The 143,556-nt window shown below is 38.7% G+C and overlaps 9 protein-coding genes and 1 long non-coding RNA gene across 25 annotated transcripts in view; 5 read left to right on the plus strand and 5 right to left on the minus strand.

Annotated features, from left to right (window-relative positions):
• The first annotated feature begins 308 nt into the window (after positions 1–308).
• On the plus strand, positions 309–13,585 carry LOC131363149 (testis-expressed protein 2-like). 5 transcript variants are annotated; one of them, XM_058405432.1, is made up of 14 exons: positions 309–898; positions 1,436–1,525; positions 3,313–3,374; positions 5,778–7,062; positions 7,837–8,037; positions 8,280–8,565; positions 8,710–8,915; positions 9,136–9,279; positions 9,900–9,999; positions 10,433–10,568; positions 11,126–11,263; positions 11,380–11,589; positions 11,687–11,807; positions 12,022–13,585. In XM_058405432.1, exons 4-14 carry the CDS (start codon positions 5,890–5,892, stop codon positions 12,151–12,153), a joined length of 2,847 nt encoding a protein of 948 aa, XP_058261415.1. In that variant the 5' UTR covers positions 309–898; positions 1,436–1,525; positions 3,313–3,374; positions 5,778–5,889; the 3' UTR covers positions 12,154–13,585. The 5 variants fall into 5 exon arrangements, with proteins under 5 accessions (XP_058261415.1, XP_058261408.1, XP_058261423.1 ...); XM_058405425.1 differs by having other exon boundaries at positions 1,455–1,525; XM_058405440.1 differs by having other exon boundaries at positions 1,458–1,525.
• LOC131363169 (large ribosomal subunit protein uL3-like) lies at positions 12,733–20,924 on the minus strand. The gene is made up of 10 exons (XM_058405474.1): positions 20,818–20,924; positions 18,122–18,314; positions 17,750–17,918; positions 17,452–17,587; positions 15,444–15,630; positions 14,657–14,817; positions 14,326–14,427; positions 14,073–14,168; positions 13,052–13,171; positions 12,733–12,858 (listed from the first exon to the last, which is right to left on the minus strand). Exons 1-10 carry the CDS (start codon positions 20,818–20,820, stop codon positions 12,799–12,801), a joined length of 1,227 nt encoding a protein of 408 aa, XP_058261457.1. The 5' UTR covers positions 20,821–20,924; the 3' UTR covers positions 12,733–12,798.
• A 3,012-nt stretch (positions 20,925–23,936) lies between these two features.
• On the plus strand, positions 23,937–26,449 carry ndufb10 (NADH:ubiquinone oxidoreductase subunit B10). Its single transcript, XM_058416293.1, has 4 exons — positions 23,937–24,187; positions 24,461–24,599; positions 25,973–26,112; positions 26,291–26,449. The coding sequence occupies exons 1-4, from the start codon at positions 24,040–24,042 to the stop codon at positions 26,374–26,376; spliced, it is 513 nt and encodes a 170-aa protein (XP_058272276.1). The 5' UTR covers positions 23,937–24,039; the 3' UTR covers positions 26,377–26,449.
• Positions 26,450–27,387: 938 nt separating this feature from the next.
• On the minus strand, positions 27,388–29,780 carry rps2 (ribosomal protein S2). Its single transcript, XM_058416268.1, has 8 exons — positions 29,654–29,780; positions 29,081–29,218; positions 28,887–28,976; positions 28,312–28,419; positions 28,043–28,216; positions 27,777–27,936; positions 27,586–27,677; positions 27,388–27,503 (listed from the first exon to the last, which is right to left on the minus strand). Exons 2-8 carry the CDS (start codon positions 29,213–29,215, stop codon positions 27,426–27,428), a joined length of 837 nt encoding a protein of 278 aa, XP_058272251.1. The 5' UTR covers positions 29,216–29,218; positions 29,654–29,780; the 3' UTR covers positions 27,388–27,425.
• A 766-nt stretch (positions 29,781–30,546) lies between these two features.
• si:ch211-139g16.8 (immunoglobulin superfamily member 6) lies at positions 30,547–35,869 on the minus strand. The gene is made up of 6 exons (XM_058416281.1): positions 35,712–35,869; positions 34,193–34,528; positions 34,013–34,110; positions 33,829–33,879; positions 33,066–33,179; positions 30,547–32,972 (listed from the first exon to the last, which is right to left on the minus strand). Exons 1-6 carry the CDS (start codon positions 35,767–35,769, stop codon positions 32,907–32,909), a joined length of 723 nt encoding a protein of 240 aa, XP_058272264.1. The 5' UTR covers positions 35,770–35,869; the 3' UTR covers positions 30,547–32,906.
• A 1,093-nt stretch (positions 35,870–36,962) lies between these two features.
• On the plus strand, positions 36,963–40,394 carry kdelr2a (KDEL endoplasmic reticulum protein retention receptor 2a). The gene is made up of 5 exons (XM_058416851.1): positions 36,963–37,242; positions 38,306–38,406; positions 38,499–38,657; positions 38,741–38,993; positions 39,301–40,394. The coding sequence occupies exons 1-5, from the start codon at positions 37,152–37,154 to the stop codon at positions 39,333–39,335; spliced, it is 639 nt and encodes a 212-aa protein (XP_058272834.1). The 5' UTR covers positions 36,963–37,151; the 3' UTR covers positions 39,336–40,394.
• A 4-nt stretch (positions 40,395–40,398) lies between these two features.
• On the minus strand, positions 40,399–43,647 carry LOC131369953 (lipid droplet assembly factor 1-A-like). 2 transcript variants are annotated; one of them, XM_058416877.1, is made up of 6 exons: positions 43,494–43,647; positions 42,976–43,050; positions 42,705–42,821; positions 41,589–41,757; positions 41,340–41,478; positions 40,399–41,242 (listed from the first exon to the last, which is right to left on the minus strand). In XM_058416877.1, the coding sequence occupies exons 2-6, from the start codon at positions 43,000–43,002 to the stop codon at positions 41,185–41,187; spliced, it is 510 nt and encodes a 169-aa protein (XP_058272860.1). In that variant the 5' UTR covers positions 43,003–43,050; positions 43,494–43,647; the 3' UTR covers positions 40,399–41,184. The 2 variants fall into 2 exon arrangements, with proteins under 2 accessions (XP_058272860.1, XP_058272849.1); XM_058416866.1 differs by having other exon boundaries at positions 43,484–43,641.
• Positions 43,648–46,438: 2,791 nt separating this feature from the next.
• On the plus strand, positions 46,439–82,857 carry spag9a (sperm associated antigen 9a). 11 transcript variants are annotated; one of them, XM_058414907.1, is made up of 32 exons: positions 46,439–46,941; positions 55,473–55,593; positions 60,528–60,598; positions 61,581–61,675; positions 62,355–62,511; positions 64,488–64,571; positions 65,544–65,688; positions 67,140–67,233; positions 67,867–67,988; positions 69,384–69,395; positions 69,971–70,028; positions 70,162–70,314; positions 70,803–70,854; positions 71,022–71,155; positions 71,367–71,423; positions 72,472–72,651; positions 72,785–72,914; positions 73,696–73,785; positions 73,984–74,136; positions 74,462–74,630; positions 74,776–75,009; positions 76,108–76,300; positions 76,596–76,718; positions 76,859–76,939; positions 77,065–77,132; positions 77,224–77,372; positions 78,048–78,219; positions 78,360–78,473; positions 78,661–78,696; positions 79,980–80,156; positions 80,612–80,755; positions 80,838–82,857. In XM_058414907.1, exons 1-32 carry the CDS (start codon positions 46,642–46,644, stop codon positions 80,966–80,968), a joined length of 3,999 nt encoding a protein of 1,332 aa, XP_058270890.1. In that variant the 5' UTR covers positions 46,439–46,641; the 3' UTR covers positions 80,969–82,857. The 11 variants fall into 11 exon arrangements, with proteins under 11 accessions (XP_058270890.1, XP_058270874.1, XP_058270898.1 ...); XM_058414891.1 differs by lacking the exon at positions 69,384–69,395 and adding an exon at positions 69,731–69,745; XM_058414915.1 differs by lacking the exon at positions 69,384–69,395 and adding an exon at positions 69,731–69,745 and having other exon boundaries at positions 74,468–74,630.
• A 53,294-nt stretch (positions 82,858–136,151) lies between these two features.
• Positions 136,152–139,748, plus strand: tob1a (transducer of ERBB2, 1a). The gene is made up of 2 exons (XM_058416199.1): positions 136,152–136,371; positions 137,673–139,748. Exon 2 carries the CDS (start codon positions 137,839–137,841, stop codon positions 138,817–138,819), a length of 981 nt encoding a protein of 326 aa, XP_058272182.1. The 5' UTR covers positions 136,152–136,371; positions 137,673–137,838; the 3' UTR covers positions 138,820–139,748.
• Positions 139,749–143,026: 3,278 nt separating this feature from the next.
• Positions 143,027–143,556, minus strand: part of LOC131369506 (uncharacterized) — an 11,073-nt gene continuing 10,543 nt past the window's right edge. Inside the window, exon 5 of the long non-coding RNA XR_009207275.1 lies at positions 143,027–143,556. This exon is cut by the window's right edge and continues 487 nt beyond it. This is a non-coding gene — a long non-coding RNA (uncharacterized LOC131369506).

The raw sequence follows: 143,556 nt of genomic DNA on the forward strand, positions 1-143,556 counted from the left end.
GCTATCATTTATATCAAACTGCAATCAGGATTAAAGAGTGATGTTCACCCTTTAAAAATAACATTAAGAGGCCAATGCACTAATTATAGGCTAATATTAAGGCTATTTCATTGCAAGAACCAACAATAAAATATAACTCCCATATGCATGCATGCATCTAACAGAAGTGTGTCAAATGTGGAATAAGGGTAACATTTACAGCTTTTGTACAGGCTGGTTTTATTGTACTGAGTGTATTCAGTGCTGGGATTCACCTGTTCTGAGATTATATAAGAGATTATATAGCATTGCGGTCCTGAGCCAGATGATACCGGACCTATGTAGTGTACTGCAGCAGCGCGACTAACCGGAGGGCGCTGCTCACTAACACTAGTCATTTTAATCCGGATTAGAAAACGCTCCTGCTAATAAAATTGAAGAAAGCGAGATGAGAAACTTTAGACTTATTTTTTTACATCCTGACCCAAACCGGACGTGAATAAACAGCTCGCGATGGTCTGAATAGTCTCTGGGTATCCTCCTCTAGGATAGTCGGTGTCTCGTCGAGGGAAACGTGTGCGCGAGCCGAAACCGGACGTTTCTCTCTTAACCCTGACTAAAAGACAAGTGATGAACTGAGTCCTGCAGCGGTTACATGAGCCTAACTTGACTCAAACGAGCAGTGAAGAAAGTGTGTGTGTGTGTGTGTGTGTGTGTAAGAGGATCATACGTCTGCGCTCGCGTGCACAGGGATGCTGCAGCAAAGGACCTTAATTCTCTAAATGACCTGCTTCAGAGATACACACAATATCCTCTCGCTTCTTCTTCTTCTCACACCTGTGAAGATGATTAGAAAAAGAAATTAGAAGGAAATAAGATTTGGGTTAACTACATGGCTCGAAGTGATGCTGACATTCAGGTGAGTTCGTCAGAAAAGTCTGTATTGGAGAACTGGTGATGAAGAACGAATGACTGAAAAGTCAAAATGTGCAACATAATGAGACATAATGTGTACCATAAAATTCTTTATAAATACAGGGTCTGATAGTAAGAAAAGTATTGTTTATGAATGTTTACCAGTCAGTGTGTCTCTTTTAAAGTGATAATTATCCGTGTGACAGAGTTGTACAGTTTGTTCAGAAGGTATTCAGGACACATAAGTTTATTATATTATAGATTAAATATAAAATGCATTACAGTTAATTTTCCGCCATTGATCTCAACACAATAAGCCGTAATGACAAGGCAAAATCATGTTTTTAGAAATTTTGCACATTTATTAAAAACCACTGTGTGCAGATAATGAAGTAAGAAACACATTACTAATCTCTAGAGACTAATACTCTTTTATATTATTCTTTTATCAGTAAATAGACTCAACTGTAGGTATACAGCAATCAGCTATAACATTAAACCACCTGTCTAATATTGTGTATGTCTGCCCTTTCTATAATAGCCAGTATTAACTTTTTCAGCAGTTTGGACTACAGTAGCTCTTCTGTGGGACTGGACCTGACAGGCTAGCGTCTGCTCCCCACCAGCATCAGTGAGCCTTGTGCATAATGTCATTCACTTCACAACAAAAAATATATATACATCATGAAAGTCCCATATCATTCTTATTATGCCATTGATGATATAATGCATTGTCAAGCTGTCAGAGTTTCATTGTTGAACTCTCTCATCTAATATCACAACCAGCTTTCACAGATCCCATTAGAAACTTTACACTGGAACCAACTCTTAATATTGTCTTCTAGCAACTTCATTCTTGCTGTTCAGCAATTAGAACTTCAGATCTGCCTCTGGTCCACTGACAGAAATATAGGCCTACGTCATGCACGTCACTGTCCTCAAGTAGTATCTCCCTATATAACATTACCCCATAGCCTATTATCCTGCTCTGGTATTAAGAGTCTTAGCTGGCAAAAGGAAGCTGCTGTTTTTGATATACTGGATGAGAACAAGTAGATAGAGCAGCATGCATGTGTTCAAACAGAGGTTGAATTATAAATGTGCATAGGTTGGGTAAATGAGGAAGTCCTAATATAACAAAATAAACAGTTCAAATTACACAATGAACATTGAGCCATAGCAAAGAAACAAAGGCACACAGTGAAGTTTATATACACATCCTGGCTGACTGACTAACAAGACCCAAGTATTTGCTTTCATAGCACAGGTGCAATTCATTCAGAAAAGTGTAGACGTAGGAGCAGTTAGTAACATAACAGCAAGCAGATGTACTGTATTAACAGACTTAAGACTCTTAGCACTTAATGTAACCCCATTCTGCCTTTGCTCTGTGCCAGTCAGTCTGCAGGGAAGGAATAGGATAGGAAGGAAATAAAACCCAATGGGACATTCTGTTATAGGAAACTAATCACTGACAGGGTGGCATGATGTCAACACAAAGCAGAGTAATAACAGTACATAGTACATGATGTTATATTCCCTATTAATTTACATCCAATTTCATTATTTTTTTATATGACTTATGATATGTATTCAGACTCTTCAATTATCAAAATCCACTTCATATATATATATATATATATATATATATATATATATATATATATATATATATATATATATATATATATAGTATAAGCATAAAGTAAACAAATATTGAATTATGTACTAGAGGCTCATGTTCTGTTCATATTCTTTTTATTTTCCTAGTAAACCCTATTGTGGTTTGCATAACAGCAATGATTGTAATTTTGTTTATTCATTTTGACAAATCATCTTCATAAATAAAATCAGGACATTAGACTGGCCATGCAAACAGAGATGATTGTGGCAGAGTTACTTTCATATTGTTTTCTGTGTAAATGTTGTTACTGCTGCTTTCAGGTCATCCTGGTGCAATCTGAGGATTAATAAATGTTTTGCAGCTCTTACTTTTTCATGTAACCTTTACATATATATTTTAATATAGTGTCCAAAACAGTTTGTTAGATATATAAGTCAAAAGACATGGGTGTATACACTGGTAGTACAGTTAATAACAAAAATGTGTCTAAATATTTAGTTCCCCTAAATTAAATTTAAATCTGTTTTCTAGATAATAAAACAAAAAATGCAGCTTGTCTTCTGACCTAAAGACTTTTATTAAAGACTTTTTTAATGAAAGTTAAATAAATCTCCCTATGGAAAGCTGCACTATATCAACAATTATACAATTTTCATGGTTTGTTAATCCATTCATTATTATGTTTAGATTATGCTGGGTGTCTCTCATATGTTCATGTGAATCAGCAGTTACTCTACAAAAATATCATAGTATTAGTAATATGACTAATATACATCTGTGATTTACCTTTTCAGTCATCAATTCTGTCTGAGCTGCTGTTCTGACCAATCAGAATTGAGAACTCAACAGTGCCGTGGTATGTTATTTTGATCTATAGATTTTGCCTTAATATACACAGATCAGCCATTACAATAAAACTACTGGAAGATGAAGTGAATAACATTGATTATCTCGGTACAACCATTAGACCATTAGCAAATGAATCGTCAGGTCTTGAAGTTGATCTCCTGGAAGCAGGAACAATGGTGCAAGGATCTAAGCATATAAAGATCTGGCTGATCAGTGTATTTGTAAAGTAAAAAAATCGTGATGCATTCAACAGATTATAAATGAAGCAGCACAAGTGTAGTCAGCAGATATAGTATGCTGATTGGGTTAATCAGCAGATTAGACTGCTGAATTAACTTGTTTCATTTATTAATGGCCTTTAAAAAATGTTGCACAGTCAGTATAGGCTGCTTACACTGATTAGAGCTGGAGTAATTACAGAATATGCTCTTATACGGTCAAACTGTGATATAGCACTAAAACATGGCCAAATGATGTTAAGCTGTCTGCACCTGTGCAGGAGCCTGTATGCTGTCTTAAAGTAAACCTGATTTTCTGGACAGAGTTAACTCCAAGTAAGAATCCCAAGCAAGGGACTATCTATCCTAAAAACAAATGTATTGATATTGTACAGCATAACAGAAAACTGCTAATGGAGTGCATCTGCACAGAATTCTAAAGATTACAGGGTAATATATGTAAGGCTGTGGTGGAATATATATGCATTTGCAAAGAGCTGATGTACACTGACCAGGCATAACATTATGACCACCTGCCTGATATTGTGTTGGTCCCCCTTTTGCTGCCAAGACAGCCCTGACCCGTCATGCATTGTGTATTCTGACACCTTTCTATCAGAACCAGCATTAACTTCTTCAGAAATTTGAGCAACAGTAGCTCGTCTGTTGGATCGGATCACACGGGACAGCCTTCACTCCCCACGAGCATCAATGAGCCTTGGCCACCCATGACCCTGTCACCAGTTCACCACTGTTCCTTACTTAGACCACTTTTGATAGATACTGACCACTGCAGACCGGGAACACCACACAAGAGCTGCAGTTTTGGAGATGCTCTAATCCAGTCATCTAGCCATCACAATTTGGCCCTTGTCAAACTCGCTCAAATCCTTACGCTTGCCCATTTTTCCTGCTTCAAACACATCAACTTTGAGGACAAAATGTTCACTTGCTGCCTAAGATATCCCACCCACTAACAGGTGCCTTGATGAGGAGATCATCAGTGTTATTCACTTCACCTCTCAGTGCTCATAATGTTATGCATTTCAAGTCATATCTTTTCTCTCTGTGTGTGTGCCATTGATCTCAGATCTTTTAAACACCACAGATGTAGAAGTGGATATGATTAAAAGCTTCAACCTCAGTCCAAAGAACTACTTACTGAAGTCAGATTGTGCCAGCTCAGTGAAACTGAGCAATTGCAATGTTGGCCTGCAAAGTCTGGCTCTAATTAAGTGTGAGACAGAAATTGATTTGAATGATTCTTGGAAAACAGGCCTTAGAATGGTGCTGGGATTTGGACCCTTTGTTCATGCTTCATATACATCTGTTTGTCTTTTTGCTGGGTTTGTGTATTACGTAAGCTACAGTTGGAATGTTGGTTTTCTTACAGTGATGTGGATACGAATATGCCTTAGTGAGCACATAGAAAAACAGAAGCCTGAGGATATGTCAAATAAAAAACAGACCGCTGTAAGTGTTATAGGAATTGGAGAATTTGGATGAATACTTCTGCAGCAGTAATTGACTATGTGGTGATGCGTGTTATATTTGTAGTTTAAGGAATAGTGTTTTAGTGCAGCATGTGCTCTGTGATGAAGCAGAATATGTATGAATGCTGTGGTAAGTAAGAATTAAAACCTTAATTCTTAATTCAATAGGCTCTACTAAAATCCTTATCTTACTACTCACAATAATCACTGTATTTTTCCAGCATAAGTCAGTTCAAGCTTGTTACTTGCACTTCTTTCTACTTCGCACTTGCTTTCACACACAGAAAAAACCCTTCAAGACTGTAACCTTCAGAGCACTCAAACCTATAAAGTATTATGTAACCGACTGCTGCTGCTGGTGGATTCTGCATATGTTGGTTTAAACCTGTAGTTCTGTCCTATTTCCTTTGACAGAATCTTGGTTGAAAACACACAAGTGAGCACAGTTTCTTTTCTAGCTATTCTAGTTTATCTTTTATTTAGTTTTTTTTTTTTGTTTTTTTTTTTCAAATGAGGTCCAATGAGGCTAAAGTAATTAGTTTGCTGCCAACCAGTCTGAAAAAGAGTGAATGCAAATCTGGCAACAATTGTTCATTAGTAGAAATTGAAAGAAAAATTAGCTTACAGATTAAACTGATTGAATGCAAAACCTAGCATGACATCAGTAAGTACTGACTGCTTTGTGTTTGTTCTTTTTAGCAGTGCTTTTGCCATTGGTGGAGAGAATGACCTTGCCTAGAGACTTTAGTTCCAGCCCTTTGCCCACCAGCCCAACATCATCCCAACGCATACATGCACACTAAATGCAATCATGGAAGACAGTGAGCTCTGCCTGGACCCTGATGAAAAGGGTTACACAGTCACCTTCTCCAAAGAGAAATCCCAAGGTAGAGGGAGCAATTGGTCAGCACTCCACTCTTCTGCTTTCCACTTTCCACTCTCCTCTTCCACCCCCAGTGCTCTAGATGAGCTCTCCAACTCAACCCTTGGCATCACTGCTGCTCCCTCCTCTATGAGCTGCATCATCAAATCCTCTTCAGCTTCCTCTGATAAAGAGTCTAAAGAGTCTGCCTTGCTAAGGCCCAATCCCATGCTCAGCCTTGTTGAGTCTCTTTCCATGGAGATCTCACACAAAGAGTCTGAATTCTGCCTCTCTAACTCTGACTCCAAACTGCATCTGCAACCTTGGAAACAATTGGGCCAGCAACCCACTGTGCAGGATGCAGAACCCTTGCCCAGGACAGTGCCATCTTCTCCCACGGAGTCCCGCCCAAACCTAATGAGCTCCGGCAGCTTGCTGATGGCTGAACTGGAAGACAAGCGCCGCAAACTGTCCGAGGTCATGCAGGAACCACTTAGTAAGCTCAGCAAGATTATTGGAGAGGACAGTGGCAGCCCTAAGTCACAGAAAGGTGACTCGCCTTCATCCCAAGGTAGTGCTGCAGGGGGTATACCTGTTCAGAGTGAGGATGAAGCTGGAGGATGGCAGAAGGGGAATGAGAGTCCACTTGGAGTGTGTGAAACGCCACTATGGAAGCCAAGGAGAAAACTGACACCAAGCTTTACTCCTGAGACCTGCTGTAAGATAGGCAGTAAGAGCAGTTGCTATGAAATCTGCACTTATGGTGATGTCATGCAAGTGCTGGAAATTCAGGAGCATTCTGGCAGAACAATGGTCAAAGGCCCAGAGCAGAAGGGTGTCAAAATACCACCTGCAAAGTATACCCCCTCCTCAAACCCAGGCAGATGGCTGGTATGTGTGGGTTTGCTGGCTTACAGCTTCTTTGTGCTACCACTGTCTTCCTACGTGACAGGATTGTCTCTAGGACTGGCTTGTGGATTCATGCTAGGCCTGATAATGGTAATGATGCTAGCACCACAGCGACCTGCTGCTTCTGAGATGCCCATCTCTTTCCCTACTGACAGCCTGCTGATGGAGTCAATAGGAACTGTGCTGAGAGAGACAACAAAGAGAGAGCTCCAGGTCAGGTCTGCATGCAGGTCAACTAAATACTAAAAGTAGTCAGGTTTCAGTGATTTTTTTCAAGAATTCAGGAATATCTGATTTTAGCTCTTCAGTTGCTCACTTATTGTCATTATAGTCTCAGTAATGTTTATGCTTGCAATATCGAAGTCTTTTTCACTTAAGATAGCACATGCGCGCACACACACACACACACACACACACACAAACACACAAACTATTGAGGCAGATGTTAGCAGTTAAACTGGATTAATGCCCCAATCCACAAGGGATTCCATATATGAGAACCTTACAGATCACATCTGCTTAGTAAAATACCCCCTCAGGATATTCTTAATTTAATTATGCTTTATTTAGCCATATGTGAGGCTTGCTGGGCTAGTGAAACAGCAAAAGGTTGATATAGAAGCAGTATCCCAGAACATAATAGATACATTGTGTACAGAGAGGCACATTTTTATTTTGCCTCTGTTTGTAAGCATGGTTACTTGGAGAAAATGAAATAGCAAAATAGGAAAACAACTACTACATGAGTCAGAGAGATGAGTTCCCATGAATTGATTAGATCAACTTGCTGCACAGGAGAAACTTTACAAAATGAAGACTTAGGCAAAGGCAGATCCTTTAAGACCAAACGTTTTTGATCCTGGGAAGAACATGATAGGTTTGTGTTCACAAAGCACTGTTGTTTCAGAACAATTCAGTACAGACATGTTAAATATGATCCAAAAGCAGCAGAGGTAATAGATCCATGTTCTCTTGGATGCATTGCAGGGCTGGATGAATGAGATGTACAGTTATGACCCAGAGACATATCACCCCTCTTTGTGCCACTCTGTCTATGTCACTTTGGATGGATGTCATCTACGCCTGGCATACCCACGGGTCAACATCCCACGGCAAGCCACCTTCAATGAGCCCACCCATGACACTACATTTGTGCGCACACGCTGTTTCCAGCTATCCAATAGCAAGGTCAGGTGAAGCCCAGCCATGTGTCTTTGTCCTGTGGCATTTTTTGGTATCTCTTTAATGTGTACAAATTTATTCATGCTAATAGTGCTGTGAGTATTATGAGCAACAATAGCAGGCCCCCACTAAAAATTTACATTTGCATTGAAATCTTGCTCCTCACAGTGAACAGAAAAGGAAATATTCTGCAATTAATATTTCTCACTACACAAACTCAAAATTTTTCCATGTTCTCCCTTTGACAGGTGTCTCTGGTGCCGGCAATCTTGGCCAAAAAGAGGGTCTGGAATAGGAAATATCCTATCTGCATTATGCTGGCTGAAGAAGAGCAGTGTGTAGAAGAAGAGCAAGTCAGTGAGGCAGCAGAGGCAAAGAGGGAAAGAGCAGAAAAACTCAAACAGCTGAAGAAGGAAGCAGACCAGACCACCACTCTGTACCTGTTTGGGCGTACTGGAAGAGAGAAAGAGGAATGGTACCAGCACTTCCTGTTAGCTTCAAAAACCGAGATCTACAGGGAAAAGTCAAAGTCAGGTGCAGAACGTAATACGTATGTAGTTAAATGGAGAATCAATATATTTGACAAATTCAAATTCAATGCTGAAAGGTCTAAAGCAAAAAAGCAATCGTTGCAGCCAGTTGTACGTTTTCAAGTTCTCACTTTCTTTTTTTGTCCAGAGGAGTGTAGTGCTGGAGGTTCTAGTCAAGGCAGCAATGATAACCTGGCCTCAATGCTGGGTCTAAGAGAGCTGGCTGGCTCAATGAAAGAAAAGATTCTGATGGACTACAACTCCTACATGGATCGCTTCATTACATCAGATAGCTGTAGCCTCACGCCCAGCCCCTGTCACAGTGAGCCAGGCAGCCCTACTGACACAAAGAGGGTGAGCAATCCAGAAAAACCTTGTCAGAGCTTAAGCACCAAGAGAAATACCCTAGGCCAATTATGTGTTTAAGCACTTTCTACAATCTTTTAAACATTAACATACCCCTCAGTCTTACCTAAAACTAGAATCTCACCTCTAGCCTTTAAGCAATGTTATAAATCTGTGTGATTGCTCTTTATGGTTACAAGCTTGCGTTCTTCTTTTCTGTTGGCTGCAGTTCTCCAGTGATCCGGTAGCAGGGTGTGGAGATCCGGCCTGGCTCAATGCCGTGATTGGGAGGATCTTTTGGGATTTCTTGCAAGAGAAGTACTGGGCTGATCAGGTGGCACACAAGATCCAGAAGAAGCTGAGCAAGATTAGGGTAAGAAAGCAAAGATTTGGGGCAGGTTAGAGAACCTGGAGCTGAAAGGTGTAGATTTGATTAAAAGAATTCACTTTGTGTAGTGTCTTCTTCAGTACAAGGTCACTGTAAGCATGGGTAAGTTATGCATTTGTACACAAGCATTTGTCTTTTCAGGTTGACCCTAATAGCAGTTGTCTATTTGGTCCTGAACTGCAATAAGCATGTCTAACGTGAAAGAATTCCACCCACGACTTCTTAGATTGGTGGATGTTCAGCAGTTAAAGTGCAGGTTTGCCTGTGGATGCCTGCTGAAGAACTGCTCTCTCTCTCTCTCTCTCTCTCTCTCTCTATATATATATATATATATATATATATATATATATATATATATATATACAGAACCTCTTTCTGTTTAAGACTGCATGGGGAGAACACTGACAGGACCCCAAACTCAGGATCGAAGCTCACTGCCATGATGATTGATTAAAGTTGGCACTGTTGCATTTATCTTTCTTGAAACTGATTAAGAACTTATTTTTCTTAAGATTCATACTTAAAAGGCATGCAGCCATCATCTGTGCATCCATGAAATTTTCTGTCATTAAGATTCTTGTTATTATGATTTTTGTTTGTGCCAGTTGCCCTACTTCATGAATGAGCTGACGCTAACTGAACTGGACTTGGGCACATGCCTGCCACAGGTGTTGAGTACATCCAGACCTTCAGTGGATCACAGAGGTGTGGCAAATACACAAATACACAGACACACACACACAGGAAAACGTCCAAATATCTGACTGACAAATCAGTTGTGTCCAAACCATTTATTTTAATATGTTATTGTTAAACCAGATGGTTTGTGTATTATTAAACTGTACTGCTAATTGGAAGGAAAGTTCCTCGAGCAAAATCTATAACCCTCTACTGCTCAGCTGTATAAATGAGATAAAGTTATGTAAGTTGTTCTGGATAGGAGCATCTGCTAAAATGCCATAAATGTAGTAATAATGATTATTAGAGTACCAAGGCCAAGCAAGATAGGACACATGGGATACAACACATAGGATGCAACTGACATAGAGATGGAATCCTCATGAAACCTGTATTTTTTTTTTAGAAAATAACATTATAGCAACAATGTGTTTGTGTGTGTGTGTGTGTGTGTGTGTAGGTCTGTGGCTGGAGCTGGAGGTTTTGTATACCGGCTCTCTGCACATGACTCTGGAGACTAAGATGAATCTGTGCAAGCTCGGCAGAGAGAGCTGCTCTGAGACTTACAGTATCACTGAACCCAGCAGAACTGTGGGGTAGGAGCAAGTGTGTGTGTGTGTGTGTGTGTGTGTGTGTGTGTGTAAGAAGCTGTCTTCACTCCTGCAATGAGCTTTGGCAGTGATAAATGATGGCTCGATAACGAGGCTCACTGCTGGAAGCTGTCTTCCTTTTTCTGCTGTCTTTCCACTCTTCCAACATATTTCCTCTTTCCAGAATTAAACTCCATAGTTTGCTTCAAAATTGTACTAATACTGACGTAGTTGAGGGATTTTTTATTACAGTTTTAAAGCCTTAGGAGGGTAGAAAAAAGGAGGGTAGCTGCACCCTTCTACACTGTAAAGTCTGCTGTTGTTATTGTTGTCTACTTATTTGTATTCATAAAAATGTTCATATGCAGAAAAAAGGAACTAATTCTCTATTCTTGAAGATGAATTTTAGCTGACTAGCATGCCCTGCTCTTATCTGATGTCCAGCATACATCTTAATTTGTAGCAAAAATCTTGTAAGTTAGTTTTGTGGTTTTAATTAAAACGTTATGTCCTGTTTTATTTTATATGGTTAGTGGACAGTAATGTGTGTGTGTGTGTGTTAGCACAAAGCCCAGGGTGTGTGTCATTGCTGATAGTGATGAAGAGTCATCCAGCGCAGGCTCATCCGACGAAGAGGAGCTGATGTCCTCTGAGCCCCAAGGACCTCTGGGAGATAAGAGTATACACTCTGGGACTGAGGGGTTATGTTTATAATAATTCTTTCACTGCATTAGAACTATGAATTATTATCTTATTTGAATTATATCTTCTTATCTTTCTCGTATTAGAAATGTCGGTCACATTTTGATCTCTCTAGGCATGGTGGAGGCAGCACAAGCAGGAAAATTCTGCGTTTTGTGGACAAAATTGCCAAATCAAAGTATTTCCAGAAAGCCACAGAAAACGAGTACATCAAAAAGAAAATTGCCGAAGTCTCCAATACTCCCCTGCTGCTTAGCGTTGAAGTGCTGGAACTCTCAGGAACTCTAGCTGTCAACATCCCACCACCCCCTACTGACCGAATCTGGTACTGAGATTCCTCCACTTCAAACGATCAATATATAAATATATATATATATATATATATTACCTCTTATTAATTGTGTGTGTTTGTGTATGTGTAGGTACAGTTTCCGTGTTCCACCAAGGCTAGATCTGCGAGTGAAACCCATGCTGGGTGAGAGAGAGGTCACATTCACTCATGTCACTGAGTGGATAGAGAGGAAACTGCAGTGTGAATTTCAGGTCAGGTCACAAATCAGTGTGTAAACAGACTGACAGTATATTGATCTTTTTTAGCCTCCCAAAAATCCTGTGATTTTTATTTACTCTAATGCAATAACACAATATACCTGAATTGATACTGGATGATTTTTTAATATTAAATTGAATTAAGATTCAATTCTGTGTTGGCCATTGTACAGGTTTCTAACCAGCATTTTTCCTTGGTCATATGCAGAAATTTTTCGTAATGCCCAACATGGATGACCTGTACCTGCCTCTTATGTCTTCTGGGATGGACAATACTGACATGTCTCAGAATTTCTCAGGGGAAAGCCAGAATCAACAGGAGTGTGGGAGCTCAGAGTAAGACACGGACATGAAGGACAAAGAGGAAAAAAGCGAAAATGTTCAAACTGTAATGTGTGTGCCGTATGTACAATATTCCAGGCACATGAATGGAGAAATTGCTGCAGCTGGCTGATTGTGTGTGGACAAATATGAGCTATGTTGAGGCCCTTGAAAGTTCTAGGGGAAACATATACTAATCAGATGGAAAAAAAAACCCTGCTGATTGTAGAGTGCTGTTTTTTATGAAAAAAAAATATTATTACCATAAATTATTCCCACCTAATTTTGACATCAGAGCTGGGAATAAAATAAGGAAAGGATATTACTATACGTCACACCTCTAACATCCTGTCATGTGTTTCCTTTTGACAGATTCCCACAGCATTTCTTTTTCTATAGTGCAATATTACATATTTTTAAATTTACATTTCTGTATGTTTTTATTTTTTAACTATTTTTAAATAACATGCTACTCATAATTTAACAACAAGAAGAAGAACAGAAAATGTGAGCTGGGGAGCAGATTGATGTATTAAATATGTGTTTTAGCCCTGCATGTGAAACTATATACAGAATTCAGAATATCAGGACCGTAAAAGACCTTAAAGGAAGCCTTTTATTATTCATTCATGAATGCTTATTAGTAGAGGAAAGGCAAAGCATGTCACAAAGTCTCCTCGGCAGGCTCAGATGCTTTTCTCAGCAGGTGTTTCTTCTGAGGGCCCTGAAGGAGGAAGAGAAAATAGAGGATGATCACAGGGACCACAGTGTTGTTTTGTCTTTAAATACATCAAGATCTCTGTTTATTTGAATGGTAGACTATATTTACTTGAATTTATTTACAGCTGCACTGAGGTTATTAATCATAAATCCTAATTGACACTGTAACAATTGCCTGGTTTATGGTTTTTAATTACCATGAAGGCAAACTTCTCCTGAGCTGTCTGGAAGCGGCCATGACCAAACTTGGACGTGGTGTCGATAAATTTGAGGTCAATAGATTCCTTGTACTTGCGTGTGGTTTGCACAAGCAGGGACTAAAACACAAACAGGTAAAAGTCATATCATGTAAGGAGTAAAGCATGATGGAATGTGGCTTACTTTCCCAATAACGGCATGTTTCATAGTGTTCTATTCCTCACAGCTTTTACTACATATCATATTTTAATTCATTCACCGTTACATTTAAAGTTGTGGAATGTCCAGAAAGAGCAGTCATTCATATTAAAAGAAAGTAGCTGGTCAGTGGTTAAGTGGTCGGTCTACTGATGGGATGATTGCAAGTTCAATCCCAGGACCACCAAGTTGCAACCACTGGGCCCCTGAGCAAGGCCCTTAACCCATAACTGCCCAGGTGTATAAATGAGATCAATTACTCTGAATAAGGCGGTCTGCCAAATTCTGTAAATGCACTGCTACTTAGGATTCATTCCAAAACGCTAAATAAATGCCTCCTCAAAGAAAACAATTCCATGTTTTTTTTAAAAATGTGTTTCTATATAGTGTCCACCATTCTTTGTGTTTTTACAATAGAAACTTTTAGAAACTAGAGAATAATAATATGTTAAAAGGAATGTGTATACCTTGCATCCCAAACTACTGTTTTGTTTTAGAAAAATAATGAACACCTTTTAAACTAATCAGGATTAAGCATTCAAAAGTGCTATGGTATAAACATCAACACATAGATACTGTCCCCTCCAAAAGTATTGGAACGGCAAGGGCAGTTCTGTTGTTTTTGCTATACACAATATTTCGAGACATTTAGAAGACTATGTCAAGTCCATCAAGATGTTATATACACTATACTTATGTAAATAGGTCCTAACCTAAAAATCTATAAGCAATACATTGCTTATAAAAATCCTAAAAATCTATAAGCAATACATTGTCTGATAATACATTTAGATTGTATATTTTGTAATGAACAAATCATACCTTTCTGAGAGTAAGCACGCGTTTCTTAGTGCCAACCACACAACCTTTCACCATCACAAAGTCATTGTTCACTTCTCCATAATGAGGAAATCCTCCCTATTGAAAAGAACTATGTTTTATTTGAATGCTTGAAAAATTTCGAAAAGGCAACTGACATACACCACTCATGTTTAGAGGAAATACATAATCAAATCCATTAAAACAAAGGTTTTTTGTTCAAAGTGAAAAAGTAATGACTTTTTTCTCTCATTACCAGTGGAGTGATGCTCTTCTGAGTCGTGTCATAACTAGTGGAGGCATTGTTGCACACCACTTTACCATCTTTGATATGAGCACCTTTTCCAATACGATAGATCTACAAATAATTAATTAATTCATTAGTAGTAGTAGTAGTATTAATAATAATAATAATAATAATAATAATAATAATAATAATAATAATAATAATACAAAACAAACAACTCTCATTGAGATGAAGGTGAATAAATACTAATTCATTACATGATACAGAGTGAACATCCGATCAGTTTTAGTTGATATAGGTTAAATGTGAATATTTGTTAATTCAAAGACAATGTCTTAACCTTTTTGTTAAGCTCTGTGCGATGGTGGTAGCCTTTCTGACCCGCACGAGCAATGGTGAACGCCACACGAGCCGGATGCCAGGCTCCAATGCATGCCACCTTTCTAAGACCTTTATGGGTTTTTCTGGGCAGCTTTTTGGTGCGCCAGCGACTCGTCACACCTGGAGGTCACAGAAGCAAAGCACTAACAACAGGACTGTATAGACTTACAAATAGTCCCTACTGTTTACTGTGTTTTTGTTTTTTTATGGTACTGCATTATAACTATTTTAAGCCAGGATGCTGCCATAATTTTACAGTGGTAGTTAATGGTTAGTATTTGATAAAAACATTTGTTTTAACTCATGTTTTTGAAAAGAGATATGAGACATGCCAATGAAACCAAAAATCTTACAAAAATGTTTTAAGAACCAATATTTTATACAAAACATGTCTACATTGTTATGATAAATAAAAATGAAAGGTGATGAAAATTCTTTCAAAAGATTGGTTTGAAAAATATCCATACTTTCTCACCAAATAATACTTAATATTTAATGGCCATACTAGGCAGCAATGTAGAGTTGTCAACAGAAACTATGTTACACTAAATTGTGACACTGTATTTCATATATAACTCACTGTGAAGTTTTCATTCTGGTCTTATTCATGTAAAAGTATGGATTTGATAGCATAATAATAAGCATTATAATGTACACATCCTGGCCTTCTCCAATTCCAAAAACAGCACTTCATCTGCAGAAAGCACGAAGCAATAATGAGAGACATGTCCCATCATCCATCTTACCCTTTACACCATGGCCCTTGGTGACCCCGATCACATCAATCATTTCATTTTGGCAGAAGACAGAAGACACAGGCACAGACTGCTCCAGCTTCTCCCTCGCCCAGTCTACTTTCTCAGCTATCGTGCCTCCATTCAGCTGCACCTCCATGATGTGGGCCTTCTTCTGCTTCAGTGGAAGCATGCGCATCTGCATAACAGTGACAGAACGACTTATTTACAGGATGCTAAGAATCAAGGTGATTAAAAAAAGCTCATTTTATGCGCAAGCAATACACTATAGTCAATAATCCTATATCAAGAATTAATATTGCATAATAAATATCAGTGTGGGATTTATGAACTTTATGAATAATACTCTGAAGCCTTATAGCCCAGGAACACTGTTAGGTGGATGAGCTGTTAGATATCGTCTTTGGGCCCACTGCACACCCTTCCATGACGCCTCTTACTGCGCTTGTGGGGCAGGACGCCAGTGTGCCGGTGGCAAGGGGCATGGAATTTACGATGAGACTATGAGGTTGGCACACACCTACAGATTACTTCAACCAACATTTTCTCAAGCAATTTCAACCCTCCTCTCCTCTACTGCTTCTCTCTCTGCAAACGAGTATGTGCATGACTCATTACTATATTATTAATAAGATAATTTTAGAATATCTAGGTAACCCTGGATCTATGATCATTTACGTTAACCCTTGATAAATTCAGAGCTGGTTCTGTCACACTTATACAAACAGTTGTGATTATATTTTTGTTTTCTTTGATTTTAGGAACATAGAGAATGGGGAACACACACTTGGATGTATACATTCATTCACACAGTCTTTTAGTCCACGTGTCATACACTATCAACCTGAGTTCAGGATTAAATATGGGACCCTGGAGCTGTGAGCCCATCATGTAACTATGTAGCACCAGACAATTTAAACCATTTATAATTGCAGACCATTCAAGACCTTCTGATTGTTTTATTTAACATTTTGTATTGTGTCTGTGATCACCTCTTTTTAGAAAATGAAAAGTGTAATAGAAAATATATAAGATGATGCTCATCCAGAGAGCATTTCAAGCCGAATTACTTCACTATAAAAATGTGATAGTTCCTTTTATCACCATTTCAGTGAAATGTTTACTGAAATACTTAAACACGGTAGTGTATAAGCAGTGCATAAGCATGACCCATTTCTATTTGATGCCTTATTTATTTTTAAACTGCCATTTGAAACTGCTGCCTCATGCTTTCACTGACATGGCGGAAACATTTATTACAAGCAGAGTAATGGGTTATTTATCCACTGCGTTTAATAAATACTCTCACTAAAATGTAGCTCGCCCAGTCTGGAACAAAGATCTATTTATTTTATGCACTATGAAATATGATACTGGAGCCAAAACTAGGCTATGAGATAAATCTGTTTATGACCTAAGAAACAAAAGTCTAGCACCGGCCAAAAGGATGAACATGAATATACAATAGAACTTTCTATTCATGTCACAAAGGACTTTACTTCACCAACTGATGCTGAACTTTCAACCAACACTTTAGATACTTTAGATCCAAATTTGTGGTTATAAGCGTACTTGTTTGTGAGTTATTGAGGATTGGATTAAACCCATTCAATACAAATGACCAGTCAAACAGGCTGATAAGTACAAGAACTTAATAATAAATATAATATCTTTGATAATGCTGGTTTATGATTTTAATGTAATGTAATGTAATGTAATGTAATGTAATGTAATGTAATTTAATATTAATTAAATAAATAAATAAATAAATAAATAAATAAATAAATAAATAAATAAATAAATAAATAAATAAATATTTATCCTCACTTTGAGAACCACTGGTCTAATATCAGCTTTAAGGCACCATGTGCAGTAAAATACCATGCTGTCTGCTGATTTCTTTCTTTCAGTGGTTTAGCACTTTCATTCAACACTAAGCTAATGACTCTTTTATTCGATTTTGGAAGCAGACTTATGCAGAGCTATTCATTTCAGTTACCTGAGAATGGACAATGACCCTGATCACAGAGCAGTATTTCTTCATCAGGGCAAAATCCTTTTCCAGCTGCTTTTTGCCTGCTTCATCCTGCCATTTCTTACTGTACTTGGTGAAGGCCTTTTTCTTGCTCTTATACCTGATCAAGAATCATTTTAATCAGCAAAAGTGTCTCTGTGGGAAAGTTTCCAGTTTGATAATGAAGCTGTGTATGAATACAGTGAGTTAAATAGAAAGACATTTCTCCATTTTCATCACCTTACACTGGTAACGGCAAAAATATTGTCATGCAAGTGAGTACCAGTTTTTGTAGAATCTGCGCTTGCACTCATCACTAATGTGCTCAGCGAAGATGGTCTTGAAAGAACGTAGGCCCTTCACAGTGCTGATATATCCTACCACTCCCACCACAATCACTGGAGGAGTCTCAATAATAGTCACAGCCTCCACCTCTTCTCGCTTTGATATCTCTGTGGGACAGCAAAAGATTTTCCTGGAACAACTATTAACTGTCAAACTAAAACATCCTAAAACTGTATACCCCATCAACACTAGAATTGTCATTTTAATGACAATATTTAAATGTATTTCATGAATGATGTACAGAATGTCTGAGTGATTATGGAGCTACAGTCTGAATCAGTTTGATTATGTGTCACAGATAATGACTCACTCATGCCAGTGCGATGCACCTCCCTGAGCGTGTGGGTCATGCCAGCCTTATAGCCCAGGAACGCAGTGAGGTGGACGGGCTGCTTGGGATCATCTTTGGGCCAACTGCGCACCCTTCCACGATGCCTTTTACTGCGTTTGTGGGGCAGGAAGCCCATGTGCCCATGGCGAGGGGCATGGAATTTACGGTGAGACTATGAGGATGGCACACGTACATATTATTTCAGAGTCAACCAACATTTCCTCCAGGATTTTCAACCCTCCTCTCCTCTACTTTACTATTTCTCCTTCTGTAAACCAGCATGTGCATTACTATAAGATTAATAAGATCTTAGAATATCTACAGAGCCATAGATCTATGACCATTTTCCAACCCTTCATAAAGGGAACTAGAGCTAGTTCTATCACAATTATGAAATTTATATAAAAATTGTTTAATGATTACATTTTTGTTTATTTGTTTGTTTTGTTATTGCTGCACTAACTCCTCTATAGCAGAATTTTCTTTTCTTCACAGAGAATTCTGTAGAATCATTCATAAGGATAGCTATCAAATGCTGCACATGTAAGAGTATAATTTTCTATAACAATAGTGTAATAATGCACATACAGTGAGGGAAAAAATTATTTGATCCCCTGCTGATTTTGTACGCTTGCCCACTGACAAAGATATGATCAGTCTGTAATTTTAATGGTAGGTGTATTTGAACAGTGAGAGACAGATTAACAACAAAAAAATCCAGAAAAACGCATTTCAGAAAAGTTCTACATTGATTTGCATTTTAATGAGTGAAATAAGTATTTGATCCCCTATCAGTCAGAAAGATTGATTGCTTCCTTCTGTGGACAGGTGTCTTTTATACAGGTAAGGAGCTGAGATTACAGTAGGAGCACTCTCGGGGAGTGCTCTTAATCTCAGCTCGTTAACTGTATGAAAGACACCTGTCCACAGAAGGAAGCAATCAATCAGATTCCAAACTCTCCATCATGGCCAAGACCAAAGAGCTGTCCATGGATGTCAGGGACAAGATTGTAGACCTACACAAGGCTGGAATGAGCTACAAGACCATCTCCAAGCAGCTTGGTGAGAAGGTGACAACAGTTGGTGCGATTATTCCCAAATGGAAGAAACACAAAAGGACTGTCGGTGTTCCTCTGTCTGGGGCTCCATGCAAGATCTCACCTCATGGGGTTTCAATGATCATGAGAACGGCAAGGAATCAGCCCAGAATTACACTGGAGGATTTTGTCAATGATCTCAAGGCGGCTGGGACCATAGTCACCAAGAAAACAATTGGTAACACACTACACCGTGAAAGGAAATTCACCGTGAAAGGAAATTCAGAGGTTATGTGGTCAAATGAGACCAAAATCCAGCACTTTGGCATCAACTCAACTCGCCATGTTTGGAGGAGGAGGAATGCTGCCTATGACTCCAAGAAGACCATCCCCACCGTCAAACATGGAGGTGGAAACATTATGCTTTGGGGGTGTTTTTCTGCTAAGGGGACAGGACAACCGCACCGCATCAAAGGGACGATGGACGGAGCCATGTACCATCAAATCTTGAGTGAGAACCTCCTTCCCTCAGCCAGGGCATTGAAAATGGGTCGTGGATGCAAAGAGGAGTGGGCCCAAATTCCTTGAGATGTGAGATGTGTGCAAACCTGGTGGCCAACTACAAGAAATGTCTGACGTCTGTGATTGCCAACAAGGGTTTGCCGCCAAGTACTAAGTAATGTTTTGGCTTAGGGGTCAAATACTTATTTCACTCAATAAAATGCAAATCAATGTATAACTTTTTTGAAATGTGTTTTTCTGGATTTTTTGTTGTTATTCTGTCTTTCACTGTTCAGATAAACCTACCCTTAAAATTACAGACTGATCATTTCTTTGTCAGTGGGCAAACGTACAAAATCAGCAGGGGATCAAATCATTTTTTCCCTCACTGTATAGCTGTTACTATACATTGACTATGTAAGAAAACAAAATGAAAGTCTTTATAAACTGAAAAATTGCCAAAAAGACAAAAAAAAGACCCAAAAAATAAATAACAATAAGCAATGATCAATAGCAAAAGCCACATAAATCAATAACAGATCATATTCTTTTCATCTATATGTTTAAGCAATAGCTGCAAACTACTAAATATCACACTCACGGTTACCAAGCCCTTAACTAAGAAAAATGATTTTAAAAGATTAAAATATAATTTAAATGTATTAACAAGCTGAGGAAGTAGAAGTTTGAGGTTCGTTCCTTTCTGGATGATCGAATATGCTTAGATAATTGTGAAATAGCTGAAAGCTAGGCAACATTCAGCCCTGAGACTGTTCTGGAAATTTTTACAATTTTAGGATTTCACATTCAGAATGTGCTACCATTCTATTACACACAATTCTGCCTGTTTTTAGGAAATAAAATAATTGAAGACAGACTGTTAACTATGTTATTTTAGATTCATAGCACTAAAACAAAGATTTATTCTCTCTGATCTGGTCACATGCAAAACATTTAATGACACCATGTTGCCTCTCTGCGTGATACCTAGGGGAAAAAACCCTCAAAGGCTTAAGACACCATACAAAACTAAAAAACTAAGGTTAGATGTCATCATATTGACATCACAACAAGTAATACAGCACTGAATGTTGTTATAAATCAGTTTAAAGTTAGAAATAACAGAAGTTCACTGACCATGGCTGTCCTTGCGATCCAAGCACAAGGCTGAAAGAGACAGAGCCAAGTGCTGTCCTAAGACTTATACTTGAGAGGACCCAAAGTTTGAGGACTCTAAATTGGTGGCTGGCTTAGATAAGGCAGATTGATTTTCATCTAACCCTGGTGTTGCCAAGTGGCTCTGGTAACTGATGTACTTGTGTGGAGATGGTGCAGTTACTCTGTTATTCTTCATTTCACTGATACGTTTGAAAAAGAAAATGCAGTGTATGGCCAAAAGTATGTGGATACCTGACTATCACATTCTTTCCATTCCAAAACTATGGGTATTATCATAAAGCTGTTTCACTCTTTTTATCTGTTTTAGCCTCCACTTTTCTGGGAAAGCTTTCCACTAGATTTGAAAACAATGTTGGGCCAAAAAATCTGGCACACCCTCGGTTTTCCAGTTCATCCTACAAAACTGTACAATGGTGTTTAGATCAGCGCTCTGAGGTGTCTGGTGGGAACTGTCATGCTGCCACGGGTTTGAGTTAGGCCTCTTAATTCTAATGAAGGGAAATCATAATGCTACAGCATACAAAACCATTGTAGCAACAGTATGGAGAAAGTTTCCATAAGGGTGTGATGGCCAAGTGTCCACATTCCTTTGGCCAAATGGTGACATCTCAGACATTGCACAAGAAAGCAATGAGGTAACTGCTAGCTAATGACTAGCTAATGGAAACTGCCAATTACTTCTGAACTGTTTCATATGGTTTGGGATTTTTGTGTCAAATTCTGTGGTGAGATTGATTTAGACTGGTTTGACTGGCACTGATAAGCAGTTATTTATTCAAGTGATTCGAAGACCTAATTTATTTCTGTAACGCTTATCCTACACAAGGACATGGGCAGCCTGGAGTCAATGCCAGGGACTTCCTGGAGAGTGTATTCACACACTATGGACAATTTAGAGATACTAATGAGCATAATCATTTCTTTGGATTTGGGGAAAGAAACCAAAGCACACAAAGAAAACCTCAATGCATGGGAAGAGCATGCAAACATCAAACCCCCAACCCTGGCACTGTGCTTCAAACATGCTAACCATTAAGCCATGGTGCCCCCATCACTTACTAAATAGGCTATTTTACATGTTAACAGTTAGAGTAGTTAGAATAATGAAGACAGCTTCTACTTTTATCCAGATTTCTTCAAATTCCTGGTGTATTTGTTTAGATTTGTAAAATGCTTGGTAAAGTGACTTATTTGATTAAGATCATTTGAACATATCATATGTGAATTACTATTCAGCTTCCAGTATCAACTGTGTGATTTTCTCTTCATTATATGGGCACCTGTTAAGAGAAGGATGTAATAAAGTATTAGGCTAAGCAAGAGGTAGATTATAAGTACCAAATAAAATACAGGTGACTTCAAAATGATTGGTATGACAATGAGCAAAAAGGATTATATAAATGAATAGTACTTAACAATAGTTTGACCTATTGTTAGTGGTTTTCAATATGGTACCAGTTTGGAGAATATAGGATAAAAAAGCTGGAGTTTTGTCTGCATATTATTTAAATAGTCTTTAATAATAATATTATTACAATATTGTGCGGTAGCATCTCTGCATCTTTATATGGGTGTGCTCATGTGCCTCCATGGTTGCATGTTATGTTCATTGTTATATCTTTGGATAATTAGAATGGGTGTTTGCTGGTAAAGAGGAATGTGCACACAGGCTGCCCGTTCCTGCACATTATTATGTAATTTTATTATGTAATTATAATATAATGGGATTCAAGCCTGGTTTTGGAGTCCACTTTTGAGATGGGTCACCTGTATTGACTTCTCTCTAAATTATTGCTGTTTGTATTTGTATGTCTCTTGGTCTCAGGCATTGATCTACCGAAATATAGCCTTTGTCTCAACTGAGAGATTGCAAAAATAATGTTTCTGTTGTCTTTTCTTTTAACATGCACTAAGCTTGATAAGAAGTGAGTCCTTCTTTTAGGACATGTAGCCTAATCATTGACACAATGCAAAATTGAAACCAACTAGTTGAAGTACAGGCTTGGCCTTGAGAAAAAGGGATATGAAGGTCTCTCTTGATTTTGACTTGGCTCCAACCCACAGCACTTAAGACACTGCCTTGGCTTGATCTTGGCTAATTCTGCTCTTGGACCTGACAGCGGCTGTGGATAGAACCACTTGGACTATTACACCATCACAGCACTGCCATTGCATCTGTCAGCTTGCGGCAGCAAGGAATTAGTGTCTACAATGAACTCAGAAAATACACTTGCCTAATAGTTCCTCATGAGCCCTTGGTTGCTGTTGTAGAAAGGACATTATTTACATTTACATTATTTACTGTCCAGTGTCACCCAAATGAGGATGGGTTCCCTTCTGAGCCTGGTTCATCTCAAGGGTTCTACCTCATATCATCTCAGGGACTTTTTCCTTGCCACCGTTGTCTCAGGTTTGCTCATTAGGCATAAAATAGGGATAAAATAAAATAGTTATGTAACTTTAAACTTTATAATCTTTATAAGCTGAATTGTATTGTTTGAAAGTTCAAGTAATTCTTCTGGTCAGGCTTCTTCCAACCAATACTACAATAACTTTAATATATTCTTTATATTATTTATTAATATGTAAATGAAAACAGAATATGACAAGACTGCAGTAATTTTGTTATTTTGTTATGGGCTGGACGATGCTACTACATTTCTGTAGTGGAATTTCTGTAGAGATTTTAAACTAATTCACTCTTATTTTGGGAACACTGTCAAAAGTGGAATTACTTTGCACAAATATCAATGGTTTTTAGAACATTTTAAAGGGGAAGAAATCTGTAAATCTATAGGGTCTGAACGACTAATGATCAAAATAACTTCCGTTTCTCAGTCATTTTGATAAACAACGACATCTAGTGGCAAATAAATGACCAAACACTGCGTCACACATGACCTTTTACATTTGACCTCTTAATAGCGTAATACATCGTTTATTTACGTGTTTATTTGTTTCTTTTATTTTGCCTAAACTTAAGACACGATCCGGGATTTTTTTTGTAACCGATTAATATCACAACCATTATATTTTTATTCCCTGTAGCAGATTACTCCTCATTTGTCCTTTCCTCCATGTTGGAACAAGCGCGCATGCGCACTGTAGAAAATAGCAGAGGGTTTGAGGTCGAATAGAAGAGCTTTTATAATTAAATTTCTTTCAGTGTCAGAAATAAAAATGCCAGACGATTATGATAAGGACGCGTACCCCGAGCCTCCACGTCGGACTCCGGTTGTTGATAAACAGACTTCTCTTCCAAACCCGGTTTTAATTGCATCGAAGATTTTCTATTACTCTGTGGATCTGCCTGTGACCACATTCAGGAGTGAGTGCACCTTCTGATCAAGCACATTATTATGATCAAGGCTTGTCTGTTAATCCCTTTTTGTAAATATTTATATTAGGGTCAAGGTTTTTAACCGTTATGTAGCTACATAGTTTTTATTTTCCTTGAACTAAACATGCTTAATAACAATACCGGCCTCAGCTGTAGCCTGCTACTAGCAACTTAGCATGACTTTAGCATCACCTGCAGCTGGTAGCGTTTGTTTAAAGAGCGTTGCTAACTATCACTGTTTGTTTGATTGATTGATTGTAGATGCTATTGAAAGCCTCCAGCCCAAAAGCAAAACCCACTACTACCACCAGAAGTTTCGCCGTGTACCGGAGCTGACTGAGTGCCAAGAAGGCGACTATGTTTGCTATTATGAAGCAGAAATGCAGTGGAGAAGAGATCAGTAAGTCTTGACTAAACCAGATGTTTAGATTGCATAAGTATTCACACCCCACTTGGAACTTTTCATCAAATCTTCCTGTAGTGCTACAAGCTGGAGCTGAACTGGACCTAACTGTGATTATACCATGTCTTGAAAATAGCCGTTTTGGATGAAATAATCTATTAACCTCATTATGTAAATAATGAAAAGAATGAGACAAAACTACAACTAATGCTAAGGAGGGCAGTAGCCGGACGAGCAACACAGGACAGCAACAGTTTGGACACTCCACAAAGCTTGGCTTTAACAAAACCCCATCTCTGAGAGCTACTGGTTTGACCAAAATTGATTTTGAGTGCTGTGTTTGGCAGAAAAATGTCACTGCTCGTCACCCTGAGAATACCGTCACAACCGTGAAGCACAGTGCTGATAGCATTATGATATTTCATTAGCAGGGACTGGGACACTGGTCAAGGTGGAGGGCAAAATGTATGGAGCTAAATACAGGGCAGTCCTAGAGATAAAAAAACAAAAAATTTCCGGCTTCCTAATTCGCTTACTAACTGCACTAAATCGTATCCAAGATCAGAAGTAGTGTGTCTCAAATCTTAGTATGTTGAAATGAGTATCTTCCAAAGCTATTCAGATGGTTTCTGTTTCAGGTTTTCAGACTGTGGATCGTAGACACGTTTTCAGCTAATATTGTTCATAAGTTCTTGCATGAGGGAGGAGGTGTTTTGTGACAGTTGGCTTTGCTGCATATTAGACCATATAAAAATAAGTAAAGGGGACGGTGAATCAAATGATATAGTATATTTTGTTACGCATTATTTAATGAAAGGAGAAAAGGTGAAATGGAGTTTGTTTATCATGACAGTGAGCATAACTAGGCAAAAATCATTCTCTTTTGTTATGACATGTTTGTATCTCTCGGTTTCTGCATACCCTTTTGCTACATACTCAAGTGTGCACTTTTTCCTTACATAAAGATTACATACTTTTAGTGCATAGTATAAGCAGACAAATTGGGAGATCAGTTGGTTCACCTTCCAACAAAATGGCCAGTGATTTAAAGGGATTTAGTGTTAGTGCAAAGAAACCTGAGTCTGTTTGACAATCTGTGACAAAACTTGAAAATTAAGTTCATCTCAGCTCCAGGTTGTAACATTACAAAATGTGGAAAAGTTCAAGGGATGTGAGAACATATGCAAGGTTCTATACCGTAGTTTTATGATTTCATTTCTCAATCACACCAAATTCAACATGGATCTGACCACAGAAAGCATCAAACTGTGCTTACGAGGACCATACATGAGCACCAGCAGAATCAGCCTTATCCTGCATTCTCCATTACATCCTGATCTGAGTCAATCATTTGATGTTTTGATTTGTAGCAAGGTGGACCAGGAGATTGTGAAAATCATCGAGCAGCGTGCCCGTGCCTGTCAGCAGCGTGAGGGGCCCAGCAACAAGCAGAACTGTGCTAAGGAGCTGCAGCAGTTTAATGAGGTCTCCAGGGCTTACCAGTCACGCTGTGAGTGCGCATATACACTCTTAACCCCATCATTCATATTCAGATTTTCTCTTAAACCAAAGGACATGGATGAATAGTAAACAGAGGCTTAAGACATTCACAGATTAAAAGCAATTTCATTACACAGTAAGAATTTGAAATTAAATGCAAGTTGCTTCAAAGTTTTCTTTTGTTTCAGATGGTGATCTTGGTGCATATGCCAGTGCAAGAAAATGCTTGATGAAGCAGAAAGAGAGGATGATGGAACAAGCACAGAAAGCATAAATTCTGCTCTTTTTCTGCTGTGCTTCTCCACTTTATGTATAAATGTGTAAAATAAATACATTTACTGAAAAGATTATCTTGGGTTTTTGTGGTATCAGGTCAGTAAAATCATTGATTAGTTTTTCTCACATTTGACTAAAATGAAAACTAATTGAAGTTTTATTCTCATAGTATAGTAGGATTTGGCTTTTTTTTTGGATTAAGAACTTCAATGACAAAGCTTTACATATGTTCTCATGTAATCTGAAGCAGTCTTTAGCAAAAGAATTTCCTTTGAGATTAATAAATTTCTTATCTTATACAGAAAGCATAACTAGGCTTAGCTAATCATTGACTGCTCTCAATTATTTTTGATAAACTTGCTTATATTTTTAAACAAATGTCAAATTACAGATCTCACTACCCACTCTCACCAGCACTGAAAAATACTATTCCCACTGCTTTTATTTAAAGACTCCCACAAGAAATGCTACTCCACATGACCTTTACTTAAGCAATTTAAGTAACTAGGTATAACATTAAAGATGCTGTAAATACAGCTGTTAAATAAAATTCTTGCATGCTCTTAGCCCATACTGTAGAACATTACAAGCATAATAGATCCAACTTTTCTGATTTTAAATGCAACAGAGGGTGTTCAATATTTAATCCATCATTCATAAGTAAATTTTATCATCTTGGATTTCATGACCACAGGTAATTGCAACTTGCCTCTAAAGCTAATTTATTTTGCACATTTGTATGGTAAGCTGGTGTCTTGATTTTACTATGCAGTTGAAGTTATTTAAGCATAATTGGACAAACTGAGGTTTAACCAGAAACCATGATTTATAATGTACCAAAAACATTGTGTTGTGCTCCTCCATACTAACAATCACTAGTGAACCAAAGTTAGTTGCATCAAGTGTCATTAAGTCCATGTGTTCTTCAGCCAAGAACAAAACTATTCACAAGATCTATGAAAACCCCACAACTCAGACCCATATTAATCCAAGACTCAGGCAAGCAAAACTGTTTTCAGGATTTTATTTCAATCCATTGTACAAAATTTAGGAGGCCTGAAGAGCAGCCTGGCTCCTCTGTACCGAGACCCTGGTGTGAGTTTTGGCCAGATGATCCGTGAATTCCTGGAAGAAAAGAAACGGTTAGTAATCCAGATCTACAAATTGACACCTTAATTTACAAAATTAAACATTAGCAGAAGTTTACCTGGTAAGGAGACTTGGTGAACACAGTCTCTTTCCAGAGATCAGGGGTCAGATAGCTGTAGGTCTTTGAGATGGCATCAAAAGTAGCCTTAGCTAAAAAGAAAAAAAGGGTTCACAAATTTGAGTTGCAATAAAAAGCTACTAAGCGTTGAGCATGGTGATTATACACAAGACACATCAAAGCCTCCTTACCAAAGTTGCCCAGAGTGGCCGTGCAGCCCTTGGCAGAGGTGTAGCAGTCGTCAATACCAGCCATCATAAGCAGCTTCTTGGGAACAGGAGCAGACACGATACCAGTACCACGGGGAGCAGGGATCAGACGCACCAGGACAGAGCCACAGCGACCAGTCACCTAAAATCACAGTTCAACAGTTAGCACAAAGCTAAAAATCACACTTCAGACTACATGATCCACAATACCATTTACACACATTCTGCCTAGTTGAATCAATATTCACCTTGCAGGGGACAGTGTGGGGCTTTCCAATCTTGTTACCCCAGTAGCCTCTCCTGACTGGGATGATGGACAGCTTGGCCAGGATGATGGCTCCACGGATAGCCGTGGCTACCTCTTTAGAACACTTCACACCCAGACCAACATGTCCGTTGTAGTCACCGATGGCTACAAAAGCCTGACAAAAATCAACTCATTAAAATCATGTTTTAAAGCTGTAATCATTAATTTGACCAGGATTACAAAATACTCAAGTCAAAAGACAAGAATCACCTTGAACCTGGTGCGCTGACCAGCCCTAGTCTGCTTCTGGACAGGCATGATCTTCAGCACCTCATCCTTCAGGGATGAGCCCAGGAAGAAATCGATAATCTCAGACTCCTGAAACATAAAAAGGAAGACACTGATCAAAACATTAAAGAATCTAACAATGTTTAGGTAACATGATTCTTAGGTGGCATCTAAATCACTGTGCTATAAGAAAACTTGTTCAATACATATTTACAGCTCTATTAAGTGCTGCCAAAGTGAATGAAACATGATCATAATTGTTTTTACTTTTCTCTGCTGTAACCTTTGAAATCAGAGTGTGTCACAGAGGTTCCACAATATTAATCAAAAACACCAATGGACCAAGTTATGACTTGTTCCTTATGAAGAAAGTTAAAATAGGCAAACAGCTGTTATAAAAGATTAATAAAAATGATCCATCATGTAGTTATTGGGAAAAATCACCTTATGGATAATGTAATCACCAGTCCATCAGAGATTATCTTCCAGCAGCTTTGCCCAATGCCATGTTTTATTTCTTACTTATGATGCTGATATTTCTGATGAAGTGTTCTCACCTTGATGGGCAGAGAATACAGGTAGATCTCCTCCAGGGACTTGATCTTCATGTCCTTCACCAGACGACCAAGCTTGGTCACAGGCACCCACTAAAACAAAACCCAGGCAAAACTTTGTTGAAACAGGTCACACTCTCTTGATTTTCTATTTTAATCTAGAAAAGAAACAGTGAAGATCTTAGAGAAAGCCGTACCTCCTTGTCCTCAGCCTTGCCACCACGGGCTCCGCGGCCTCTACCCCGGCCTCTTCCACGGCCACGACCGCGCCCCCGGCCGCCAGCGCCGAAACCTCCACGGAAACCTCCTCTACCACCGGCGTCGTCCGCCATTTGCTAAACAAAACAATTATCTTTAATTAGCCTGATAACCTTATGAGACTTGACACAGTACCATGCCTTATAATGAATGACGCACGACCTAGTAGCTAGTCATCAAGACGAGATATTTTCATACACAAAATAACACAAAACTATATACACACAGAACCCCCCATAAGATAATCTTATAGTGTGTTCCATAGTATATTATCAGTAATATAACTTCACTAGCTAACACCAGCTAGCTAACACTCCGCCATTACTGAAACCATCCCAACAAATATCCGACAGAAAATTATCTTTATTCAAACAATCATCGCCATTTTGACGTTATAGGAATGTAGCTACATCCTAAACGTATTATACTGTAAATATTGTATTCTACGATTACGGATTGTAATGATATAAATGGATACATTCTCGCGCTAATACAAGACCATGTTAACTTACGTGATGTGTATTCAGGAAGAAGAAGGCTGGACGAGAGTTCCGGGGGAATTTATTTCAGCGCAAGTCTCGCGATATTTCATTTCGTGTTGTTGCTATATGTCGCCTTCTAGTGGCAGCCCAAAGACGTTTGCTTTGTGTTGGATAAACGTTTCCATTACAATCACCGATCAGGCATAACATTATGAGCAGTGATAGGTGACGTGAATAACACTGATGATCTCCTCATCATGGCACCTGTTAGTGGGTGGGATATATTAGGCAGCAAGTGAACATTTTTTGCCCAAAGTTGATGTGTTAGAAGCAGGAAAAATGGGCAAGTGTAAGAATTTGAGTGAGTTTGACAAGGGCCAAATTGTGATGGCTAGACGACTGGATCAGAGCATCTCCAAAACTGCAGCTCTTTTGGGGTGTTCCCTGTCTGCAGTGGTCAGTATCTATAAAAAGTGGTCCAAGGAAGGAACAGTGGTGAACCAGCAATAGGGTCATGGGCGGCCAAAGCTCATTGATGCACATGGGGAGTGAATGTGATGTGCTGGACAAACAAGTCCGAACATAGAAGCTCCACCGTGCAATTTAGATGACTTCAATGATTTGCTGCTAACATTTTGGTGCCAGATACCACAGCACACCTTCAGGGATCTAGTAGAGTCCATGGTGGTCATAATGTTACAGCTGATTGGTGTACATTTCAATTTCACTAATAAACAAACAAGGAACAAATCTAAACTAAACATGGATATGTTTAATTAACATAATGTTTGAACACCTTTATTACTGACACAACCCTATTAAGAAATGGAGGTATCAGTCTGACCAGTTACCAAAACCCTGGCTGAGCTGCTTAAACATATAAGCTCTTATTTACCAACTGGTATTAGTGCTTAGAAGAAAAGGAAACTGCTTTATATTAATACTGCCATCACAGATAAATGTTGTTTTTTAAACATTTCAAACACTGACTGATAAATTTGTTCCAGTAATAAGGAAGCTAGAATATTATAGCTGCTCAAAAAGATGGCTACCAGCATGTTCAGCTCAGGTGTTTTGGCAGCTGGTCAGTCTGGCTGGTCAGACTGATACCTCCATTTCTTAACAGGGTTGTGTCAGTAATAATGGTGTTCAACTGGTCAAAACAAGGAAGGAAGGCATTTATATAATAGGCTATATTATTTCCAAAGATTCTTAAAATTTATTAGTCATTTCGAAAATCAAATTATTTCATCACCAGTGATTTTTCACAAGCTGTTACTTCATACCACCAAACTAAACACAATAGATATGATGTGGTTAAAGTTAATATGCCCTCAGGTGATGCATACCCTGGACCTTGTACTCTCACCACAGTTGCTTGTATGAGTTTTTCTGTGGCTAGTGTGCAGAAAAAACATTGTTTGGAACTCATGCCATAGAAACGCTAACTGTTAAGGGTTATAGTACACTTAATAACAGAAAAGGGCAACAATTATGTAAAGAAGAAGTCTTATATTAGGTGCCAGTGAATGAAATCTCAAATCTGAAAAACAAAAAGTGCAGCTCTGACAATAGTGTCAGCTTTCCAGTTTTGGATAAGCAAAGATATTGCAACTTGTTTTAACTTGTCTTTAAAAAGAGAACCTGCTGAGGGGGCAAATATTTATAGCTTTTTTTTCAACATAGGTGGTAACAGGAACTTGTTTTGGACATTCCATGACAAGAAACATAAAATGGGCACATTATTTTAAAAAATGAAAAAAAAAAAGAAAAGAAAAGAAAGAAAAAAGGCTAGTGTTTCAATCTTTCACATTTTTCTTTTATAAATAAAACAAAACTTGTAGGTAAACATGTTGGAATGTGCTGTTATTGGAAAATAATCACCCTTGGGCTGGTAATGGTACTCCACTTTGTGCACCTCGTCGTTGATTATTTTCCTATGACAGCACTCCTTGTCATGTTTTATTCCTTATATAGGTGCCTGAGACACGATTACTGAAAAGATTGGGAAAGATTACTGTTGGGAAAGTGCAATATATAAATATACCATAATCTTCACCAGGAATGTGAAAGTAAGATGATTCTGCAGGGCTTGTGCATTCAGGATCATAAAATCTCCTTAATAATGAATATTTCCATAACAAACATTTTTAACATAACTGTTTAAAATAAGCCCATGGCTTTTATTACTCTGTTCAGCAATCACACATTCAGCAATCACAGGCTGCGGCTAGAATGAAACCACTAATATCATCCATGTCAGAAGTATTATTTAAAAGAGGGAACTAGAAGCACTGGTACAAACAGGCCACAACAAACCTGGACGTGTGGCAGCTGTAAATAACCTTTGCCCCTAAAAAGCTTAAATATTCATTATCATAATGAAAAGTATTTTTTAAAAATGTATTTCTTACCATGCTAACCATTTTACCTTGGCTGTCAGTCTGAATCGACTGGGTGGGGTAAGGAGCCAGTCTAAAAGACACAGCAATAAATGTGATCAGTCTGCCTAAAGATGTCAAAAAAAATGAGATTTTCTCACATAATTTCAGTTTGTCTAATAGATATGTGCCATAACAAAATGTACATCTTGTCCTCAGATACCAGATGTTAACATGCCCATGATCTTTAAATGCAATTTCCTGTCTTTTCACTTTTGAAGACACCAGAACTTTACTTCTGCTTGAGATACATGAAAATGGGAAATTTCAGTATAAGAAAGATTGCATTTCCTGGAAATAAATTTCCTTGAAAATGTCAAAACTTCACAATGTGATGGGTTTTCCCAGGCAGCCACACACAATCTGTTGCCTAATTAAAATAAATAAATAAAAAATTGCAGTAAAGTTAGCTGTAAATGTAGTAGTTACTTAAGTTCAATTCAATTTTATTTGTTTAGCACTTTTAACATTAACATTATCTTAAAGCAGCTATACAAAAATGTAAAAAATAAGCACAAAAATGACAAATGCATTATTGTACTAAACATAAGTAAGAACTAGTATCACTGAGAACAAATAACTGAATATATTGAAAAGAGGCAATAAAGCACTACATGGAGATGTGAAACAGAGATAGTGTCCCTCATCACCGTAACAAAGAAGAGTCTGTGGCAATAGTAGAAGTTCCAGTTTCACTTTTCTTTTTCTCAGTTTGGCTTATTATAGTATAGATTAGGACAAAGGAGCAAGAGCTGGTTCCCAAGTTCCTCTTTCTGTCACTTCTGTGTCACTCTTTTTGTTCTTTGTGTACTAAACAGCTTGACATGCTTTCAGCTGATGTTTTATCGAGCCCTTTTCAGGTTTTGGTATATGTCTTCTCTCCTCTTGTTGGGCCGTGGATTTTCAACCTGTAAAAGAATCAGAGATATTTAATCAACCCGTGCATACACGTAGTTCACAAATTGGCCTCTTATTTAGGTAGATCAGAATTATGAGAAAACCTTGTTTTCCTGTGCAACTTCAGTGGACGAATTTTTCTTGTTTCTGCGCAAGTTCCTCTTGCTGTAAAGTTCTTGCACCACAGCCCCGAAGTGGACTCTCCTAGTTGAGTCACCCTAAGATGCGTAACAGGAACACAGCTAAATAACTTAAAACACCAGGTACATAACACCAAATACAGAATCGCTCAAAATATTTACTTCGAGATATAAGTACAGTTTAGATTTACCTAGAATAATTTCATAATTTCATAACTATTACCATATCACTGATTAAGTTTTGTTAAAAAAAACATTACAGGCAGTGATTTACAGTTATATAAAAGGTGTGGGTGATGAAGTGAATTAGAGAGAGAGAACAAGATGGATGACTTGAATTAAAGGGATAATGGTAAGATTTTAGAAATAGTGCATTAATATAAACCTTTAATTTTCTGTCAGAGCCATGCTTTTATAGCATTCTCATTTGAGAATTCAACCACGCTGTCATATCTATCCATTTATCCATCCATCCATCCATCCATCCATCCATCCATCCATCTATAACCACTGTACTATTTATCCTACACATGGTGACTGGGAGCCTGGGGCCTACCCTAGGGGACCTTTAACTATTTAGATTATTATTAATAGTTTAGAAATGCCAATCAGCCTACAACGCATGTCTTTGAACTTGGGGAGGAAACCAGAGTATGAAGAGGACATGCATGTGCTGTGGTATAATGAATATTAATATATTATTAACACTTTTCGAATGGAGAAATACCTTGCCCTGGCTTTGGCTTTGTCTTCCTTTTAACAGTTTGATTCGTCCAGTCTGAAGGATTGAATTTACTGAGTTTAGTTCAGATGAATTTAATACAGCAAATAACATTTGTTTTAGTTTTTAAACATTTGATGTATTTATTTATTTGTTTGTTTACTTGTTTATTTTAAATAATACATGTTACCTTCACACAGATGAAGAGAGTCAGGATTATTAAACTATAGAGGGACAGTAAGACCACCAGTGTGAGTAGCAGAACTTGCCCAGTGCTATAATCATTATCTGAATACAAAAAAGAATTTGAAGACAGATTTAACAATGATTCAAAAATCAACGCGTCATCTGTGAAATGCAACATATTTACCTTTCACTGTCAGTGTGGTGCCAGACCCAATATCCTGTGCGCCACTGTTTGCTAAATCTTTATAAGATGCAGCGCAGTAATACACACCGTCATCGTTGTGTGAGAGCAAGCTGATGTGTAGGCCTCTGCCTTCCAATCTATACCTCATTGGGTGATTGTTTATATCCAGCTGATGATAGGACTTTGTCGTGAACACATACCATTGCACTTCTTCAGCAATTTTGAGATGGCAAGACATGTTCACATGACATGGGATGTAGACTGACTGGTTGAATCGCCCATGAAGAATCTCTTGAGGCTGCGTGACCTTTAAAGTGCACATGCTTACTGAGAGTCCTGCAATAGAAAGATCCAAAAGTGTTCCATTCGCTGCTTATTCACATATTCCTGGGAGCCGTTACAATGCATACACCAAATACATTTCAAAGCACCATGAAATATACAAGAAATATTTCAAGTAATACGATCACTTAAAGGAAAAATCTGCCCTGAGTATTAATCTTTATACTTCATGGTCAATTTTCACTTTAATAGAGTCCTACATTACTCATAATAGTGCCAATGAGAATTAGGTTCATCTCTGCCTAAAGAGAGTGGTGCAGCAGTGCTTTACTCTCATTCCTTCTCATCATGCTAAAACTTCCATTAACACCAATGTGCTTATTATCATAGATCACAAACTAGCTGAGCCGCGTCTCTGCTGTAACAGTGTTGTACAGCTGCATTGCATTCTGCAACTTGCCGTCTAGCATTTGACATAATATATATCGGCTTTTTCATTAAATATGGCACTAAACATTGGACCATTATCCATTATGTTTGTTTTTCTCCTATGAAACTCTATTGTTGCTGTACTAACAGCTGTATGACTCATTACACAACCACTAACAGAACAAGCCTTTATTTGTCACATGTACATTACAGCACAGTGAAATTATTATATCCCTTTTACATCTTGTTAAGAAGTTGCGGTCAGAGCCATATTGCAGCACCCCTGGAGCAGAGGGCGGTTAACAGCCTTGCCTGAACCTTCTGATCAGTAACCTAAAGCATTAACTATTGAACCACCACTGGCCCTTAAGACCAGTTTATAGGAACAAAGCGTAGCATCAACCAACAAGTTATCATGAGAATCACTGAACACATAACAAATATTAGAATTTTAATTTTAAAATTTAATTTTCCTTAATATGGTCAGATTTGTATTTGAGTATGTCAAACAACACTTGTTTTAGCATTACATGTTGGTTGTTACTTATCTGGTTTAATTTGTCATTTTCAGGTTTATATATTATAAAATGATGTATCTACACACAAAAATGTCCCCCAACTAAAACACTGCTTGTATTAAAATCCAATATAAGAAATTTTTCTGAATTACATGTTTCTAATAATTACACAACATAGTTTTTTTGTAAAGTTTCTTGTCTACATCAGGGAATTACTTTATATACTTATGTTGTAAAGAATAAATACTCCATAACTTAAAAATCAAAGTAAAGAGTTCAAGACTTCTTACCTGGACTAAAGATTAAAATTAGTATGATGTAAACAAAGACATAAAGGATCATCTTCATGATAATTTGGGTTGAACGTATCTTGTTAAGATATCCGCCTGTGTAATCTGGATGAACAGAGTTCTTTAGTAGTTGCTGACAAACTGAATGTTTGAGAAAAGGGAGAAGTGGTGTAAGACCTTTCTCCAAGGCCCTTCCTTCCTCTCTCCATAGTGTGACCCATGCTTTGAATTTAGTTCATCATATGCTTGTGCTGAGTAACCTTTTCCTACATCTACACTATATTGCCAAAAGTTTTGGGACACCCTTCCAAATCATTGAATTCAGGGGTTGGGCTTGACCCCTTAGTTCCAGTGAAAGGAACTCTTAATGCTTCAGCATACCAAGACATTTTCATGCTCCCAACTTTGTGGAAACAGATTGTCCAAACATGACTGCGCACCAGTGCACAAAGCAAGGTCTATAAAGACATGAATGAGTGAGTTTGGTGTGTAGGAGTCCTGACCTCAACCTGATAGAACACCTTTGGGATGAATTAGAGCAGAGACTCTGAGCCAGGTCTTCTCGTCCAGCATCAGTGTCTGACCTCACAAATGCGCTTCTAGAGGAATGGTCAAAAATTCCCATAAACACACTCCTAAACCTTGTGGAAAGCGTTCTCAGAAGAGTTGAAGCTGTTATAGCTGCAAAGGGCAGGCCAACTATATATTAAATTCATGTGCATGTAAAGGCAGATGTCCCATAACTTTTGGCAATATAGTGTAAATGTAAAAGTAAAAAAAAAACGTCATGACCTTTCCTAGCAAAATGCATGCTTCAAATGGGACAACTCAAAGGATTTATAAATTGTAAATTCAGATAATATTTAACTAAATATTTAAATATTTGGTATAAAATTGAAATTTTATGGAAATTCAGAAAACATTTTAGTTGGTCCAAGAATAGACTCAAGGTATTACAGGGTCTGTATGTGTTGCATTTAGCCTTTAGATGTCTGCTGTCTCTAATACATATTACCTCGCATGTTTAATCTTTTCTTGCTACAGTTACTGACTATTATATATTTTTTAAAAAAATAATCAAGAAAACTGGATAGAGAAATAGAAGGAAGCGTTTATCATGGCGCTCCTTTCTTCTCTCCACACAGCGAAATGTTTCTGGACTAAACCCTCACACCCAGGCCAGAAGCCCCCCTGTGGGCGTGGCCAGGCTCTCGCACCGTCTTTAACTACTTTTCCCGGCTTGCATTGTAATTTAACTCTTGGCCACGTCCACCGGCCACGTCGCCCCGTATTCGCCATATTTCTCGGAGGAATGCCCTGGAAAAGTGTTGGAAATCGGTTCAAGCAAATTTCGGCTGTCTCGTATTCGTAATAGCGGACAAAGCGTCGTCTTGATTTGCGTTCAAATAGGAGCATTTAAAAAATAAAAAAGCAGGCACGATGAATATCTTCAGGCTGACCGGAGATCTGTCTCACTTAGCGGCAATCATCATTCTGCTGCTCAAAATCTGGAAAAGCCGCTCGTGCGCAGGTAAGCAGACAGCCATGAGCACAAAAATACGTGCTCTTTTAGATTTATACATTGCTTTAGTTTATCCTTGTGTGTTTTTTTTTTTTATAAGCGATCATTTCATTGCATTTAAATGGCAACGCATTTGTTCCCTGTCTCGGCTAGTTTTGTGTTAGCAAGCAAACCGACGCTAGCCAGTCACCAGCTTTTCTTTTGAATGAGTCTTGCCTTTCGAAGTAAAAGTATTGTGATCATTGCTGTTAGAAAGTCAGCTTGCTGGTGTGTAATGTTGTGTACTGCTTTGCTTTACAGAGGAATCATTTAAAAAAAAAAAAAAACCTGACCTGAGATAACTTATGAGTGAGCTAGTGGCTAACATTTGTAGCTGCTAGCTTTACGCTTAGAGATTCTTGCCAAAAAAAAAGCTAGCTAGGTATGTTAGCGACTATAAGGGAATTAATTGCGATTTTTGTGTGACACTATGAATCGGTAAAATGGCGAGGATTGTGTCCGATCTAACATGCAAATTACAGTAGCTAAATGTGCAGAAGTCTTGGATGGATCGATGGCTCGGTACTTTGTTAGCTAACTTTTTTTTTTTTTTTTTAAATTTTCGCCTTTCTTTATAATTAGATGCTGAAGAATGAGTGATAAATGAGACAGCGCGTGATGTCTGTTCTTATTCGTTTAATAAAAGGACCCACGACTGATTAGTTACTATCTGATCACCGTATCACACTAACAATACCTAGTCGATAACGGTCGATCAAGACATGCCAAAGTGCAAACTACTTGAGTTTTAGATGTGCACTGCTGTTTTAAAGAGATCTCTGGTGTGTAAATGAGTGTTATTAAAATGCATTTTCGCAGCATGGAGTCTGTGATTACGGGATTCCTCGTGACGTGGCAGGACCTTATAGGATTCAGTGCACTGCAACTCCATGCCTTTGAGTGCCATGTCCTAGTTATCAGCATTGATCAAGGATTCGTGATCCTTGTGCCATCACTTGAGCATTTGGGTGCTGTTTATACACTGCCCCATCCGTGCAAACGCTTACTGAATTGTTTACATTTTTTTTTTTAGGGATCTCTGGGAAAAGCCAGATACTCTTTGCTTTGGTTTTCACCACACGTTATCTGGATCTGCTGACCTCCTTTATTTCTTTCTACAACACGTGCATGAAGGTAGGCGTTTTCTCATTTAGGCAAAATAATTTTTTCCCCCCTTGGTGCAAGACATGTTTGCATTCACCACAAACCTTTTTTTCCTCTACCAGGTCATCTATATCGGATGTGCCTATGCCACTGTGTACCTGATCTATGTGAAATTCAAGGCTACTTATGATGGAAACCATGACACCTTTAGAGTGGAGTTTCTAGTAGTTCCAGTGGGAGGCCTGGCCTTTTTGGTCAATCATGACTTCTCTCCATTGGAGGTATGTTGCAACTAAAAGTTGTTGTGTACACATCATAAGTTACTAGCAAAAATTAAACCTGTGTCCTTATGTTCTGAACTCAGATCCTGTGGACCTTCTCCATCTACCTTGAGTCGGTGGCCATCCTGCCTCAGCTCTTCCTGATCAGTAAGACTGGAGAGGCTGAGACCATCACCACCCACTACCTGTTCTGCCTGGGTGTCTACCGTGCCCTGTATCTCTTCAATTGGATCTGGAGGTTCTACTTTGAAGGCTTCTTTGACATGATCGCCATTGTGGCTGGGGTGGTCCAGACCATCTTGTATTGTGACTTCTTCTACCTTTATGTCACAAAAGGTGAGGTCCAGGGGGGGAAAAAAAAAAAGTCAATCTCACTCCACTTCTGGGGAGCTAGTGTCCTGTGTAGAATGAAGTTTTCCCTTCTCCCACCATACCTGATCCAGGTCATGATGGGTTTGATGATTAGCTTATCAGTTTGCTCGAGTGGGATAGCTTCCCAGGACTGCTGAGTTGAGAGCAGCTTGTATTCAGAGTTGTGTTACTTAGAAACAAATGCCAGTCCCATGAGTTATGGTGATAATTGTGTTTAAAAAAAAAAAACGGTGTGATTAAAGGTCTGTCATTGTGTATTTGGTCCAAACAGTGCTGAAAGGAAAGAAGCTGAGCTTGCCAGCGTAAGTGCCAAAGAACAGAAGACCTGTGTCACCATTCAGACTCATATGGGGGGCACGGGCCAGCAAAGCCACAGCAAGAGGCCGAAGACAGAAAGTGCATGTGAAACTGTTGCTGTTTGAGAAATGTCATCCGGATGGGGGGAAAAAACAACGACAGCACAATGACTGCAAAGAGGACTTCTCTTGGATTTGGCAACGGAAATTTTTGTTTTCAGCATCTTGCAATACCTTTTTAGTGCTGTTAAAAAAAAACTCTAAAGAACAAAAAAAAAAAGTAAATAAATACTTTTCTATGTGAGGTGTTCCACAAGATTAAAAAATGTTAAAGATTGGCCAGATTAAACAGACCCTTTAACTGCTATTACATGTACTTTTGAAATTTTATTTGTGTTTTCAAGGTTTCCTGGAGTGTTGAATCAGGTAAAGTTTGTTCTTTGACATGAGTGACACACAAATCCCTATCCACGGAAATATTTTCCACCACCTCATTCTTCCCTATAACATGAAATTGCTTTAGAATCCAACAGCCTTTCAGAGTTTATAAACTTCACAAATGCCTTATATTCATTTGAACAGCATTATAGACAGTATATAAGCCGACATGTTTCCTTGTAAATGCATCCACTTTGGTGTAAAATGAGAATGTTTTGTACTGCCAAATCATTCAGCACTGATACGTTTTATTCCTTCTGCTCCAAATTACTCTGGATTTTGTATCTCTGTTAAGGCTGTAGTCATTCAGCAGTACTCATGATGTACAATATACATAAAACAAGACAAAATAATCTTAATAGGTAGTATCCTGCGGTCTAAGTATTTGTTCTTTAGGTGCAGAAATTTCTCAACAATGCCCATGGAATTGAAGATGTTGTGCATATTATCAAACAGGATCTGAAGTGTGTGTGTGTGTGTATATATACATTTCATAGGCTTGTGTTCATTTTGGACATTCATTTATATATTCAGTATGCTTGATGTCCCCCTTTTGAGTCATTCCTCTAGGGTTTTCATTTTTGAGTTGAGTTTTTACATCATCACCTCCAATAAAACATTTTACAGGCCATTGGTTTGGATTTTTTGTACTGTTTTTATTTTGAAATTGTGATGCATTAGGGCTTTGAGCTATTTAATCAAAACACACAAATTCATATTTGTGAGTCAAGTACAGGTGCAGTGTGCAAAGATACATACATACACAATACTACATGAAGTCAACATTCTAAGAAGAAAAAAACATTTTAGGAGTCAGAAACCCACAAATAACTGTTGACCCATAAAAATATGAGCTCTTCAAACCTGCAAGTGCCACTTAAGTATATTAATACTCATTTCACAGAATGCTAATTGTAGTCCTGGCAGCTCTAAAACACCAGCTGACACTGGTATAGTATATTGCTGACCTGGAACAATAGCAAGGCCACGTTCGCCAACAGTAACACATAAACATGTAACTGTAACATTACAGGACATTCATCCATCCATTTTATGTACTGTTTTCCTACGCATTGTTGGGGGTTGTCTGGAGCCTATCCCAGGGTATGCTGGGTACACCCTGGACAGGGTAGGGCACATTCGCGCACACACACAATCCGGACAATTTAGAGATGTCTCTCAGCACACAACATGTGTCTTTGGACTGGGAAACGCAATCCCAGAAGCACATACATGCATATATTCTATATGTAAATAATAAAACACAATGGCACGTACTGTTCTAGGGATATAAAATATAAAACCACTGTTTATATTTCTTAAAAATGTAACAAATGCATTTTTTACAGCTTTAGCATTGCAACAGATATGGACATAGAGGGGGTGTGCAACATAAATGTGTAGACTGTAGTACCACTCAGTCATTCAAGTTTTTTTTCTGTAACCTTGTCTCCTGCTGAGATTGTCCTTTCAGCTGTTCTATTGGGTGAAAGGTAGAAGGTAAATATTAGAAGTTATAACACTGTGAAGCATCAGTGTGAGATTGTGAAGTGAATCTGGGGGGGGGGTGAGGTACCTGGGAATGTTACAGTAATTGAGGACATGCGAGCCAATAACGTACAGGATGCTTATCACACAGGAGCTCCAGAAGGCCACCACGGCAAGACAGCAGAGAACACAGAGCAAGATGACCCCTCCGATAGTCAGCAGGAAAACTGTATAGGAAATATTTTACAAGCTAAACATGAGCAGTAACTGAGAACAGATTCACTGAAACGTCATATTATCTACTTGGTTAATTTGCATTCGTGGATGCATGCCTTACTTTCAACAAAGATACAATATGTGGTAATAGTGATGAATGTAACAGCGGCAAATGCCAGGAAAAACCCAATAGGTACCGAGGCTGTTACAATAAATACAAGCAGCACCAGTGTGATGAAGGGGTGGTCACTCAGATACTTTCCCACTTTGCTATTCAAGAACTCTGTGATCTAGAGAAAACAGAAAAACCTCAAATCATTATGTAGTAACAGGTAATAGACAAGTCTTCCTTACATACACAGGAAAGTGGTAACTCAGTGGTCAAGGTTATGTCTTAATGACTGGATAGCTGTCTTAAAGGAAAAAGACATCTGGAGATTACTTGCATATTAATCTTTATAATTAACAAGTGAAGATTTATTTTAGAAAAAAAAATCAGAGTTGTCTTTAATTCATTTTAGTTAAACCTTCATGATCAAACTGATCTATTTTTTACTATGGTTAATGGCTATTTACATAACTGACATACACTATATTGCCTCCAAATCATTGAATTCAGGGGTTGTTTTTCAGCGGTTGGGCTTGGCCCCTTAGTTCCAGAGAAAGGAACTTTAAATGCTTTAGCATACCAAGACATTTTGGACAATTTCATGCTCTCAACTTTGTGGGAAGTTTGGGGTTGGACTCTTCCTGTTCCAACATGACTACACACCAGTGCACAAAGCAAGGTTCATAAAGACATGGATGAGCGAGTTTGGTGTGGAGGAACTTGACTGACCTGCACAGAGTCCTGACCACAACCCGATAGCTGACTCAAACCAAACTCGCTCATCCATGTCTTTATGGACCTTGCTTTGTGCACTGGTGTGCAGTCATGTTGGAACAGGAAGGGGTCATCCCCAAACTGTTCGCACAAAGTTGGGAGCATGAAATTGTCCAAAATGTCTTGGTATGCTGAAGCAGTACGACTTCCTTTCACTGGACCTAAAGGGTCAAGCCCAACCCCTGAAAAACACCACCTGAATTTAATGATTTAGAGGGGTGTCCCAAAACGTTTGGCAGTATAGTGTATGTGCAAACAGGGATATAGCTCTTACTCATTCGTTTTCATTTCTAACAGAAGTCTGACTGTTACCGCTTATGTGCAATGTAAACATTAGTGTATTAGTATTATCACCAAGGTGAAGTCAACACAGCTCCACGTGTCTGTTTGGGTCTCTTCAGGGTTCTCCGGTTTCCGGTCACCTTCCAGAAACATTCCCTCCCTGGGACAGGACCCATGTTCACTGTGACCCTGACCAGCATAAAACCATTATCGAAAATGAATGAATGAATGGTCATTTGTATTTGACTTAACCTGTTGAACTGACCAAACTTACCAAATGCATACATGGTAAAAAATAAAATAAAATAAAATATTTATAAACATTATTATTAGAAAATATCACCTTGGGGTCCCAGTTTATGTCCTCCATTAATCGTCAAATTTTACTGGAGTGTCGTCAGCAGTAACACCTCATTTCCTGTAAAAGATTTAAGTTTAAGGATGAGAAAGAAATAAAAGAACAATATGTTACATGGGTTCGAGTAGCTAACTGGATAATTAGTGGACAGTATCGAACAGAAACCTGAACTTTTAAAGCAGCTCCTGAAGCGTCAAGTACAGTGCAGTAAAAGTTAAAAAATACACTTGAGGAAAATCAGAAGACTTTTATAGAAGTCTTTCTTTAAACTTCACGGCACTATTCCTTGAAATTAGGCACTATTCCGACATGTTTCTGCATTCATTCTGCAGCAACCTTGGCTACATTTAGTATTAGCTCTAATGTTGAGTCATTCTTAACTTGAGCTGCTCTTACCAGCTGCGCCCTCGACAGTAAACACAACCAGGAGAGAAACTACGCCTGAAGCCTATAGTCGAAGGAAATAAAGTATAGAATAAAGTAATACAAGTACCTCTGCTCACCCGAAAAGCACTAATATACATTTCTCCGACTCCCCAAAAGTTTACACAAGGTTGCCAGGTACTGAAAAACAAGAATTAAGTCTCGTCTGACTTGTCTGATAATAATCCACCCGTATTCAGACTAACGTCTCCTCCTGCACCGTGAACTCGGCAGACGATTGGACGTCGGAAAAGAAAACCGAGAGCTGTACAACAAAAGCTGTAAATAATTCCTCACAAATCCTGTAATAAGTGCATTACGACATTTTTCTTTGATCGCTGAAATTCTGTTATAGACTAAATAAATGGCAGAGACCATCACCTAAAACCCACTACTAATTTGTGTGAAATAATGATATAACAATAGTTTCATTTTTATATTGAAACTTGAGAATAATTAATACATTTAGTTGAAGGTGATCAGAAAGACATATTTTATTATCCCTGGTTATTATACGTTTATAAGTACTTATTTCCTATTCCTCTTGATTGTGATTTCGATGACCTCTCATCTGTCCAATCAGGGACTGCTTTTTTTAAGTATTAATGGCCAATCAAAGCGCAGGAGGCGGGTTTTGTGAGATTACGGGTAGGGAAAAAATAACTGGTTTGGTGGAGACTATGGATTAAAAAAGGCACCATCCACAGGGCAATTTTTTTTTAAGAAAACGTGGAAAATCGTGAGTCCTGTTTCACTCACGTGTGGCTACATCTAGACTACATTAGTTTATTAAGATGATTTAATGTGTTATGTTTGGACAGAATATAACTGTTGCTCTGAAGACGTTAGTCGGAAAATGTTGCACAAACTATAAGAACAATATTCCTGCTTATCTGAACTGAATGATTTTTTTTTATACACATACGGTTAAACGCAAACATTTTGCTGCTAACAACATAAACCCGTGCTTGGATTATGATGAATTAAAAACAGAAAACATTAACAATACAATAATAACAATTATTTGAATTATTAATTATCTGATGTACAATAATATACAGTAAGGTAAATAATAGCTGATCTTTTCTAGCAAAAATATTGTACCATTTATGTTGAACGTACGAGGAGGTTATTAAATGATTAAAATATATATATATATTTGTAGAAATTATTAAAAAACATTCAATTATATTATTAATGATAACAATGATAATAAATATTTCATTACAAAAAAAAAAAAAAAAAAACACGTTTAAGATGAAACTCTGTCAACCTGGAAATTTGGTGCCAGAGCCAAACTATTTAATTTACTTGTGGCTTTAATCTTCCAATCATTCTGTATCGCTGGAGGAAGAAGGATCTGTAACTATGAAAAGTATGTTTTAGCTCTGATTATATGCACAAGGCAGAATTAAAATTAGGATATACACTATATTGCCAAAAGTATTCGCTCACCCATCCAAATAATCAGAATCAGGTGTTCCAATCACTTCCATGGCCACAGGTGTATAAAATCAAGCACCTAGGCATGCAGACTGTTTTTACAAACATTTGTGAAAGAATGGGTCGCTCTCAGGAGCTCAGTGAATTCCAGCGTGGAACTGTGATAGGATGCCACCTGTGCAACAAATCCAGTCGTGAAATTTCCTCGCTCCTAAATATTCCACAGTCAACTGTCAGCTGTATTATAAGAACGTGGAAGTGTTTGGGAACGACAGCAACTCAGCCACGAAGTGGTAGGCCACGTAAACTGACGGAGCGGGGTCAGCGGATGCTGAGGCGCATAGTGCGAAGAGATCGCCAACTTTCTGCAGAGTCAATCGCTACAGACCTCCAAACTTCATGTGGCCTTCAGATTAGCTCAAGAACAGTGCGCAGAGAGCTTCATGGAATGGGTTTCCATGGCCGAGCAGCTGCATCCAAGCCATACATCACCAAGTGCAATGCAAAGCGTCGGATGCAGTGGTGTAAAGCACGCCGCCACTGGACTCTAGAGCAGTGGAGACACGTTCTCTGGAGTGACGAATCGCACTTCTCCATCTGGCAATCTGATGGACGAGTCTGGGTTTGGCGGTTGCCAGGAGAACGGTACTTGTCTGACTGTATTGTGCCAAGTATAAAGTTTGGTGGAGGGGGGATTATGGTGTGGGGTTGTTTTTCAGGAGCTGGGCTTGGCCCCTTAGTTCCAGTGAAAGGAACTCTGAATGCTTCAGCATACCAAGACATTTTGGACAATTCCATGCTCCCAACTTTGTGGGAACAGTTTGGAGCTGGCCCCTTCCACTTCCAACATGACTGTGCACCAGTGCACAAAGCAAGGTCCATAAAGACATGGATGACAGAGTCTGGTGTGGATGAACTTGACTGGCCTGCACAGAGTCCTGACCTCAACCCGATAGAACACCTTTGGGATGAATTAGAGCGGAGACTGAGAGCCAGGCCTTCTCGTCCAACATCAGTGTGTGACCTCACAAATGCGCTTCTGGAAGAATGGTCAAAAATTCCCATAAAAACACTCCTAAACCTTGTGGACAGCCTTCCCAGAAGAGTTGAAGCTGTTATAGCTGCAAAGGGTGGACCAACGTCATATTGAACCCTATGGATTAGGAATGGGATGTCACTTAAGTTCATATGCGAGTCAAGGCAGGTGAGCGAATACTTTTGGCAATATAGTGTATGTGCCTACTACTACTAATATTATTAGAATAATTATTATTATAATGCTACAACCAGGGATTATTACATTATAAGTGTAAGACCTTTTTTTGCTGTCATTTATTATGATTATTAGTATTATTGTTGGTGATAATGATTATTGTTGTTATTGCTGATTAGGAACAACAATAATAATATTAATACTAATAACAATAACAACAACAACAATATTAATACTAATAACAACAACAAAACAACAACAACAACAACAACAATAATAATAATAAGAAGAAGAAGAAGAACTCTATGGCTTTAGTGAACGCTGGGAGGAAAATCAGGTTGCGCGCGCTGTAAGAGCGTGACGTCACCGCGCGATGGTGTGGTCAGCTGTTGTGAGACGAGACCACGGGAGGAAAAGAAGATTCCACGTAACTACCCAAACAGCGGGTCACTTCCAGGCAGAGACTGTGGTTTTGAGATTTTACTGTTCCACGTTGACGCCCGGAGAGATATCACGGGTCGCGGAGACAGTAATATAGGACACGTTTGTTTTGCGGCAGGAAAGGAAAGAAAATGGAGCTGGAGGACGGAGTGGTGTACCAGGACGACCCGGGCACGTCGGCGATTATGTCGGAGCGCGTGTCGGGCCTGGCCAGCTCCATCTACCGAGAGTTCGAGCGCCTCATCGGTAAATACGACGAGGACGTGGTGAAGGAGCTGATGCCGCTCGTCGTGGCCGTGCTCGAGAACCTTGACTCAGTGTTCGCTGAGAACCAGGAGCACGAAGTGGAACTGGAACTGCTCAAAGAGGACAACGAACAGCTCATCACGCAGTATGAGCGCGAGAAGGCGCTCAGGAAACACGCCGAGGAGGTGAGCTGGGCTTTTCCTAAACCCGTGATGCTTAACCCATGATGCTCTCTCAGAGCTCAGGGTCTTTGTTTTGCTTTTACACATCTGCCACCCGTTCTATGCACGTGTGTGTGTGTGTGTGTGTGTGTGCGGGTGGGTGTGGAGGCGGGGGGGGGGGTCTTTTGTCAACAAAAACCCCAGTGATGCTCGTCCACCCCCATATTAATGGGAATGCTCTAAGGCCTTCCAAAGAACGGAAGTTGGACGCTTTTTTAGAATACGTGCTTTGTTTACATGTTCTCCAGCACTCACTAGCCTTTCTTATTTATCCACATGGTTTAGAGACACTGGCGATGTCTTATTAGGGCAATGGAATAGGGATCGATTGGTATACAGTGATAACGTGGTGATATCAAGACAGCTGTTACTACTTTGAGATGAAAGCAACATTCTGTTCCTCATGCTGTCAGAAAACATAGCTTGAGAGAGAGAGAGAGAGAGAGAGAGAGAGCGAGAGAGAGACTTTCTCTATGACTGAGCAGTGTCTGACTAGGCCACGTAAACATTCCGAAAAGCATCACTTCATTTGTTGACCCTTTACATTTCCTATCCAGTTTCCCCATAAATAATTTATGTGGATATTCTGTGTGCTTTTTGTTAATACCTTAGCATAACAGAATAGTAAAGAGAGTCTTTCAACTAAAACTTGTAACTAAAATTATAACCTGTCTATAAATACCAGTGCCACAGACTCAGATCTGTTTTGAAATTGATGCAGGGAGAATAAACACATAAATTCTATGTAAGGTTAAGCATTCATTTGTCGTTCGTCTGTCATTAAACTTTCAGTTTGCATTGTCGAACATTTCTAAGCAAGCCATGTCACTATTTCACTAATCAGACCTGATTATGGGAATATAAAATGAAAAAGTCTGTAAAAACTCTCCCCTTCTGTCTCTCCCAGTAGTTCGTCTCGATAAGCTGCCTTCACACCAGAGAAACCTGATACAGAACCTGAGTTGGTTTATGTTTAAAAACTGGAGTCGCTGAAGTGCTTTTCATGCGTTTATCGGCTCTGCTCCAGTAATTTTCAGAGTGTTTGGTTTGTTCCGTCTATATCCGTTGATGACAACTGCTCTAAGGAGTTGTTACACCCACACAGGTTGAAGTTTGGGTGTACAAACATGCAGTGTAGTATCTGGATTCAGGCAACTGTCAGTAGAATATCTGCTCAAAATAACTACTCCTGACTCTGTAGCTTTCTAGGATCAGTAAACAGGAGGGAAAATAATTAGTTGTAGTTCATACAGCCAATCATACTTGCCTTACAGAATTCAGGTGCTCTAGCTTAGGCAGGGCATGTGTATATTTTGAGGATGTGGTTTTAGAGGACTCATTGAAAGGAAGAACATCTGGCTTTATCTAATCTACGCCAAAGATCACTGACTGTATCTTTGAAGGGGAACAGTCATATTTGGCTATTACTTAGTGTCAGTGCCACAAAAATGACAGTAATTCCAACCAAATTTTTAGACCAACTCCCAAAAGGATGTTTATTCTTTTATTCAAGTTCAGTAACCTCTTTATCCTGGTATGCAGATCCAGAACACTGAGTACAAGGTGGGAGAATACACCATGTGCATACACACACACACACACACACACACACTCATAACTGCAGGCAGTTTAGCATAGCCAATTTGCATGTTTTTGAGAAAACCAGAGAACCCTGAGAAAACCCATGTGATCTTGAGGAGACCATGTACTTCTGCACACAGGCAATAACCCAAGTTTAGAACTGAACCCTGGAGCTGTGAGGCAGTAATGCTACCAGCTGTGTCACTGTACTGCCCAGAGTCATGCATGATCTATTTAAATGCTTTTACAAAACATCTTACAGTGTAGATGGGAAAAGGTGTGTTATTACAGAGTTCTGTACTCTATCTACCTCAAAGCTTTTTTTACATACATAAATTTATCTTGACAGTGTCTGAACAGCAGCGCTCACAGACATCTAGCAAACTATTGATTACCAACCTTTTGGCTTTAAGTGTTTGAACAGAAGCAAAATACTTTTTCAGTATATTTAATGGTGTGTTTTCATAGAAATTCACTTTCACTCTTCTTTCAGCCACATGTGCCGTATACAGGCTTTACTTCCTTCCTTCAACAGCACACTTTGTCTTATTGACAGAGTTGGCATCAAGGTGTCTGCTCAATTTGCAAACAAATTCTTTACAAAATAACAATACTACATTCAGAGGAGATGGAGAGTACTACATGATCACACAATTTAAGTTAATAGGCTAAGTCTGTAGGTCTGTATGATGATGATAGGCTATAATATTTAGTTATTAAAATAGTGGTTCTGAATGAAATTATGTAATCTCAGACAGTAATATATCATTCATTCATTCATTCATTCATTCATTCATTCATTCATTCATTCATACATACATTCACCAAACTATCCATCTATCTATCCATCCATCCATCCATCCATCCATCCATTCACCCACCAACCCATTCATTCATTCATTCATTCATTCATTCACCAATCTATCCATTCATTCATTCATTCATTCATTCATTCATTCATTCATTCACTCATTCATTCATTAATTTGTTCGTTCAATCATTCATTCATTCATTCATCGCTAGGAATCATTGTCTCCTGGTCAGAGGATATTCATTGTAATAAATAGGTTATAAACACTCTAATTTCTTATACATGCAGTTTGTGATATCGGTCGTTCCTAATAGCCATCTTGGTCTAGATTATGTTGCTGTGTTTGTGTGTCAAAGAGGAGCTAGTCTCCTACCCTCCATCTGTTTGGGAAAAGGAGATTACTGGTTGATATGCACTAATCAGTTCTCCAAGTGAATTCTTTTGCCATGGTAAGCCTATTGAGCAGATTTCCTACACTGAACAAGGATTATGGCAACATGGCTGTCGTGTTGTCTGGTATAACTAGAGGTGTTTGCTGAGGCACAATAACTTTTTAGCTACAATATGATATTGTTATTTCAATAAATCACAGAGTAGGCTTGAGTAGCCAGAGCTTTATGCTGACGGCGGAAGGTCTGGACTCCACAGCAACTTTTACTGGCCAAGGACCACTCAAGAGGGCGTCTGACTGACATGGAAAGCAACAAATCACAGTTTGTTTTGATCAGTGTCATGTTTATGGGCATGAAAATTCAATGTCCATAAAAAAAACAGACCAGCATGCAACCACAGATTGTTCATTTAAGAAAAACATGCAAACTAATGCATGTATACCATGAACTTTACATAATTTGGAAAATCCATGATTTAGCTGATCCTCATGGCTTCCTTCTTCCACGAAGAAAGTCCTGTAGAATCCAACCAAACAGATGACTCCTGTAGTGTTTCCAGCTTCATATGCCAAATGACTTTTCATGTTTTTCTTATATGAAAATGATTATGCTAGTTGGTCCTTCCAAATTTCCCATGAAACCGTGAGCAGATTCTGTATTTACAGGGTGATGAGATCACATGTATAATTCGGATCATGATGTAACTTCCTTCCTGTAGATAATCTGTAGTGTCATATTTCACCAGCTTTGTTTCTGTACTTTTATTTCGACGGGTCGGTACTGTAAGAACTTACTGAAGCTTAGTACTATTTTCCACTGCTTTGTGCTGAAGAGGGCCACATGTCAGAGGTCGCAGTTAGGGGAGTCCCAACTAACTTGGCAACAATGCTGTGTACAAGAGTGACTCAGCACTCTGAAAGTCTTTACTGTGTCACTCCTTCCAGCCTCACTCATTCACAGTTCTCACAGTCTTACTGAAAGTCTTAGTAGAGCAGCAGGCGGCTGGATTGGGTTTCAAACGGAGCTTAGCATGGCTGCGAAGGATTTCGAACTCAGCTCTTAGCATGTACTAGTCCAACAGATTTGGAAGAAATGACATACGTTAGATAAGATAAATATGGCAGCACCTTTAAAATGATGAAATATGGACAGTGTATTTCTGATGCATTTCAGTTTTAACCACCATTCTGTTTTATTTCTAGCTAAGACAGTGATTTTACATAAAGTCTCGTTAGAGAAATAGAGTTATTGCTGTGAAGTGGAACTCAAACTCGCAGTGAACTCAAAAACCATCAGGAATATGATTCAAGATTCAAGAAGAAGCTTTTATTGTCATTTCAACCACATACAGCTGGCGCAGTACATAGTGAAATGAAACAACGTTTCTCCAGGACCTGGTGCTACATAAACATACAACAAGAAGTTCAATACAAAACAACAAACAACACCACAGAGCTAGGACAGAAGTTTGTCTTAGCCACGTAAAGTGCACAGTGTGCAGCTAGGTGCAAACAGAGCATAGACAAGACAGTGCAAAAAAGACAATAAATACAATAAAGACAACACAAAAGAACACAGGACACTTAGCGCTGAAAGGAAATAAAAGAACGTGTACTGGAATGTAAGTGAAATAAAATAGATAAAGTGAAATGATGTAGAAAAAAAAAAGTATTGTGCAAAAATATTGTGCAAAAATACACAGCAGCAGTTGAGGTAGTGCAAATAGAATAAACATAAGTATAACTATAGCAGCGGATGACAGGTAGAGGTAGTGCAGTAAGTAATGAACAGTATAAATTATGTGTGCGTGTGTGCGTCCACACAGTCAAGAGAGAGTGTGTGTATCTGTGTGTGAGAGAGACAGAGAGTTAGTATACAGTTCAGTCCTGAGTGAGAGTGTGTGTGTGTGTGTGTGTGTGAGAGAGTGTAGAACAGTTCAGTCCTGAGTGAGAGTGTGTGTGAGAGTGTAGAACAGTTCAGTCCCGGGTGTTGAGGAGCCTAATGGCTTGAGGAAAGAAACTGTTACACAGTCTGGTTGTGAGGGCCCGAATGCTCCGGTACCTCTTTCCAGATGGCAGGAGGGTGAAGAGTGTGTGTGAGGGGTGTGTGGGGTCAGCCACAATGCTGATGGCTTTGCGGATGCAGCGTGCGGTGTAAATGTCTGTGATAGAGGGGAGAGAGACTCCGATGATCTTCTCAGCTGTCCTCACTATCCGCTGAAGGGTCTTGCGATCTGAGACGGTGCAGTTCCCAAACCAGGCAGTGATGCAGCTGCTCAGGACGCTCTCGATGGTCCCTCTGTAGAACACAGACAGGATGGGGGGAGGGAGATGGGCTTTACTCAGCCTCCTCAGGAAGTAGAGGCTTTCTTTGCTGGGCTTTCTTGGTGATGGAGCTGGTGTTGAGTGACCAGGTGAAGTTCTCCGCCAGATGGACACCAAGGAATTTGATGCTCTTGACGATCTCCACAGAGGAGCCATCGATGGACAGCGGAGAATGGTCACACTGTGCTCTCCTGAAGTCAACAACCATCTCTTTGCTCTTGTCGACGTTCAGGGAGAGGTTGTTGGCTCTGCACCAGGCTGTTAGATGTTGCACCTCCTCTTTGTATGCTGACTCGTCGTTCTTGCTGATGAGACCCACCACGGTCGTGTCATCAGCAAACTTGACGATGTGGTTGGAGCTGTGCATTGCTGCACAGTCGTGAGTCAGCAGAGTGAACAGCAATGGACTGAGCACACAGCCCTGAGGTGCTCCAGTGCTCAGTGTGGTGGTGCTGGAGATACTGCTCCCGATCCGGACTGACTGAGGTCTCCCAGTCAGGAAATCCAGGATCCAGTTGCAGAGAGAGGTGTACAGGCCCAGGAGACTCAGCTTCTTAATCAGCTGCTGAGGATGCTTCAGAATTCAGAAGATTCAGAGCATGAGAAGTAATATACTTGTTAGCTAGTTCATCGGCCAGTTAAAAGATCCAGTGTAGTTTGTTCACTTTTTATGTCCAGAGGCGTAACATCATTTCATGTGAGTTTGTTAGTCATCAAAATAGATTTAACTGAACTATTTGCCTTCATTATAATCTATTCTGTCTATACAATGCATACTTGCTTAGACTGTGTTTAATTCTGTGACTTTCTAAGCCATCTTGGCTTAAATCTGTTCTATTGTACCAAATTAAAGAAAAAACGAAAAACAAAACAATGGCTCTATATGCGGTGGGGAGCATGTTGCTGTCGTGGCAGAGTGGTTTGGATCCACTTGTAACTTTAAAGTGAAGTGTCAACGAAAAATCAGTACAAAGGTATTTTAAGGGATTACCTTTAGTTTATGGTGTAATATTTCTATCCTGTTGGGAGTGGTCTCTCCAAAGACGACCTCGCCCTCATCTACGGCATGGTGGCTTACTGAATGGTTTGAAGTCTATGATAATGTATACTGTGGTTTACACAGTTCACTAGATTTCAACTCACAGGCACACCTGTGGGGGATTTGGGCCTTGTATTAGACAGCCCTCTCCATCATCATCATCATCATCATCATTAAATGAAACACTACTTAAGGAATTATTTCTTAATTAATGGTGTTCATCGCTCTAGTTCAACACTAAAGCACACTGAAAATATTCTAATGGCTTTTTGTGGTCTAGAATGTAAGCATGAGACATGTTCTATCTTTTTGTTTCTTATGAATGCAGGCAGCATTTGTATGGATGTTGTCAGTTCTTTCTTTCTTGAAGAAAAAACAGTAAAATTTCTTAAAGTTTCATTGTTTCTAAAATTAATGAATGTTTGTAGTGAGGACCAAAGGCTTAAATTCTAAAGTAAACTCCTAGCATGTCAATAAGAGTATTGTAAATGTGATTTGCTATACACAAATTTGAGCAGATCCATCACTGAGTAAAAAATGAAAGCTGTATTTGAGAATATATATTGCCAGTAAAATTACACCGATAATCCCCCACATTTGGAGTGTAAAAAATAGGACAATTAATAGACACAATTAGTAATGGCCTAAAAAGGTCTATTAAAACTCCTTAAAACCAAATCTCTAGAGACACTGCATAACTGCATCTACTTCACAAAGCTTTTATAATTATATGGCTGTCACATGGAAACCATTTGGAAGACTTTGCAACAAAAGCTAGTGGTTAACGCTCACAACCTGGCTTGCTTATAATTAGGATAAAAGAATAGTGTGGTCTTTTTGGGAAATTAAGGAGTTGAGTTTTACTGAGCAACGAAGAAATGTCCTGTAAACCTCCTCCTGCATGCAGTGTTTCAAAATGTGTTTAAACCTTAAACTCCTTTGAAGACAAACAAAGAATTACATTGGTTTAGAATTAGTAGTACTTAGGCACTATTCTAAAGCATTTTGTAGTATGTTCATACTGAGAATTTAATGAAGAAGAGGACAAGATGGTCACTCAAATAAGGTCATTAAAATATATCTTGTATGCAGTTGAGTCTTCTTCTTCTTCTTCTTCTTCCGGCCTTTCCCTTCAGGGGTCGCCATAGCGAATCATCTCTCTCCACCTATTCCTTTCTTCTGCCTCCTCAACACTTGCACCCACTCATTTATTACATCCATATACCTCCTCTTTGGCCTTCCTCTTTGCCTCCTGCCTGGCAGCTCCATGTCCAACATTCTCCTACCAATATACTCACTCTCCCTCCTCTGGACATGTCCAAACCATCTTAATCTGGCCTCCCTAACTTTGTCCCCCAAACGTCCAATGTGAGCTGTCCCTCTGATGTACTCGTTCTTGTATGCAGTTGAGTATTATATGTTAATTGTGATACAGTGAAAATGTACAGTTGTAGACTTGAAACTTATTACCAACTTCAAGCTCAGAGACTTGAGCCTTATCTCAGACTTGCAGAAAGTGATGTGTGATCATCATTTGCATCCATAAAGTGATATTGTGTATTCTTTAAACAGCTATTTAAAAACAATGTTGTCAATAGACTGATAGTAACATCTGGACTGAATGATTTTTTTTTATCATGAATGTAGCTGAAGGTGAATATGGATATAACGTGACAAGAACCTTCTGTTTGCATCAGTTCAGCTCTTGGGGGCGATGGAGCAGTTTGTAGTGCTGGCTGTGTGATGAGAAGTTAAATTGACAGGAAGAGCAGCAACACGCTGCTATCCTGTAGTGTCTCTGAGTCCACATCTCCGCGACCACTAAATCCAAGAGAGCCTCTTAATAGGGTGTCTCCGGGATGTCGTTACTTTTCTGATTACATGATCCTTTGTTGTGACGGGCAGAACTGAGAACCTCTTGGTGTTATGCCAAAAGGCTTCTCAAGTGCTTGGGCTAATCTTTTCCATCTTAAAGCAGCTAATAAGGCTTTGAGTTACCAGTGTTTGGAACTCCACATTAAGATGTTGGCCTTTATTCAGAGGAATGAGCACTAATAGGTGTGATGTCTAATAATAGATCATTTAGGAGTTTCCCCAGTAGAAAACAGAAGATTAAACGGCACAGATAACAGTCTCCTGCTCAGTGGGTGTGTGTGGAAACTGGAATTTGAAGTCAGACAATAAAACAACAAAATTTGGTCGGCTAAAATGTCACACACCCTGCGACTTATGACCTGATTTTACTCTCTTATGTTTTGTGATGTCACACTGGAATAATATTCTGTGCATTTCTTTCTTATTATTGTCTTAACATTGTCTTATTGTTGTGTTCTCCACCACATGAGCAGAAGTTTATCGAGTTTGAGGACTCCCAGGAGCAGGAGAAGAAGGATCTGCAGACCAATGTGGAAAGGATGAACTCGCATTCACGCCAGCTGGAGCTGAAACTTAAGAACTTTTCTGATCAGAGTAAGCGCTTTCTCTTTCTCTCACTCACTCTGTCCCTCCTCCATGCATTTCTTCTCCGTCAGCCTCATCCAACTCTGTCCTTCCAACTCTGGCAATTTATCAACAATTTCATGTTGCATGGTGACAGGTTCTATCATACACCACATCTCTAATGTTGCCGCTGTGGCTGGGTGATATGACAATATGATTCATACGAAGTGGATACAATTTTATGTATCCAATATTATGTAATGATGAAAATCTCATTAGTTGTTACATGTTATACAACACTGCAATCAGATTGGTCATAATGTGTTGCTCTTAAAGCAAGGCTCTGGCCGTAGTGCTGGCTGAATTTATTTACATACATTAATATGCTTGTTCTAATAAGTTATTGTGCCTATATTAATGACTTACATGGGAACTTATATGGTGGATGATCCACATACCAAAAGGCTAATAATAAACAGATTAAAGAAATATGATAAAAGAAATATGATACGGTGAATCATTCACTGTGTGCAGCATTTATTTAACATTTCTGGAACGAGTCTCCAGTGTCAGAGCTTTGTAACAGTGAGGTTTGGAGTGGTCAGATCTTAAGGACAGTGGACTGTATGGTATCTTGTTCATATAAATGTGTGTTTTATTGTTGTATTAACGTCAAGAGAGAGAACAGAGACAGGGTGCTGAGGGATCGGCTGCTTATAGCTGCTGTAACTAGCGATAGTCTAGAAACTTGTCTCTCAGGCATTCGGTAACATCAAATGTTATGAAAACGGTTTAAAGGTTAAAATGTACATCGATCAGGTGTAATTATGACCACCCGCCTAATATTGTGTTGGTCCCCCTTTTGTTACCAAAACAGCCCTGACCCATCATGCACTGTGTATTCTGACACCTTTCTATCAGAACCAGCATTACCCTCTTCAGTAATTTGAGCAACAGTAGCTCGTCTGTTGGATCGGGTCACACGGGCCAGCCTTCGCTCCCCACGTACATCAATGAGCCATGGCCATGACCCTGTCACTGGTTCACCACTGTTCCTACCTTGGACCACTTTTGATAGATACTGACCACTGCAGACCGGGAACACCCCACAAGAGCTGAAGTTTTGGAGATGCTCTGATCCAGTCCTTTAGCCATCACAATTTGGACCTTGTCAAACTCGCTCAAATCCTTACACTTGCCCATTTATCCTGCTTCTAACACATCAACTTTGAGGACAAAATGTTCACTTGCTGCCTAATATATCCCACCCACTAACAGGTGCCATGATGAGGAGATAATAAGTTTTATTCACTTCACCTCTCAGTGCTCATGTTATGGCTTATCTGTGTATAATGTCGTTCAGATGTTGTTACTAAATGAATCTTTAAATCAGTGAATTCAAAATGTAAATTATTGTTGGTAATAGACATATAAGAGATGTTACTATTGAAAAATAATCCAGTTTGGGGTGTTAACAGTAACTCTGCCACATCATCTTGTCATAAACTATTTTATTAGAACAGCACATCCTATCATACTTTGTGCATCATTGATAATTCATTTCAGTTCAGTTAGGAACCATCAGCTAGGGGCTAGGAAAAGTACCAGCAATCATTATTATGTCCAAATCTTATACTTGTAAATGTATACAGCATTCATGTGTTTGTAATACGTAGCTGCAGTATCAGTGTGTTTCCCTCTGTCCCTCTTTTTTTCCATGCCACTCACTCAGTTATGAATTTATGATTCCCCCACAAAGGTATTGTGCACGTAATCTAGGCTATGACCTCATTTTAGTCACACCATCTTCCACACATGCCCATTAACTCTCACCAACCAGCGCAGTAACAAAACAGCAATTGAATCATATTCATTTGTAATCTTTTCCAGCTCCAATGTATTTATTCTCCATAGCACAGGTATGATTTAGATTTATTTGTGGTCTTAGCCTCCATCTAGCAGGATTAAGGTGTATGCTGTATTATTGGTGCATTAAGCCTATAGGAAACATATTTGGAAATTATAAAGCTCTCATGTGTATCAAAACATATACCCACAGACTCTAATAAGGTGCTCGTGTATGGAAATCACAGCTCAAAAAAGCAGCCGTGTGCAGCCAACCCTTGTAAGTGGTGAATGATTCACAAGAGGCGTATGCTGCCTAGGAATATTTCTCATTGAGTTCATAGTCCAGTTTCAGCATGAGCAGAGCATTACAGCATACTCTATAAGATGCAGAAGATCCAGGACTATGTACTAGTCAGTATTAATCAGTGATTTCATAAGGGTCATGCTAGGTTTTGATACACTATCAATTGAGCTGCTATTTGCAGCATTATTGCTTCAAGTATAGAAAGAAAATGCTTACTCCTTCATAATGCAGTTTATAATCCACATTTTGTTGTAAAAAAAAAGCTGTCTGTTACAACCTGGAACCTGACTTGATTGAGCTTTTGAGTTGTCATAGGATCTGCTGATTTATTCATCTGTTTATGTGCAAGCTACACGAGTGCCCTCCATACAGCACCCCCAAACATCAACATCTCCTCCTGTTCCATCTTTCACCACTGCCTCAGGGCTGTGTCACATTATTATTTTATTTGCCAAGAAGCTATAACACATCTGAACGTGAGCACCGAGTCTGGATGGCTTTGGCTTTGTAGCGTATATTCAGTTTCATTATTATGTACAGAAGTCTAAACCTGGATTAGAGCTTATTTCATACTAATCTTGATGTTACCGTACATGACACGATAAGTAAGGAATTACAAAGAACATCTTATTCTTCTTTTAAGCCTTCTGGGTAAAATGCTGCCTTTGGGTTTGTTATTCAGTCATGGTTGCATTTATGTGCTAATAACTCATTCATATGGACAGGGATACTCTCCAGACGTTTTTGCATTCAAATGGACATTTTTTTCCCCCCAGTGACTGTAGACATGAAGAGGAGCTCTCTTAGTCTCCGAGTCTGTTTGAAACTGAAGCTTATTCATATTTATACTGCTGTGTGATAGAGAAGGCTAGGCTGTTAAATTTCTTTAAATTTTACATTTAATTGTTTATTACTTTTAGTATAAATGTAGTATATTAATAGGATTTAATACTCCTAAATTAATTATATATATATATATATATATATATATATATATATATATATATATATATATATATATATATATATATATATATACAATCTATTTCTTGTAGTTATGTATGATGATTTTTTTTTTCAGATTTGCTTTGAAAAAATGCATACAAACCCAGACATCTATGTATTTTTTTGACATAATTGAGTTAATCGAGTTGTATCTACGTTCTGTCCTTCTTAATGCTTCATGTCTGTTTTCCCAATCCACCCACACAAGAGTTAAAAATGTCCCGCTGACGTGACTGATGCACACCTATTTCCATGAATCATTAAATGAAATTATTTCCGAAAGTCCGTGAAGAATTTATTAAACCGTTGGCATCAGCTGTGTCAAGCTTGATGGGTCACTCTAACCCTGACTAAATTAATCTGATTTGCTGAATTTCCACCTGAGAAATCATGGATCAGGACCTCTTGACATTTTGGAATGAATGAAGATTTCACACTCAGGAAGGACAAGTTACTTGGGTCAAGATTCCAGCTTTAGCCACTGTACATTAAATGCTCAAACTGATTTCTACAAATGGCCTTACAAAATCCTTTTTAATAGACTACATAGTCACCCAGTGGCTAAATGGTAGTACTAAATGATTCAGAGGGATGATTGCTTTTTCTGGTAGTGATTACTCCATATCTCTATATTGACACTGCAAGGATGTAACTGGGATCCTGTGAATGAAAAAAAGATACTGGATTAGAACAGTTAAAGGAAAATTGTCAGGCTTATGCTTAATCTCCATCCTGGAAAACATCTTGTGAATTCAGTATGGGTGTGAAGAACCTCTGAACCACGTATTGGATTGAGGTGGTTTTCACATGGTTTCAGTGTAAACAGTAGGGGTAGAGTGTGAAGCAACCAATGCCTTTATTCACAACATTTCTTTTCTCAAGATGCACATTATCATAACCTTCACATGAACTCCTGCCATTTTTACTATTTATATTGTTGGGCAAAATTAGAGGAAGTGGTCAGGGAAAGAATTCTGGGTATGCTGAAAGATGTGTAATCTCTGACCTGCTTCCTAGTGGACAGACCATTTAATCCTCCACATGTGGGAGAGTTAGGCAGGCAAGTATGTGAAAAGTGCTACGTGTGTAGCTGTCACCCTTACATGGAGTTTTTTCAGTGTTTTAAGGACATTTTTAAACTCAAATTTTATCCCATTTTTATCTACATGCATGAGGTCATGCATGCTCACTATTGGCTTTTGTAGAGAGAGGGAGAGGTCTACCATCCTTCCCCCCTAGACAGCAGAGCCAGTTTTTCTCTCAAATGTCTATGGATTTGTCAAAATTTGACAGTGTGCCGCAGTGCGTGATGTCACGACTCCCATTACTTTGCGGCCATCAAACATTGTCCACCACAGACTCAGATTGATTCTGCTTTGCCTTGGATTGTCCTGTTTGCCCATGGGTTGTCTTGACTCATGTTTTGGATTTGGAATTTTCATGCATGTATGTGTTCTATCGTTGGTTTCTGTTCCATTACTTTTGAATGTTCTTAGATGTGTGATTTTTTGTTTCAGTGTCACTGGATCCACTACTGTTTGCCACATCTGTGTTTGTTTTCTATCCTATTGTTGCTCAATCCCTGTCACCACTTTGAGTCATAAAATAAATTCTGCTACATTTGCATCCAACCCTTAGGGTCTGAGTTGTGACAATGAAAATCAGCGAGACTTGATTTCCAGGTGGTAGGGTGAATTCTGTTGTGTTGTTCCACATAAGGACATTTTAGAAAATGACTAACAACCTGTGAAATGATTCTCACCCATTCTCTTATTGTCTCTCTTTCTTTTATCTCGCTCACTCACAGTAAGCCGTTTGGAGGAAAGAGAGGCAGAACTCAAGAAAGAGTACAATGCTCTTCATCAGCGACACACAGAGGTAACACAGCGGCATCATCTCTACTGTAACTGTTACTGTACAATTGTACAGTTATTATTACTACACATTTTGTGCATCATGTTGCGCAGTTTTCTGTACAAATATTTTATCTCATAATATTTCTAATTATTTTGGTTTATTTGGTTTTGGTTTATTATTATTTAATAAAAAATGTCATTTTTATTTTCTAATGTAGGTATTTATATGCAGAATTGTTCAGGAGTAGGCCAGGTTTTCACTGCAGCTGTATATTGTATATACACCGAACAGGCATAACATTATGACTAATGTTGGTGTTCGTCCCCCTTTTGCTGAAAAACAGCCCTGACCCGTCATGCACTGTGTATTCTGACACCTTTCTATCAGAACCAGCATTAACTTCTTATCTGTTGGATCAGATCACACGGGCCAGCCTTCACTCCCCATGTACAGTTAGCCAGTTAGCTTTGGCCACCCATGACCCTGTCGCCGGGTTCACCACTGTTCCTTCCTTGGTCCCCTTTTGATAGATACTGACCACTGCAGACCGGGAACACCCCACAAGAGCTGCAGTTTTGGAGATGCTCTGATCCAGTCGTCTAGCCATCACAATTGGGCCCTTGTTAAACTTGCTCAAATCCTTACACTTGCCCATTTTTCCTGCTTCTAACACATCAACTTTGAGGACAAATTGTTCACTTGCTGCCTCTAATATATCCCACCCACTAACAGGTGCCATGATGAGGAGATAATCAGTGTTATTCACTTCACCTCTCACTGCTCATAATGTTATGCCTGATCAGTGTAACTGTGTATTCTGACAAAAAAAACTTGACTTTTGTATGATGAAAAAGGAAAGGATTAAATGATAAAAAGCAAGGTGATATACAACACCACCAGCGTCAGTCTGTGTTTTTAGCAGAGGCACATGTTTAGCATTGCTTACCATGCTAAATATCTGTTACCAGTTATCAGCAGTGATGTTCTTGTTTGTTTCCTGCAGATGATTCATAACTACATGGAACATGTAGAACGTATCAAACTCCAGCAGATAACCGGAGGAGAGGTGTCAGATACTGGAACCCTGGGCAGAGTCAGGTAGGTCAGGGCTATACAGCTCATGAAAAAAATCCCTTTATAATTGATTAACAACTTGCAAACAAATGCATGCTAATGTGAAAATACCATACGCTGTACTTAAAATGTTATTTTGCAGTATAATATTATACAACCAACAGAAATGTAGTCTTATTAACATTTTGCGAAGTTTCTTTGCATCAATTGGGAAGAGAAATAAAGCTGAGCACAATTTTTAGTAAAATGTGTAAGGGAAATCAACATATATGCCATAGTGACACATAAAGAGACATATTAGTAGCTTGTTTGTCTGCTCTGTTGTATACTACATATATAAGGGCAGGCAGTCAGAACAAATACCATTATTGGAATAATACTAATAAGTCTGTTGTGTTTCTTGCAGGAAAAATGCATCTAAATGAATGCATTTTATGCATGGCATACTTAATTTCTGTATATTATCAAATTATGTATCAATTTTCATTTTTGTGTCCTAAAATATTGCACATGCAGTTATTTTGAGCTCTTATTGTTCTTATTGCTGTCACAGGTTTTGCCAATGTTTACCTCTCATGGTTTATGTGATATAAATGCACAGTATAGAAGTATTGATAACGAAATGTTCAGTCAATCGCACTATAAAATTTTAATGTCTGTCTGTTTTTCTAATTTCCTCTCTGCATTCATTCCTGGATGCTAGGAAAGAGCGACCGCTCTCTCTGGGCATCTTCCCCATGTCTGGTGGTGGTGGGAACAACTCTCAGATCCCGGATTTCCTGGGCCGAGCAGAGACTCCGGGGACAGAAGGCTGGAGATTCTCTGATCTTAGTCAACATCGATCAAATGCCAGTCTCAAGGTACTTAAACCTCTGTGGAATTCCCTGGTATGATGCATCAACCGTAATACATACAAGCCTCAATGAAGTGAGACGGGATGCTAATCTTAAGGCCACAGCACCAAAGCCTAGACATGAAAGATGTACATAAGCAACGTTTCTGTTAGAGAAGAGCGCTTGTCATGTGTAACGATTGTAACTCTTTGTAGTTTCAACATCTCTCTCTCTCTCTCTCTCTCTCTCTCTCTCTCACACACACACACACACACACATCCAGTTTGTGTACTGTAGGTGATGGTGTATATAATAAATTATTCTCAAACATGTTTAGCAGATGCAGAATCAGAATACCAGCATTAACACAGAAAGATTTAAGACATTTAAGCATTAGAATAATTTTTTTATATACGGAGTCTAGTCGCTAGGAGAACGAAGCATAACTGAATATCTTGGGGTAAGTATCTCAAACCATGTGACACACTCACTCTCACTGGCTCTTGAGCTGTATGTGTGTCTGACTTGTATTTATGCCTGACAAAATATCCATGAATACCATACAGAAGACCTGGGCAAAGGAGATTTATAATATATATATATATATATTTATAATATATATATATACAAAAATTCAGTGCTTCCTCTGAGACAATGTTAGCTGCAAGCTTCAGTCTGGGTTCTTCTGTCTGGTGGTTACTGATGCTTAAAATGCTTTCATATGCATGTCAACAACTTCCAACACGTTTGGGGTATTGTGTCAGTGTGATGGTATACTGTGGAAATTGTTAGGAAGAACATGTAGGAAATGCTGCATGACGATAAAAATATGATGCCTGCTTTCCGAAGGACAGACGAAGTGCCGTGCAAATGTCACAGGGTTATGACAAAAAGAGGATGTGAAGCAATCATGTGATTATTATAAATATCAATGACTACTATACTGTGAAGTAATCAGTAAAATGTGGAGAAATATATTGGACTATATTAAACAAATACACAAACATAAAAAAGGGTAATGTGACAGTTAAGAAATAATACTACTTTGACTAAGTGGGCAAACGTTACACCAAAATATGTAGTCCTTTCGTTCTTTCTTTCTTTCTTTCTTTCTTTCTTTCTTTCTTTCTTTCTTTCTTTCTTTCTTTCTTTCTTTCTTTCTTTCTTTCTTTCTTTCTTTCTTTCTTTCTTTCTTTCTTGCTAACTATTTTCCTCAACACTTCATACAAAGCGCTGTGAAATTAAAACGATCGCTTTCGTCCCATCACAGTTGGAGAGTGGGCTTTGAAACACACAGATAAATGTGAACAATAATGTTAACCAAGAATTAGCATAAAATGCATTCAGTAAAAGCCTGAGGTTGAAATCAACTCAAATGTGATGGATCAAAAATGATTATCATTTACTATCCAAAATGCACTGTAATAATGTGCCAAGAAAGGAGGGTCATGTCATTTTCAATTTAATACCATCAGTTTAATTCAATTCAATACTATTTTATTTGTGTAACACTGTTAACAATAGACACTATCATCGAGTCACTTTACAGAAATGTATCCTGTACATTCTGGATATAAATTTAAAATTAATAAATTTATTTTTTTTTGAAACAGATTTATTTCATTAAGTCTTAAGTCAATATAATCGCAACATACAGTACCTAAACATATATAACATTATAATTTTTTACATATTACTAATGAACAAGACATAAATTGTAAATTAAAAATGACATTTATATTACAGACCTAAGAGGTCTAAGACTTTTGCACGGTACTGAGTACTAGCTAAAAAAAATCAGAGGAAGCTATATATCTGTGTTTAATTGAAGGGTTAAAAAAAGGTCCTCTTAACGTCTGTCAATTTTCCTAATCAAATAACTCATCCTGTTTAGACAGTGAGAAGCATGTGGTTGCTATGATATACCCAAAAACCATGATACTGGATTGTACAGTTATCATGCCACGAATCATGCTTCACTCGAATTCTCTTCCCCAAAACAGCTGGAGGCGGAGGATCCTCCACAGAAAAGCGAGGTTAATAATGCACAGGAGGCTTGGGGGAATATGCTGGCAGACGACTGTAAGGTAGTTGGCGTTGTCACAGCCGAGGCTGCGCAGTCCCATTTCACCATCATGCACTGATGCTGAGTTTCTCGTGCAGCTTTGCAACATCCACTCCTCATGCCCTGTTGTGCTGAATGCAACCACTAAGGTGGTGTTCAAAAGAGTAACTGGACACCGACAAAATTAAGATTGGAATTTGTCCTCTGGCATAGCAAATTGAAGTTATTTAGATCAACAGATTACGGGGTGTCCCAGCAGAGTGTGTAAAGCGGTAGGTTTAGATGAGTGAATGAAGATTGTGGTTGCATACAGCGCATTAACAGTTCGATCGCATGGCATTTCGGTTGCACAAAATCCGCTTCATTCTCATTTTAACATCATTCATTATGCTAGACTAGTATCACTAGTTGATCTGAAAACTCTAGTGTTCATGTCATATAGTTATACCAAATTGCTATAACGGTTCTAATTGTAATATTTTTTATTGTTTGAGAACTAAGTGTTCAAAGTATTTTAAAATTGATTCCAACGAGCAGCACTTTGGCTTTGGTTGTGGGCTGTCCTGCATTAAAAAAATAGCTAATTGCATTTATTTTGCAATTTTTTTTTAGTGAAGGTTGATTTGTTGTTTTTTTTAAATGCTGTTTGATGTTGTGGTCTTTGTGTGCCCTCTGTGTGTGAGTCATGTTCAGTTGTTTGTGGTCTTCAGTGTTAATTTGTGTGCTGTTTCAGTATTAGCCCTTTGTGTGATGTGTTTGAATGTGGCTGTCAAAGTAATGAGTAATGGATTACCCTGCTGTTTTCTGTCCTTTGTGTTCAAGGTTTTTAGCAGTCACAGTATATTTGCTTTTATATACAAGCTCTGTTACTGAAATAATCCAATTCAAATACTGGATCCAAGGCATCTTGTCCCCTTTCTGACTGAGCTATCACAGAGCTGTGACCTCTGACCTCCGTTGTGCTCTATAATGATTGTGCTGTTGGTGATTACAGGATGAGCTGCTGGGCTCCAGTTCTGTCACACCCATGTCTACCACGGCCTCAGAGCCAGGGTTGGACTGTCAGCGGGAGGATGGCGACGGATCCAGCAGGTGTGCTGAGGTGCAGGCTGCACCGGGGACTCGCTCCATCTCAACTGGTGAGTCAGTGTCTCAGGGCTTAGGTCTGGGGTTAGTTCAGTGTCTCAGGGCTTAGGTCTGGGGTTAGTTCAGTGTCTCAGGGCTTAGGTCTGGGGTTAGTTCAGTGTCTCAGGGCTTAGGTCTGGGGTTAGTTCAGTGTCTCAGGGCTTAGGTCTGGGGTTAGTTCAGTGTCTCAGGGCTTAGGTCTGGGGTTAGTTTAGTGTCACAGGGCTTAGTATGAGGTTAGTTCAATGTCACAGGGCTAGTATGAGGTTAGTTCAGTGCCACAGGGGTTAGTATGAGGGTAGTTCAGTGTCACAGGACTTAGTATGAGGTTAGTTCAGTGCCAAATGGCTTAGTATGAGGTTAGTTTAGTGCCACAGGGCTAGTATGAGGTTAGTTCCGTGCCACAGGGGTTAGTATGAGGTTAGTTCCGTGCCACAGGGGTTAGTATGAGGTTAGTTCCGTGCCACAGGGGTTAGTATGAGGTTAGTTCAGTGCCACAGGGGTTAGTATGAGGTTAGTTCAGTGCCACAGGGCTTAGTATGAGGTTAGTTCAGTGCCACATGGCTTAGTATGAGGTTAGTTCAGTGCCACAGGGGTTAGTATGAGGTTAGTTCAGTGTCACAGGACTTAGTATGAAGTTAGTTCAGTGTCACAGGACTTAGTATGAGGTTAGTTCAGTGTCACAGGACTTAGTATGAGGTTAGTTCAGTGTCACAGGGCTTAGTATGAGATTAGTTCAGTCTCACAGGGCTTAGTCTGGGGTTAGTTCAGTGCCACAGGGCTTAGTATGTGGTTAGTTTAGCATCACAGGGCTTAGTATGAGGTTAGTTCATTGTCACAAGGCTTAGTCTGGGGTTAGTTCAGTGTCACAGGGCTTAGTCTGGGGTTCTGTTCTATATACATTATGTTCAGTATATTTATATTATATATAGTTTATAACTTGCAATGAAAAGAAAACCCAGTCTACTTCTCTTTAGACTGTGCATGTAAATAACTACATAAATAAACAAAATTAAAAACAATAAATAAATAGAAATAAGAATTAGAACAAAATAAATATAATATTGATGTGCAATTATGTTACATGTAGAAACGCTAGTATTATTACAGGATTATTCCATTCCATTTGCATAACAAAAATATAAAAAGGCAGGATCAGTCTTACAAAATACCAGACAGTCTGTTGAATGTGCTATTAGGCTATGCCATTAAAAAATTATTAAACAATATTAAACTGATCGAGTACTTGCTGTTTTCCCCACATTTTTTTTATGAACTAAAATGACGAATATTTAACTAGTATGAAAGTCCCAATTTTAAATCCTACCTGATGTTTTGTTGCAAAAAGTTTAATTTTCCGTATATGCTACTAATACATTTCTTTAGCTGATTAAATGCAGTTTAAATGTATTTTTACTTCATATCAGTGTATGAGTGCACATTATGTGCCATCTGGGTCATGTAGGTTTGGTGGAGAATGAGGACAAGTCTGATGTGCAAGCTATTATCGAATCAACCCCAGAGCTTCATCTGGACCTCAGTGGCTACAAAGGCTCCAGGTACAAATTTGTAACTCAATCATAATGCATATACAGTGTGTTATATCAAGCTTGCCCTTGCCTTATCTGTCCCAACATAGACATCCAAAAACAAACAATAATATTCTGAATGTTAAAACATGAAAATATCTGTACAAAATTAATGACACCTGCAAAAAATGTGCAAGCTGTTAACAAGTTCTACTGTGGATTGCATCTTATCGTATAAACAAAAACATGTGTTGTTTATTTTGTGTGCGTCCTGTAATGGATGTGTAATTTAGGCATGTTTCAGGTGCAAAATACATGGTGGTGTCAATGAAAATTGATTCATTTTGATTTATTGCTGCTTGAAAGTCACTTTTTCACCAGAGGCTCTAAAAAAACGCAGATGAAGGACAGGTATTAAATTCACAAGAGCCTCCAGCTGAAAACAAAATAAAGCCATTTATTACATTGTAATACTGAGACGGTTTACTGAAATGTCTGAGCAAATGTCTGAGCAAAATAACCAGAAAATTATGACCGACTGTATTATGAAGGTAAAGTATTAGGTACTTGAAATGACATGATTTACATTTACCTTATTCACAGAACATGTTTATGTAAAACTCTACTAATTATTAGTGGATAATGTTACATAATACATTTCAGCACACCAACTAAAGGTATAGAGAACAAGGCATTTAACCGGAACACGGACTCTCTGTTTGAGGAGCTGTCAAGTGCAGGCTCTGGCCTCATTGGGGATGTGGATGAAGGAGCTGATCTACTGGGTAAGAGCTTTTCTGCTTTACCAAGAATAATCTTGTTAATCATCCCATCTTATCTCCTAAAAACACGGAAGAAAGAATAAAATCTTCCCTGTAGCAGTAGATTAAAATAGGAACAGTAATATTTTGATATAAAGCATCATTATACCTTTGTGGAAAAGGTGAATGCTTAATACTATTGTAGGAAATGCAGCAGTAAACTGTATAGACATATGGCTGCATGTTTACAAATGAAAGGAAGATTGGGTAATGTTAATTGTTAATGGATTGTAATGGATTGCTTTCAGCATATTGTTGCAATCAGCCATAACATTAAAACCACTTAAAAGTGAATAACATTGAGTATCTTGTTACATTGCCAGCTGTCAAGGGGTGGGATATATTAGACAGTCAGTTCTCAGAGTTGACGTGTAAGAAGCAGGAAAAATGGGCAACTGTTAGGATCTGAGCCACAACTAAGGCAAGCCAGTGGAAGCAGTGTGATGCTCTGGACAATATTCTGCTGGAAAGCATTGGGCTCTAGCATTCATGTGGATGTTACATTGATACGTACCACCTACCTAAACATTGTTGCAGACCAAAGTACACTGCTTCATGGCAACAGTTTTACTTACTGGCAGGAAAATGCGTCTTGATACACTGTAAAAATTGTTCAGGAATGGTTTCAGGAAGAGGAGAGGTACCATCTCTATTTTATGGAGCATTCTTGGGATAGGCTAAACAAACAAGATCAATTTATTGATGCCTCAGAGGTCTTGTGGAGTCCATGCCTTGACAGGTCAGAGCTGTTTTGGTGACACAAGGAAAACCTACACAGAATGGATTTAATGTTATGGCTGATTGGTGTGTTGGCAAGTACCAATACTTGAAAACGTTTTCAGACCCTGAGCTTTTTATTCACATAAGTGGAAGATGTATTGCTGAGAGCTAACACACTAAATTAAACTTAAAATGCGCCAATTAAAAAAAAATAAATATGCAAATGCAGCAGTAAGCAGCAGTACTAAGTCCAGTTGGCTGCAGTTCACCAGACTGAATTTGTGCTATTTATAAATAGTAAAGATGCAGTAAACCTTGCTTCCTTTCCATTTTCCATTGCTACTAACCGGTCATGATCACCTCTGTCCCAGGCTTGTCCTGATTGGCTGCTTGCAGATCATATGCGTGTTTTAACAAAGCTGAACATTAATTGCAACAAACGTCTGGCAATGAAATATTAGTATTAGTAAATCTTATGATTTAATGTTTAAGTAGAGTCAGTTAAGTATTTATGTGCTTTCCTTGCCATGTGTAGTCATGTAGTCAGTCCCTGCTATATGTTAGACACTCTAATGCTGACTGCACTCTTTCTCTCCATGCTGTGTCCTCCTGTTCTCTGGTTTTTGTGCCTAATCCCAGTGGAGTACTCTGGTGTGTATATATCCCTTCCAGCTGTCTCTCTTCCTGTCTGTGTTTCACTTCCTGTTCTTTCTGTGTGTAACTCTGTCAAGGACAATGGTTGCATGTAGACTCATTTATTCCTTTTTTATTCATTTTTCATTACCCCATAATACTAAGAGAGCAAACAATTTGCAGTGAAGTAATATTTCATATATTTGGCAAATAAGAGATCTGTACTGCACTAAAGGGGAGGGAGATAACATACTGTATGTTTTTTTCTGGTTTACTTGTTGCCATTATTTACTTAAAGGCTATCCTCATCCTTCCTGTTCTCTCTGCCTAACATGGACTGCATGCTTTTTCAGACCTGAGTTTGCTTGGTAAGACATACCATCAGCTCTCCTATTCATGTCTGAATGCCTGTCTCTCTCCCTTTCTCTTTCTCTGCGTTTGTATGTCACAGTGAATGTGTGTGTGTATGTGTTTTTACATCCTTCCCTAATCTTGGTTAAAGTCAGAGATCACACCAGGCCCTTGTCCCAAAAGAGAGACAAACTAACCCTGGGATCCTAAGGTCTCAATTTAACTGGTCGTATTTTTTGTAGGAATGGGCCGAGAAGTGGAGAATCTCATTATGGAGAACACGCAGCTGCTGGAGACAAAGTAGGAGCACTTTTCCAGAAAAGCACATTTAAGGAAAAAATTGACAAAAAATTAGGCGCAAGTCAAATGGCCATAGTACTGCATCAAAAAATCTGATGAAAACATGACTTAAAGCACATATGTGTGTACACAGGAATGCACTGAATGTGGTAAAGAACGACCTGATCGTTCAAGTGGATGAGCTTACGTCTGAGAGGGAGGTTCTTCATGGAGAGCTGGAAACACTTCTGCAGGCTAAGGCCAAACTGGAGGAGAAGAACAAAGAGCTTGAGGAAGAGATTAAGAAGTTTGTGTCACTTTCTTTTCTCTCTGAGTATTTTTAGTTAAAACTGCTTTACACTATGCAGTGTTGTCATACAACTGGCCTCATGAGACCCAATTTGACTTGTGTAGGCATGATATAGTGCTTTTGTTTGGCATAAGGATGCTTTTATAACATAAGGATACAAAATATAGCAGTAATACCCTAGAGATTCAGTTTAATCTGTACAGTTTCACATGGGTTTCCTTTGGGTTGTCAAGTTTCTTCATACCTTCTAAATCATGCTCTGGTTGGTGGAGTGGCTAATCTATAGGGCCCCTAGTTGTGAATGTGTGTGTGTGTGTTTGTGTGTGTGTGTATATGATGCTCTGTGACTGGCGTCCCGTTCACGTTCCTTAAGCACAATGTTTCTAGGATACTGGATCCAGTGCAAACCTGCCCAAGAGAAAGCACTAAAATGAATGAATGAATGTTTGTACTATCTGGTCAATGTTATTTTTTATGTGCTGTAGAGTTCGGGCTGAAATGGAGAACACCAAACTGAATAGCAAAGAGGAAGATGAGGTGAGAACATTTTGAATAAATACTATGTGTGATTTGGTATTCTATCAGTTTGGCCCGTTTGTCTTTAAATAGCAGAAGCGAGCATAGAATATTATAGAAAATTGTAGTGTATATACAATAACGGTCCTAATACCTTCTGAAGCAAAGTTTTATGTGTGTTTTGTCAGCAGAGTGACGTGCCCACAGCTCAGAGGCGTCGGTTCACTCGAGTAGAGATGGCGCGTGTACTAATGGAAAGGAACCAGTATAAAGAGAGACTGATGGAGCTACAGGAGGCTGTCAGGTGGACAGAAATGATTCGGTAAACACTCATATTTTCTTTTTGAAAAACCGTACAGCTTTTAGTTCAGAGTACAGAATTGTTGTTATTCTTATAGCAGGCATTTGTTAGAATAAAAACAACAATTTGCCCAAAAATCATCTACATTTTTTGGTGTGAAGGCCTTTTTTTCTCCAAACATGTAGAGTCATGTTTTATTCCATACATAATGACATATCCTATTCCTCTACAGTGCTTCCAGAGAAAATCCTGCTCTTACCGAGAAGAAGAAATCCAGCATCTGGCAATTGTAAGCATTTTCACTCACATTCATCCTCTACCCCAGAAACATACTCGTGGCCAACTTATTTATTATCTATTAATTATTGTTTCTGTATTTTAAATTATTCATGTGTTTCTCTTCTTACTTGATGCTCTGGTGGTCCTCAGCATGTAGGTAAAACAATTATATCCTAACTGCTCCTCTCTTACCCTCAGCCCAGTTGTGATAAAGCAATATGATTATATTTCTGTGGATTTTTCCTTGTGGGCTCCTCCTGCTTGTGATGCACCTCACTCTGCCTCAGTTCATCATATACTCATCGTGGCTACTGTAATACCGGTTTAGATAATTGTGAAGTAAAAATGCAATAGTTCAGCAGAGGGCAGAAATTGTTATTGTTTTTGCCATCAATAGAATATCCAACAGTCTGCTTACTTAACATCAAAAACACAGTGGTCTACACTCGATGGACCCCAGAATACAGCTTTAATACTATAACTTGTAGGAATTTTCTTCTAATTTTCTGCATCACATCACTGTCTCCAGGTAGATACTTGTTGCAGCTAAACTACTAGACTAATTTCTTTATATAGTGTCTCCCCCTGGTGGTCTCCCAATTATTACATGCACATTGTACGGAAACACAAAGCTGAAATGAACATTCGTATGGATGTCTTGTGACAGCTTGTATTGTATATTCTACTTTATTAAAATAAACATTTCTGTTCATTTCACTACATGTCATTACACAATAAATCAGCCTAGAAGTGTGGATGTAGATTTCTGAAAATGTTCTATCCCTGAAAGTTGCTTTTCAAATATCTTTTCAGCTATATTCAGCTCTTCTTTATTCATATATCCTTGCAATGACTCTTGAAAAACCTCTCTCAGGAGTTCTTTGGATTGATAAGGGTTCCTTAACTGAAACCTGAATGGCTTCAGTGTCATGTAGGATTCTGCACAGGGTTTCCTCAGATATGTTTTTTCCAATGAGTGTAGCAGATCCAATACTTCATGTCTTGTCCTGCTCCCATTACCATCCCCGCATGTGTGTGTGTGTGTGTGTGCGTCCCAGCTTCAGCCGGCTGTTCAGTTCCTCGTCCTCCAGCAGCAGCACCAGCACCAGCAGCAGCAGTGCGATGAAGCCTCCTTCTTCTAACGTCAAGTACAATCCACCCAGCGGCATGAGAAAGAGCAGCACCTTCTCCCAGTTTCCCACTGAGCGCTCCAAAGCCTTTGACTTCCTCAAAGATGAGTAAGGGCTTGTTTATCACTTTATACAGCTCTTTATACAGCTCACTTATGCTCAAACCATGTTTGCCTTTAAGCCTTGTGCTCTTTTCAGGTCAGTGTGATTCATTTGAATTTTTCTGTCTCTTTTTTCTCAGCGTGGACATGTGCACTTCCCCATCACGTAGGGAGCAGAAGAAGGCTCAGTACAGGCAGGTCAAAGCCCACGTACAGAAGGAGGACGGGAGGCTAGCAGCTCACGGCTGGAGTCTGCCCAGTAAATACAAGGCAAGATTTCAAGCTGCACTGCATAGAAAGTTTGCAATTTTGATAAATCAGGCAGTTTGTTTGAGGGCAGCAGAAAGCTGAAGATAAGTGGGTTGCTTTTATCTCCCTTGCTTTGATTCATTTGGATTTGCATTTAGCACACTGCATGTTAAATAACAGTCATATACTTGATAAAGTATACTTGATAAAATGTGATAAAATATAAACTTTTATTAAAATAAAATGTTATAAAATGTAAGTTTTGCATAATTGTACACTTCTCATAGACCATTTCTAAACATGTTCGTAAAACGATCTCCTTATAAAAAAACAACTTAAAAACAAAAATCCCCCATTGGCATGTCTCCCTTGTCCCTCTCCAAGGTCTCCCTTTTCAGTGGAGACTAGTGTACCAGTGCCTGAATACAGAAAAGAATATTTATAAATTTCAGCATGTTCAGCGTGTCACTCTTAATGCAAGCTCAAATCCTCTGAATTTAGGATCAAATACAAATTTTATAAGTACAGGTGTGGAAAAGCCCCGGGGGTATGGTGACTTAGTGGTTAGTGCTTAGCATTTGTTGCACACATGGGGTAGGAGGTTCAATTCCTGCCACTTCCCAGGGCTTCAAGTAATGCCTTCTTCTCCATAGTCAGTATTAGTTCATATAATCAGCATGTTGTCATTATTGGTTAAATTACATTTTGTTCTGTTTTATATCCTGGACTTGTTCCAAGCACAGCACTGGGTCTGGAGCTTTCACTTAATTTTTTTTTTCTTTGCTCTTTTGTATATTCACAGGAAGCAAATGGTAGGCAAGCAGAGAGTAAGATGAACTTGCCTGTTCCTGTGTACCTGAGACCACTGGATCAGAAAGATCCTTCTATGAAGGTCAGCACTTTGGGTTTTAATACCTGCACAAATTACTTGCTGTGTTATATAATAATGAAATGGCAAATTTTGTAATTCATTATGTAATATCACCAAAAACTCTCTTATCTTGTTCACATTTATTTACAAATTTGCATGTAACATCATGTATAGATTCTCAATGAGCATGAAGCTGAAATGTATTTGCTCTTTCTCCAGCTGTGGTGTGCAGCTGGTGTGAACCTCTCAGGTGGAAAGCCACGTGACACGGGCTCAGGTGTGTGTTTTAATGACTCTGGAGCTGAGGGAGAGGCCTCTAGACCAAGGAAAGGCTCTCAAAGCAGTCTGGAGCAACAGGAGCAGGAAAGCAAGGTGAACAACTTCACCAGTACAAAATGCAGAATTTTGTAAATACACTTCTGCAGAATTAAGTTTTGCAATCTTTACATTCCTTTAAAACAAAAAATATATATGAATATATATAAATATAAATTTTAATTAGATTTCTGGAGTTATGAATACACCTCAAAGCATTTCTATCTGACTAATGTGTCTTTGTATATTTTTAATTCTTAATTTTATTTAATTTCTGTAGTTATTTTTGAGATACAGTTTCTCAATAAGTGTAACATCTCTGGACAGAAACCTCACGCAATTATAGATTTTCTAACCATGTGCATGTGTGTACGTGTGTCAGGAGCAGGAGCGTGAGGTGGCGCAGGTGGACATGTCCAGCCGTGTTTGGATCTGCACCAGCACGCAATCCTCCACTAAAGTCATTATCCTGGACAGCACACATCCCTCTGAGCTGCTGGATAGCTTCTACGTCTGTAACTCACACGTGCTGTGCATAGCCAGCGTGCCAGGTCAGATAACACACAGCCCCAATCATGTAATGATTTGAAATGATCTTTATTAGCTTGTATCTTTATTCAGTGTTTCATATCAAGGGTCATCGGTAGAGGAAGAACAATGATCATGAGCCTTGAGAGTTTTTGTGTTATGCTTCAGGTGTCTTGGAGACAGACTATCCTGCTGGAGAAGAAGTTCCTCAGGACTCAGAGGCGAGGCTTGAAGGCTCACTGACAGGCAGTTTGGCCAGTAACAGCTCACATGGCAGTGAGGGAGCTCTGAGTGGCATCTCAGCAGTTGGCTGTACAGCAGAAGGGACGGGGTCTGGAGCTCAGACCGGCAGCTCAGGAACCAATGAACTTCTGGCAGAGCTCAGTCCTGTAAGAGGTAGAGGTAAGAACTGTTCATTATAATTGGCATGAATAAGGGTTTAATTGGAGGGGAGCTCAAGAGAGATGACCTTGGAAATAAAAATTATTCCATGCCGTAAGGTGGCAATTATAACGATTGTTAGGACTGACATGCAGAGGTGGATGCAATTGCAGGTAAATGGTCTTTAATAATAATAATAAAAATGCAGGTAAGCAAAATAAAATGTGAGACTAATAATCATCAAAGCAACAAGTCAGGCAATAACAGTCAAAAACAGATGACAGTCAGACCATGAACAATGGTTTGATATTGTCAGATATGTTTTTGTATGTTATTGTAGAGTTAACTGAATAAATTATTTGCAACATACCCTAGACACATGTGGGTTTAAATACACACACAAATCATTAAGGCAACATGCAGTGACACTACAGGGGCAGAGACATGACATGAAAACGTGGCTATGAGCGCTGTGGGCTGATACAAACGCTGTGTGTCTCATCTCATAGTTCTCAGCACAAGGGGACAATTCATGACAGTTATAGTTGTAGTTATTACAGCAAGCCCTTAACATAGAAGTAAATATATTTAATAAAAAAAATGTGACCCAAGGTAATGTATACTGGGTGATGTACTCACCAGTGAAATCAGCATTTTTGATCATGTTTACACAATAATGTGTAAACATTTATTCATATATTTTCTTTGCAACTTCATAAAATAGTCAGTGTCAAATTGATTCTAATTCCAAACAACACAAAAAAAAAATCTAGGCTGGAATGAGACGTCTATATAATCTAGACATTAGTATGCATCGTTTTAGATTACATATTGAATTGAATAAATGTCTGTAATAGTTTCCTACATTTCTACAGTTTTAGCCAAGGTGAATTTAAAAAAAGATTAAATTCAGATATAAGTACTGGTATTAGCACAGGCAATTTACTTCGTTTCTGAATAAAGCATGTGTTCATGACATTTCAAAAACGTTTTTTCTAGCTTCAATTAAACTGAAGGCAGAGCCTCTTACTCACATATCTTTACTAATTTGATGCTTGGTGTAGTTCTTGTGTTCATGGTCCATGGTAAATGGTACAGTAATGTTAACCTTGTGTGCAGTGGAGTTGTCTAGGGAACCTAGTCCCAACGAAGACAGTGTTCCCACAGCAGAGGAAGCCACTGAGGCTACCGAGGATGAGGAGGAGCCACCGGGTACAGATACCAGCCAGCCTGGCATTTACACTGAGCACGTATTCACAGATCCACTGGGAGCACAGTCCACTGAGAGCTCTACAGCCACAGACAAAGAGAGGTGAGTACAGAGAGAATGAATGGTTTTCTGTCAATCTTCCATTCTGTGCATGACACAAGTCCAGTCTGTTGCTATTGCAATTCTCTTGCGATTTACTGAATACAAATTAAAAGCCATTCTGAACAGCCATTGTAACCAGTGACACCAGCACTATACTGACTTTTGTCATTTACCATATAGATTTACTGTACTGTACTGTGTTTAGTTTTTAGACTGCACTGTAAAAAGAAAAGACATGATTGAGTAATGAAAAAAGTAAAACAGTAGTTAATTTTGTCTGGGATGTGACTGCCAGGAAGTCGGGTCGAGAGAGAGATGGAGCAGCTTCTCCAAGCAGCGAGCAGGATCAGGTCGGGGATGAGACCCAGAGGATGAGCAGCACCCTGCCTACCATGTGGCTAGGAGCTCAGAATGGCTGGTGAATCTCTCTCTCTCTCTCTCTCTCTCTCTCTCTCTCTCTCTGTCTCTGTCTCTCTTTTACACAATTACACACACACACATTCTTTAACATTATTTATTTAAATACATGCTATGTTGCTTTTTCCTGCTTTCCTCTAGCCTGTATGTGCACTCATCTGTGGCCCGGTGGAGAAAGTGCCTCCATGCTGTGAAGCTGAAGGACTCCATTCTTAATATTGTGTAAGTTAAGAAAAATCCTAGATTATCAAATTGAACTAAAATTCCATCACTGCTATGTAAGTACACAGGTGAAGCAGGCATGCGCTGTAGTTGTCTGATGTTTCATTGCGGTTTTCTTCCCACAGCCATGTTAAAGGACGAGTGCTTGTGGCTCTAGCTGATGGCACACTAGCCATCTTCCACAGAGGACTAGGTAAGACCCTACACATCAGTCAGTGCAATCTTCTCTGCTTTTATGCAGTTGTGCAAAAAAAATTGGTTTTTTTTTTTATACTATTTTATAGATAGCCAGTGGGATTTAACCAACTACCACCTGTTGGACCTGGGTCGGCCGCACCACTCCATCCGCTGTATGTCTGTAGTGCATGATAAAGTGTGGTGTGGCTACAGGAACAAGATCTATATCGTCCATCCCAAAGCTATGAAGATTGAGGTTTGTTCCTATTTCCATGTTCCACAGACTGTGTAGAAGCTCCAAACCAGAAGAGCAGACGTATTTATCATTTTCTGTAATATATAGAAAACCTATTAATAGTCTACTTCACCATATCTGGTAGGGCAGAGACTTTTATAGTTGTATGATTTAATATTTCCAATGAAATAGGTTACTAGAGAGTGTTAAAATGGCAACTGTTGTCAATTAGTCCATAAGGCGCACATCACTGACTGTGTGGAAAAAAAACTGCGGAAAATTCAATGCTGACTTATTTATAGCTTAGAAACGGCACAGTTTAGACTTAATTACTTCCATGTAGTGCTAATTACATTATTCTAGCTTTCATAACAAATATGATGTTTTGAAGACTGCGTTTTTCAAGTTATGTAATGACAACCACATTTGAAGGCTTAACCATGAGCTTTTACTATGAAGTTTACTTAAATATTAGAACTGGAAGTTCTGGATAAATATCCCTTGTTTTGTGATATGGCTTTAAATAAATACCTGTGTAATAAAATCTAAAAATGGACAACATGTGTTACAAAAATGGTCTTAAATGGTCACTTCATGAGGAATTTCATTTTCATTTTTCATTTTATTTTCATCAAAAATTTTATGGTAAATGCAATACACTTACTGACTATAATGTGTGTGTGTGTGTGTGTGCAGAAGTCATTTGATGCTCACCCACGGAAAGAGAGTCAGGTGCGTCAGCTTGCCTGGGTGGGTGATGGGATCTGGGTCTCCATCCGGTTGGACTCCACCCTGCGTCTGTTCCATGCACACACTTTCCAGCATCTCCAGGATGTGGACATTGAGCCTTATGTCAGCAAAATGCTGGGTGAGGATGATAAGGAGTATGAGGAAGAAGCTTACCTTCTAGCTTTATTATTAAGGCATTGAAAGAAGTATGGGACAGGAAACAACAGCATTAAGTGTTTTTCCTGTTTGTGTAACACTGTTCCTCTCTTGCTTTAACAGGCACAGGTAAACTGGGCTTCTCTTTTGTGAGAATCACAGCTCTCATGGTGTCATGTAAGCGGCTCTGGGTTGGGACAGGAAATGGCGTTATCATCTCTATCCCTCTATCAGAGTGTGAGTTTGCAAATATTTCGAACATGTCCAGGATTTTAAAAGAACCGTGCTGTTAATGCATGGAGAAATGCAGTAAAGCCGGACAGGAAGTAGGCTTTACTCTCATCTAGCTCCACACTTCTTCTGTATACTCCTCTACCTTTCACTGTCCTGTCTCTGACTCTTCTCCGGGTTCTTCTGTCAATAGCTTTGGGTCTTCAGCATGGAGTTCTCGGGCTAAGGGGTGAGTGGGAAAAGTGCCACGTGCTTAGCAAGCTGGCTGCGATAAGACCCTTAATTGCTGCTGCACACTAGCTTGCGCTTACTTCTGCATATTAGTCAGTTTCTTTACCTTGAGGAAGTTTTCTGATTGGCTGCTTTTTTTTCTGGTTCTCTCTAATGTTGCTCTAATGTCTGGTTCTCTCAAAGTTGCGTAGAGAAGAGCGCAGATTTAAGTGCAAAGATGAAATTGATGTATAAGGAAACGTTTGCTTGGAGTGTAACCTGATTTGATGCACAAACATATGCAACTTTGATGCAGCTCTTTCTTTTTCTCTTACTTACTTATTTGTTATTTCATTTATTCACTATTTAAGGCCAGCACCTTAAAATTAAAAGAACTGTCACTGTTGATTCTGGTACAGTTATCTGTACTTATGGCGTATCCAGGTTCTTCAGATCATTTTTATGGATGATCTCCATTCAGATGAATAGAGCTACCTGCAGACCACTCAGTCCTTTAAGGTTGTCAGATTTTGCTTGTTTAGAAGATGCTGGTTTTAAAGCTCTCGGTTACTGATCAGAAGGTTGAAGGTTCAGGCAGTCCTAGCACTGCCACGTGCGCTCCAGGGCTGCTGTATCATGGCTGACCCTGTGCTCTGGCTCCAGCAACTAGCAGGGATATACAAAAAACTTTCACAGAGAATGTGTATGTGACTCCTTCTTCAAGCAGTATATATCCCTAACCAGCCTACATATTTTCCTTCTGCTTTTCCTGATGGAGTGGCATCAGGCTGAGAAGTACATTCTGATTCATGCCATCTGTACATTCCTGCTCCTTTTGGTAGAGTTCCACATGTTCAGCAGCCAACTGTGATAAATAACCTCTTATGGTCTTGTTTTTTTCTGAGGGTTCTGTCCACTGGGATATGCCTGATACAGCTCCAGTGGGCACTGACCAGCAGGCTGAATTGTCTTTATGTCAAAGGTCTAAATAACAACATGCTCACTTTTGTTATTAATTCCTCACAGTGCACACTTTACTCTGAATTTATGCAATATTCTCTGTCTCTCTTTCTGTCTTACTGGCCTAATATTGATCTGCTAAATAGCTCAAGTGTGTCTGCTTTAACTGTAAGCTCATCTCAGTAACAGGTGCTTTGAGGCCACATAGACAATCTGTGCAGCTTGCTCTGGTTGCACAAAAGCATACTTACAAAAATGCAACTAAATACAGAAACAAACACCTGCCTTGTGACTTAAAAACCACACAGTTAACCCAGGCCATTTCTTTCCTATGAACTGCAGCTAATAGGAGTGTTGGTGCAATAGCGAGCCGACCCGGTGGCGCAGTCCGTGTGTTCGGGGACGAAAGTGCAGACTGTGGGACATCAGGCTCCTATGTGCCCTACTGCTCTATGGCCCATGCTCAACTTTGCTTCCATGGTCACAGAGATGCAGTGAAGTTCTTCGTTGCAGTGCCAGGTATTATCTAGGAAAAGAATGTCGGCATATTATTTCATTATGCCTCATCCATATCAATCTGTAATGATCATTGGATTGATCTTTCCAGTGACTGTCTAAAAGCTTGATCAAGCCATGAGACAAGCAAAGGGAGACATCTTTCAGCAGACTAACTGCATTTACAACAGGCTCCTTACACAACATGATTTCCATAAATATATGAAATTTATCAAATATATATTGTTTTCTTTACGTAGAAATGTCAATTTATATAATACAACAAAATTTTAACTTAGAATTTTTCATGAATTTTCCAGAATTCAGCAACAGTAACACTCAACATGTAAGCTTTTGTAAAATGGAATTATTAGCTCTGATTTATATATATATATATATATATATATATATATATATATATATATATATATATATATATATATATATGTGTATTTTTTTTTTTTTTTTTTTTTTTTCAGGTCAGGTTGTTCCTCCAGCAGCAGCACCTGATAGCATGACACCAGACTCGGACACTCCTTCCTCTGAAAGTCCCTCACAAGAGCAGCATCCTAAATTCATGCTGGTGATGAGTGGAGGGGAGGGCTACATCGACTTCAGGATGGGTAAGAACACTACAAACTGGTGAGCTCCTGTGATTTTTCTCCATTATGATCCATCCCTGACATTCTGGCCGGTGCCTCTCAGGTGATGAAGATGGAGAAGGGCTAGCTGAGGACGAGGAACCTCTGGAACCCACCCTGCAGCTGCAGTCCGCTCCCACCAAAACCGAGCGCAGCCACATCATAGTCTGGCAGGTTGCCGTGAATGACGAGTGAGCAGCCAATCACTGCCTCAGGTTCAACAGAGAACTCCGCCCCTCAAGCCACCTTGTGGCATGCTGTTACATTTTTTAATCACAAATTACTAGAAGTATGATTCCCATGATTGTTATTAGAAGACATCCCCAAACCCATTTCTTAAGGAATACATTTGTTTTTTTTTGTGTGTGTGTTTTCTTTGACGATTTATTACTTTGTATTTTCATTCACGCCAAGGCATAAAGTCAAAGGGAATCTGGAATATAAGGAAAATGAAAGGGAGTAAATGAATCCGTCCAGGACTGTAAATGTACAGTTTTAGTGACTGGGCTTTGTGTGAATGGTCAATCCAAAAAAAACGAACAAACAAAAACAAAAGCAAGTCTAGTATTTTACTAGAGTAGTGAAGCACAGAGACCAGTGAAGGAAACACATGCTTTCAGTTTACATCATAACTGATCGTACAATTGCACATATATAAGGGAAGTCCCCATGTTTAAGTCATTTGTTTTGTGCAAGATATAGATAGATATATAGATAGAGAGCAAGAAAGAAACGTCTTGTGAGGCCACGAATTGTGCGCACTGTGACTGACGTCGCAGTAGCATAGTGTGATATTTCTAGAGCAACAGAAAGCTATTTTTTCAATCTGCTTGGCATGTGTCTTGTTTGCATTTTCCTAGAACCTTAAAGGCATGGTCTGTCTTGTGTGTGTGTGTGTGTGTATGTGTGTGTGTGAGAATGAAGTAATTCAGTGTGTTGTAAAAGCCCTAGCACTAGATTCTGCCTCATGTGGTAGCGCCTGTACGCTAGAGCTTGCTGGCACTTTAAAATAGTGACCAACGTAGTTAGATCTAAACTTAGATCTACACTTAGTCTAAAAACCAACACTTATGTTTTATTTTTTTTTTCCAAAAAGGGGCTAGCCTGTTACCAAAGGAAAAACAAATGTAGAACAAATACATAACAGCATCTAGTTACTTGGATTCCATTTAGGCTTTTTGTTTTTTTGGACGTTGACTACAAAATTTTCATATTTAAAGATCAAATTTTTTAAAGGCCTCATTTCTTGACAGGGATTTTATCAGAACCACTTTGCATCGCACCTTAACTCATTGGTCACCAGGCACTAAGCCAGTGGGGTTTTGTGCATTCATTTTTGTTTCAACTTGAGTGTTTACACATCTGGTTTTCGATACTGAAACCATCTTTTTTTTTATTCTTATCTCTTTGTCATTTAAGTCAAAAACTTTTTTCCGTGTGTCTCTTCTTTGATGCTAGTCTGTTAAAATGAAAGAAAAAAAAACAACAACATGCCAGTGTTGAACTTTTTGTTTTTGTATTTGAAGGAAATAAATAACAGGCTGTCTGGTTTTGTTTTTATTCCAGAAAGGGAATATTCATATAGGTATTTTTGCCATTCCAGTATTTATTTTTTCATAATGAATTTTGTGGTTCAGAATGTAACTTTATACATGATCATTCTAACAGTTTGTGTGATATTATTACGGACATTGTGAAGGAATTGCATTGTTAGTGGTTGATTAGTGTAACATCATGGATCAGAGTATGTAGGATATACAGAATAACCTCTGTGTGGATCATCTGGAATTCAGCGTTCATTGTACTAAGCTATGCATGTTTTTTTTAAAAGGACACTGCAGTGTGTTTGTTCAAATCCCTGATTATTGCCACCTTTTTGGGTGGACTAGTATGTGTGTGTGTGTGTGTGCGTGTGTTTGTGTGCTCGGACGGTATGCGTGGACGGTTGCTTGATCCCTTAAACGACACAGGATGTGCTGTGGTTGTCACAGCTTGTCATTACTGTGGTTTTTCCTGTTCAATGTTTGCTAAAACAGCATCATAGCCTTATTTTTAACAATCTAATAAACTCAATTTCATGGGAATTAACAGCCGCTGCTGTTTTTAGTCCTTTTTACAAAAACCGAGGTGTTAAAACAGTTTCTGCTGCAGTTTCTGGTAAAAGGTACAGTAAGTTGAGTGACAGATCAGACAGATCCGACTCCTCAGAGGACACTAACACTCTGGAGGGTGTTCTTTTTATTAAAACAGATGCATGAAGAAATGAATCCAAGCGGAATGAATCTTGTGTGAGCTTACTGCATTGATTTCCAGCTTTGATCAGGCTGCTAATGTGATGATGGTGACATTTTAAACGTGCGAAACACTTACTAAGAGTTATGCTACAGTATAACTCTAGCAACAGAATATGCCCATGCCTCAAATCACTACAAGTAAAAAAGTGCCTCTTGCTACAAAGGACAATAACTAGTAAAGGTTTTTTTTCCCTTTGCGATGGATTTGTGATGGATCTGGAGCTTATCCCACGAGCACTGAGTGTCAGTCCATTACAGTGCAGCATTCACACACACATTCACACCTAAGGGCAGGTCTGATTAGCAAATCTGCCTACTGCGAGCTTAGTGGAGACCAAAGAACCCAAAGAAAATTCGTGGAACATGTTTGCCTCACACCTTTGAGGTTGCAGGTTTGATTCCCACCTCTGCCCTGTGTGTGTGGAGTTTGCATGTTCTCCCTGTGCTTCAGGGTTTCCTCCATGTTCCCAGGTTTCCTCTCCCAGTCCAAAGACATGCATTGTAGCCTGAGGGCCATCTCTAAATTGCCTGTAGTATATAAATGGGTGTATGTCCCATTGTACCCTGCAATGTATTCTGTGTCCTCCCGGCTTCTGCCCTGACTTCCCTCATGACCTTGCCTAGGATAAGAACAGCACAAGAAAGAGGAATCATATCAAAGAAAACCAAGGTCAACAAAATTATACGTAAATAATATGATGAGCCATACAATAAAAAATGTGTTGTGTTCAAATATATTCAGTACCCTGAAACCAGACCTTGATGAAATATAAGCTTTAAAACCTTGTAAATAAAGACTTCATAGAAAGTATTATAAGAAACCTGATTATTAATTCAAATAGATTCTTATTACAATAATCATAAATAATGTGACTATATATGACATTTACATGCTATAGAGTCTATGCAAGATTTTATACATTAAAAAAAGGTTTGATTGAATAAATAAGCAGGTGTTCAGGTATTGCGATTAAAGCAGAACGGTGTGTGTATACAGGTATACACTTTTGCTGTATTCCAAGTTCAAGCTTTATACCCTGTAATAATTATTATTAAGGTCTAGATTCATATCACATAATAGATTTAAAAAAGAAATAAATCGAACTGTATCAAGCGGTCTTCAAACAATACATGAAATTAAGGACCACATTTTGAATTACAAAATAAAAGCATTGAAGCTAGATGCAGTTTGCTCGTGTGTCACAAGGTGGCAGCTGTGGATTAGTGCGAGAGAGACAGAGCCATGAGAAAAATGACATCACAGTCACTCCTATCTCTCTCCAACTCCCTCTCTCTAGCTACCTACCGCTCACGGTAACTAAACAGCCTGATGAGGCAGCTTTGGTGTACAGATGGATTCTCCGCTACTGATGTCACACACACACACACACACACAGTACTTTTCACTTATAGGTTGTTACGAATACATATGTAGGAGAGATGGCAACGATCCCCAATCTGTGTGTGTGTGTGTGTGTATATGTGTGTGTGTGTGTGTGTGTGTGAGGGAGAGAGCTGCACAAAGCAGGGGATACTCATCTCCCTAAACGCTGCTTCTGTAGCACCATATTGGCCTATAATGCCTGTGTTCATGCTTGTGTTAATTGACATGTTCACTTGTTTTCAGAAAATGGTGTGTATTCTAATGGCCTATGTGGTGACAAGTGATAGCAAAATTAGCTGGTGGATTTCTGAAGCATGAAGAGAGATGCAAGCGAAGCCCAAGCCGCCTACGCACAGAGAGAGAGAGAGAGAGAGAGAGAGAGGGAGGAAGAGAGAGAGGGAGGGAGGGAGGCTTCCTTGTTTGCTCACTCAACCTTCTTTACATGGCTCAGGAGGCAGAACTTACGTAAGCCAGCCAGCTGCTCTGTCAGTGAGACCCTTGGGCTTGTGTTTGTGTATGTGTGTGTGTTTGTGTGTTTGGTTTGTGTTCACAGTTAAGCCCTTAACGACTATGATTCAGAGGCATCCCTGTCTGCTTTCTGTACATTGGTGTGATAATAACTTCATATTATTATCGACAATCAATATATGTGTGTGTGTGTGTGTGCACATGTGTGAGTTTTGTAAGGGTTAAGACCTTGCTATCATACTGTCACAGTGCTCTTTCTGATAGCCTTTTGCTGTTTGCTTTTATGTGTGCACATTGCATTAAGGTCAGTGTGTGTGTGTGTGTGTGGATCATTGCCTGTGTGTGAGTATCAGACCTTGATCTTTAGGTAAGGCTCGAGGCATCTGTTGCACACTGTCAATATTGACCTTGGTAGTGCATCAGTCTCTCTTTGTTGTTACTACTAGAACTCTTCCCCTAACAGTCTGTGATCTAAAGACTAGAGTGCTCCTGCTGTTAATGTATTTGTGCATGTGATGCGCGCATGGCGTCACGCTTCACACCCACGCAATCTCCTACCATCCTCCAGCCCCGACATTATTACACACCACACATCTGCAAGCCCCCACAAGCACTGCTAATGGTGAGAATCATATGGCATCTTTAAACGATACACGGATAATACTACACACTATACACAGGTGCTGTCAGAATTAAACCAGTATTCACATTCAAATTTTATAACCATACCCAGTATGACATGTAGTGAAATGTGTCTTTCGACCATCTGTGTCAAATAAATAGAATCAAAGCAATCAAAAAGAATAGAATTCCAATAAAAATACAGTTTAACTATACAGATAGGAAAGGGGGGGAAAACTATATAGGAAATCTAAAAATACAGAACACAAATACAGTATTTAGTAAGCAATATTGCAAGTCAATACAAAAACTATTAAGAGAAGGTCTGCAGCATGCTACATCTCCTGTTCATCTGCTTGGATTTTCATAAACAAGAAGGTTATCAGCATCTAAAAATAAAAGGCTGTGAGCCTTCGTTTAAAAGAATTTCATTCCTAAATAAAAAATATCAGTTTATTCATTCATCCAATAAGTCAACTTATTGTAACTACTTTATTCTAGTTGGGGTTGTAGCAGATACAGAGTGCATCCTGGGAAAACTGTGGGTTAGACGGGAATATATACGCTCTGAATGGGCTCACAGGACACCATGCACACTTATTCACACATTCGTTCACAGCTAGAGACAATTTCGTTTAGCCGGTCCCCTGGCATGTTTGTTTGGAGTTGGAAAGACACCTCGGAACCCAGAATCATCACATATGGACACTGAGAGGATATGTAAAACTCCACAAAGACGGTAACTTGAGCTCAGGATTGAATTGGAGAACCTGGAGCTGTGAGGCGCAGAAACTACTCACAGTGCCACTCTAACCAAAACCATACATGTTCTTTGTCAGCAGGATAAAAAGACCCTTTTTGCTGTATTGTAATCATTTATTAACCTTAACTCCAACTCCTTATTTATTTTTATTTATTTATTTTTTTACTGACACTCTGAGCAGTTTTTATTCAAGCTGCTGATCTTTAGTGTCTTATCGAATGACATCTCACAAGAGAGTAGAAAGATTAAAGGCATCATCAGAGTACTGGACTTCACATTAATTGGAGCAACTCTGTTAGAAACTACTAAATGATTTAACACTGTTTAGCACCTTGGAGATCTTGAGTTAAAACGTTCCACCACAATTTTTGTGTGACACAAAACAGCACCACAGTATATGATATACAGTAACAGGAAATAAAGCAGGAAAGGTAAAACTCATAATCAGTATATTTAAGACTTGCTTGTTTTAAAGTTGGGTCTAAATGATATTGATTCTTTACACTGGATATAGTATAATTTAATCTTCAATTTATGATCAAATTGTAGTTAATATCCACATTCACCTCATGTGCCTGACATAATTAATCCGAGACAGGATACAACTTAATACTTGACACAAGTAGATAATGGCCTTGATCAAACTCCCAACTATGGTAGCATGGAGGTCCTTGGATTTAAGCTCCTGATCTTCTGATGAGTAACCCACTGGGATACCCGATAAAGAAATTGGCACAGAAGAGTCTTTAATTATGATCATCCAGCTTTTTGACCCTTTTTGTTTCCCATACCCAAAGCTGTTTAACTTGCTCATACCACTCACTTTAAATGATGTCCCCCCTCCTTTCTGCTAATGGATTAGCACTGTGCAGGCAGTCAATTTTACAGGGAGCAATCTTGTCTGTGCCCTTGTCCTCACTGTGTATTAAGTTCATAGCTGGAAATAAGCTGCCAACACTCATGCCTTCATCAGGAGGAGGAAAGTGTGATTGGTGGAGCATCAGGAAGTGATAAGAGCCATTCAGCCAATCAAATCCCTGAAACGGGATATCCACAGTGCAGTGGGAAAGGTTGACGTGGTGCTCTCTGAGGCCGAGGCGCTGAAGCTCGGTGGACTGTGGGGTGTTTGTGTGCAGTGTGTGCATGTGTGAGGCATTCTCAGTTCGCTCTGTCTATATATAACCTCGAGTGTCCCAGCTGTACTCATTGCTGTGGTGTGTTGAGTGTTCCAGTTATGAGTGCCCTTACATGCTCCCAACTTCCTCTCTCTGTCACTGCCTGTCTCTCCATATGTCTCGTCTCCTGCTTCTCTTCTGTCATCGTTTGTCTTTTTCATTTTTCCCTCATATCTTTACATTCCAGTGGCACATCCTACTACTTCTCTATCACATGTACAGCTGGTCATTAGTCTGTGTTATACAGCAAGGTTTGTCTGATTGACTTGTGTGTTTGGTGTGCAAGTTCTGGCAGCAGCAACCTGCACCTGTTTAGCCACTGTTTATAACCTCCCTCATAGACATTCTTAGCTTTATTTGCATCAGATATAGAGGTGCACGTGCTTAGAAAAACAAAGATTTGCACAATTACATCAAATTAAAAACAGTTCATCTTTTGTATCTCTTTTTATTTGGAGCTATGCCAGATGATTCATTTTAAAGGCACAGTGTGTAATGTTAACGGGTTTCAAGACCGGTAATAATAATCATATTTTTAAGATCTCATAGAGATCAAACATCATAAAGCAGAGGCTGTTAACTTGCGGGCCACGGTCCAGACGCATCAAAAGAAAAGTGTTCCAGTCGACTGAACTGAGTACCTGAAAATATACTGTAACGTTGAGGATAAACTTATCACTAGTCAAAAGTGGCAAAGTGAAGCATCACTGTGAAACTATCCATTAAATGTTACAGTCTGTATCCTATGTTTGTACTAAAAGGTACAAAACTATCCATTAATTGTTAAGTCATATTAGTTGCTTATATAGACCTTTGTAAGAAAGCATTTTTTAAAAATAAATTTTAGTTTAATACCCCTGTTATAGATGAACTGTGATTCGTAATAATGCAATTCAGAGAATCTGACTAGTTCTTCATTTAAGGATTCTGCTTCATTCATTATGGTTTTTCAGGGCCTGAAATTCATTTGAACCAAAAGAAAACTCCTCCACTTTGCTCCAGTTTCCTTAATAAGCAGCTCATAAGACATACTTAGTTCCTGCAGAGAGTGCTGGGGAACTGAAAAGGCTTGCCCATGTTTTCTTTATTATTGCAATTCCTCTAAAAGGCAGCAGAGGGCTCTAAAAATGACAAACATCTCTTTTAAAACAACACGTCCAAACATTTAGCATTGCCTTAATGTAGAAGACACCAGTAGCTGAAAAGTCTGCAGACCTGCATGTCTGTGTTTTTTTCCTTGTGTCTTCCAGGCTTTGCCAAACTGTAGTGACTCTACAGCTTTTCTATTCTGTTCATAGCACAGTTTCCCTAATTCAGGACACACATCCTCCTTACTAAAGTGGGTCCAGGATCAAGCCGAGAGGCACTTCAGATGGAGAGATGAGAACTCTAGTAAGTGAAGTCAGCCAGAATAGAGTAGTGATATGTGCAGGACTCATCCAAGAAAAGTAACAGATCAAAAGAACATTAAATCACCGAAACGTGGAAAAAGCCTGGACCAGGTTAGAGAAAAGCTTTGAACTGTTCTTCTCAGCTGAATAGTTTCTATAGCAAGCTGTTTGATACTGGGAATGTGGTGCACATCTGTGTTACTGGAAATATGACAAACTGTTTCAAATTATTAGGATATTCAATTCAATTGGATTTGATTTGTATAGCAGTGTCAACAACAGACATCACAGTGCAGCTTTACATAAATATGGAGATCGATTTATTTTAGATCCTTAATGAGAAAGCCAGAGGAGACCATGGTAAGGAAGAACCAGACTCAAAAGGGAACCCATTCTCTTGATAATGGGATGTAAAGTGAATCAGTACAGTGTGTTAAGACATCTTCAGTGATGAATACAGCAGCAGTACATTTCTACTTCAGTATCTAGGTGAATAGGTTATGGGATATTTCTTTATGCAAATGTATAAGCGTCTCTGCTGTATATGTTTTTTGCCACAGAATGTGCTCCAGAGTTTATAAATGTAAACCATTGGCCAAAACACTTAGCAGTGTGCACAGTGCTGCCACAGCTGACTCCGAGTCCATCATTGCTTACTGCATTATAAAACAGCGTGTCACACATACACTTCAGTTATTGTGCCAGTCTCTCCTGCAGTGTTTGGGACAGTGCCATGTTATTCTGTAAATGATGACTAGAGAAGCATGTGAGGAATAAGAGGGCAAAGGTAGAAAGGGAAGAAGGGAAACAATGAACGATGGCATAAAAATAGTGAGTGGATATCATTGATCATGAATTCAGTAGAGCCTCAGTGGGTGAAACTGATTGGTCAATCTGTCAGTGTTTTGACACATGCCTGTATTTGCTGGGCACAGTGGGGTCATGAGCTCAGACTGAAATGGCACGTGTATGGCAGGTGTTGAGTCTTGTCAGGGTGGCGAAGCACACTATGACCTTTATTTATCCTTCTCCTATTACCTGGATATATTTCTCATCCCCTCACTGAGCTGTGTGCTTGAACATCTAATTGTGTTTCTGAGGCACAGATGAAGGGGCAATACGCAGAGGTGGGAAAGACTACAAAACACATTGATTTAAGTAGATGTACTGCGATTGTAGTAATAATTCACCTGAGTAAAAGAAGAAAAAAAAACAAGTGAGGTATGCTAAAGTGAACACCACCACCAACATTATCAGCTTGCTAGCCAAATACTGTAAGTCTTTCAGTAGGTTGCTATAGCAACATTTTTAGCTATCTAGAAGATTGCTGCTCACATGATGTCTTGAGTTTTATAGCCTATAGCAGCACTTAGATAGCTAATTTATCACAACACTACTAAACTCAATCACGACTGAACATTAAAGTGACATCTTAAACTTAAGACAGAGCTTTCATGTTGTAAATCTTTGAGATCTGGCCAGCCGGATTAGCTCAGTCACATAGCTAATGGCTTACATGTACATATTTTTCCAGGTTGGATGTTGAACTGTGTTGAATGCCAATATCTGGACATGTTTTGGCTTGCATAATTTGCAGATCATTATCATGCTGTTTAGCATTCAAAAATGAAGATGCCTGATAAACTGGGTCAGGGATGCTCATCAGTCTTCACTGTCTCAGACGTTGCTGCTGCTCATTAAACATTTTGGTGCAGACTTCTTATTTTAGTTGGTTATCAAACATTTAAAAGTTAAATGTATTTTTTTTACTCTTTAACATTGATCAAACCAAAATGTTTAATATTATTATTTATATTTAATATGTAATTTTTTAAAGAAGAAAAAAGAAAGGCCAAATTACAGTGAAACATTTCGATGTATAATGTTGCTGCTTTATAACTACTGTCCAGAGCCAGAGTAGTTATACAGTCGAGCTGTTTTGATCAAGCGAATGCATGCAAATGAGCACTGAGTGCATTTTGGATCAAATCTAGACTGTAAATCTCAGTGTTAGAAATCATCATGATCACTATGGAATTTATCTGGAAAGCCATTTAGCCCCAGGGACAATTTCTGTATCGCTGGCCCTGTCCAGGTATCTGATGTGCCAATACTCTCTCTCTCTCTCACACACACACACACAAATGAACATCCCTCTCCCTCTGTGCCTCCACACTGGGTATTAATGCAGTCTTTGATCTATTTGAACAGATTTCAGTTCCCACTAAGCTAACATAGCTTTCTCAGCCTGCACGTCAGTTGTCTGACAAACCCGTGTCCATGTACATACACACAGACACACATACACAAAGTAACACCAAGTAAACATTGATTATCCTCGAGGCAGTCACTCAGTTATCTTGACATCCTAATCAAAGATGTTCAGACTGGCTGGACATTGCTCTCTCTGTCTCTCTGTCTCTCTATCTCTCCCTCTCTCCCTCTTTCTCTCCTACAAATTCTCATTGTCTCTTTAATGAAGTGCCTTGTCTATACAACTCACAAGTTCTCATGTTACACCTAAGTTAATACGGTCCTGACACGTAAGGCAGCTTTGTGTAATGATGGGAGGAACTCAGTTGTGTGACCCTAAAAACAGATCTCTCTCTCTCTCTCTCTCACACACACACACACACACACACACAAACAAACACACTTCAACTGAAGGTGTGGTGGAAGTGTACCAATTTCCTTCAAACCAGCTGTGAGGTCCTTGGGTGGCCATCCGCCTGTGTGTGTGTGTATGTAGTAGTAGTAGTAGTAGTAACATGTACAAGCATGATTATATTAGGACAGTTTGACAGTTTGTCATTTCTCAGCAGGATAATGCTATTATATATTTTATTCATGGTGACCGTGTCTGTCTATGATTTGATCTGTCAGGTGATTAATAGATGTAAAAATGCATGCTGTGTTGCTGTCATTCAGGTTCTTATTAACAAAATGAAAATGTTTACAGGTGCTGGTTTTGCTTTTTATTTTCTCCCCTAACCCCATTTTGCATTCATCAAATATCTCAACAAAAGCTGAGTGCTGTCACGGCCTGACAAAATGGAGTTGACGGCACTGTATTAACATCTTTTTAAGAAGATGCCTTTTATGGGTAACATCCTCAATATTCAGTCATCTTTTGTTGTTGACAACAATTGTCTGGCAACTATCGTTGAGATCACTGGGATCAAAGCGGGAAAAGACCTCGTATGGGATGAAACTGAAGAACCTGGGATGAAACTGAAGAACCTGGAGCAAACCTGTGAAGAGATGGGATGTGCATGTGAAGCATGTCAAACTCCTCAGTGACACTACACCCTCAATAGTGTTATTAATAAACACAAATAAGCACCAAAATCTTTATATAAACACTAAATCTCCATCTCAATGTTTTCACAAAGGAAGCAACATTTTGAAGGTTGATTGTGAAATAGTCGATATTTTTCTGACACGTTACTAATAAGTCAAACTGTTACTGAATGTAACTTTGCTTTTTATCTTGATATTTATATATATATTTTTATAATATGTATAATATGACTACTATTGTTGTTGCTGCTATTACGATCATTACTAAATATATGAATTATATTATTATTATTATTATTATTATTATTATTATTATTATTATTATTATTATTATTATATACATAATATAATATGTACATACATGAGAAAAAAATATTTTACTATGTGAATATAAATATATGAGAAGTAAATGACTAGAAATAACCACAAACCGTAAATTTTATTAAGATATAAAATTTTCTTTATTAAGAAAAATTACAAATAGGCCAAGTTAAATGATACTGCCTCGAGAGTTGTTTGTACTCTCTGTAAACAAACTTAATAGTAAATAAATAAAACAAACTTTTAATAGTAAAAAAAGCAATGCATTTTAATATGTAGGTGCAGATGGTGCACATTTTCCCAAATGTTATAGAAACAAAACAGCTAGGCTCTGTATTACACATTTATTGTTTTTGGAATCAGTTGATGAGCTCTTCAAATAATATTAAATCCAACATAAAACCAAGACTTTTGTGAGAACAAAACACCAGTTTTCTATATAAATTCATGCAGTTTCATGTGGTCTCGGTTCTTCTAGTGTGAACGCAGGTCTTGAGGTGAGAACTCAGGCTGTGTGCAAAGGAAGTGTTGGATTTTTCTTTTTCCTGATTTGAGTGTGAAGTGATTTTGTTGTCTTAAACCACACCAATTTGTATTATTTATAGTTACACTACAAAGCCAAAGGTATGTGGACACCTGATCACTGAACATTCCATTTCAAAATCACGGGTATTAATATGGTGTTGGTTTCCCTTTGCTGCTATAACAAGCTCCAATCTTCAAGGAAGGCTTTCCTCTAGATTTTGGTGTGTGATCTGTATTCATACAGCCACAAGAGTGTTTGCTGAGGTCAGGCGCTGATGACTAGCAAGAAGGTCTTGGGTACAGTCAGTGTTCCAGTTCATCCTAAAGGTGTTCGGTGGAGTTGAGTGCAGGACACTCTAATTCTCCCACCCAACATTGAATTTCCATGTCATTATGGAGCTTGCTTAGTTCCAGTGAAGAAGAATCTTAATGCTACAACATACAAAGACATTTTTCCAACTTTGGGGCAGCTTGGGAAGTTTGTGTGTTGTGGTCAGGTGTCCACATACTTTTGGCAGTAATAAACCATTGTTCCTACCTCTTTTTGTTCTCTGAGTTGAAATGAATAAGACAAAATGAAAACAACATCCAAAATAAAATGCAGTTTCACTGTATCAACAATTTTAAATTAGTCTCTGTTAAATACCAGCGCATTTTCAATCCACTTCTTTGCTGTTATTGTAGATTATCTAGGCTTTAGATTATGTCGAATGTCCATACAAGTCCCTTGGAAAGTTGTTACTTGACAATACATGAAATATGGAACAATAACATATTAGAGAGCATGCATAATAATATAAACCTGTGATTTAAGAGCTCATAATTGTTTTATTTTACAATAAACAGGAGCTTTTTTCTCTTATGCCTCAGGTTTCATATGAGTGCATGTGCTTATTATCACTGTATATGTTGCATGATTTTCAAGCTTTATTGGATATTTTTCCCTACTGAAGACTAATTTGTGTCATTTTGTTTAGCACACACTGTGTATAAAGCCTGATAAACCTTTTTCACTTTCCTATAGAGAGGACATGATATATTAAGTGTGTACACAGTGTGTTTGGAGAAAAACACACTCCTATACATATTGTTGTAATCAATGCACTCTTAGAGACTGAAGGTCATATAACCCACAAGTACTATGTATACTACTATGAGGACTATATATATATATACTACTCACAAAAAGTTAAGGATATTTGGCTTTTGGGTGAAATTTATGGAAAATGTAAAAAGTTCACACTACAGTGATATTATATCATGAAAGTAGGGCATTTATGTAGAAGCATGCAATGGTGATTTCCTCATCTCAAACAATTTATTGAAACAAAAGCCACCAACAGTGGTGGGTATACCACAACAAAAAATGTCAATGTCTCAATAATTTGTCATGTGCCCTTGACCATCAATTACAGCTTGAAAACGACATCTCATGCTGTTCACGAGTCGACTTGTCTGCTGAGTCATGGCATTCCACTCTTCTTGAAGGGCGGCCCTCAGGTCGTTGAGGTTCTGGGATGCAGGGTTACGAGCCTCTACACAGCGACTCAGCTGATCCCATAGGTTTTCTATGGGATTCAGGCCTGGAGAAAGTGCAGGCCACTCCATTTGAGGTACCCCAGCCTCCAGCAGCTGTTCCCTAATGATGCGACCTTGATGAGCTGGAGCATTGTCGTCCATGAAGATGAAATTAGGCCTGTGTTGTTCATGCAGGGGCACAATGACTGGATTAATGATGTTACTCAGGTAGTATTGGCTTGTCACTGTTCACAAGATGTACCATTCACAAGATGTAGGGCAGTTCTGTATTGAGTAGACACACCTGCCCAGACTGTAACACCACCACAACAGTGGCTGATGCATAGCGCTCTCCTTGACGTCTCCAACATCGTTGGCGGCCATCATTTCTGCTCAACGTGAAGTGACTTTCATCAGAGAACAGCACTGAGGCCCACTGGTCCCTCGTCCAGCGTAAATGTTCCCTGGCCTGACGCCTGGTGGTGTGGTCAGGTACCCTTGCAGGTCGTCTAGCACACAGACCACGCTGATGTAAACGGTTTCGAATGGTCTGACGTGACACTTGTGCCAGGAGTTGAGTGGCATTCATCATCTGTTCATAATGAAGTGGTCATCAGTGTGGGATGTGGCCAAAGGACGTCCACTTCTATGCCTTTCTGTGACCCTTCCAGTCTCTATGTATCTCTTTAGCAACCTGCTGATGACACTCTGTGACACTCTAAGCTCAGTGGCCACTTCCCTCTGAGAACATCCTGTTTGAAGCCTCGCAATGGCGAGGTACTGTTGATCAATTGTTGGGTGTCGTCTTGGTCTCATGATGTCAAAATGTGAACAGCATGGTGATGAGAACTGTTTAAATACCAATTCTAACTGAACCAGAAAATTTATTGGTCGATTCATGGATCAAACACCAGTTGTGAATTTTGCCGTTAAGCACCTTGTTAGAGAACAGCAAGTTATGCAAAAAGCACTGAAGCACTGAACAGTTGGACATGTGCTTTCAAAAGTGTAGAGAAGGTCAAATTAAGTTCACCTGTAAAGGTTATAGTGCATTTTAGGTGCATCCTGAAATTTCACCCGAAAGCCGAATATCCTTAACTTTTTGTGAGAAGTGTATATATATATATTTTATTATTTTATGCGTTATACTGCCCACTGTTGTTTTCCAAGAAGTCTAGAGAATATTGTATGCTTGTGTGTATGTGTATGTGACAGTGTTTTCTTTTACTCTATCATTTCAAGAGGGCAGTGTTTATAGGTATAGTGTGCTTAAATGTGGAGGGATTATGTAGCTGGCCTCACCAGATACCCATTTATACCCTTAAACTGATGAACAACACCAACAACCACAATAAGAAGAATTTATAACATCACTATATATCCTCTTTTCTGTCTAACTACTCTGTATATTGTTTTCACACAGATTTAAAAGGATGGCATCCCTACAGAGAGCTGGACGTCATATTAAAGGGCAGTATTTATGATACACATGCCAGCAAAGTAATGCCTTCATATCTCAGCAGCAGGCTGGCAGTGGAACTGTCTTCAAAACAAACCTTTGATACTTCCTTAATAGTAAAGCATGAACTGAAATGCCCTTTTCAGAATTGCTTTCAATGCAGCTATCTGATACCTCAATAGCAACTTAGTAATCATAAGGGAGAAAAAGCTAAAATACAGATGACGTCAGATGAAAGTCCAAAAGTCAGACTTTACTACAACAACTGGCTTTACAATCATGCACTCATCCTGTCACGTGACTGCAACTACAGCTTCCATGATCCTCACCCCTCACCTCATCACATGACCTGCAGTCAAGCACTCATCCCTGCTCACGTATACCTGATTACTGATTAATGACACTCGACTGTTTACAAGCGCTTTAAATACCCTTTAAATCGCTGTTAGTGATTAGTGTTTTACCAGAAACTGTTTTGTGTTTACTGAGTAACCCTGCATCCCAATTCTTGTAATATCCATCCATCTATCCTATTATCTGAGATTATAATTAGTGTGTCTCAAATTGTAGTATGTTGAAATGAGTAACCCAAAGGTAGACAGATGATCTGTAGATTGTAGATTTTTCTGGTAGAAGTGTGAATGTTAGACGCGTTTTAAAGATGAGTAAATCAAATGTGATAAAATCATTCTAGAAAACAGTAACTTAAACGATCTGGTATAAATTCTATAAAGAAAGATGACTAAGGAATAGTTGAAATGCAGGGAGGAGTATGTTTACAGTGACAGTGTATGGGACGCAGCATATAACCCTCATGTAATTAATGATCATCACATGACCATTTGTCTGAGTTTTGCCTAGCTCTTTGGTTTGTGTGACATGTTTTAATTAATAAAACCAAAAAACGGTTTACTTCATAACAGTGTTAATAATGTCACTAGTGCACAAAACACAGAAGATGACAGAGAGAAATTAACAGGTGAATGCTTCAGCTCAGCTCTTTTAGGCTTTTTATGTGACATTTTCTTTCTGTCTATCTGTCTTTCTTTCTTTCTTTCTTTCTTTCTTTCTTTCTTTCTTTCTTTCTTTCTTTCTTTCTTTCTTTCTTTCTTTCTTTCTTTCTTTCTTTCTTTCTTTCTTTCTTGCTTTCTTTCTGTCTGTCTCTCTCTCTCTCTCTCTCTCTCTTTCTTTCCTTCTTTCTGTCTGTCTCTTTCCTTCTTTCTTTCTTTCTTTCTTTCTTTCTTTCTTTCTTTCTTTCTTTCTTTCTTTCTTTCGATCTTTCTGTCTTTCTTTCTTTCTTTCTTTCTTTCATTCTCTTTCTGTCTGTCTGTCTGTCTGTCTTTCTTTCTTTCTTTCTTTCGATCTTTCTGTCTTTCTTTCTTTCTTTCTTTCTTTCTTTCTTTCTGTCTGTCTGTCTGTCTGTCTGTCTCTCTCTCTCTCTCTCTTTCTTTCTTTCTGTCTGTCTTTCCTTCTTCCTTTCTTTCTTTCTTTCTTTCTTTCTTTCTGTCTGTCTGTCTGTCTGTCTCTCTCTCTCTCTCTCTCTCTCTCTCTCTCTTTCTTTCTTTCTGTCTGTCTTTCCTTCTTCCTTTCTTTCTGTCTGTCTGTCTGTCTTTCCTTCTTTCTTTCTGTCTGTCTTTCCTTCTTTCTTTCTTTCTTTCTTTCTTTCTTTCTTTCTTTCTTTCTTTCTTTCTTTCTGTCTGTCTCTCTCTCTCTCTCTCTCTCTCTCTCTCTCTTTCCTTCTTTCTTTCTTTCTTTCTTTCTTTATGTAGGAGATTCTGCTATTCTTTAATTAATTTTTCAATCGAATGGTCCTAAGTGTCCGCTTAAATGTTTCCATGGAAACCTCTTTTCAACATCGGAGCTCTTAGCCTGTGTGGATGTTGAGACGTGTCTTCTCTCAGCTGTGTGCATGTGACGCAGGTGTGATCAGTTATCAAGATAAATGAAATATATATACCCTTTTAATGAAGCACAAACATAGCAGATACAATAACAAAGTATTTATTTATTAACTTAAGTATTTAAGATACAATACATATTTGCAGTTTATTGCTGATGTAAGCTGATTTTAAAAATACATTTTAGAAAAAAAAAGTAATATCATGGTTATGCTGGATCGGTGCTTGAACTACATTACCCATCAGCCCCTTGTAACATGTCCTAATCACCCTGTGTTCTGTTTCACCCTGATGAGTACCCGGTCTTGTGTTTCAGTGTGGCTGGTCCTGCTTCTGTTGGTATAATGTGTTGTTGTTTTTTTGCTGATAATCTGTATGTTTTTCTGTTTTGGTTTGTATTCTCCATTTTGTTGCTGATGTTTTTTTTTGCACCTTTTCAAAATAAAAGTCTCAGAAATCTGCTGCCTCTGTAATTCTCTAAAAAAAAAGAGTAATGTCATTTTATTAATTGAAGGTTAGACAAAGAATAGCTACTGGTAAAATGCAGCAAACTTAAAAATAAAAATAAAAATTAGCAACCAGTAATTTGGGTGAAGTGATAGTTGGCTGTTATTGGTGGTGCCCACAAACTCTTATCTTACAAAGTAGCTTCTTCTTAATAATTGAATATGAAGAAGCTATATGGGGTTTAAAAAAAACAGTTTTCTTTTTAGTATTCTGCTTGCCTTGATCTAGCACGCTAATATACTTGTGTACTAGCATGGTTCTCGTTTGCATAGGCAGGAACTGGAAACCAGGAACTGGAAAATTCACCCAAATCTTTGACCCTTTTTACCTTTTACCAGTACCCTGCCATTCCATTCCACCAGAGGAAATTGGAAATTCAGTGTTCAGTGTTTTTTTAGAACCTCTGTTTGGATAACAGAAATTTTGTGGTTGATGATAACGCCTGTGAATTTTAGATGCTTATTAACAAACATCTCAGAGATAAAAAAAAAACAAACAAACAGAAATGCTGATGAGAAACTACAGATTCGTAAAGCTCTGAGTGTCTTACTTTCATATGAGCCGCTAACAACCGCTATGGAGTGTCACGTGACAAAGAAATGCAATGCTGAAAATGGACAGAACCAAACCAGATGTGAATTCCATTTTCTGACCTCTGGTCAAGAGCTCTGGTGCATGTGAGAACTTTGGCATCCTGATAAGTTGCAACACTGATAGATGGTGAAACATAACAATACAGTGTGCCAAATCTACACAGTAAGACTACCATACTCCAGAGCTAATGATAATAATGTTTGTTATTGTAATTTTACAATGTTGAATCTTTTACTCAAGAGAAAGTGTAAATCTTGAGTAAATATTCAAGCAATTCTTATTTTTGTTGGATCGAAAATGTACAGTATCTTATTGAGACATAAGCATATTATATGAAATGTTGTATGTTATTGTTGTATATTCAGATCTGTCCCGTTATACCATATATCTCTATGAAGGAGCATCTGTGAAACATCTGTGTGTGAGTCATCCCACAATTTAGAAAAAAAAGAAAAAGAAAAGAGAAGTTAACTGTGAGCAAACAGCATATTTTATAGATTTCGAGTTCAAACAGCATATAAAATGAATAAAGATTTTAATTTTTCATCTGTGCTGGAATTTAAAATGTTACATATCTGCTTGAATACTATATGTCCTTGCTCTATATAGTATTGGAAATCTTTCCAGCTTATATCTTGGGCAGAGAGAGAGAGAGACAGAAAGAAAGAAAGAAAGAAAGGAAGAAAGAAAGAAAGAAAGAAAGAAAGAAAGAAAGAAAGAAAGAAAGAAAGAAAGAAAGAAAGAAAGAGAGTCTTTTGTTTTAAGTGTGTTTTAAGTGTGACGTGACATGCTAATTGTAGTCACTGATTACAAGCTATATAGATTTCTGATTAAAAAAAATAATAATAAAGATACTGATAAAAGGTTCATCTGCATCTGAACACTGTTTATAGTTCTTGACCCTGGGCAATGTCTCAGAATGGCATGATATCATAGTTAGCTGGCTATGCAAACATTAGATAAGCTTATCTGTGGTTCCAACAGAGATGTCAGTTTAAATTGTACCCTGTGTCAAACCGTTACCCCAACCTGTCAACAGCTACAGCTCTATGAGAGCATGATAACAGGATTATACGTAGGCTCTCTCTTCAGAAGTTGGGTTTTTTTTTTTTTTTTTCAGAGTTGTCTCAATCAATATATCAACTTCTTCTCCTCCTCTTGCTTTCCACTTGCTGTTTACTCTCTCGCATGCATATCACGTCCATGTGTTCTTGCCTCTAGGCTGTATTTGGAACACATACAGAAGGCCGCATCTGTTGAATCCTTGAATGGAATTTGCGTGTGTGTGTGTGTGTGTGTGATCTGGGATAAATGCAGGCCTGAATTTATTTCGTGCAACCAGCTTATGAAACTCCTGTAGAACATGCAGTAGCTCTTCCAGCTCCTGGTGCTTTAGTTAGCGTTGGCTCGTATTCAGTTACTATATTCATATTATATGGCCAGGAATGTAGTACATTGCTGACTTTGTCTATTTTTAAAGGGCCAGGCTTAGATCACATTCGAAATGTAATCGAATCTATGCTATGATGCTAATGTTTCCAAAAGAGCTGAGGCAACTTTTTTCTCCGATAAATATGGATGATGATTTAGCAGCTAGACCCTTGCAGAATCTATTATACATCTGATACCTTATCCATGTCCTGTCATGGCTGTGTACGTGTGTTCCTACACATACACACACACAAACAGATTGCACAAACCCTGTCTTGGTTTCACATTTATTCATTTGGCAGCTGCATTTATTCAAAGTGATTTACAACTGACTAAAGCTACAAGCAAAGCAGCTCAAAGGCCCTTAAGCGTCTCCGTCAGGAGTCCTGGGTTTTGACCTCACAAAATTCTGATCAGTGACTTAACTACTTGAGGTCAATAATGCAAAAAAGATGCAGAGAGTTAAATATAGATTGACAAACGCATAAATATTAATTGAAATCTCTGGAAGTGAACCCATTTGCTGGATAATGTGTAATGTGTATGTATATGTCACATTCTTCCATACATTCATTTTTGCATTGCTTATACTACACAGGGAGCCTGGAGCCTATCCCTCGGGGAGACAGGGCACAAGATAAGGGACACGCTGAACAGGGTGCCCATCATATGACAATCATACACCCTATGAACAATTTAGAATTGCCAATAAGCCTACAAAGCTTGTTTTTGGACTGGGGGAGTAAACTGGAGGAAACTCCTGAAATACAGATAGAGCATGCAATCACAGGGTGGAGGCAGGAAACAAACCACCAACCCACAAGGTGTGAGGCAAACGTGTTAACCTCTAAGTCATTGTCCCACCTTTACACACTCACACACACACTCAATAAACAAAGGAAAGAAATGAGATGAGACAGAAATAAAAAGAAAAGTGCAAATCAGAAACCAAAACTGAAATCTCTTTCTACTTTAAAGAGAGAAATATATAAGACTCATTTTGCCTATGATGGCACTGACATTAATGGATTATTATTTTTTTTTTAAAAAGCCTCTATCTCTTGCTCTTTTGCAATCTTTCTCATCTCCAATTCATTCCCATGATCTGTAAAACCTCTGAAAGCTTCACAGATGCTGTTATTCATTTAGACTGTGAAAGAGTCACTAATACAATACATTAGCATTTGATGTCACCCAGAAAGCTGTACCACACAGGACACGAACTCTAAGGAAAATGTGTGTGTGTGTGTGTGTGTGCGTGTGTGTGTGTGTGTGTGTGTGTGTGTGTGTATTCCGGTGCATTTGAATGTGTGCAGAATGTGGGCTGGGTTATAAAAGCTCATGCAGTACCTGTCAAATATATTGACACAAGACTGACGTTTTTCCTGAGCTGAAAGACATTTTGATCTGAAGGCTGACACTAGAAAATTGCTTTGTAGACAAATTCGAATAGTGAAGTTAATGACTGTGACAACAAAAATATTACATGTTAAAAATAGTCAGCCAAGTGCTCAGGATACAGTAAATCCTTAGAGACTGTAGTATGTAGAATGTTTCATGGATATAAGGTAGTTTTGATTGTTATTTTATTTGATTACTTCATAATTTGTCCATCACCTGGCTTAGATCACATTCATTAGATCACATAAAGTCCAACACCTTAACCACAGTGATCAGAAGGCTGAGAGTTCGAATCACAGGTCCACCAAGCTACTGCTGCTGGGCCCTTGAGCAAGGGCCTTAACCCTCAACTGCCAAATGCCTTGAATGTAAATAGTCTCATGTGTTTTCATAGTTTTGAGTTTTTCTTATTCTTATGTACAAGTAAGCATATAATAATGCAGTAAGCATGATATGACATGAGGTGTTTCTTTGCAAGATCCATAATCCATGATCAGGAGTCCATGAGAGCATAATTGGCCTTGCTGTCTGAGAGGGATGGCATTCCTCTCTGTCCTGTCAATTAGACCAACACCTTGGTGTCTGGGAGCTCGTACATATAGGCAGAGGGAAATTAGTGTCTCCTGAAAGTGCATTCAGCTGTCCTACGCTTTGAAAAGATTCTCTGTCTGGCTTAACATTTCACCAAGAAAAACTAGGCCTGAACTGGCAATTATTAGATGGAGAGAGAAATGGGGTTAATAAAATAAGCATGATTTACCATAATAGCGTATTTGCATGAAGTTTGTATACACACAGGTTTATTACACTGCTACGATTATAATAGTTTCGCAAAAACTTTGGATTTTATTTCCAGATGCAGAACATATTCCACGATTTCTCTTCCTGGGTGCATGTTTATGTGTGTGCGTTAGTGTGTGTGTTTGTCTGTTTTGTTATTGAAATTGAGTTGAACTATTGTGTCCAGCAAAGAGCACTATATTATTTATAAGCCTTCAACAGAAAGAGTGGTCCCTGTACACAGTATTTTCTGCAGCGAAACACAAACAGATTTTTAAAAACACTTCCTGAAAAACCTCGCAAAGCTCTGTCTCAAAATTATTATTCATTTATTTTGGTTTCAACAAAATTAATTAGAAACTACACCCGCTCTTCTCACCTGCAGCCACAGACATGTCCTAACCTGCTTTTTCACATTCAGCAACACAGCATGTCTGTACATGTTCTAATTCTTATTAAGCTTCATTTTGAGTTATTGACTTACACTATACCCTAAGGCACTAGTGTTTGATAGATATCTTCTATAATTAGAATATCGACTTGACAAGTAATAGCCACTGAGAAGTCTGTCATTTGAGACAATAGTACATAGACAGACGTTAAAAAGAAAAATCACTTATAAGTGTCAGGCTAATTTCTAGCAAATGGTGTGTGATTAACTATTAGTCTATTCCACAGTTAACAAGACAGCAATCTAAAATAAAATTAAGACATTTTACTGCAACGTGATTTATGAATCATAGTCTTAAATGACCAATTTCCCTGAAACACTAAATACGCTCCAGGGAATACTAGAATACCAGTGTTTGGTAATTTTCCTTTTTAAAGACACCTGATTCATGGTACTTATTAAACTGTAAGTTTCTTATTAAACTGATTAAATGCATTAATTTTTTGGACTCACATGGGACATGGCTGCATCGGTAGACCATAATGGCCCCTGTTCCATCTTGCACATAATCTATAATCTATATTTTTCTGCTGCTGTATTATCTCTTGCCTTCTTATACTCTATTGTATGTCTTAAAATACAAAAATATTGTCATGTCTTAAAATATGCCTTGCCACTCCAGCTCTGACCTCAAATCAGATCTCTCTGAGGTCTATTACTTCTAATGCAATTAATTTGGACTTGAATCTACAAATCATTTTGGTTTTAAATTTGGCACATTGTGAGTATTTTGACCCAATTGTCAAGTTGACCGTTTCTGCACCTGCCCCATATTGTGTTCCTTATCATTTTTTTTCCATCTCTTAGTAATGCAGTCCTGTGTATGGCTTGTCCTGGGCCCTCAATGTTGGAATAATTATGCTTATTAACTGTAGATTTGGTCAGAGCACCCCTTCAGGCTCTCTTAACAGCTAATTGGCATTTTGGTAACACGCAGGCTCGTGGTTGGGACTCAACGGTTCCTCCTGATTCTGCATTAGCAACACCAGATAAGGCGGGATGCCCTGGAATGGGAGGTATTGAAATACAGTCTCTGGCAAGATCTAATTTATGAAGCTCCCTCAGGGCTGTGAACTCATGTCACATAAATAGGGAAAGAATTGAGTGTCACCTCCAAGGTAGAGGTCGACATATTTGACATATGAAGCCTCATAGAAACCTTCTCTCTTTCTCTCTCTCGCTCTCCCTGTCTATCTTTCTGACACCTGACCTACATGACCTGAATCAGCCTTACCCTCTAGAGCTCTGCAACAATTAATGAGGAAGCTTTTTTTTTTGCTGTTGTGGCATGATACCAGTGGTACATAAGATTCCCTGCAGGAACTGCCATCTTCACCTGGATCATTGACTCTTTGGTAATGAGCTGTAACCAGTCTAACTAATGAAAACCCAATTAAAACGGAAATGATGTATGATTAGTTGGGAAAATATGTAGCATTACCCTGAAGGGCTTGCCTACGATATAAATCCTGTTGCATGAATAAAGCCTGCTGGGCATCTCGCACGTATACAGTCAGTAAAACAGTAGGGTGTGATGCCTTAACTTGTTTTCAGTTGTGGAAAACCCAGACTAGAACCTGAATATACAAAGCCAGTGGCAGGATTTCAAGACCCTGCCCATAAACAGTATGTCACTAGTGCTATATTAAAATTAATAACTGGAATGAAATTATGAAATTGCTAAAAAACACCATTAGCATATTTAATCAGGCATGAGCCATGCATGCAGAACAGGCATGAAGAGGCACAGAAATGTCAATGATCATGGATTCTAACTGCCAAAATGTCAGAGTCTAATGCAATCTATTGTTACATGCCCATGTTAATGGTAAAAGGTTGACAGAAAAACATTGCTTTTTGAAGAGACGGCTATAGAAAGCTCTGTCTACATTGAATCCTTCACACTGCCTTCTGTCTAAAGTTACATTTTCTTAGCTTTTTCTAGCTTTTTTTTCCGCCCTTCTGGTTCTATTAGCTGATCCGGAAACTGTATTCATTCAATTCAGGTTTATTCGTATAATGCTTTTAACAGTAGACATTGTCACAAAGCAGATTTGCAGAAATAAATATATTGCAGGACTGTTTGAGAGCTGACAGGATGAAGCATAAATCCACATCTGTTTTTGTTTTTTTTCCCCACCCTTCTGTTTTCTATTCCACTGCATGTAAATGAAAATGGTGTGGACTTTTTTCATTTCCTCAGCTTTGACTTTACAGCAGCATCTAGACAAATCACCATAGCAACGTTTACACCAACTTTTCTGCACTGGTTCGTAGCTTTCACAGCAGTCATTATCTGTTGCACATTTCTTTGTATTAGTTGTTGTTGTTTTTCCATCAGCTTATGAATGCACTGTAAGAAAGACTGACACACACCAACACGTCTCCTCTTCCTTCCCATGAGGCAGAACCTTTTTTATTCTTCTTCAGTATGTGCCGAGCTGGTAGGAACTGCATATCTGAAAGAAAGCTTCCTTAGAGACTCACAAACAGTCAGTATACTGTAGATTGTGCAATGTAGGCAAAAGAGTTATGGAGGATGGAGCAATTGCATAAGATTACAGCCAGATACACTGATTTGGATAGTTTGTTGTTTTCCAAGGCTAAACTTCATGGATGAATCCTGCTCATTGGCAATGCCTGGGACCAAATGATATATAGGTTAATTGTGCAAGCTGTTAAAAAAAGGAACAAGTGAAATACAGAGAAATCTATTAATAATACCTGGAAGCTGTTAAAATCGGCTGAACGTTAGCAGCTTTGGAATTAAGGGCAAGGACTGTTACTAAATCTCAGCATAGCTTAAACTGAAAAAGGACTGAGCAAAAAGTAATGAGACTGCACAGCAGGAAGCAATTTTAGATTAAACCAAGACATTTTAAGTGTGTCAAATCATTATTCATCTATGCCCTAGTTCAAACCTGTTTTCTTGGTAGTCATTCTACACCCACTACCCACAGCGGGTGTACACAGCTGTATACCTGCTTATTCTTTATCCAATCTGCTGCACTGGTCACTTAACTGGATAGCTCTGAAAAAAAAAACCCACAATCTTTTTTTTTTTCTTCTAATCTTTATCTGCTTAGTTTGGGTTTGTCTGTGGCCACTGTAGCCTCAGATTCCTGTAGCCTGATAGTAGTGGAATCTATTGTTGTCTTCAGCTGTTGTGGCACTGGTTCAAGTAGCTGATCCACAAACTGTATTCATTTAATTCAGGTTTATTTGCATAGTGCTTTTAACAGAAGACACAGTCACAAAGCAGGTTGCCAGAACTGTTTGAGAGCTGACAGGATGAAGCATGAATCCAGGAATTGAAGAATGAATTATCCAATCTGCTTCACTGGTCACTTGGGTCACTTAACTGGATATCCGAAGATCTGGGAAAACAAAGCATTATCTGGGGTTTCTCCAATCTTCATCTTCTCAGTTTGGTCCACTGTAGCCTCAGATTCCTGTTCTAGTATGATATTAGTGGAATCTAATGTAGTCTTCTTCTGTTGTGGCCCTTTACCTTTAGGTTTGATGTAGTAAGAGTTCTGAGATGTTTTCTGCTCGCAACAGTTGCAAAGGGTGGTTATTTCAGTTTCATGTCTGCTCAAACCAGTCTGGCGAATTTCTTCTGAGCTCTCACATCAACAAGGTCATTTCACCCTCATAACTGGTGCTTTACTGCATGTTTTTTTTTTTTTCTGTGTAAACTCTGAAAACATTTGTGCATGAAAATCCCAGGAGATCAGCAGTTTCTGAAATACTAAAACCAGCCCATCTTGTACCAAAAACAATTCTACAGTCGCCATGGTCAAATTTTCCCCGTTTGGATGTTTAATATAAAGGTTATTTGACTATTTTGACCATGATTTTATGTACTGTGCTGCTGCAACATAGTTGGCTGAATGTATAACAGTGTACAAGTGTTCCTAAAAAAGTCTTAGTCTTAATCGGTTTTCTCACTAGTTATTCTACACCGGTCAGGCATAACATTATGAACACTTACAGGTGAAGTGAATAACACTGATTATCTCCTCTGTGACAGGGTCATGGGCGGCCAAGGCTCATTGATGCACGTGGGGAGCGAAGGCTGGCCCGTGTGATCCGATCCAACAGACGAGCTACTGTTGCTCAAATTGCTGAAGAAGTTAATGCTGGTTCTGATAGAAAGTTGTCAAAATACACAGTGCATGACGGGTCAGGGCTGTTTTGGCAGCAAAAGAGAGACCAACACAATATTAGGCAGGTGGTCATAATGTTATGCCTGATCAGTGTATATATCCTCTACAAACTTACTTTACTGTCCCATTGCACTTCAACTCTTTAAAAAACATCCCAGCTAGAGACAATTCAAAACTAAAGTGAAACTAGTTTAAAGTAAAACAAATATTTTCACCAATTCCTAGGCTGTGATTCATTTAATTGGGAAAGCTGACACTACCAGGCTCCGCACACATTCTTCCCCTCCTCACTCCTTTGCTTCCTCTCCTCCACATTGGCTTACAGGTTCCCTGTGGCCTGTTTGCTTATTGTGGCCTCTGTCACGGTGGACTTGCTCATTATAATGCCTGAGCTTTAGCACTCAGCTAATTAATTCCCCTGGTAAAACAAGCTATTACAACTTTGGTGCAGGTAAGGGAACATGGCACATATCTCGACTGGAGGACCGAGAGGCTCTCTCACAGATCTCTCACTTGAATTCTAAATAACAAGGCGTGCAAGACGAAACTGCATACAGAAATGCAAACCAGGGACATGAGACATTATCAGAGGGGAAGAAATAGTATGTGGAGCAGGTATGTGCAATCACATGCTTAAGTCTTTACTTACTCTGTCTCTCCTGCAAACAACAATCACTCACACACACACACACACACACACAACCGCACACACACATGATCAAGCCCATTATTGTCATTGTCTAGCCAGGGCACAAGGGTTAGCCAGTTAGCAGGACAGGATGATGTGGATTTGTGGGCTGTTGAAGGAGCCTGTGTGCAGATTTGGTGCTGTAAAAATAGCAGGGCTAATCAGAAGAGGGCTGAGTGCTAAGAATAGGCAAGTATGTTCTTCAAGAGAAAGACACTGGACATTTTGACCCACCTCCTGTGTTGGCAGCCATTAAAGCCTGAGATTAAAACTCAAATTATTTGTTAACATGTCTGGAATTATTAAAAAAAAAGTTACAAACAGTTTAGGAGTACTATCAGGATGATACACAGTAAAACTGAGCTCTATTATGATTGATTGTAAGAAAACTGAAACACAGAATAATACGTATATACCACTATCAAATAGATGGACTTGGCATTCCTGTATCTTTGATAAATATTGCATGCTTCATTTTATAGGATCAACACTCCCATGTAGACATTATGGATCAAAATCCAATATAAACCATTTCAGGATTTTCCTTCTTAAAACCCAAACTCAAAGTCTCCAGACGTGATTCTTCATGAGCTTCATAATTTATGAGACGAAATTAAAAGTCAAGTTTTTGAAACCACAGTATGTTTTTCCTATAAAGTATCTGTTTGACATGCCACTATATAAATTGTTCGCAATGAAAGAAAGCAAAAAAAAATCCCACTCATGCTTTATAAATTTTTTCTTCTTCTCTGGTTTCTCTGTGCTGTCATCTACAGAAGGTTTAGCTAGTATTGACTTGGGCAAAACCCAGAGCATGAAATCAGGCACTAAAAATGCATGGGACTTCTTCTTGGTGTTATAAAAGAATGAGAACATTGACCCATCTAGAGGGAAATTGATAGCTCTGTGCTGGGGAAAGCAATATGTGGTGAAAGTGTGTTAATATGTGTCTGTACATCAGCTCCTTCTGTTTTTTTCTCTCTTTCTCTATAGAAGCAAAAGCAGTGACAGTTGGGAACACAATGTCTGATATTATTCATCTCAGGTCAAAAAGTCTGTATTAGTCGCTCTGCTCTGTGTACTCCATTGCCACCCACCACACGTCTACAAAATTAATTAATCATACCGACTAGCCTCACGCCCAGAAGATTCCTACAATCATCAGCCTACATTCAAACTGTTTTTCAGCCTACCTTTTAGACCTGCTATAAGTGTGCTTGTTGTGCCTTGCATTCATAAATGGCTGTGACTTTTGCAAGCAGTTTGACCCATCAAAGAGCTGGGTCAGCATCCGTAGGAGACTTGTAGGAGGCACTAGCTCAGCTATCAACTGCCGACTAAAATGCAAGCATACTCTGATTAGTGACAAGAGCCTGTGAGATAATCACCCTGGGAGAAAGTATTTTTCTCTACTAAGCATTGTCAAAAAACCTCTCTCTCTCTCTCTCTCTCTCTCTCTCTGTTCATCTTTCTAATACACCCCCGTAAATGTATTCATGTATTATTTTAAATGCATAAAAATGTATTTATTCAGAATACAGTTAGAATCTATCCAGAAAGGATAGATTCAAATAGTTGTGCTGTTTCATCATTCTATGATTTTACTATAGACTGATTCTCCATGTTACTGGTCAGCAGTTTTCTTGATGTAGTACTCCTGGTAGGTGAATATGGTAACTTTCTTAACTCTGTACAGTACACGTGTTTAAGGATTAGTGTGAATAGTCTAGAAATGTATGAAAGTCCAAACTACTGATGGATCTTCAAGAAAACTGTACCATTAAATCTGATCTCACCTAATTCAATTATGTTTAGCCACAAGTAGCAATCTACAGTGTCAAATACTCTTTCCCCAGTTGAGCCCCATTGGCCAACACTTGCAAAATTATATATAACACTAGAAAGAAAAAGTCTCTTTAGGTTTCATGACTATAGATCAATGCTAACCCTGTCAGATGATTGCTGTAATCTAATTAGCCAATAGCAAATAGTGTCCAGCTAATCCAGTCATCCATGGCAAGTCCATTACAGACTAGCATGTGGGTGTAGCTGACAAAATTTCAACTCAGTCAGATTTGATTACAGAAATGCAGCTATTCAAATAATATAGACTCCCATCAATACTTATCGGCTATCTCAAAGCTAAAATTTGTTGATGATGTTTTTTGAAGGTTTAAAACATAATGGCATTGTAATCATTTCAAAGCTGCAGTCATTGGTAATGTAAAAAAGAAAATGGCATGATTATTTACTTGCATTAAATTTCAAGGCTGTGTGACCCATTGCCACTTTTGATGTGCTCTCTCTATTGTGCAACATAAACAAGAAAGTGTGGATATTATGGCTCTAAATTAGTTCAAACAGCTGAAATATCTTCTAAAGAGTTTTATTTATTTAGAAATGAAAAAGCATTCCTTAAAATTTTAAACATTTAAAACATACTTGCATTTTGAGCACTGGCTTTTCAAAAGGTATTGTGGACTGAATACAAATATGTACGTCACTTATTCCATTACAGCCTCTTTTTACTTCTCTCTCTCTCTTTCTCTCTCTCTCTCTCTCTCTCTCTCTCTCTCTCCCTCCTAACCTTCCTTCAACCAACTCTAAGTCCTTGAGGCAGTTTTACACTTTCACAGCAAGTAAGACATTTTGCTCAGGAGAGACTCCTAGTTATTTCTTATTCTGTTTAAAGGATCATTCAGACATGTCAGAAATGTCAGGGGAAACAATAAGCAATGTTGAAACATCTAGTCTGCCTTCATTTGAGCCTCTACTGGATGCATTTCAATGAGTGTTTTCAAGATAAATAAGGAAATGACAGTCCAGGACACATTGAATGCCATAACTAGGGCAAACTCTTAATTCCTACATGCTAGCCATAATTAAGCCTGGATTTATGAGACCTAGTTGGGATATCTTTAAACTTTAAATTAATGACATTTCTCCTCTCTCCTTCTCTCATATAATGTATGTATGTATGTACTGTAGGTAAAACAAAGGGAAATTAGTATATGTATATATGTAAATGTTATGCCTTTTACATATATACACAATACACAAGAATAACCATATACGTCAACCATCCTGTGTCCCAAGATGGTACATGGTAACGTGACTAAAGTGATTCATCTGAACACTGTTTTTTGGAAACACTGTATAATAATAATGGTTGCAACCTTCAGGCTCACAGAGGCGGCATAAAGAGCAGTGGTGGAGTTTAGCATATTCGTTAGGGGTTCAGTGTTCATCGTGATATTACAGAGAGCCTCGATTGTATGGACCTGGAGTACTGTGAATCTGAATGAGGTATGTGGGTGAGCAACAGGACTTTTGTTGTTGGGCTGTCAACCTACACAATAAGAATATCATCTCTTCTGGAGACTAGAGATTAACATTGCCCTCTGCAAAGTGTTCCACCTCTCTACATGAGTAGTCACACCCTTTAAATAAATCACTGTCCTATCCTCAGGCAGGTGCAGTCTGTATTAAAATCCCTGGTCTGTAAGAGCTTAAAATGTTAAACCAGTTGATTGTGCTTCTAAAACAACTGGTCTAGTCATACCTCACACTAAACAGTGACAAAACAGGTGCATTACCTCAGTGCCATTTGTCATACAAAAAATTTTCTATTTAATGAAACAGTTCAGTGGCATCTACTTCGCAAAGGACCTTTGTTTACACTAAGAGCCTCTTCTATACAGTACTCCAAAGATGACACAGTGCATGGTAAAAATGAGCTGATGATTATATAATATAACGATTTAAGAGTTCATCTCTACCATACACTGTGCCAACTTTAAAGTTTAAAATGTTAAACCACAATGTTACACCTGCACACACAAGCTCAAAGAAATATATCTGCTGTGTGTCTAGGGTTAGAATGTGTTTGTTTTTGGTTTGCAGAAATGACTATTTTTACAGTGTCAGTTTGGTATTTAAACAGTCTGCAGTAGGGGAAGATGATCTCAGAACAGATAAGACCTCTACTCAATCTTTGGTTGAATGCAGAGTCTCAAAACTATCATCACTATCATCAAAGTAGCCGTATGACTTGTAATTACACAACACCATTAACATTAGGCTATGACTTGTATGCTATTTGTTGCATGGGCATCAGCTCCTAGCATGCATTACTGGATTCAGACTTCCACCTGCGGTTTCTGGCACAGCCTGTCCAATTGGTCTTGGAAAATGTGTGGGGTTGGTATTGGAAGCCAATCCACTGCTTAGGCTATTCTGGGCAGAACTATGTGGGACTGACACTAGCCTAAGCATGCACTTAGATAGATCACAGGTCACGTATTTATACCGGTATGTTTATACAACCAGGTATGGAGCTGACCAATTTCTTACACACAGTTTATGTGCTTGCAGTATATGGTTTTTAACAGCCATTGGTTGTATTAACAAAAAGCAATGCTTTGGATAACAATAAATAGCATCCTACTACAATACTGGACTATAAAATAGATGTTCCAAATGACAAACCTACAAACTACACAAATGTTAGTTAGTTTTACTGTCAATTACTAGCTACTGACACCAAATAACTATTAGCACAGTGTAGCTATGATTTCTTCAGTAGTATATTCTTTAGTGCATAGCTTACTACTGTGAAAATGACCAGGGGCCAGTAAAAAAGATAACACTTTTCAATGATCTTAGTTACCTGTTAATAACTCTCTCATGTTCATAAGCTCATTAATGTCAGTTTGAGATCAACCACCCAGTTAACATGGTGCTATTAAGGTAACTCATCACAGTCATCCTAGGATACAAGGCCAATGGATAGTGCTGTTCATACTGTTGCACAATTTCCACATTTTCTTCTAGTAGTATTATATATAACCTGGGATTTTTGTAAAGAAAAAAAAATGTTTAGATGTACAAGACCAGGATTTTGATAATTTATGTATTAGTGATTTTTCACAGATTTAATTTTGATGTAAGAGAAATGATTTGGATCACAGTTCTGATCTTCTTCTAATGTTTCATTTACTCCAATAAAAACAACCAGAGTTCAATTTAATTTTAAAACACATTCATCCCTTTTTCCATGAACAAAGATGAGTCACTCATAAATAGGCAGCTCTGGCACAAACACACTCAACATTTAAAAGCTGATTATATGTGGATCTGCCCTGGTAGTTCACAGCTCTGGGAAAGCTCTGCTAAGAGAAAAATGATCCTTCTCAATGTTCCAACATCCACATCACCTCCCGGCTGCTATGCATACTAATGTCAGCATTAGTTGTACTTTGTGCTGACATCAGAGGATGCCAGTCTGTCACAAAATCTTCACCATATGACTTCAGAAGCAATGGCCTTGAGGATACACAGATCAAGCATAACATTATGACCACCTGCCTAATAATGTGTTGGTCCCCCTTTTGCTGCCAAAACAGCCCTGACCCATCGTGGCATGGTCTCCACTAGATCCCTAAAGGTGTGCTGTGGTGTCTGGCACCAAGATTTTAGCAGCAGAGCCTTTAAGCCTTGTAAGTTGCGAGGTGGGGTCTCCATGTGCCCCACCTAGCAACTTACAGGACTTAAAGGATACTTGCAGTACTTAAAGAACTTACAGGACATAAAGGATACTTTTGACAGATACTGACCACTGCAGACCAGGAACACCCCACAAGAGCTGTAGTTTTGGAGATGCTCTGGTCCCGTCGTCTAGCCATCACAATTTGTCAAACTCATTCAAATCCTTACACTTTTCCAATTTTCCTGCTTCTAACACATCAACTTTGAGGACAAAATGTTCACTTGTTGCCTAATAAATCCCACCCATTAGCAGGTGCCATGATGAGGAGATAATCAATGTTATTCATGTCACCTGTCAGTGGTCATAATGTTGAGCCTGATCGGTGTATACTGTTGCCATGTTTCAGCCTTTCTGCTGCAGGTGCTCTGTCTCTGCTCATGGAGCCAAGTGTGGGATACCAAAATATGGTAACATTTTAGTAATCACTCCAATTAAATGTTAAATCACTCAGGAATCATGAACTTTGTTAGTACAAGAGTTAGTGTATGGTTAGTTAAGCCAAAAGGCAAACCAATAACCCAAGCAGTTCAATTATAAAGTTAAGTACTTGTTACCACTAATTCATTATTAGCTGCCAAAATGTTGTATATAAAGTGATAATACAACTATATAACCAACATCTACATTTCTAAAAGCCTGTAGTTATTCTTTCCTTATCAAACTATTTTGAAATGTGCTGATGTTGTATTGTCTAATAGCATGGTTTGAAATGTCTGTGTGTAAAATGTCCCAGATCATGGCCAAGTCCTGTTTGGTTTCTCTGTGGTTAATCATTGCCAGGGACTTGATGTCTGAAGGACCAGGAACACATTATACCATGCCAGCCTCTTAGCAATGCAAATAACTGATAGGCCTTATCCAGTCACTGTTGATTTTTCCTCCTGTGATTTTCCATAATTATCACATACCACCCTGTTGTTGGACCAGATGGAAGAAGGCGAGTGAAGGAGAGAGAAGGTGGAGTAGCATGGACAGGTGAGGGAGGAGCATGCAGGGTTTCCACAAGCTGGTGTGAATTGACCCTTCTGCTCCTGCAGCTTTTGTTATCCTCTCAGAGATAAGGTGGCAGTGACCTTTCAATTCGTTAAGGGGGGAAAAAATGAAATGGGCAAATTTTCCATCCGCTTGACCTTTTGTGGAGTGCCATCTGTCTCTTTTTCTCCCTCTGTTGGCAATGACTAATGCTACCTAGAATGTTGAAAATGCAAAACTGTGAAGTTTCGCCAATTTCTGCCTTCTGTCCCATAATGCTGATCTCTGGGACTGTGATAAGATACTGTATTCAATTCTCCTTTGTAAAGTCTGTCTCATGAACCTCTCTTTACACTTTATTCAACGTCCTAGATGTAACTAAAAATAAAAAACATTCACTTTTCAACAAGAAGATGCTTCTCTTATCAGTTGTTTTTGTTGCAGTAATTTACAGGGTATTTGAGTTCGTTCTACAGTGCAAACTTTATAGAAGGTCACGTTCATGGTTAGTTTATCATGTTCTAGGTAGGAGTGTACTCATGTGTGCAGGGTCAGCCAATAGAAGCAGAGTTTGATAATGGACTTCTGACCCTGAGGAGGATATGGAGCTGGCTCACCGAGTGTACTCTAACCCTGTTTTACTTTTTCAGTCATATCTATTTTATTCGAGAAGATAAAATCTGGAGTTTCCTTATCACAAATGACCAACTCCCAATGAAAGATGGCTTGTTCTCACTTGTATATACCTGATAAATGTAACCTGACTTTAAATGAAAAACAGCTTCTTTTATGCCATGGGCAAGAAATACATATGAGTGACCAGACATTGATGAGTGTATGGAGCCCTTACAGATCAGCATCCAACCATCTGCCCTCTCTCTCTCTCTCTCTCTCTCTCAATGTGACAATAATGTATTGTCTACCCTGCTTAGGTAACCATGGGTGAACAGCACTAAGCTTCTGTCTTTGTTGACCCTATCACCAGCACACACTTCCTGTCAAACTGTTTGAACATGCAACATATTGCTAATCTACAGTTACCTTCAAATTTCCTAGATGTTAAGACAAATTAAGATTATATTATTATATATCATTTTATAAAATTCCAAAAATGCATCAATAAAATGCATCAAGATTATTTGTTTTAATCTTGAGCTCAGAGTTACATGAGTATTGTATGTTCACCCCATGTTATCATGGGTATGCTCCAGGTTATCCCATTTCCTCCTAATGTACAACAACATATAAGGTGGACTGTCTACAACGTGCAGTCACGTAGGCGTGTGTGTTTGTGTTTGTGAGATAGACTGTTGACCCATTCAGGGTGTATTCCTGCACCATGCCAAGTGTTCCTGGGATAGGCTTTAGATCCACATTGAAGAGGAATGCTTTGAAATGGAGCTGGTATTAAATAACTCAGAAGGTTACATCAGTAAAAGAAAAGAACCATGTTTAGCTCTTGTTATACAAAGCACACACACACTATTTATATAACACCTTTTGACTGCACAAGAACTGAACATTGCTTCAAAATGTGTTCGTTAAAACTTTGTATAGTGTGAGGTCTTAAAGAAAGTTAGGACTAATGCTTTAATAGTTAAGCTGAGTCATTGCCAACTTAGATTACAAATACTCTTCTTCTAATCACAGTGCAATTAATCAAGGAGAACAAACACAATTAGGGTTTACCCTAATAGGTTTTTTTTTTTTTTAGTTTAGATTGCACATTAGATAATTGTGAGTGCTGTAATTTGTGATGTCATATGATTATGGGGATGAATCACTAAACCCACGCATTACGCATCAGAGAGATTATATAGCTGGATCCTTTTAATATGCACATACAGCAGCACAGGAGCAAGGGTCTGCATTTTGAACTGACTTGAACTAAATCCAGAGCTGGTGGGAGAAGTTCATAATCGAGATTACCGTCTTGTTTAGAGTGTCTGAGTTTCTCTAACGACATGACAAACAAACACAAAAATAACAGAGAGTGTGGGTAGAAAACCATGGAAGAGATTCCCTATATTCAGAGTAATCAGCTTTACTGTATAGTTTATTGTTCTCGAGTCACATCTTCAGCAGTTTACACTCCTTCCTAGCAGATGCTGTCTCCCTTTGAATGAGAAAGAGAGATAGGATATTACATAAATAGAAAATTAATTTTTCATTCCTGCCTCAGACAATCCTCAGAGTGTCCCCTGTCCATGATCCAGCTGCTATGGAAGGGGGGGTGGGGGGTTAAACCAGTGACAGCCAATGAGAAGGAGGGGCGGAGGAACCCTTACCCGGCAACAGTGAACTCTGCTCTCCTATTGGTCTATAGTGTGCAGGTGGCCCTCCAGAGCCTTGGCGAACTGTTGCGCCTTCACTCAATGACTCATCATATCATTTCATGAGTTGGGTCAGCCATTATGAATATTGCGTTACTCCTAAAAATTGGGCTTCACGCAGCCGAATATATTTAGCAAAACATGTGTTGTGAAAGCACTATCAAATGCAGCACCTGATTAATGTCTCAGCATAAAAACATTTGGAGAATGTTGAACAGGGCCACAACGTTACCACGTCCACCATTTTTTTTACATTAAAAGGCTGGCTATTAAGGTTTATAGGATGGGAACAAATATAACTAAAGAAATGTTTATAGGCATTCAATGATAGGCTTTCAGAATGACAATCAGGTATAGTTGACGAAATCTCAACTCTATTACCCTGAAGCACAACTGCATTTCATACTCAGTAAATGTTTTTACGGGATAACAAAAAGGTCATTTCAGTCCTGACGGACAAAAAAAAGAAAAACCTGAACTGCAAAACAGATCTGATAGGCATGCTAATTAACATAAATATGAATGTGAATTTGATTAAAACAGGTCAAACTACTATTTTATTTGCCATTTTGGATTTTGTATCTTTTATTAAGTCTCCTGCACGGGTAGAAAACAACACAGTGTGTAGTTTTGTCTTGGGAACATGTATATTTCTGTTCTTTAGACCATAGACTTTCTCTGCAGGCTGTCTGTGGCTGTTCCTCTGTGGTTACTTGTGATAGTTCTTTAAAAAGGTTTGTGGTCCAGTAAATATTTTTGTTAGTGCTTTTTATAGTGTGTCTATTCTTACGTTTGTTTTCTGTATATGAAGTGTGCACCAGAAAGCAAACGTTGTGCATGAATCTGCTGAAATCTTACACTTAGTACAGTTTTACAGTGCACTTAATGGACTATGTATAAGTCAAGCTAAAGAACAGGCCACACCGAACTGCCTAGTTTGCCTGTCATGTTTAGACTGTAAACAACACACAACTGAAGCCTTATATGGAGGCAGTCTAAGCACAAGTGAATGAATGGGTGCTAAACAGCCTTATTGATATTTGGTATGTGGGCCTGGCCCTGCTGCTAATGCAAACATGGGTTCCACTAGTACTCCATTCATTGGCCTTTCACCTGAGAGGAAGTGGTTATGTGTGCCATGTCTGAAAACTAGGTCTGATTTTCTAAACTGTGAGTTTGTTTTAAAAGTCATATAAATGCTATTGACATTTTGTTTTGACTTTTGAGACCGAACTGTATGGATATAGGGTGCTATTTGTTGCTCATTTGTATTTAACTTACATTCCTAATGTGTGGACTGGTTTGTGAGCGTTTTGGTCATGCTAGTCATGCGGCAAATGCTCAGGCAGACTTGAGGACAGGCAGGTTCTCAGGCATATTTGATCCTCAGGCCATCTAGATCCTTTTACTCCCTGCCTAACACAAACCAGTTCATTTTATTTTTAAAGATAACATTCCTAACATTATTAAACTTTACAAACATTTAACATTTCAAGCACTAAAACAAGTAACACCATTAAATAAAAAAAAGTGAAGACCTATATAAAGAAATGGCAAACATTATAAATTTTACAACCATTTAGAAAATTTGAATCTAAGCAATACAGACTGTCACTGAGAATGGAAATCTTTTCATAAGCAGCTTGTTTCTTATTTAAATCAGAATCTCATTTGTATTCTGCCCCCAAGCTCAAACAGCAGGGTTATCTCTCTCCATTGTTTGTAAAGACATCTTAAACATTTACTTCAAAAATTTCCACTTTGTCAAAATCTGGGGATAAATTTAGTCTTTGACCCAACTCAGCAGGTGCTGACCTCTAAAGGTGTGGTGTAGTGTCTGGTACAAGGACATTAGCTACAGATCCTTTAAGTACTGTGAGTTAAGAGGTGAGGCCTCCATGGATTGGACTTGTTTGTCCAGTACATCCCACACAATTGAATTCAGATCTAAGGGAAATTGGATGACAAATCAACACTGTAAACTCTTTGTCATGTTCCTCAAATCATTCCTGAACAATTTTTGCAGTGTGGTAGGACATATTTTCTTGCTGAAAGAGGCCGTGGCCATTAGGGAATACAACATGTTTAAGTAGGTGGTAGGTGACAAAGTAACATCCAAATAAATATCAACTTTGGTGCCATTTTTTCCCCAGGTAAGTGACACACCAGACCAGGCCACCTTCTTCTATTGCTCCATGGTTCATGTGCTCACTGTAGGCACATTATAATATCCAGCACTACATTTTTAATCAATTTGTGCTACAGCAGCTTTTCTGTGAGAACAGACCAGACAGTCCAGCCTTCTCTGCCCTTGTGCATTAATGAGTTCCTGGTGCTTAAGACCCCATTGTCCTTCCTTGGAACATGTTTTTTTAATCTTCTTTTATCTTATAGCAGGTTATCTGTAAATCTGAATCTGTATATCACACAAAAGAGAGAGAGAAAAGGGAGACAAACTGGCAAACTGAAGTGGGAGAGTGTGGGCTATGATTAAATAATAGATCTTGCTGACTGATACATTAATCCTATGAGACATACATTAAGGCCTTGAACCTTGTAAATAAGTTCCAGACAGACTATAGAAGCAAAGAAACCCAACCAGACTGAGTTCCTCATGTCAGTCAGAAGACTCTTTGATTCACTGTGCTGCCTAGAGCAGAGATGATAAATAACTCATAAATTAGACACTTTGATTAGCTGTTGCCCAAACCTACCAGAGCCAAAAGTTGTATCTTGCCAACATTTCACATCACCAAAAACTGATTTAGGTAGGAAACTATTCATTTCTTTCACTAGTTAGCCTAGTTACTTAGTTATCTCTCCAACTAACTGCATCTAATAAAGAAGCAGCAATGCTAAAGACAACTTGTATTTCTTCCTGATGACTGCACGATAGGGCTAAATTGACTAATCCTTGTGATGTGTAACATTTGGCCTTTGTGGCCATGCCGTAGCACAGCTTAGCCATGTTTGACTCTGGTAAAGATAGGTGTGGGTGAAACTCTTATCTACCAAGCTATGCGTGCTTCCAAAACAGCACTTTTATTTTTGGCTTAGGTATCAGATTAAACTGTGTTTGCACAGCAGGCTTCCATGTTTTACCCTGAAAACCTGTTCCTTCTCTGTGTACATTATGAAGGAAAAAACAAGCAACCTGTCTGTGTGCCTTTCATTGAACATGAACACACCTGTTTCATTCCATAACAGAGCATTCACATGATTTTCCCTTGGAAAAAGGGGGTGTATGGTTTGAGGCGTTGTTTGTTTAATTTTAGCTGGAAAGCAGTGGCAATGTGCAACTGTTTTTAAGCGTGATCAATGCTAGCCATCACTAATATCGATCAAATTAACTTTTCTATAGAATTAATCAGCATTTCATAGAATTAATGACCAGGATACTGGTCAAGATAAGGTAAATGGCCAGCATAAAAGAAATCCAATGTGTCTTCATCTTAGTGTCGAGTCAGTGGCCTCTTTGTTATTCTGTATGTCAGGAGCAATAGGCCACAACGTCTCTGGTTCTTCTTGACAATGTGCTTGTTTTTAGACTCAACTATTTTTGATGGCTATAAATTCCAAATGGCAAATTATTTGCTACAAGGAGAATTACTACTTAGTTCAAAATGCATTACGGAACTACAGTTTAGCATGCAAATAGTTCAATTTCCTCATGTTTGCCTCACATCAGTGGCTGCCTGCTATTTACAGCCAGTATCATTATATTGCTCTACCATGACCTTAACAGACTATACCAAGTGCTATCCACTTACTCTTAATGACATGTTGGATTGTGCATATAGAAAGATAGAATGACATTTCTAAAACATTATTGAAGCACTGGTGTGCAGGACACTCCATTTGTTAATTAAAATCAATTTAACCAGTTTTACATGTTTATGCAAACAAAAAAAGAAAACACATTAAAATTGTGTAATGTGAGATTTTACTGTCAGATCATCTGTTTTCCTTTTTTCCCCTTTAATCTCCCTATTTCTCCCTTCTGTGTTAAACCTTACATTTCACTTCGGTGATTGCTTCCATAATATTTTTAGGTGCGGCTTATGTATCGATTGCATCTGCTTTCTTATCAGGGGAACAGCTTGGCAGCAGTCCCCGGCTCACTGTCCTTGAGATGTTGTATTATTTAGTGCTTCATCCTTCCTTCAGACTGTCTCCCTCCCTTGCACTCAGAGCCAGTGTACAATTCCCTCTTGTTCGACTGCAGCTAGGCAAAAAAAAAAGGCTTGGCCTCCCCAGTTTTCTTTCTTGTGATGTTGATTCTTCAAAATACTTTCAGTTTTTTTTATGCTCAGTAAACCACTGTGGTGTGTGTTCCACATGCTGAGATGAATGGCAGAGAGTGGAGCAGAAACTGTTATTTGCATTCAAGAGATGATTGCCACGTTTGACATCAAATCACTTAATAATGGGGACATTATTATTGAACTTGGTTCCTTCGGGCAAGAAATGGTGGCTGGTGAATGTGATCAGAGAATTAGGTTGAGAGAGAGAGAGAGAGAGAGAGAGACAGACAGAAAGAGAGAGAGAGAGAGAGAGAGAGAGAGAGAGAGCTACAATGTTTAGGTAAAATAATAAATGTGACTTCTGTGAATTCTGGCTTTGCCTCATGGAACAAAAGTTACAGGAGAGTAGTGTCTTCAGATGTGCTGAAGAAAGCTAGAGGTGGATGGATATAATCACAGTCACAAAATTAAGACTGTGGGGTCTTACTAGTGACAGCACTACCTTTGCCTGCCATTTTCATTAGTCACAATTACAACAGTCAATTCAATACAAAATACACTGTTAATGTTTAATACTTAAAATTGACCCCTTGGTGTGGCCATAATAAAAAAATCTTGGCTCCATCAGTTGGTCCCTTCAATAATGGCCTTTTGGAGTAAATGTTTTTATGACTGGAAAATAGCCTTGAATTGGCTGATGTGGGTGTTCCTTCATCAACGTCTCTTGTGTAGCCTGCATTACTTCATCACTGACCATACCAACAAACACTCAGCTGCCCCTGGTTCCCATCCTGATTACATATTCCTTTTCTATCTGACTAACCTTTTTTCTCACTATTTCCACTTTCTGTCATCATTCCCCAACATCACTTTCATTTCTTTCTTTTTCTCTGATTACCTCCGATGCAGTGCCCTTTTGTGGGGTTCTCTTTGCTCTTACTCTAGTCAAGGCTCTAAGTGTTGGCTTTTTGTCTCAGCTCTTAGCATTCTCCACTTCCCCCAGCTTCCCATCAAGCACACACAAAGGAATGAGGGACTCCTCTTCCACTGTGGCTCTTTTCCATGCTCATGCCTTCAAACAAGACTCCCATTCTTTAACAATGAAGACATTTCTCATTCAGGCAGCTCCCGTTAAAGCCGAAACTAGAATTGACACTGTCCTCATAGTGTAATTACAAACCCCAACAGGCTAAGCTCGGGTGAAGTAATGGGCCAGATTGTAGTTTCAAGGTTTTGACGGCTGCTGTGGAGAAGTCCCTCCGTCTGACAGATATTTTTCTTAGAAACTATTGCCAGTTTCCTGGAACAATTGTATATATTGTAAAGTACTAGTAGCTGTGATGCTTTATTATAAGTTAAAAGGTTTCTGAGCTTGATTGTGATTTGTTTTGGGTTGGCTGTAAATGTAATCATTGTAAATGCCACTTCAATAACATTAGCAGTCATTTTTACATTTCTTTGTGTTTTTTTGAACATTGTTTGAACAATTTAATGCATAATTTCATTCCATTTATCCTTTTGATATTGCTATGATGAGACAAGCACAAAAGTCTTAGCAAAACAACCTTGTATAAAAGGCACTGCAGTACATTTAATCTTCAGATAGAAGAGATGAAAGTTTATTCTCACTCATACTAAATTAAATTCAATATCATTGTTCATTCATACTTAAACTTGTTTTTAAACTAGATATTTCTTAAAGAACGATAATTTCATGGTGAAAAAGTCATCAGATTCTAACAACGCTGTTATTTTCCTTTATACATTAAGATTTAAATTGCACTAAAATGATTTCTGAACTATATCATTTAACCAGAGTTTGTCATTTTCTGGTTTCATCTGTTCACCAGTCGTTTCAGAGCATCTATGTGCCATACCTTGCCTTGTATGAGCTGTACTTTGCACTTAGTGCTCAGAAACATCCCAGAGGAGTTCTTTCAATCTGACCCTTGGCTGACATGCTTCAATTTTCCATGCTCCCCACTCTCTCACTTCTGTCCTCCTTTCTTTTATTTTTCTTATTTCTCATTCTTCTCAACTGGCTCCTCTTCCAGCAGTCTTCCCATTCATAAAACTGTCTGACTCAAGAGCATATGACAGCAATTGAAACTTGGGTTGTTTTCAGTCTGCATTAGCAAACCAAAAAATGGCTTTATTGTTTCCTAACACATGTAACAGGAAATTCCTAATTCTTCTTGAATGTTTAAAAAGTCCGACATTAACAGCACTAGAACTAAGGATTTGTGTAGCTGACCTACACATTACATGTTTTGATGAAACAACAGAAGCTCTTTGCAAGAAAAAATAGCCACAAATTGAATGTTTAAGTTCTTGATGTTTTTGAATCTTAATGTTTGTCAAGGATTACTCATTTTAAGTAAATGGGCAAATCAGACAGTAGCTAACAATGTTCTTTAATGTAAAACAGCAGAAGTGTTTGTAAACACTCCATAGTACCATCTGATTTAACAACAAAAAGGTAATCAAATTCAGGCTAGTGACACAGACTCAGTGAATTCATTGTAGCCATAGCATCTGCTAATCAATGGACCTAAGCAGTAAAATTTTGTTTTATGATTTTTACTGGCAAGTAGGCAGCTGCCAATATATTCTTGCAAAAGCGATTTGTATAATTACAAATGATTTTGCCGTATACAAGAATATATTGCTTGTAAAAGCTTTTACACAGCATGCCTCTAATCAACCACTCACCTTCTGCCTGCTGTTATATTTGCTGATTAAACAACACCAACAATACATGTGGATTAAAAGTAAGTCGATGCCCTGCTCCACTGGGTTTATCCTCTTCTCAATCCTCCAAGCTTTCATAAAGCCAAGCAACACTCCTTAGATTCAGTATCAGGGTGCGGGGGTGTTTACACTTCATAATGGAGTCCATGTACTATTAATAGCTGTCATATTATGCAATATGCATGGCCATGGTAAATCCATGTGTATTCTCCCAGCAGGTTTCGGAGCTTCACAGAAACAGAACAAGTCTGGGTGGTTTTGATATTGTTTTGTTCAGGTTGATAATGCATAGAAATACACATAAGTGCACAATATAATCACACTCTCCGCTGTCACCCAAATGAGGATGGGTTCCCTTTTGAGTCTGGTTCCTCTCAAGGTTTCTTCCTCATACCATCTAAGGGAGTTTTTCCTTGCCACTGTCGCCTCAGTTACCTCAGGCTTGCTCACTTGAGATAACATCTAGAACTGTCTGTTTCTCGGTTTATATGTTTGTTGTTTTCTTATGTTGTTTCTTATGTAAAGCTGCTTTGAGACAATGCTCTTTGTTAAAAGCGCTATACAAATAAAAGTGAATTGAATTAATAAACTTTCTGCATTTTTTTTTAATGAAAGTAATAGCATCCTAACCCTGTCCCAGAAAATGTTGGCATTATGAAACAAAGAATGTAGTGGAGGTGGAACAATCAAAAACCCCTTATTATTCATACTGCAATATTAAAAAATATAGTGAAATTAAGTCTCAACACTATACCACTACCAGCAAGACAACATGGCACCCGATGAGCGCACTTCAAGAGTACCACACTAAGTGTACCTCTTTGTAACAACGATCACAGTTCACATCTAGGAATTAATTTAGATTAAGCACAAGTCAGGCCACAAGCAATTAGCTGTCATGATACTACCTAGACAGAAATGACAAGCTGCTTTGCATTTTGTTTTGACCACATATCACCATGGAGATTTAACTCATCCATCACTAAGCCTTAAATTAGCAGGAAGAAGCTGTGAATTTATACGTCTCTGCTGTATTCCCAGCCATTATCTGCATGGCCTTGAGCCTTCAATAAGCACCTCCAAGTGACATGACAAATTCACAAGACCAGAAGAAAAACCCATTTAAAATTGATGAGTGATATGTGTAGGGGTGACGCAGCCTCTTTGCCTTTCCACTGAGTTGACATCCCTTCCTCCGAATTTTGCATTTGCTCATCCTCATAACCTCTTGCCCTGCTTGCCGTTTCAGGAGGTCAGGTTACGCTCCTTACGCATGATAAGCACATGAAGCGGTGCATTGCCCTGAAAGGAAACTGCGCTTGAATGTCACCTATACAATGAAAGGAAAAAATGAGCAAGGCGAAGTGATCTGTATGAATAGTTGCCATGGAGACTTTGACATCACTACTGCCTAACAGGCCAGAGAGCTGTGTGCCTGGAGTTTCTATTCAGCAGGAAGAGGGTTTAAGGGTTACATGAACTTTTCCAATCTACAATAATAGGTTTTATCAAAATCCATTCATTTCTGAATATGCTCAGGAAAGTTTGGTCAAGAGCTGTGGTGATATTGCAGGGAAGGGCACTTTCTCTAGATTGCACTGCTGACGCAAATTGTTAAAAGGCTACCTGGATTTCAGACCCCACTCACAATGTATTACCTTGCTGTGCTCTATAAACTGCAAACTCTGGGTTCCTGGGCTTTGAGGTAGAAGACTGTGGGTGTCATTTTCTAAAGCACTGCAGCAGAATGTCTGAATTGGCCATTTCTTTACCTAGCAGGGTGCTGCCTACATGAGTGACTCATCTTATTGTACAGTCCACTAAGATTTTACAATCAGAGGTGGAACCTTTTCACAAAAGGTCTCTGTAGAAGCATTACTGTAGAGCCTTACTCACACTGCCTTTCCATATAAATCACAATCACAAAAAAAAAATCACAATTTGATAGGCTTGTCATACCCAGTAGTACTGTTACACTTGCATGGCACTATTTTTACACTGTTTAAATCTTTAAAAATTATATTAAGTATTTGCATGCATATAATTATACCCAAATACAGACACAGGGGCCATGATCAAATAACAGCAAACCCAGTAAGGTTACCCATTCCTTTGATTGCCATTTGAGAGCTGCCTTCAAGCAATTAGTGGCATTTAAATATCCTACAGTAAGACACAGAAATATATCCCAAATTGAAGTCGGTGCATTAAAAGTGTAGGGAAAGCATGGTGGAGTAATAAGTAGTGCCGACATGATCCCTGTCTATCTGAATAAGTGTGATGGCTTCTGTGTTCCGATGTCATACCCAGTGTTCCAGTATGTTCTACTGATTCACTGCAACCTTGACCAGGATAAATCACATACTGTAAGTTGAATGTATAAATGAAATTAAAAGTCACAATTCATTATCCTTTGCTAACCTAGTAACTATAGCTTACCACTTAGCAGACTATACTTTGCTGTAAAGGGTTATGGTTAGGGTTGACCCTTGTCCATTTATTTTTCTTAACTCTATCGTCCCTGTTGGACTCCATTTTTATGTTTATAGGTCGAAAGCATATTCATTTTGCTGAGTATGCTGTAGAGTTGTTTCAGTGTTAGAAAATGACTAACTTCAAACAAAGCAAAGCACTAAAATTCTGAATCATTTGATGAATTTAAATGATGGATTATGATAAAACTTTCTCCAGACCTTCTCTACCTGTACAAAATTGACACACAAAACCTTGTTGTTTCAAGACACACAATGCTAACTTAAAATAAGGTAGTATAATGAAAAGTCTTTGTTGAGTGAAGGAGATTTATTTGGGGTTTATTGTCTGAAAGGACATGTCTTAATATCCAGTAAATATCTGGTCCCACCTGTGTCACAGGCCCTAGGAAATGTGTGTTGTATGCACTGAGATAGTTCCACCTCACACACTCGTGACTTAACACAAGTCTTATCTGCACAAAAACCTGACAGATGTGTTGTCATTTGCCAACACAGATTTACATGAAATTAATAACAGAACATCTGAAAAGTGTTTGAACACTGGCTGATATATAGTTAGATTTAATCAGGTTTGAATATATTAATGGAATTAAACACCATTAAATGATAGCTCCATTTGTCCAGTGTTCAGGTTTAGAAGATTGCTTGGTTATTTATATAGAAAGCAACTGCACTATCCTCAGTACTTGCAAAACTTTGGTCCAGGCTTTTTAACATACATAAATTTCCCGAATTCTTTGTGTCTTGGGGAATCAGAATGTGAGTCTCATGCTATTGTCCGTTGTTTGGGTGGTGCACTTTCGATGAAAATACAAGAAAAGAAAAATACTTGCAAATGCAAGTTGGGGCTGAGTAGCTGAACTTAATGTTAATGTTATTAAAACCAGCAGCTTTTTATCCACTCCCTGCACAGACTTGACTTGTTTCTGCACTGAATATCTTTATTGATCTTAAACAGGATCTTTTAAAAGGTAAACCTCCTTTCTTGGTGTATCTCCAACCACACACTAGAAAATACATTAAATATTATTACAGTAATGACTCGTTGTTTTTAATGCAAAGAACCCAAGAATCATAAGAGAATCTTAAAATCAGAGACAACAAATCAACCAAAGTTTCTTTCTTTCTTTCTTTCTTTCTTTCTTTCTTTCTTTCTTTTTTTAACATGGAAGAACATTGGACAATTAAAGTGCTAAATCAACATTATAGAGAAATCTAGCCAAGAGAGGTTATCTGATGTTAATCATTTTAAAAACCATGTGTATCCCTAGGCTATGATATGGCAGATTTCAAAAAGAAAAGATCTAGAATTAAAAATAAGTTTCTCTGATCATGGCTGAGTCATTCTGAGTTTGAATGTGTCATTATTTATGCCTATGACGTTTCAAGCCTGTGGGTGTTCCATGAACCCTGAATTCACACAATTAAGTGAACTGAAGTGGAACTGAAGGCATATCCTTTACCATACATGTGTGCCTGCTGTTATAATAGTGTATATATATAATGTGTGTGTGTGAGTGAGAGAGAGAGAGAGAGAGAGAGAGAGAGAGAGAGAGAGACAGAGAGCGAGAGAGACTGGGCATTGCGCCATTCTTACACTGGTCCATCTGTAAACATCTGTGCAGGATGTGCCACTGAATGCAGATATTCTGGGTGAGCATGTGTTTGCTTTGCCACTTGCCTTTTTCCTGCATTTGGTATTTTTGTTCTGCTCAGTAGAAGATCATTTCATTGACAATTTACCATCCTGTCCCCTAAATACACCCCTGGGCACTAATTATACACTGAAAATATGTTTACTTCAGTTTGAGTCTGTGTATTTCTTTGTATGTCGTATTGGGCACAAACACATGTTAATATTAGCTGGCTAATATGAGCTATTTAAAAGCATTTATGAGACATCTGGTCACATTAAGTAGCAGTTAGTGCCATTTTGGTCACTGCCTATCATACCTCCTGTTGGTCTGCAAAAATGACATGTGGGTGTTTTAGAACAGTGTGGAACCTGATCTTTTACTAAACCTCAGTTTACCAACCAGTGACCACTTCTTTCTTATAACTATTTCTAGTGCTCAGTATTTGGTATTACTTTGGTAATATTAATATCCTTAATGTTTTGTCATTTGTTAATACTTTGTTTTTTAGTGAAATGGTTGGAGGTGGGTATGTGGTTTGTGTTTTAGAGAAATCACATACGATGTACAGGCAATTCAGCTACAGATGGTGTCATGAACACCCATGCAACCCATGCCATGTTCCTCTCTCCCTTTCCTTCTTCTTCTTCTCTCACACTATGATACTATATGAGGAACCAACCACATTCCTTATCTGATGATAACTTATTTATAAAAGCATCTGCAAGTTTTCATTATAATATTATCAATGTTTTGTGAAACAGATTCTTCAATGCTGCATATTGTAAGCATATGCAATGTAAAGTCCATTATATTCAGTGTAATTATATATACATAAGCATTTATCATTTAACATCCACTGATAGCGATATACTGTATGCCTTTCACTCTTTGCATTCACAGCAACCATAAAAGGAGATGTTATATCTGAAATGCACAAGGCATGCCTAGACATGCCTTTTCTATTGAGCAATATTCATCTTAACCGTCTTATGTGTTTATCAGAAAGCATTGCAAAATAAATCGTAACTGAAAAAAAAAAGACTTTAAATAAGGTTTACATATAAGGATCATTCCAGTCCCGCTGTCATGCCTTCTGAAATTCATGCACTTCTGCACTTCTTGTTTTTGCTTTGTGGTTTGTAAACTGTAAGCCATGTTAACTGTTGTCATCTGGGCTTTAACCCTTAAGCAACTCTCTTCTTTGTCAGTTGTCATGTGTTGCAAGCAATGTTTTTGAGAAATGCAAGTGGCACCAAATGACATGATCTGTCAATAACAAATGGAAATTTTTTATTCCCATGCCAGGATTGCTAGTTTGCAGTTACCACTAGAGCTGTAAAAAGGAGACTACATGTTACAGGATGTTTAATGTGCTTAGTGATTGATTAAATGCCGTGATGTCATGTAGCATTAGGGTTCTTAGTCTTGCGTTTCTTTTCATGTCGAAACTCTATTATAGACCAGCCGAACACGAGAGTTGCATTATGAATGAGGGGGGTGTTTGAGGTGGACTTTCAGATGCATTAGGTGTCCATGCATTATTTCTCCTCCATTAACACCAAGCTGCTCAGTTTTCAGTTCTGACGCAGAACAAGTTGATTCCTCCCTCCTTTCCTCAGTCTTTTTTTTTTTTTTTATTCTGTGCTGTCTGCCTCCCATGGTTCCATAGCTGCTTCATGTTTTCTCTTTTAGTCTTAAATGTTTAATTCTTTGTAACCCTGCATCAGTTTTGGTCTTTTTGAACACATGAAATGCGTGTTTTTCCAATTTAGCTTTGGCTCACCTGCTAAACTTTGTGTTGTCAATCTACCAAACAGCAGTGTGGATAATGACATGAATATTTCCCCAAAGAATGATCTGCTCTAAGTGTGGTAAGTGACACTGCTGTAACAATCTTTATGGTCTTTATCTTCTTACAGGCTGCACAGCAGATCCATAAACCCCCCCTGTAGTATTATAACCAAAGCCTCTGATCCTGAGTCAACTGTCTCTCCTCCTCTCACACCCTTTCCTTGCCTTCTTCTCCTCCCTTGACACCTTGTCTTCCCCTTCCAGTCCAGAGCGAGCTGTCAACTCAACACCAGGCGCCAGACTGCGATGTCCTGTGCCCTGTGTGGTGCTTTCCTTCCTCTGTAATGTCAGCAAAGCTGTCTGATCCCCCTAGACAGGGCTTTTACACCTTTTATGCCTTTCAGTTGGCTTCAACACAACATTCTGCAATAAACTATGGAGTCAGCTTCCATATGTTAGGGCATCATCAAAGAACAATACACTAAAGTCCTACATAGGCATCTTTTTTCCCCCTTTGTTCCTTTCTAGAAACTTTCTAGGGCAAGAACATTTTCATATGTAACCTAACTAGCCTGTCATGTTTGCTATTTAGCTTAGTGGTATTACCCAACATGCCTACACTTTAATATTAGACTAGCTTTTAAGTGATGTTACTTTTGTTAACACAAACACAGAGAGAAGTCGATTCAAATACAAGAGCATAAATCAGCACTCCAGAAAAAAATGGCAAAGCCAGAAAGCAGTATAAATAGAGGTGTGGACTCTGCATTAAAACTGTCACAGTGACTGAAAAATGGCACTGACTCATTTCATTTACACAGCATAGTGTGCTCTAGACAGAAATGCATTTTACTATATATAAAGAGCCATGAAATGACACTAAATTCAATTTTGTGAATTTTAGAAACTTCTATGGACTATGGACAAGCAGATTTAATACAAGCGGTCGTTCTATGCAGTTCACTAAAGCACTCTGTGCTGCCTACTAAAAATAGTGCTATTAATATATAACTTCCCTAAAAGACATACAACATACTTCTGTTATTCTGCTGATCGTCTTTAAGAAAGACCAGTAACAGTCAATGGATTTTTCACACACCCACACACACAGAAACAGCCTCCCCACACACTTTCTGGAGCTTCATTATCACTCTTACACTGCAAGCCAAAAATAGTGAAACAAGCCAACACAACTATAGAAGTTTTATAATTGATTTGCAGTGACATGCCTTTACAGCCTTTGTCGATCACAGAGCATAAAACAACACTGATGATTAAAAAAATACTCTTTTTCGATATACCCTTTCATGTTTGTTTCTTATTTTTTCCTTCCTTTCTTTTTTAGTGAACAAAATTGGTTCAATTTGAGTAAAAGCTTGTTTCATGGCTCAGTTGCTGCCTGTTATCAGCTGACACCACAGAGACATCTAACTACTGACCCAGCATTCCTAATTCTCTCAGTCCTAATGAAAGGGATGTGGTGAGAAGGCTTGAAGGAATCCTATAATTCTTCTCTAATATTCCTGTAGGCATCTATATCCACCAGACTGTTTTTTGCTAGCATTTCTGATTTGTTGTTATCCTTGTGTTTACACTGTTATTGGCCATAACTTGCCTGTGTTGATTTTTGACTAGTTGCATCCATTATACATTCCTGTTGGTGTGTATGTGTGTGTAAAATAGCTTTCCTGACTGAGAATTAAAGACAAAATACCTCAACAGCTGCTAAGCCCTCATTTATAAAGACTTGCATCAATTTCCATGTAATGTTTTTCCCATTAAGACAACATTAGTGTAGGTCCTATAGAAATAATCAGAAAGGAATATATAATTATGAAAGATTCATCCATCCATTTTCTGTACTGTTTATTCTCACATTGAGCCTGGAAACTATCCAAGGGGACTCGGGGCATAATATAGGCGATGAGGTGCCAACCCATCACAGGGAACAACTACACACACACACATACACACAATGCCTACACAGCCTACAATGCATGTCTTTGGACTGGGGAGGAAACTGGAGTATCTGGAAGAAACCCCCAAAGAACATAGAGACTCCACACACACAAACACACACAGGACAGGAATCAACACCCCACCCCCAACCCACCCTCAAAAGTGCAAGGCAATCGCGTTAAACATTTCCAGTCATATGACTGACCTCCTGCCTTCATACAAAAGCAGAATCTAAGGAGTCTAATCTCTTCAAATCACATTTTACCTGTCAATTCCACTTATATTAGGCTGCTATAAGTTTTAATTAAAAAAGGCTATACTACATTACTCATCTTTGAGTAGTGAATAATTCTATCAAATCCCCATCAGCTATTATTATTTTTTCAAATTATTTGTGAAAAGTTGCTGACTTTGCTTGCGCTCTTTCCCCTAGCATGTCGCAATTTAGTACATAATTCTTTTCTCCAAAAGTAAGAAAACACTCTAACCTCATTAGGAGGCAGGGAAAGCTTCATAGCCTGTGCTCTCTCTCTCTCTATTTCGCTCTCTCTCCCTCCCCAGTGAGAGCAAGCAGTCAATACAAAGGTATTTTTCATTGTTGTTGACACAGAACAGGTCATGCAGAGATTTTCGGCAAGCCCAGGCACTTTTCTGCAGCAAACTATCGACCGGGTTGAATGCACTGTTGCTGAATTACATAAGATGCCATTTTCAGCTAATGGTGTGGCAGGTAGAGCTGTCATAGGTGCTCACATCTGCTAGCTCAGTGGTAGCAAATGTTTGTGTCTAATGAAACGTGTAGGAATGGACTGCTTTTCCGGCGGACACTAGTTTCTGTGTTTATCTATGTAGTTTAAGGTTTAGTCTAATAACCATTTTTCCTTATGAGTTCATTTCTGTTTGATAATGTTTCCTTATAGTTCCTTATAGTACTTGTATAGTGTGAAGGTTACAACTAACAAAGCTAACAGTGTATATTTTCATACTGATAGATACAAATGATCTATCATGATGGTCAGGTTTGGTTTGATATATTGCAGCTCCATACTAAACATGGTTTACCTTATATCAGTGAGCTAGTTCTTAAAGATTAAAGCTAGCCTACTTAAAGATTAAGTTGGTCAATGTACTAGCAGTGTATCTGTATCTGTGAAGTGCTCAGAGCTAGGCTTGGAAACATTGTTAAGCCTTAAATCATTTAACACCAATCACATGAATGTCATGCAGACCTAAGAAGACGGCCATGCTAAATACCAAAGTGTATCTAAAAGCCATTTAAATTCTCACATTTCCCTTGGAAGTTTTTTTCCTCTGACTTTTACACCCACTTATTTTGGCCTTCCTTTTATCTCCTGCACCCCATCTATTTTCACACACCCCCTTCTACTGTAGATCCTACATCAAAAGAAAGGACAAGCATTTGTCCATTGTGTGAACCTGCTTCAGAGGTTCATGTTAAATAACAACAATCACTGACGTCAAAAAAGAAAAAAAAAGAAAGAAAGATAGGAAAAAAAAAAAGCTCTCAGCCTGGGTCTCGCAAGAGTCTAGGAGGAACGGGGAAAGGAGGGGATGAGAGCAGCCTGCATTTGTGTGTGTGTGACTCTCATATTAAACACTGTCAGTAACCAGTCCAATCAGAGAAAGTTCTCTCTCCTGGCTTTTTCCAGGAAATGAGCTTGCCTTCTGTTGGCTGCAGCAAGGCAGAAATAACACAGCCATTAAACATGGCCACGCATCAGCTCTGTTCCCCAGGCAACACATTATGCAATGCTATTATATGGATGCACTATTATATTATGCCTCATATATATGTATATATATTACAACAGTAATATATTACAACTCTAGTGAGAAAAGTATCTATGGAAGAGTGTGGATGATATACAGCCCTTACTTTAGTTCTGTTAATTCCGGAGGATCATATCAGCACCAGAAATGTGCACTTATCTAGCCCATTAAACAAAAGCACTAAAAAAATAAAGAGTCCTGGCACAAATTGTTCACCACCATCATGCATTGACGACCAGTTTGTCATCTAGCAAGATTATGCAAAATTATGACATGCATTTAATTCCACAAAACACATTAATTTAAATCGGTAGTGTTGATGAATTCCGTAAAGTAGGGGTAGACTAGGAACATAACATAACAATATTCACACAAAATGTCTGAAGCATAAACTGCTATGGTCCCGCCAGATAGCTAATATTGTATGCTAATAACATTAGCTATAAAAATGATAGGTGGCATGTTGGTACATCGGATTGTTGCCACATCACAGCTGGCACATCACAGTGAGTTCTTGGTTCAATCCTAAGCTTGGGTTACTGCCTGTATGGAGTTTTGCATGTTCTCCCACTGTCCAAAAAAAATGCAGGGAAGCAGATTAGCTATGCTCAATTACCCCAAGGTGTGAATGAGTGTGGATGGTGTCCTGTGATAGAGCAGCATTCTCAGCAGGGCTTAATTCTCCTGCCTTGCACCCAGTTTTCCTGGGATAGACCCCGAATCCACCACAACCCTGACCAGGATAAGGTGGCTACTCAAGATGGATGAATGAGAAAATATTAAAATATAGCTCACCAGGACACATGTCTATGTTAACTTCTATTAATAAAAGGAACATTATATGAGAATGTTTTGTCAGTGTGTCTTCACCTGTTTACTATTTTGACTGCCAACTTTGTGGTGGTTATTGTGCAGGATTTTGAAATTGTAGTTATAAGTGCAGGGGGACATGTACAAACAACACAAACACCCTTTCTGTCACTGAAGACAGCTTGTGCTACAGAGTTTTCCTTTATAATCGGTGCAGTGAACTGGATTAAGTTAAATTTATCCTGTGTCATCTTTAAAAGCCAGCATGAATCTATTTCCTGTCATATAGCAAGCAATGATCAATTTGTGCTAAGAAGCTATTCCATCTTTTGCTGTACAGGAAGAGGAGTTGTAATATCTTCATGGTCTAAGTAGTCAGCTCGTTAGTAGGCTAACTAATGACTCATTTAAATCACATCAGGCTTGTCAGTTAATGAAATAAAAATGGCCTTTTAAGATAAATGTGTGTTTTTTGTTTCACCGCACCATTAGTTGGTTTACTCGGATACGCACAAACAGAACTGCAAAAAAAAAAAAAAAAGCAGTCTTGAAGAAGTGGGGTTTTTGCATTTGGCACCAGGAGTACATCCATGGCCATGAATGAAACTGTAAGAACATAAACATGTGATGATCAAAAGATATACATAAAGGTAGTTTATACTTATGAACTATTTTAAACTAGTGTTCACGTTGAGAAATATTTGCAAGTACTATAACTTAGTACTTGGAGTAAAAAAAAAAGAAAGATGAATTTAATGGACTATATATTTGCTAAACAAATTAAGACTGGGGCAAGGGACACTTTGTGAACTTAATGGTCCCATTATGCACCACGGGGAAGACTGACACATTTTCTGCTCTCTCTTTCTGGTTCATGATTATATACTTTTCACGGAAGTGTATAGTAACACAATAGAAAGGTATTAGTACAGTAAGCTAGTGCATCAGGTAGCTGTGAATGGATTCACCTCTACTGTCCCAAGCACATGCAATTTAAGGTCATTTACATTAAGCACAAAAGATTTCAGTTAAACGAAGCTCGCTCAAATATGTTTTCTGTCTTCTCTATTAGTGCATAGAACATGATATTTCATTATTTAGGTAATAATTATATCATTAGATATTTCAGACAGGGTGTTCTTTTTCCCCTATGCGTACACCATTCACTGGAAGCTCCGGTCAGTTTTTAAGCCAATCAGCGTTTCTATTTTTTCCTTCTTGCTGAAGTCACGGAGCTCCGCCCACTGCCACTGTATCTCTCCGCTGAGGCTCTCCCTCGGCTTCGAGTTGTTGCGTGGAAGAGAAAACTGTTCACGATTTAACGTGTGCAAGCGCTTGTGAATAAAATAAAAATAAAAACATCCCAAAGAAAAAAAACTTGATGAATAAGAAATCTATATGAAACTACTGTAGGAAAAAAGGAGAGCTCCTGCCATACTGATCGAGCTTTTTTTTTTTTTTTTTTAATCTTTTCGTGGTTATTAACATTTAACATGCACCATTCCTTGCAAATGAGCAATGAAAGACCATTGACACTATATTAGCAACGCTTACAAATAATTTTCGGATACGAGTTAGAATATTTTCTTGTATTTTTATTATGATTATTTAGCAGTCTTGTTTGCCTAAATGGTCTAAGTTTCAGATGAAACCCTATGAGTGGAACTAGGTAACGTGTGACGTCAAGTCCCTTTAACGGGCGAACCCCCTTGGTATGAGATGGGGAGCAGTTTGTTTGACGGCAAAATACACCAATCACAAGAAAGATCCTCATAATAGGGGCGGGTTTATATCCCGAGTTTGACCAATCACATCCTTCAAGGCAGCGTTGTATTGTTTTGACCTTTGAAACCGCATCACAGCCCACCTCGTGCCGATGGCGGAGGAAAACTATAAATACAGGAGGATGACAAGCAGTCGGAGACGAAGTTGTAAAAACACCCAGGTACAGAGGGTGGAAAGGCGCTTTTACGAAGGTTAACGGAAGCAAAACTTTACGTCTACAAACTGGAATACCTTTTTTTTATGTTAACTTGCTTAATGTGAAGAAAATATTTATATCTACAGTTTTCTATTTGCACTAGTTAACGGTACTTCAACTACTGCGAACCTTTCTTTTTTTCACGAAAGTAAGTAGCCGTTCATTTGACGTTACTCTGCGCTATTTTGCATTTGGTGTTTTTATATTGCACTGAAGTTGATTTTTGTCATCGTGGAAAATGCAGTACTATATTGTGTTATGCATAGAGAGAACTTCAATATCCTGCCAAGTTACTGCGTCAGTAGGCGAGAGGTTTCAGTATCAGGGAGGGGTTGCTAACTATAGTAAAACTCTAAACCCGCAGCCTTATAAGCGTTTATTTCATGGCTGCGGTGGTTTAATGGCTGAATTTCGCGTTTATAATCGTCGAATGTCGGGCTCCTTGTGCTGTCGTAAACCGAAATGAACTGGGTTATTCGTGATATGGCTTTAAAAAACCGCTTTCCTGGGAGTAAGCGTTGAATATAACCGCATGCTTCATGTTTCAGACCATTAATTAAACCCTTTCCATAGGTGCTTGTGATTGTCCTTACTATTAAACCCTCGAATTATACCAGACCTCAAAGCTGCTCGGGATCATTAAATGAAACAGGCTTAACGCTTTCCACAGGAGTGTTTGCATCTTCTAGAAACATCTCTAATATCGAATGCAAGTCTCATAAAGTGGGATTTATTTGGGAGCGCCTAGCCGCAGTCAGTCAGTGTGCCGATGCTTTACAGCATACTGAGAGCTTTTTAACATTCTAGCACATTCGTATCAACCTGCTCCTAATCGCTGCCACAGGACACCTTCTACACACGCATAAAAAAAATGAAAAAAATCGCTGAGATGTTTACAGTTGTATGATAAGGACTCGGTTAGGTTTGGGATATAGTGGGAGCTCGTTATTATGTAACGCGATCAGCCCAGAGAGCTGCGTGTCTCTGACGCCAAAGCGCTTATAGCACGCGCGCTGACGTCGACAGGGCTGCCTGCTTTCTCTGCCTCCAGCGCAAACTGTTGCCAACGATTATGAACAGGTTCTGCCCTCAATTTATCCATGGAAAGAAAAAAGGGCTGAATATTCGCTCCACAGCGCTGCAAACACATTCGGATGTTTTAAATCCGTCGTCTTTGTTGCTGCATGGCGACGTTTTTATGTATGTATTTTATTGATTCAGAAACCCGCATGCATGTGAATCAGATTAAAAACGCCTCGACGCTTCGATCACATCTACAGGAGCATAAAGGTTTCTAGATCGTAATGTCAACACGTTTAAGAATTACACAGCTCGTGAGTTTTCATGCTGTCAGTTGTGAAGTGCTTATAACGCACAAGGGCACCTGACATTGGAGATAAAATCATGATTACTCTGCTCTTTAACATGGCTCTCTTTGCTTCTCTAAAGGAACTGGATCACTCATCTGTGGAAGGAGACATTTCCTCTGCAACCAGCACTTTGTTCCTTTGCCTGGCTTCAGCTGAACCTTGTATTGTGCAAGGCTTGATACCACGTGAGATTTCAAGCGGCTTCTGGAAATACCGATATTTTGCACCTGGCCAGTTTAGCAGCTATGCAGCTTGAAATCCAAGTAGCACTCAACTTTATCATTTCTTACCTGTACAATAAGCTGCCACGGCGTCGTGTCAACATTTTTGGCGAGGAGCTGGAGCGGCAACTGAAACAGAAGTACGAGGGACACTGGTACCCGGACAAGCCATACAAAGGGTCTGGGTTCCGCTGTATCCACGTTGGGGAGAAAGTGGACCCGGTCGTTGAGCAAGCAGCCAAAGAGAGTGGGTTGGACATCGAAGATGTACGCAACAACCTGCCTCAGGATCTCAGCGTTTGGATCGATCCTTTTGAGGTGTCTTATCAGATTGGGGAAAAAGGACCTGTCAAGGTGCTCTATTTGGATGATAGCAATGAGAATGGGCTGGAGTTGGACAAGGAGATCAAGAACAGCTTTAACCCCGAGGCCCAGGTTTTCATGCCAATCACTGAGCCCGTGGGACCTTCACCCACATCCAGCTCACCGTCCCCTCCCTTCGGCCAGTCGGCCGCCGTCAGCCCCACCTTTATGCCCCGATCCACCCAGCCTTTAACCTTTACCACCGCCACATTTGCTGCCACCAAATTCGGCTCCACCAAGATGAAGAGTAGTGGTCGCAATGGCAGCAAGGTGTCACGGAGCTCCCCCACCAACCTGGGCTTGAATGTTAACAACCTTCTGAAGCAGAAAGCCATCTCCACTTCGATGCACTCACTCTACGGCCTAGGGTTGAACGGACAGCAGCAGAAGACCTCAGCCCTTTCCCCAAATGCCAAGGAGTTTGTGTTCCCCAGCCTCCAGGGCCAGGGCAGTCCAAGTGCAATGTTCCCAGGAGAGAGCTCACTCGGCCTGAGTCTCAGCCCTCTCCAATACAGTAATGCCTTTGACGTGTTCGCCACCTATGGGGGCCTGAATGAGAAGTCCCTGATGGATGGCCTAAACTTCAGCTTGAGCAACATGCAGTATTCTAACCAGCAATTCCAGCCAGTAATGGCCAACTAGGAAACAAAGATGCTACTACAATGACCAGAGATATGTGACTGGGGATTGGATGGGGGTGCTTATTTTCTAAAATCCTGAAAAAGAGGGAAAAAAAAAAATAGAAAAGAGCAAAAAAAAAAAAAGGAAAAGCTTACACGTTAACTGTACAGTCCCAGTGTACAAGTCAAAGAGCATGAGCCCGAGGGTGAATTACTTTGCCCCCTTGAGTTTTTCTTTTCTTTTGTTATTCTTTTTTTATGATAAAGCTTGTAATACTATATGTCCAAGCTTGGTTACCTAAACTCAACATTATATTGTTTTGTTTTTTTTTTGCCAACCAAGCACAAAATTATTTTTTATTGACTGTTTTAAGATAACTCTATGAGGAATTAAAACACAAGTCATGGCCTCTTACAGTATTTAAGATATAGCTGGACAGCCAATTTTCAAAGGATTGGCATAAATACTAAGTGGAAATTTCCTGGTCTTTTTTCTAATTGTATAATTTAATTTAGTACAGAGTTTGTAAAATATCAGAGTATATATTGTTTCTACAACATGGTATTGCATTTATATCTTTTTACTACTCCAGTGATCTGTGATGGCTGCAGCAGCTTTTGTGTTATTTCTTTTTTTATTGAAATTGTAAAATGAATCCATCTTTAAAAACATTGACTATTCTGAGGATTGTGTACAGAATATTCCGTAGTGGTGGGATTTAAGAATATTTGCTTTTTTGGAAAAAAAAAAAAAGAAACAAGAGTTGTATTTTCTGTTAAAAGTTAAGATTTTTGCTATATTATGACAAAATGTAATCGTATATTAATTTTGTACCTACATCGTGCAATACTTGATAAAAACACACGGTATAACAAAAGTATTGAGTCAGTGTCTTACATGTTAAGAGGGACTGATAGTTTATTAAGTTTGTATTAAAAGTCTTGAAAATATTTGCTTGTCTAAATATTTATTCCCCCATGATGCTAGGACTTTCTGTGTAAAACCATTTTATCACCAAAGTCTACAAAGCGATCTCATCCCGGGATTTGCTTGTAGGGAAGTTTGTGGAACATCTATGATAAACTTAAACCCAAGCACACACTTGCATTCAAGTTTTATTTGACAAAAAATACTTCGTTTGCTCACATACAATCCTAATTGCAGCTTTATTTATATATAAATATAACTTTATTTTATCCATTACCAGTTATTTTGAGATTCTTACATCTGTTTTATTGGTAGTTTACATCCTGATCTATCTGCAAGCTCTGCCTACTATACACAAAATATCAGCCTTAAAAAATAAGTCTAAAGACTTCACACATGTCCATCAAGTTGCTGTCTTATATGCATCTACCTCAACACTGCACTTGGAAGTAAAACCATGTATGTTCTAAAAAATCAGCTTTTACTACAGGGAATGGCTTTAAATTCTATAGCCTTGCCTTTCAGGCTCAGTGCTACTTTGCTAATAGCTGTAATGTCCTTGAAATGGACTAGTCTGTTGGAACAAGCCTTGGTGGTGGGGTGTGGTATTCCTTTGGCAGAGTATTGATGCACCCTCCAGGCTAATCTCATTTTGTGTTCCCCCCATGTGACTCTGATATAGCCCTGTGTGGTTTGACAGATATATCGTAAAGGTTGAGAACAGGGGCTGGTCTTGCCAGGGCCCCCAGTCTATTTTGTTTCCTCTTCACACTTGCACAAACAGGTGGAGAGGGCTGCTCTCAGTGAGCTCTAAAAATGGCAGCTAGCATGACTTAATGGCTCCCCCAACTGCAAGAAGTAAATTCAGCCTATATTAAGCTCACTGATTAGTAGGCTTGATTGAGAAGTGACAGCTGAGTGGAAAGTTGAAATATATATTTACACATTTACAGTGTACATGTCATTTTATGAATTGAACAGTAATTTTGTTGCTTCTTAACATGAAATGATGTTGACCCTTCAGGGTTTAAGTATTCGTTGGCAGTTTTATATGATTGGTTGCGTATGAAAGCTTGGAGAGTATTTTGTGACCGATTTTAATGCATTGTGTGCGACTCAGCCGTTCCAAATGACTTCAATTGTTCCCTCCGCTTCCTTTATATAAGGAATGGTCAGTTGTCTTTTTTTCTTTGACAGTGTTTTGGCTATTGCAGCAAGTCTACCTCATATGGTGTTGCTTCAGAACAGTTGCCTGTCCTAGTTTTTAGTATCTTTTGCAGTCCTTATCACTCAACACTGACACACAAACACACCCTTGTGCATGATTTCTGTCCAGTTCTTACCCAATACAGACATCCTGGGTCATCTAATCTCTCATGTATAGAGCAGGGGTCATGCACTGGCAGGCAACGGTACATATGCAGACCCAGCAAAGTTTTTCAGAAGATCTTAAAAATACTGAACCGAGCTGATAAACAAAAACTGTTTATAGTTCAGAGAGTCCAGTTTATTTTTTTTAACATGAACATCCTCTTCTACTTAGCCAATCACATTCAGTTATATAAATAATTTAGCTGAAGGCAGCTCATCAGATCAGAGACTAGCTACAGGCTTTAGGTTAGAAATGGTAAGAGTTTTCACAGATTTTTATTTTTATTACCCATTCTTGTCTAACTAGCAAAGAAACAATGAACACAGGATTTTTAAAGACGACTAGACGAAAGTGAAGAAGCCAATACAAAAATCATAATCACACTGAACCGTCATACTTATAACTTAAATATATGCATTAAAAACTGTCATCATTCAAGATTATTAGTGTAGCTTATCCAGATGTTTTATGTTTAAGTTTTATGTAACTAAACCTTTATACCATTTAACTGAATTTTCCCAGTATAGTGGTTGTGTGTGCAAATTCTTACATTTTACTAGGGAAGATGTCACTCCCGTTTTTTTTGGTGTGTCCTGATACTAGAAAGAGGAGAGTAGGCAAGACCTGGGTGAAAGAAACCCTTTCTCACTTCCCTGCCTCTGCACTTGTGATGAGCTGGTATGCCTGGCAGCTCTCCCCAAGCCACTGTTGGCTATGACCAATGGATGAGTAAGAGGATGAGTCGTCTCATAAGACACACAAAATGTGGTGTTGTGGCAAGAGATGGGATGCTACTGTTTTTCTTTTCCTTGCCAAGAAAACATTTGACACCTTTAGATTAACTGAGAGCTGTATTGAGATGCATGAGGTGGGAGGGTATAATGATGGGAGGGTTAGATGTTTGCTTAGATATTTTAGCTCATTTATTTCCTGGAGGACAGGTTTCCGGTACACTTGGGCGATTTCACTGCTTGAAGACACCTCGAGTTAATTATCATGTGTAGTAGGCATGGAAGACGAGAGAATTCACCCAGCCCTGTTGGACTGTATCCCTTAAGGATCAGAGTTAAGAACTCACTCATGTCTGTTTATATGCAGAATGTCATTTTTTCTGTTTTTTCTAACTAGCACTTAGAATATCTTGCCTTTGGCTCCCGAAACCTGTTAGGATGTTCGCAGATGAGCGTTACAGAACGTTCCACATCTGTTATGTTTTAGCCGGACTCACAACACTGGAAGCTCAGTCATTTCCGTAAAATGCACACACTCATCCTCACACACCCATACACACTCCTATTTGTCATTCTTTCTCAAATATTTTAACCTCTTTCTTTTGTCATACCTTCTTCTGTTTCAGCTCACGGGAGAAAGGTGACAACAGGAGAGAGACAGGGACAGGAAAGATATTACCCCCCTCAAAAAGCTGTAGTAGGCAGAAAGGAGATAAGTGTGAACCCATAAGGACCAGGGCATGTTAATAATTCAGTCAGAAAGGTGGTGGAGAAATATTTCCCTCACGGCTTGCATTGTAATAAACGAGAACAGAAAGATGGACTGTAATGTATGAAGCTTTGCAGGTGGCCAGTGCAGATGGGAATCAGTGCCCACAACTGACTCATGGAGCTGTTGTTTACATGCAGGCTGACATGCTATTTTCTTCTCTTTTTTAATCAATATTTATATACTGTATATGAGGTTAGATAACAAGATTTTTATGAGATGTTTGTCATTTAACCATATTATCACCTCCCTCAACAAATAATATAGAATATATGCTTGCTTTTCAAAACATGACAATAAAATTACTGTACATGTCATGGGAATATATTTTAGATTGTGCCTTCTATACACATAATAAAAGAAGTTTCCTGTAAAACATTGTTTGTCACCACAAGAGGTGGTGAAAGAACTGAGGGTGATACAGCTCAACACTGAATTCACTTCCTTATTCAGAAACTTCATGAATCACACTACTCCAAAATTCCAGGAACATGTATGCAAAATAGTAACTTGTCTTTTTTTTCAAAATACAGGGCAAAGATGTCTTGTTCTCCTTCAATTCGAATTTCCCCAAAACCACATCGTTCATGTGACACTGAGAAGTCAAAGAATACAGGCGTATGAAAGATTACACAACACTACTTCTCACAATGCCCTTTCATCATACACAGTGACCTTCCTCAGTGGACCAACCCTAAACCAGCAGCTTGATAATGTATGATTTCAATAATGTAACATGATTAGACAGTACTTTCCAAGTCAAACCTGGTTCATACTAGTCTTCCTGATGTTTGGTGTGTTGAATATCTCCCTGCTTTGACTCTAGTTTGACCTGAATAGTGTCAAAACCCATCCCCACACACAAGGCTGCAGAATTTGAAGTTTACCTGTGAATCTGTGCCTGGACCTTGGCTATATATTTTGTCAGTCTCTTGGGACATGTGGCCTCTTGAAACAAA

The sequence above is a fragment of the Hemibagrus wyckioides genome, linkage group LG02 (assembly GCF_019097595.1).
Source record: "Hemibagrus wyckioides isolate EC202008001 linkage group LG02, SWU_Hwy_1.0, whole genome shotgun sequence".
Classification (NCBI taxonomy): domain Eukaryota; kingdom Metazoa; phylum Chordata; class Actinopteri; order Siluriformes; family Bagridae; genus Hemibagrus; species Hemibagrus wyckioides.

Excerpts from the sequence above, each read along its gene's own strand:
- LOC131363149 (XM_058405432.1), top strand. The coding sequence starts at position 5,890 with ATGGAAGACAGTGAGCTCTGCCTGGACCCTGATGAAAAGGGTTACACA. Across the intron at positions 7,063-7,836 it reads CAACAAAGAGAGAGCTCCAG|GGCTGGATGAATGAGATGTA; the intron begins GTCAGGTCTGCA and ends GATGCATTGCAG. Across the intron at positions 10,569-11,125 it reads GAACCCAGCAGAACTGTGGG|CACAAAGCCCAGGGTGTGTG; the intron begins GTAGGAGCAAGT and ends TGTGTGTGTTAG.
- LOC131363169 (XM_058405474.1), bottom strand. Across the intron at positions 15,631-17,451 it reads GGGTCATTGTCCATTCTCAG|ATGCGCATGCTTCCACTGAA; the intron begins GTAACTGAAATG and ends ACTGTTATGCAG. Across the intron at positions 14,169-14,325 it reads AGAAGAGCATCACTCCACTG|GGAGGATTTCCTCATTATGG; the intron begins GTAATGAGAGAA and ends TCTTTTCAATAG.
- ndufb10 (XM_058416293.1), top strand. The coding sequence starts at position 24,040 with ATGCCAGACGATTATGATAAGGACGCGTACCCCGAGCCTCCACGTCGG. Across the intron at positions 24,188-24,460 it reads GCCTGTGACCACATTCAGGA|ATGCTATTGAAAGCCTCCAG; the intron begins GTGAGTGCACCT and ends GATTGATTGTAG. Across the intron at positions 24,600-25,972 it reads ATGCAGTGGAGAAGAGATCA|CAAGGTGGACCAGGAGATTG; the intron begins GTAAGTCTTGAC and ends TTTGATTTGTAG.
- rps2 (XM_058416268.1), bottom strand. The coding sequence starts at position 29,215 with ATGGCGGACGACGCCGGTGGTAGAGGAGGTTTCCGTGGAGGTTTCGGC. Across the intron at positions 28,977-29,080 it reads GCAAGGCTGAGGACAAGGAG|TGGGTGCCTGTGACCAAGCT; the intron begins GTACGGCTTTCT and ends GTTTTGTTTTAG. Across the intron at positions 28,217-28,311 it reads GTCAGCGCACCAGGTTCAAG|GCTTTTGTAGCCATCGGTGA; the intron begins GTGATTCTTGTC and ends GATTTTTGTCAG.
- si:ch211-139g16.8 (XM_058416281.1), bottom strand. The coding sequence starts at position 35,769 with ATGAAGATGATCCTTTATGTCTTTGTTTACATCATACTAATTTTAATC. Across the intron at positions 34,529-35,711 it reads AATTTTAATCTTTAGTCCAG|GACTCTCAGTAAGCATGTGC; the intron begins GTAAGAAGTCTT and ends TTTCTATTGCAG. Across the intron at positions 32,973-33,065 it reads AAGTTGCACAGGAAAACAAG|GTTGAAAATCCACGGCCCAA; the intron begins GTTTTCTCATAA and ends ATTCTTTTACAG.
- kdelr2a (XM_058416851.1), top strand. The coding sequence starts at position 37,152 with ATGAATATCTTCAGGCTGACCGGAGATCTGTCTCACTTAGCGGCAATC. Across the intron at positions 38,407-38,498 it reads TCTACAACACGTGCATGAAG|GTCATCTATATCGGATGTGC; the intron begins GTAGGCGTTTTC and ends TTCCTCTACCAG. Across the intron at positions 38,994-39,300 it reads CTACCTTTATGTCACAAAAG|TGCTGAAAGGAAAGAAGCTG; the intron begins GTGAGGTCCAGG and ends TGGTCCAAACAG.
- LOC131369953 (XM_058416877.1), bottom strand. The coding sequence starts at position 43,002 with ATGGAGGACATAAACTGGGACCCCAAG. Across the intron at positions 42,822-42,975 it reads ACATAAACTGGGACCCCAAG|GGTCACAGTGAACATGGGTC; the intron begins GTGATATTTTCT and ends TATGCTGGTCAG. Across the intron at positions 41,243-41,339 it reads AATTACTGTAACATTCCCAG|AACAGCTGAAAGGACAATCT; the intron begins GTACCTCACCCC and ends TTCACCCAATAG.
- spag9a (XM_058414891.1), top strand. The coding sequence starts at position 46,642 with ATGGAGCTGGAGGACGGAGTGGTGTACCAGGACGACCCGGGCACGTCG. Across the intron at positions 71,156-71,366 it reads AGGTGGACAGAAATGATTCG|TGCTTCCAGAGAAAATCCTG; the intron begins GTAAACACTCAT and ends ATTCCTCTACAG. Across the intron at positions 76,301-76,595 it reads ACAGCCACAGACAAAGAGAG|GAAGTCGGGTCGAGAGAGAG; the intron begins GTGAGTACAGAG and ends TGTGACTGCCAG.
- tob1a (XM_058416199.1), top strand. The coding sequence starts at position 137,839 with ATGCAGCTTGAAATCCAAGTAGCACTCAACTTTATCATTTCTTACCTG.